General features: G+C 41.0%; 16 protein-coding genes and 1 pseudogene across 16 annotated transcripts; 10 read left to right on the top strand and 7 right to left on the bottom strand.

Moving 5' to 3' along the window:
* The first annotated feature begins 6,772 nt into the window (after positions 1–6,772).
* Positions 6,773–7,717, top strand: LOC143478319 (olfactory receptor 52B2-like). The gene has a single exon (XM_076977278.1). It carries the CDS (start codon positions 6,773–6,775, stop codon positions 7,715–7,717), a length of 945 nt encoding a protein of 314 aa, XP_076833393.1.
* A 3,613-nt stretch (positions 7,718–11,330) lies between these two features.
* Positions 11,331–12,266, top strand: LOC143478320 (olfactory receptor 52D1-like). The gene is made up of 2 exons (XM_076977279.1): positions 11,331–11,655; positions 11,797–12,266. Exons 1-2 carry the CDS (start codon positions 11,331–11,333, stop codon positions 12,264–12,266), a joined length of 795 nt encoding a protein of 264 aa, XP_076833394.1.
* Positions 12,267–45,188: 32,922 nt separating this feature from the next.
* or40a1 (odorant receptor, family 40, subfamily A, member 1) lies at positions 45,189–46,157 on the top strand. Its single transcript, XM_076977281.1, has one exon. The coding sequence runs from the start codon at positions 45,189–45,191 to the stop codon at positions 46,155–46,157; it is 969 nt and encodes a 322-aa protein (XP_076833396.1).
* Positions 46,158–47,707: 1,550 nt separating this feature from the next.
* Positions 47,708–48,973, bottom strand: LOC143477789 (olfactory receptor 1M1-like). The gene is made up of 2 exons (XM_076976535.1): positions 48,888–48,973; positions 47,708–48,712 (listed from the first exon to the last, which is right to left on the bottom strand). Exon 2 carries the CDS (start codon positions 48,701–48,703, stop codon positions 47,708–47,710), a length of 996 nt encoding a protein of 331 aa, XP_076832650.1. The 5' UTR covers positions 48,704–48,712; positions 48,888–48,973.
* A 2,093-nt stretch (positions 48,974–51,066) lies between these two features.
* LOC143477790 (olfactory receptor-like protein OLF3) lies at positions 51,067–52,007 on the bottom strand (annotated as a pseudogene).
* Positions 52,008–59,714: 7,707 nt separating this feature from the next.
* LOC143478324 (olfactory receptor 1M1-like) lies at positions 59,715–60,677 on the bottom strand. Its single transcript, XM_076977282.1, has one exon. It carries the CDS (start codon positions 60,675–60,677, stop codon positions 59,715–59,717), a length of 963 nt encoding a protein of 320 aa, XP_076833397.1.
* A 2,147-nt stretch (positions 60,678–62,824) lies between these two features.
* LOC143478404 (olfactory receptor 8I2-like) lies at positions 62,825–63,766 on the bottom strand. Its single transcript, XM_076977368.1, has one exon. The coding sequence runs from the start codon at positions 63,764–63,766 to the stop codon at positions 62,825–62,827; it is 942 nt and encodes a 313-aa protein (XP_076833483.1).
* Positions 63,767–67,635: 3,869 nt separating this feature from the next.
* On the top strand, positions 67,636–68,592 carry LOC143478392 (olfactory receptor-like protein OLF3). The gene has a single exon (XM_076977352.1). It carries the CDS (start codon positions 67,636–67,638, stop codon positions 68,590–68,592), a length of 957 nt encoding a protein of 318 aa, XP_076833467.1.
* A 14,659-nt stretch (positions 68,593–83,251) lies between these two features.
* On the bottom strand, positions 83,252–84,193 carry LOC143478444 (olfactory receptor-like protein OLF3). The gene has a single exon (XM_076977409.1). It carries the CDS (start codon positions 84,191–84,193, stop codon positions 83,252–83,254), a length of 942 nt encoding a protein of 313 aa, XP_076833524.1.
* A 2,962-nt stretch (positions 84,194–87,155) lies between these two features.
* On the bottom strand, positions 87,156–88,100 carry LOC143478325 (olfactory receptor 1M1-like). Its single transcript, XM_076977283.1, has one exon. The coding sequence runs from the start codon at positions 88,098–88,100 to the stop codon at positions 87,156–87,158; it is 945 nt and encodes a 314-aa protein (XP_076833398.1).
* Positions 88,101–90,513: 2,413 nt separating this feature from the next.
* Positions 90,514–91,458, bottom strand: LOC143478348 (olfactory receptor 1M1-like). Its single transcript, XM_076977304.1, has one exon. It carries the CDS (start codon positions 91,456–91,458, stop codon positions 90,514–90,516), a length of 945 nt encoding a protein of 314 aa, XP_076833419.1.
* A 4,899-nt stretch (positions 91,459–96,357) lies between these two features.
* LOC143477847 (olfactory receptor 2AT4-like) lies at positions 96,358–97,344 on the top strand. Its single transcript, XM_076976694.1, has one exon. The coding sequence runs from the start codon at positions 96,358–96,360 to the stop codon at positions 97,342–97,344; it is 987 nt and encodes a 328-aa protein (XP_076832809.1).
* Positions 97,345–102,308: 4,964 nt separating this feature from the next.
* Positions 102,309–103,295, top strand: LOC143478326 (olfactory receptor 2AT4-like). Its single transcript, XM_076977284.1, has one exon. The coding sequence runs from the start codon at positions 102,309–102,311 to the stop codon at positions 103,293–103,295; it is 987 nt and encodes a 328-aa protein (XP_076833399.1).
* Positions 103,296–104,965: 1,670 nt separating this feature from the next.
* Positions 104,966–108,417, top strand: LOC143478016 (olfactory receptor 2AT4-like). The gene is given in 4 exon segments (XM_076976930.1): positions 104,966–105,041; positions 105,044–105,232; positions 105,235–105,881; positions 108,265–108,417. Coding segments are annotated over 4 exon segments (1,059 nt in total). The 3' UTR covers positions 108,412–108,417.
* A 2,889-nt stretch (positions 108,418–111,306) lies between these two features.
* Positions 111,307–114,276, top strand: LOC143478330 (olfactory receptor 2AT4-like). Its single transcript, XM_076977288.1, has 3 exons — positions 111,307–112,218; positions 112,863–112,927; positions 114,114–114,276. The coding sequence occupies exons 1-3, from the start codon at positions 111,307–111,309 to the stop codon at positions 114,274–114,276; spliced, it is 1,140 nt and encodes a 379-aa protein (XP_076833403.1).
* A 4,918-nt stretch (positions 114,277–119,194) lies between these two features.
* On the top strand, positions 119,195–120,148 carry LOC143477955 (olfactory receptor 2AT4-like). Its single transcript, XM_076976852.1, has one exon. The coding sequence runs from the start codon at positions 119,195–119,197 to the stop codon at positions 120,146–120,148; it is 954 nt and encodes a 317-aa protein (XP_076832967.1).
* A 4,536-nt stretch (positions 120,149–124,684) lies between these two features.
* On the top strand, positions 124,685–125,677 carry LOC143478331 (olfactory receptor 2AT4-like). Its single transcript, XM_076977289.1, has one exon. The coding sequence runs from the start codon at positions 124,685–124,687 to the stop codon at positions 125,675–125,677; it is 993 nt and encodes a 330-aa protein (XP_076833404.1).
* Positions 125,678–128,195: the final 2,518 nt, after the last annotated feature.

A 128,195-nucleotide genomic window follows, 5' to 3' on the forward strand; every position in this document is an offset into this window, starting at 1 on the left:
TTGGGGTGGCGAACGAAAAGTTGTGCGTGCGAGTGTCAATTGCGGACAATCTAAAATAGTAGCAAAAACATAAACGATGCAGCGCTTTGGTGCATGGCACTATAGTGAGCTATTTTTAAAACAAACCAGCGAGCGACTCATGACGTGGGTGACCCCTGGTTTATTCAATATTATAAAAAATAACTTTTTGATTGACAGCTAATTGAGCAATAGAACACGAGAGGGAGTGTGTTATCGTGAATGTATGTACATGCCGTTACTTTACAACGTGTCCGCGGAGTGATACAGAGAATGAGAATACCGTGCTGTTATCACACATATCTACAGGGTAAGAACACTTCTCAACCAGTCGGATTGTGAACTAACTGTTGTATAATTGGCGAATAATCATTTAGTGTTAGAAGGGGAGGGACAACTGTGAATTTTGATTGGACATAAATTTAAGTAGATTTCTCGATGGGACCAATTAGGTTTACAAATTTATATGTGATTCATTGGACCTTTGGCGAGCTACCCGGAAAGAGGTGGCGAGCTACTGGTAGCTCGCGAGCGACGTGTTGGAGACCCCTGCTCTAACCCAACACTCAACTCCTTGGCTTCTTTCTCCCTTCTCTCCTCAGACAAGATACATCAACTTCTGACTTCCAGCAATCCTACTACAGGCCCACTGGATCCAATTCCTTCCACTCTTTTCCAGAATAGTCAAGAGATCTCCTTCCATTCATCTCAGCAATCATCAACAACTCTTTAGTTTCGGGTCATGTACCTACTGTGTTCAAGATGGCAAGGGTGGTACCACTCTTGAAAAAAGCAACACTTGACACCTCTGACATGAACAGTGTTGCGAATAACTCCGTTAAAAATAACGGCGTTAGGTAACTGTCATTTTGTCCGTAACGAGATAATATAATTAATTACTTTTCCTTACGTTACAACACCGTTGACGTTACTGGTCATTAAAAGCGGTGCGTTACTATATATTGATATACTAACAGTAATCCGAGCGGACCCCTGCCCAGGCTAGTGAGGAGTAACAGATCTCAATAGGTCACAGTTCTCGGTGTAACACCTGTTTAACTTAACAAGTCAGTAAGCGATTGGCTAAGGCAGCGTTATGGTAGCCAATCAGAGCCAATCAGCGCCGAAGTGCACCAGTGACACACCAAACGGAGAAGAGGCCGAAATGGCGAGTCAGGAGTAAGCCGAAGAAAAATTTGCATTTTCAAGGTGGCGATATAAACATTATTACAAGAAAATACTTGAAGTTCCTGAATGTCTACCAGACTGGGTATTTGATTTATTTAATTAAGAATAGAAGTTTTACTTAAGTTTACTTCTGTTGTGAACAAACCAGTTGTCTCAGGTTGAGAGAATTAAATTTAATCTGATAGATGTAAATGCACTTTACATAGTGTAACTGTTTACTTTTGCTCTTTTGGGATTTTAAAAGATTTTATCCTGCACTGGTCTGTTGATGTGCAATAAATATCAAGAGTTAAACACCTTTCTGATCTACTCATTTCAACTGACTGTGAAAACTGCTTTTTCAAAAAAATCTATGTTGATACATACAGAGGATGCCACAAACGTGCAGGATGAAAACAGATCTGAAGCGATGAACTGGAGATGGCTAACTTCTCTACCGTGTGCCATAGCAAACATGTCCTGTGGTCAACTTCCTGTATGACCTCAGTTTTAACAGAAAACGGAAACACATATTCTAAGACTCGCCACAAGATGGTGCTATTCACTAAGACAAAAACATTAATGGTTACATTGAACTTGTAACAGCACAGAGGGATAGAGTATATCCCTTGCGGGCACCCAAGCTCTTTCCTCCGGACCAAAGCCCTTCCAATCGACAAGGTATTGGAGACCACCACGTCGGCTCAGGGACTCCAGCAGCTCCCCGACGAAATACGCCGGTCAAGCATCAATGTCCAACGGCTTCGGGTGACAGGCAGGCACAGATGAGACGGACATAGGGCTGAATTGAACAAGCTTAAGGAGAGAAACATGAAAGGTGGGATTAATGCGATACTGAGGGGGCAACAGGAGCTTATAGGTAACAGCGTTGACTCTTTTAAGCACTTTGAATGGTCCAATGTAGCGAGGACTGAGTTTACTGCAGGGCGAACGCAGTTTGAGATTCTTAGTGGAGAGCCACATACGTTGACCAGGGTGATAAATCAGATGACAGTGATCAGCATTCATATGGCAGGTGTGACAGAAATTATTGATTATTGTCTAATCATCATTGATTAGATCATGTTTAGTTATTATAAGAGACCATTATGAACTTTATGATTTAGTATTTGTCCAGTCTGACTAAGCAGAAAGACTACAATAATGAAGTAGTGTGATTCAGTGTAATCATGTACTTATGTTTAGTTCATATTATGCATGTATGCTATATGTGACCCAGGTCAGGGAGAGTGCTGAGGGTAAGAGTACTCTGTTAACTGGTAGTCACTAGGCTACTAGTCTTGGGTCATTTAGCTTTCTCTGTGTTCAACTGATACATCAGTTGCTTCCGCTAACTCTAGGGAAGTCCATATTAGGAGATACACACATGTGAGACAAAGTAGCCTGCTGGACGCTTATGTTTTTGAACATGCTGTGCTAAAGATAACCTGCTGTTAGAACTGTGAATTGTGTTTAAGACTGTATATAAGCAGGGGGACTGCCCCCCTGTCTTCAGAGTTGTCATGCTTGAATGAGACTCTCATGTCTGTGTCTGTCTTGTATCTGTCTTTGTCCTATTTATATATATTTATATTTTTGTAATAAATTAATCATTTAACCACGTCTGAGTCCTCATCCATTTAGTAGAAAATTTCCACGACACAGGTATGGAGGGCACGCCTCAACTGAATGTGGGCGAGTTCCCAGGTGCAAGCACTATGTGTCAGCCACTCGTCTAGAGCAGGCATATCAGAGGGTGATCCATCCCACGGGAAAAACGGGTTGATAGCCGACACATTGGAATGGATTGAGTTTAGTTGAAGAGTGAATTATGGAATTACGTGCATACTCTGCCCAGGGGAGATATTTATGCCAGTCCCTTTGGGATGTGCAGTACTGGCGTAAAACCTGGGTGTCCTGTCCCTGCCATGTCATGGGAGAGCTGCAGGATCCACCCTCATAATGACACCAGGACGTATTGCTTACCCTCGGGGCAGTCTTCAGGACTGGGGTCAGCGCGCAATGCCACGTCTTCCTGTATATCCCATCTTATGAGATCGAGGAAGCATGAGTCCTTCAGAATGTGTACTGGTGCCTCATCGCTCGGTGATCTGTCGTGGATCCGAGAAAGAGCATCCGCCTTGGTATTCTTGGAACCAGGCCTGTAACACACTGAAAATTTAAACCGGGAGAAAAACAGAGCCCACCTTGCCTGACGTGCATTTAAACGTCTGGAGGATTTTACGTAGTCAAGGTTTTTGTGGTCAGTATACACTATAAAAGGATGTTCAGAACCCTCCAGCCAATGACACCACTGTTCTAATGCTAGTTTCATAGCCAGGAGTTCTCCCACGTCATAGTTACTGTAACTTCTGCCGGTTTTAACTTCCCCGAGAAGTAAGTGCAGGGAAAACAATTTTGGGGGTTTTCCTTGTCTTTGAGACAGAACAGCGCCCACACCCACCTCCGATGCATCGACTTTGACTATGAACGGGAGTTTAGGATCTGGGAGGTGCAATGTGGGTGCGCTGGTGAACGCAGTTTTTAACGTGTTGAAAGCTTGGTGCTCTTTGGAGGACCACACAAAGTGGCGTTTACCCCCCTTTGAGGAGGTCGGTGAGGGGCTGCTATCGAACCGAAGCCCCTAATAAATCGACGGCAGAAGTTCACGAACCCCAGGAACCGTTGCAGCTCTTTCGTCGAACGAGGTACAGGTCAGTTCATCACCGCATCCACTTTATCTGCATCCATACGAATACGACCCGGTGAAAGGGTGCAGCCAAGGAACGCGATTGTGGAGACGTGGAATTCACACTTCTCTGCTTTCACGTACAATCAACTATGTCCCGCAGGCATTGCAAGACAGCAGAGATGTGTTGGACATGTTCTGTGACAGAAGGAGAATAAATCAGGATATCATCTATGTAAATGAAGACAAATCGATCAATCATGTCACAGAAGATAAAGGCTTGGAATACTGATGGACTATTTGATAACCCGTAGGGCATCACCAGGCATTCATAGTGGCCTCGAGCAGTAATGAATGCAGTTTTCCATTTATCCCCTTCGCGTATGCGTATTAGATTGTAAGCACTTCTCAGGTCCAGCTTAGTGAAAACAGTTGCCCCATTAAATGCTTTTGCGAAGCTGAGATAAAAGGAAAGGGGTAAGCATACTTTGAGGTGACAGCATTCAATGTGCGGTAATCTATACAGGGATGTAACCCACCTCCCTTTTTCTCCACGAAGAAGAACCTGGCAGCCACTGGAGACGTTAATGAGCGGATGAACCCCTTCTGCAGGGCTTCACTAATGTATGACTCCATCGCGGCATCCTCGGGACGGGAGAGCGGGTATGGCTTGGATCTTTTAGGTAAGGCCGACCTGGAAAGGAAATCGATAGCACAGTCACTAGGTCTGTGAGGGGGGTAGTAGACTGGCATGAGTTTTGTTAAACAGATCCAGGTACAACTCCAGAGAGGGGCGTGATGGGACTCTACTGCTGTGGAACGGAGGGGTAGGTGCATACAGGTCTTTAAACACTGTGGTCCCCATTTGGTGAGTTCTCCAGTCCTCCATGAAATCTCTGGATCATGTGTCTTTAACCAAGGGAAACCGAGTATAACAGTCCGGTATAACAGTCTAGTATGGCTATCAAGTGTCATTCCTGACAATTCGGTCACCTTCCTTGACTCACATATGAGTTTAACCCCATTCCTAACCCATAGGGTTCAATATGACGTTGATCCACCCTTTGTAGGTAGAACAGCTTCCACTCTTCTTAAAAGACTGTTCACAAGGTTTAGTGGTGTATTTATGGGGATTCTTGGCAATTTTTCCAGAAGTGCATTTGTGAGGTCAAATACTGTTCAATTTTGGATGAGAAGGTCTGGCTCTCAGTCTCTGCTCTAATTCATCTCAAAGGTGTTCTATCATGCTGAGGTCAGGACTCTGTGCAAGCCAGTCAAGTTCATCCACACCAGACTCTGCCATTTATATCTTTATGGACCTTACATTGTGCACTGGTGGAAAGTCATGTTGGAAGAGGTAGGGGCCAGCTCCAAACTGTACCCACAAAGTTGGGAGCTTGAAATTGTCCAAAATGCCTTGGTATGTTGAAGCATTCAGAGTTCCTTTCACTGGAACTAAGGCACCAAACCCATTTCCTGAAAAACAACCCCATACCATAATCCCCCTTCCATCAAATGTTACACTTGGCACAATGCAGTTAGATAAGTACTGTTCTCCTGACAACCTCCAAACCCAGACTCATCCATCAAATTGCCAGATGGAGAAGAGTAATTTGTCACTCCAGAGAACACACCTCCACTGCTCTAGAGTCAAGTGCTTTACACCACTGCATCTGACACTTTGCATTGCATTGCACGAGTGATTTATGGCTTGTATACAGCTGCTCGACCATGGGAACCCATTCCATGAAGCTCTCTCTGCACTGTTCTTGAGCTAATCTGATGACCACGTGAAATTTGGACGTCTGTAGTGATTGACTCTGCAGAAAGCTGGTGACCTCTTTACGTGCTTCAACATCCGCTGACCCCACTCTGTTAGTTTACATGTCCTACCACTTCATGGCTGAGTTGCTGTCATTCCCAAACACTTCCATTTTCTTATAATATAGCTGACAGTTGACCGTGGAATATTTAGGAGCGAGAAAATTTCATGACTGCATTTGTTGCACAGGTGGCATCCTATCACAGTTCCATGTTCCACAGTTCACTGAGCTCCTGAGAGCGAACAATTCTTTCACAAATGTTTGTAAAAACAGTTTGCATGCCTAGATGCATGCTATAGTGTATCTGCGTGTCATGCTATAAGTAAATACAATATGTGTATAAATAGATTTAGGACAAAATGCAAAAACAGAGAAAATGCCCCAAGACCTCAGAGGGTTTAAGTGATTCGGTCACTGTGTAGTCTGCTGCTATCTGTACATTAAATCTCAAGAATCATATATGCTAAAATCTTTTGCACCTGAAATTTGTTTATTGGCAGAAAATAACATTCACATAGGAGCAATTAATTTGTGTTTGTTCCAGTCTCCTCTGGAGATAATCCATACAGATACAAACTCCACAGTGTTTATAAAGGAGCAACCCCTACCAGGCACACTTTGTACTGCACGTGTTTCTGCACATGTCCCATTACTGTCAGGAACTATACCAAATCATACAATACTAATGATTATTTTAATTGTGTTATTTCTAATGTTATAGTATTATGTAGCATATTATATTTGCATTTTGTGCTTGCAAATCTGCATTTCATGCAGATTAACATGATGTAAAAGCTTTGTGGATTTGACTAGCCAGAAGTAAGTATTTTCAGTATATACTTTACTTTACAATAAATTGTGTTTGCTTGTTCAGGATACATTTGAATTATATACAACTTTTAAAATGTTTAGAATAGGAGCTTTTCTCATGTTATAGTGCTGCTCAGTCTGCCTTAGAAAATTCATTATTATGCATTAATTATTATTATGCATACATATTATGTCCTGACTTTTTGTGTTGGCTTTTCCTTGTGTTCCTTGTGTTTATGACTCTAGTTCAGAGTAACCCAGAGATATGGAATCATTTGAAAACCTCTACAACATATCATCAGTTCTGTCTCTTCAAGGCTTTGATTTGTCATCTGAGAGTAGCCTTACTGCGTTCCTCTTTGCTACACTCAGCTACATGGTTATTCTCTTCTGTAACCTTATTCTCCTGATCACTATAATTCAAAATAAGAGCCTTCATCAGCCCATGTACATCCTGCTGTCAAACTTGCCTATAAATGATGTCATTGGCTCCACAGCCCTGTTTCCACAACTTCTCAAAGAACTACTGTGGGACACCAGGACCATACAATTCTCAGCTTGTGTTACCCAAGCGTTCTTCATACATCTATATGGAGGTGGTGCAGTGTTCATTTTGGCTGCTATGGCGTATGACAGATATGTGGCCATATGTGTCCCTCTAAGGTACAACACAATCATGACCAATGCTCACGTAATGAAAATAATCTGTGTTGTGTGGATCTCCAATTTCATTTTAATGGCTGTTCTTTTTCACCTCCTTCTTAATTTGCCTCGATGCAAATCTCAGATGACTCACTCATACTGTGACAACCCTTCTCTTTTGCAATTAGTCTGCACAGATACAACTATTAACAACATATACGGACTCCTTGTGACAGCTTTCACCCAGGTGGTTTCACTTGGCCTTATTTTCTATTCTTACCTCCGCATTCTTGTAGCCTGTTACAAAAACAAAAGGTCTGACACAAGGAGCAAAGCATTGCAGACATGTGCCACACATCTAATTGTCTTTCTTCTGTTAGAGTGTTTGGGACTGTTTACAATCATTTCCTACAGGTTCAAAAACTTGTCTGCATCTTCCAGACGCCTTATAGGGGTGTCCACACTCATTTTCCCTCCAACATTAAATCCAATCATCTATGGCCTTAAAACTAAAGACATTAGAACGAAAATTGTGATGCTTTGTCAGCAGAAATTGCTTCATATTTGATTGCTGTTCATTTAATTTTCATTGCTTTGGAATTAGAAGGATTTTATATCCAGTTATTGTTCTCTAAAGAGTAACATTAGCTGCATACAGAAATCTGAAAAATAAATGTCATCTGCAGTTTACAATATTAAAATACTGAATTTGTTTGTCTCTTTTGTCTCACACACTCCTGGCCTAGTAGTCGAATGTAGAATAACTTTTTCCCCTGCAGATTTCTCTAACATAATGGACACGGTCTGGTAAGATGGCCAAGCAGACCAGAATGTCACTGATGTAAATGACTGCCCACTTTTCAACTATGTCCCTTAGCACTTTGATCACAAAGTATTAGAAAACCAAAACAGAGCTTGTATGGCATGAACAAGTTCACATACTGCCTGTTAGTGGTCAGTAAAGATGATCTCTCTCATTCAGATCAGATTCCAGGCACTCCTTAAATCTAATTTTGTTAAATGTATTGTATTTCTGAGCAGCTGGGACCAAGCGGACCAAGTGGGTAGGGACACTTAACAGAGACTGAGACACTTTTTTTGTGGTTGAAGACAATCCCAGTTGCAGGAGGTGTAGGTGGAGAGTTGAATGTAGTATTGTTCACTAATGCATTCGTCTCTGGTTGTGACAGTGGGTAACCTCTAGAGAGAGAAGTGGCAGGTAGCGTGTCAAAGGCCCAGTTTCACGACCTGGGAAGAGATTACTGGGTGGCTTCATCCTTGCGACCTCAGCTAGGTCACGGTACTGGAAGAGAAGCAAAAGAAGACTTTTTACAGATGTATAAACAAGGCCATATCATACAACGACTGTACTGAAACACGGATGTCACAAAATCACCAAAGTTTATGTTTACAATATAATGCCTTCACTGTTTTGTCAGCCACTAGGTAATCAAATACCACTTTAAAGTGATTGAGAAATTGTATCAAGATCTGAACATTGTACACAAATCCTGGGCCCTTCCAATCAGCAAGGTGATGACAAAATTAATTTTGTTGGATTCTGACTGAAACTATAGGCATAGGTGATTATAGTTTTTGACAACTGCTAACATACGTTTCCCAATACTTGAGATACATTTTCAAAACTGTAAACACAGCAACACATTTATCTCATACAAATAGCCAAATAGTTAATATCCTGTTCAAAAGCGCATTTTCTTAACTAAATACCAACTCTGCATTTCAGATTGTTAAAATAGTTTTCTCTTTATACACCAACTTTGTTAAAACACAGCAAACCTGGTTCATTATCCAATCATTCTTTCAAACACTAGCACATATTCTCTATTCGAGATGAACATAGTCAATCACTGCACAACCACTGTAAAAAAAAAAACATTTCATGGCAATACAGAAACAGTATTACATGTAATATTTTACTCTCTCCCAGCAAACAACAGACATTTTACAGTAACACCTGTTGTTTTCTTAGTCAGTTTTTACTGTAATCCACTTCATTTGGACTTTTTTTCAAATGTACATTTTTGGCAACTGTCTACATGAGTGACATTTACTGTTAGGTACTATATGGAATGTAGATTAGACAAAGAAGGAGTCAGTAACAGTTTTGCAGTAAAGGTTATATTTTACTATATTAGGGACATTACTGTAAATTGTGGCCTAACCCAAAAAATTATTACCACAATTGTAAACATAATTAGCCATGGTCCCATATGTGTAAAAATACACATATACAAAAAAAGCCACACAGGGGAAAAAAAACAGGATACAAAACTGAAAAGTCTTGTCTTGTAATCTAAACAGCCTTCAGCAGTTGGCCACGTTTTCATCCACATCACATCTGATGTTGGCCCTTGCCATGCACCTGGGGTAGAAAAGATTGGTATGCCTTATTCACCCCTGGCAGTCTTCAGCTGAAATGTCTCTGCAGCCGGGATCCATTGAATCCAGGAGGGACATTTGGTCATGGGGCGGATGATTGTACACCTTCCACCTCTAGACTGAAAACAGTTCCTTAGTGGGATTGAGGAAAGGCGAGTAGGGGGGGAGGAAAAGGGACATCACTCTTGGATAGTCTATAAACCAGTTTGTGATGACATGAGAATGATGGAATGCTACACTGTCACATCACAAATGTCCTCGTGTTTCCTCCCACCTGTTCCATTTCTGCTTCTGGAACCAGTTGTTGGTAGAGTTCATTCAAAAATGAAAGAAGGAGGTCACTGTTATAGGGACCAATCTGGCATTTGTGAAAGACCAAATCAGCACTTGAGATTGCAAGACAAATTATTATATTTGCTCCTCTCTGACTCGGTATATTACTGTACTTCATTTTATTTCATTGATCTATATGTGCAAAAATATGTATTACAGTAATAGCTTTTCAGCTGCCTTTGTTTTTGCTGAACTTTGCATTTTGTACAACATTTAAGGTTTTGAACCTTAGGTATTAATTTTTGACATGCTGTGTACAAGCAATTGTAAATAAGACAAAAATTATCCAGAATTTTGTTATTGGATAACCTAGAAAATGTAAGCATTATAGAAACATGTAAAATGCATTTGGTGCCAAAACAACATGAATTGTGCTAATTGTATAGCCACTGAAAACTGATGTTGTGTCTGTGTTCAGACTTTTGAAAATGTGACTACAGATTGGACAAAGGCATTTTAACAGTCGTACAAAACTGTAATACAAAGTGTGCACTGCATCACTGACACTTTACAACACATCCTACCTCTCAAGCAGTCTGCCCTGAAGAGTTAACTGTTTTTTCTGTCTTTAAGTACTCTTCAGCAGTGGGTTGTGTAGGAACACAATTCTGAGCTGATAAACCAGGACCAGCGTACAGAGCTGACAAAGTACCAGAGCAGGAATGAACAATGCTCTCCTAAAGGAGTATTCACATACTTTGAATAAAGTGAACAGAGATTATGCAGTACCCTGATACAGGCGCACAACCATAATGCTGCCAGTCATAGGATTTATACACCAGAATTGTTCATCTGCAATAAGCTCATCTTTACCCATGTGCAAACAGGGATATTTCTCTGTCACATCCCAATAACATACATCATTAAACATCTTGTAAAGCCAGCATTCTGAAGACCATAAAACACCAGTGCTTAACGTAATGGTTGATGTGAACAAACAACACAAAAGCCAGGCATAGCAGTGGAGCAGAGCTAGGCAGTCACTCAGGGACAGACGTCATACAACCTCTCGGCTTGGCAGTGTGCAGGTGAGGAGAGGAGGAAGGGGCGGAGCCTGTGAGTGGGAGTGGGTGAAAGAGGGTGTGTGTGTGTGTGTGTGTAGAAGTGGGTGTGTCCCTTGTTGGTACTTTTGCTCTGTGACACTTAAAGAGTTCTGTGATGTTTTCACTGGACACATACAGAATGCACACAAATTGAACATTTGGCACCTCACAAAAATGGTAAAGATTGTACAAAATTGTCAGAGTCTCAGTAGATGGGGAGTATATATTGCAGAAATTAATGAACAAAAATAAGCAACAAGTCTTGATGTATTTTTCTCCAGTTAAAATTTCTATACTGTTTAATTGGTCTGTAATAAGTATTCTTTGTTCAACATATTGGAATTAGAAGCTTTAACAATAATCAACTTTGTTTTATCAACACAGGCTTAAAATAATTCAAGAATGAACAACTTCACAAATGAATCGTCTATGCTGACACTTCAAGGCTTCAATATACCATCAGAAACCATCATCCCTTCAGTTTTCTTTGCCATACTTGGCTACATGATCATTCTGTTCTGTAACTCCGTCCTTTTATTAACCATAATTCTAAATAAGAGCCTTCATCAGCCCATGTACATGCTGTTGTTAAACCTGCCTGTAAATGATCTCATGGGCTCCACAGCTCTGTTTCCACAGGTTATCAAAGAACTCTTGTGGGATACCAGAACCATACCATTTTCAACCTGTGTTACCCAAGCTTTCTTTATACATGTATATGCAACAGGTGCAGTGTTTATTTTGACTGCTATGGCGTATGACAGATACGTTGCGATATGCCGACCAATGCGATACAACACAATTATGAATAGTACACACATAATGAGAATCATCTCCATGGTCTGGATTTCAAACATCGTTATGATAGCTGTGCTTTTCATCCTGCTGCTGCGTTTACCACGGTGTCGATCTCTCCTGACAAATACATACTGTGACAATCCCTCTCTGCTCCAGCTAACCTGTGGGAACATGGCTATTAATAATATATATGGACTATTGACTGTAGCTGTCTGTCAGGTAGCAACCGTAGGCCTAATTGCATTTACATACCTGCAGATTCTCATAGCCTGTTTCCGAAACAAAAGCTCAGATACGCATAGCAAGGCGCTGCAGACATGTGCGACACATTTAACAGTTTTCATCATTTTTGAATGTTTAGGCCTTTTTACAGTTATTTCATACAGGCTCACAGATAGTCCCCAACATTTAAGACAGTTTAGTGGTGTGGCCGCCATGATATTGCCTCCAACATTGAACCCAATCATCTATGGCTTACGGACAAAGGAAATTAGAACCAAAGTTTTAAAGTCTGTTAAGCGAATGGTCTATCCATCATAATCTGTAGACATGATGATGTTTTAAATAAAAATGATTTATTTCCATATTTATCAGACTTTACTCGCTGCAAGTAAAGTGCTCAATGAGGCAAGTCCTTCTGCATTTGTGTTTCTCATAAATTCGCATTTATGTTGATCTCCCATGTTCATTGAAGACCCAATGACCAAAATCTGAAATTCTAATGTTACCTGAAAATCGAATTAATGTAATCCAATTATGTTGTTTATTCAGTTAACTACTGTGCTCCCAAACAAACATGAATTCAGACTGGAGCTGGCAGATGTCAGGAAACCATATGCATTTAAAGTTTTCAATAAATCTTGACCTCAAAAAACATTAAATTCTTTACATGTTTTGTATGGTTTTAGGATGTCTACCCACTGCACTACTAACAAAGGCAGGACTGATAGGCCTGCTGTGGTTAAAGTATCAGCAGTACATACTTTCTTTGTGTTAAATCATATATGAGGAAAATGTTTTTCTTTTTAGGTCAGGGACAAATAAATAAATAAACCAATCACAATTTACACAAATTCAGGTTTAAAATAAGATCTACAGAAAGGAAACAAACTAGGGAAAATACATTTGTTTAATTTCCAGTTGACAAAGCAGATCTAATTAGTAATCCATAGCTGCAAATTAAGATTTTAATAAGAAGTGTTGCATTTTTCCTGTTCAGAGCTCAGTCTCCATGTTAGATGTGCTGTCTTTTCTAAAACACTGATTAACAGATTTTCTTTCCCTGATTTGACTGTTAGATTACCTTATCTGCCTTATGAATGGATCCGAAAAGTGAGCCATGACTATCATTAAAAAGAGCAATGGCGCCCTCTCCTGGAAAAATTGTTTTAAGGGTACATTTTTAAAATAACTGTTTGATGCTTAAAGGTGCACTATATAAATCTGGCTCAATTTTCAAACCATAACACTATATTCAACATTTAGAAGATACTTATATTTTAGATATTCAGTAGCTGCTTTTGGGTAAGCTACCACCTCCTATTTTTGGTATGGATGTTATACCAACTATGTGGTCTGTTTGTTTTTTTTATATACTGTATATGTCTACACTCTTGGTGTGCGGTCAATCTCGGTGTTTCACTAAAAATACTGTAGGTTGACTACATAAGGAGGATTTAGCAAAGCTATTGCTTGTAACAGTGTAGTTCCGGGGGTGCAGTGTGTGTGCGCAATGTATTTGTGAGTTGTGTGGTGAATGCCGTGTCAAATGCCCTCTGCAAGGGTCCATAACTTTATCAAGTTCCTTATCAAATTCAGACAAAGCAGAAATTCTTTGGCATTGGATTGGCAGGTGTGCTCGATGTAATTGTTGGGACACACAATGTCACCAAGGCAGTGATGGAGGCTTCCCACTTCACAAGCTGCTCATCACCCTGACCCTGCAGCAATGAGCCCTGTTATCTCTGGTTTAGGAACAGAAGAAAATAGGACCAAAGCTTTCAGGTTCATTAAACAAAGGATATATTCCTCAGAATCTGTAGACATAACATGCTGTTGTATTGTTTATGTCTAAAATTTTTAAATAATTTTTAATAATTTGAAATTATTAATATTGTTTTTCAAATCTTAGTGGCGTTTTTACTTTCACAGATGGCACTGGGAAGCCTTGGCTACTAGGTGCTGTATTTGATCTTCCATCTTTCTTCTTTTGATGTTATTTTAACACATTCAAAGGCATGTCCTTACCCTACCTAATAGAAAGCAATTTCATTCTTCTAATCAGTAACAAACTGTCTGCACTTTTTTTATGAACAGAAGATGGCAGCAGTTTGCAAATTATGATGAAATGTTTATTCTCCATGAGGTGACCCAGAAGCTGTCACACATAATTAACGTCATGCAATTTTAACGTCATGCAGAGTTTTTCATGTGGCACATGGTAGTGCATTAGCATCATATGAGTCTTTGGAGCTGTTTTGTACTTTTAACATAATTCATTGAAATGACCAGAACCTGTGTATACTTTTCTTAAATGTAAAACAGTAAATTATGGTTGTAAAAAATGCTGACTTCTGGAAGCATCTCTACATGGCACCCACTGATATGCTTCTTGTGAATCTTCCTACAATATCTTAATTGTGAGTTAATATGTTAATGGTTATATAGCTTATTCTTTCATACTTGCATAGTAGGGGAATGAGATCTGGCAGAGAAGAATACAACACCTGAACTACGCATTCTTTTTTTGCACATCTCACCCACTAGTTTCCACACACAGCAGGCACATGTCAAGCAAAGATCCAAAATATGTGTAAAACACATTTATAATGGCAAGATATTTTAAAGAAAATTGCAAGATGGCGCAGCCATGTTCTATGCTTGGCCATGGCTGAAGTGCCCTTGAGCAAGGAACTTAACCCCAACTGCTCCCCTGGCACTAGGGCTAGGGCTACCCACCGCTCTGGGTACATGTGTACCACAGCCCCCTAGTGTTCACTAGTGTGTGTGTGTGTGTTCTCACTGCCCAGATGGGTCAATTTCAAGGACAAATTCAAACTGAAGTGTAAATCACAGTTTCTTATCAGAAAGACATTCATAATGGCAAGAATGTTCTTATGTACAATACAGTTTTTCTGTATTCTTTGAATACTTTTTAAATTTGATTATTAATATATACATACATATACATACATACATAAATTTGGAATAAAGTGTACACGTGTACAGGAAAGTAGTCAAAATTGCACCAGTGCTGCAAAACTTTTTATTAAATTAGATCATGGTGTTGATAAAACAATGGGATATGGGTTATTTGTTTGTTACTTACTGTAATTTAGGCTTCTCTAAGCGATTGACTGTTCTGTCAGTGGCAAGCACAGTGGCCTCGGTCTGCCCTTCCCGAGATCTGAAAGGTCACACTGCTGAGGAACGTTGGCTCTAGTTTCCAGGAAAACTGTTTAGTTGTGTGGATTCAATGCTATGTGGATGGCTTTCAAGAGCTTGTGTTAATGTCACACACACCTTAAACTTTGATCTCTGTGGAAGTCTGTTCCCTCCTTAGCAGGTCACACTGACCTTCCTACCTGTAGATAGACCATAGGGATACTGTAGTTACATTGGTATGCAACAGTTTGGGCACCCCTGATAATTTTCATGATTTTACTTTATAAATCATAGATTGTTCAGATCACCAATTTCAGTTAAATACAGGTCCTTCTAAAAAAATTAGCATATTGTGATAAAGTTCATTCTTTTCCATAATGTAATGATAAAAAACTTCCTTATATTTTAGATTCATTGCACACCAACTGAAATATTTCAGGTCTTTTATTTTATTACTGTTTTTTAATTATTATTTATTTTAATACTGTATTTTAATAGCCTACTCTTTAAATTGTAATACTCTGTTTGTTTTTGCATACAGCTCATGAAAACCCAAAATTCATATCTCACAAAATTAGCATATCATGAAAAGGTTCTCTAAACGAGCTATTAACCTAATCATCTGAATCAACGAATTAACTCTAAACACCTGCAAAAGATTTCTGAGGCTTTTAAAAACTCCCAGCCTGATTCATTACTCAAAACCGTAATCATGGGTAAGACTGCCATTTCTGAACGAATAGGCTGTTCCCAGAGTGCTGTACCAAGGCACCTCAGTGGGATGTCTGTGGAAAGGAAAAAGTGTGGCAGAAAATGCTGCACAACGAGAAGAAGATTGTGGAGAAGGGCCGATTCCAGACCTTGGGGGACCTGCGGAAGCAGTGGACTGAGTCTGGAGTAGAAACATCCAGAGCCACAGTGCACAGACGTGTGCAGGAAATGGGCTAGAGGTGCCGCATTCCCCAGGTCAAGCCACTTTTGAACCAGAAACTGACAGAAGCGGAAATCAAGGTGCCAGAGTCTGGAGGAACACTGGGAAGAAGGAAATGCCAAAATGCCAGAAGTCCAGTGTCAAGTACCCACAGTCAATGATGGTCTGGGGTGCCGTGTCAGCTGCTGGTGTTGGTCCACTGTGTTTTATCAAAACCACTGCTAAATGGTTTACTGACCATGGTATTACTGTGCTCAATTGGCCTGCCAACTTTCCTGACCTGAATCCCATAGATAATCTGTGTGATATTGTGAAGAGAAAGTTGAGACGCAAGACCCAACACCTCAGCAGTGCCACAGGCTGATTGCCTCCATGCCACGCCGCATTGAAGTAATTTCTGCAAAAGGATTCCCTACCAAGTATTGAGTGCATAACTGAACATAATTATTTGAAGGTTGACTTTTTTTGTATTAAAACACTTTTCTTTTATTGGTCGGATGAAATATGCAAATTTTTTTAGATTTTTTTTCTTTTTTGCCAATATCCTCAATGTTAAAACAATAAAAGGCTTGAACTACTTCAGTTGTGTGTAATGAATCTAAAATATATGAAAGTCTAATGTTTATCAGTACATTACAGAAAATAATGAACTTTATCACAATATGGTAATTTTTTTAGAAGCACCTGTATATCATAGCCTATAGCAGACAAACACAGTGATATTGGAGAATTGAAATTAAGTTTATAGGATTTTCAGAAAGTGTGCAATAATCTTTCTTGTGATTTTATTGTTTAATTTTTCCTGTTTTCTTTTTTTTTTTTCTTTTGTGTTTTATTGAGTTAACCCCACTATTGGTTATTTGAATTGGTGGGTTCTTGTTCAATGCAAGTTTGTATTGTGTTTTTTTTTTTTTTTTTGACTGGCTGTAGTATATGCTGTGGGTAGGTCTTGAGGGTAGGTCTTGGACATTATATAATTGCTTGTTATTAACCAAGTGTGTCTTTTCTGTTCCTTCAAAATGACCCTGTGCATGTGGTGTCCATGGCTGATTGTCTACCTCAGGGCTATTCAACTATATTTTTATGCGGGCCAGATTTGGCAGAGAGCTCTGACCTGTGGGCCAGACAATTTTCAGACCTATACCAATACTGTCATAGTGGATGTAAAATTGAAGCAAAACTACAACGTAAATTGTTGATGGGGGGTGGGGGGGTCTACCTTCTTGGGAGATTTCTTTTTATTTTTGTGCACTTGGGCTGTGTGTGTGTGGACTGGTTTTCTTTTTTTAAGATTTTTTACAAAATTTTGTAAGTGTGGCTTGTACAGTCTCTGTCACGGTACGGCGGCCCCCTACTGGTCGCCCCCGTCTACAGCAGCAGCTTCTCCTGTGGGTGTGGTGTTGTGTTCGTCCCTCAGGTGGGCGGAGCCCGCGATCCGTCTCACCTGAGGGTCGTTTGTTCATCTATATATGTCTTGTCTTTGTACCAGTTGACTGCTGGTTATTATATCCTTAATTCGGATCAGTTCATGGGTTTTGGTTTGCGCACTTTACATATTAAACCATCCTTTTTCCCTGAGACTTGGCGTGATCGCTTCCATTTATTTTCGCTCACCCTGCCCGTCACAGAATAACCAGCCACTTTCGGAAGCCGCCAGTCTCCTTTACTTTCTCCTTCGTTCGTGGTCATGTCTCGTGGTAAGTGTTTGTCTGCGTGGTGTTTTGTTTGAAGAGCTTCGCCATGCTTTTGTGTTGTGTGTGTGTGTCTGTGTGTGTAGCACGGCGAGGACCAGGGCAGTCTGCCCTGAGACAGCTCTTCATGTCCGTTGTTTGTGTGTCGGAAGAGTTTCGCCGTGCGTTTGTTTTGTGTGTTGCACGGCGAGGACCAGGGCGTCTTCCCTGTATACTCTTCATGTTTTGTGTGGGTGAAGTGTACGTGTGAATGGGCGTGTGGACCAGTGTGCGTGCTCGTGGTGTTATATGTTTAGTGTTTCGTGTGTGACACGGGTGCCGCTCATCACTGTCGCCTCGCTCCCCTGTCGTCTTGTGTTTTGTGTGGGGGAGCGACTGCGAACCTGAGCGGCACGTCACAATACTACCGAGCGCGCATGTAAGAGTCCCGTTCGTTCATTGTTTGTACACTGTTTTTTGTTTGTGTAGTCTTTGCGTGTGTGTTGTTCTCGCGTGCCTGTGATATGTTGTATGTAATTCCACACATGCTCCTCCCCCTTGAGTGTGTGTTGGGGGTGGACCAGTGATGGTCCCGTGCCACGGAGAGTGGCACGGAGGGCGTCGCTCCAGAGGGAGGCCCTGACCAGGAACGTGGGGGGTTCTCCTGAGCAGGTGGAAGTCCCCTGCTGAGATGGAGACCCCTCCCCCATTGTAGGGGGGATCAGGGTAGTGCGCGTATGTGTATTGTGTTGGTGTGTGTGCATTTGTGTTTTATGTGCAGGTGTTTCTCCCTGGCGGTGGATCGTGGCGTTCCTGGGCCTTGTGGAGGTCTCCACCTGGCAGGAGCCCCCTTATGTTGTGGGGTGACCGGAGCCCGGTCTTAAAGAGCCCCTCCGTAGAGGGTTGGGGCCCCGGATGTTTGGGGACCATGGGGCTCCGGTCTGAAGAGCTCCTGCACAAGACGGAGACCCTTCCACGGGGTCCTGGGGGTGACGTAGCCACGCCCCAGGGAGGTAACTTGCACACACATACACCCCGGACGGACAAGGAGCCGTGGCCCGTTGTCCTCGCACCTGTGGGGCTATGCGGCTTAATGCCGGTTAGGGCGTGAGGGCTCTGTGACCGACCGGGGCGTGGTTTTGTCTTGTTGATGGCCCAGTCGGTCCAGGGTCCCACCCAGGTAGGCGAGCTAACCTGTGTTTGTGTTTTAGCTCTGGAACTACAGGGGGTGTGTCCCTTGTCCCTGCCTGCCTGCCCCTTTGTTTTGTGTGCTGCTGCTGTAGGCCGCACAGCCGGTGGAGGGGAGTGCGGCTTGGAGGGGGGATCTGTCACGGTACGGCGGCCCCCTACTGGTCGCCCCCATCTACAGCAGCAGCTTGTCCTGTTGGTGTGGTGTTGTGTTCGTCCCTCAGGTGGGCGGAGCCCGCGATCCGTCTCACCTGAGGGTCGTTTGTTCATCTATATATGTCTTGTCTTTGTACCAGTTGACTGCTGGTTATTATATCCTTAATTCGGATCAGTTCACGGGTTTTGGTTTGCGCACTTTACATATTAAACCATCCTTTTTCCCTGAGACTTGGCGTGATCGCTTCCATTTATTTTCGCTCACCCTGCCCGTCACAGTCTCCAGCAGTGATGTCAGTAACTCTAATCTTATCACTTATTGTCAGTAATGAGTAATATAACGAGTTACTATTTCCAGTCCAGTGATCAAATTAAAGTTACTTATCCAAGTAACTGTGTGTTACTTTTTTTGTCCTTAGTAAAATATACATTTTTGCTTTCTTCTTGGCTCAGTTACACTTTTGCATCTGACCGTAATGCTGTTAAAAATAGACTTCCAATAAAGTGAGTATTAGAAAAACTAATTTTGCTGCTGAATGTTACTACTAAAGTAACTAATCTAACGTATTTACTTTTAAAATTTTACCCCACAGAATTTTTCACATCAGTTTACCATCCCATCCTTAGTTGGGCAGTGCCCAAAAGTGGCCATCTGGTTGGGAGGACTGGTGCTTAATTGCTTGCTTGACATGGGGTCTATAGTCGAGAGTTTCTTTCATCAACACCTTCAGGGGTACTTGCATCCTTATCGGTGGTTGCAGGTTTGTGCAGCTAATGGACTAGAAATCCCTTATGTGGGATATGTTGAACTTACTGTAGTGGAACTTGGAAAGTCCCTCCCTAATCATGGTTGGTTGGTAATTAAAGATTCTTTAGATGCTGGTACACCCACGATTCCCTGTGTGTTGGGCATAAATGCTATTCAAGAGTGTTATCAGGAACTTTTTTATCAACATGGTCCTGCTGTGTTTGATCTTCCCCCAGCTGTGTATGCGTCGTCAACTTGGCAGGAAGCTCTGCAGTACTGTCATCAGGCTTCTGATGTTCCCTCTATGGGAGCCACAGGGGTAGCTAGAATAAGGTGGTGAAGGCCTCTATATATAACAGCAGGTACATTCAAGATGGTTGCAGCTACATGTACCAGTCAGCTCAGTGAGTGTATTTAGTGGAACCTTCTGATAGTTTGGGTCCTTTGCCTGATGGCCTGTTGGTTTCTGTCTCTCTAGTGAAGGTAGATGGTATATGTGCCAGTGGTAAATAAAAAAATTTAATGTAAATGTGCCATATTTTGTCAATTGTGATTTTTTTCACCGCAATCGAAATTTGTTCTCTGCTTTTAACCCATCTGTGCAGTTAGAACACACACACACACTAGTGATTACTAGGGGGCTGTGGATCACACGTGCCCAGAGCGGTGGGCAGCCCTAGCCCGGTGCAAGGAGATGTGGGCTGCACCAGGGAGGCCTTACCCTCACATTATCCCTTAGGTTTGTTGACTAGAATGCATGTTGTGAGTCTGCCTGTGGGAGTTATAGAGGTGAATGAATCCTCTCTGGTGGCCACCCAGGTTCAGGTTCATACAGCTCCATTTTGGTGTAGATTGAGACTTTAGTTTTGTCTGTGCTGTCTCAAGTAGATCAGGGAAAGGTACAATCTCTCCCTGGGAAGTATTCTGCTGTGTTTTCCCTTTCAGAAGGAGATATTGGTTGCACTAGGTTAATTCCCCACGATATTCTCTTGCTGGACAATGTGCCAGTGAGACAGAGGTACAGGCGTATCCCTCCATCTAAGTCAGGGCCGGCCCTTCCATTAGGCGATATAGGCAAATGCTAGGGGTGCGTGCTGTCCAGGGGGGCGCTTGCGTGCATGCGGTTTTTTTTTTTTTTTTTTTAACAAATGAACAATTAATAAATGTGAAAACAAGCAAAGTCCACATAATCATAATTTCATTGTTTAATAATATTAGTCAAATTAATAATTCTTATAATAACAACACACGACACCTATCACCCGCGCGCCAACCTGGCCAAGGCATTTGTAAAGATGTCAAAAAGGCAGAAGTCCTCTGGTGCCCAGGGTAGAAAAATGAGAAACGTGGAGGAGGAAAGGCGGCAAAAAACAGTTAATATAATGGTAATATGTGGTGAATTACTATACCATTGGCGAAGCGTCAGGGACTTCAACGCCATCTCTGAAGGTTAATTGATCTTAAAAAGGATGATTTATCTATTATATGTAATATATGTTAATAACGCTTCACCAATAATTTGTATTTTTCCTATAAATCGGCTTTCAAATCCACTTTTCGTACTTGTGCTTGAAAAAAACCTCAGCGGTGAAATAAAAAATCAACCAATCAGAATATTTCACACCGTTGTTTCTAGGTAAAAGAGAGAAAGGCCCTTTTACTTAGAGAGCTTTTATTATAGATTGGCAGTTTTATCAACCAATCATATCATCGAATTAGAATCGTGGGGGCGTGCTCCAATGGTCTCTCATTTTTATTTGAAACAAATCCAAAATGTTGCCAATCTGTAGCTGTGGTGTTTTTCTTTGAAACCAGCTCGCTTAACTCACAATAGGGCTGGGTATCGATTCAAATTCCAAGAATCGATCCGATTCCGATTCTGAAGATTAAGAATCGATTTATTTCGATTTAATCCAATTTAATCGATTCGATCTGATTCGATCCAATTCGGGGTTTAGTGTTATTAAAAATGTATTTGAGCTGTTTCCTGACTATGTACAGAAGCAACATGTTAAAACTAGTATTATATCGATATTATTTAGCAAATAGTTACTGGTAGTTGGTAGTTACTGATGGCTGGAAGACTGGTGAAAAGGGTAATCATAAATCTACCTTCAATAAAGGTAATCCAGGACAATAAACAGGACATATTTGAAGTGTCTGCAACAGTGGACTCCTACTGGGACACTAACCAGTGCATTATTATTATGATTGAAATAATTAAGAATTCACTCAAAAGCTGTTGCTACCAAATGCATTTTTATTTTAAAAGTGCTCACACTTAATAAACTGAAAGTATAAAATGTTTAACGTGTATTTTTCTTTAAAGTGCGAATATAAGAACAGAACTGTCATGTTACGGTCCCCGACCCCTCCCTTTTGGGCGTGTGTTAACGTTGTCTGCGTCTACTTGTCTGCGTCTGTAGATCTCCGTGGGTGCGGGTGCGTCTTGTGATAATCCGTCTCACCTCGTGGGGTTTGTGCATTCGCGCAGCGTCCTGTGCTCGTCGTTGTTTGAGTCACACACGTTCTATGGTAATATTTAAGTCATTTGCTTTTTATTTGTTTCTTTAATAGTGACACAATCAACCCGATGATTGATGATACAGGGGGCACCAACCAAAATCTCGCCTAGGGCACCACATTGATCAGGGCCGGCTCTGATCTAAGTATGCCTCTGTCAGGGCTCATATTTGACAGCTGCTTGAGAGCCAGAATGTCCAGGACAGTTGTAGTCCTTATGCCTCACCTACTGTCCTGGTTAAGAAATAGGATGGTAACCTCTGTATGTGTGTTGATTACTGTCAGCTTAACAATAAGACTAGGAAGGATGCATTCCCGTTGCCTAGGATCAATGAAAACTTTAGATGCCTTATCAGGTGCCCAGTGGTTTTCAACTATGGATTTGGCCAGTGGGTACCATCAGATTTCAGTTACCAAGGGTAACCGCCCAAAGTACTCCTTCTGTACTCCTTTGGGTTTATTCCAATTTAATCGGATGCCTTTTGTCTTGTGTAATGCCCCTAGCACCTTTCAGAGACTGATGGAAAAGTGACCAGAACTGCCTTAATGACATGATTGTGTTTTCGTTTACTATAGATCAGTATTTGAGAACTCTGCGATTCCAGCAGCCCTATCCTCTGCCTTTAACTTCTCCCACTCTCCGAGACAGACTGGCAGGGGTGGAGGCACAGGTTTGCTCTTGTCACTCCACTTTCATTCTCACATCTCTCTATATCTTCTTTTGAATATCATGCTGTTACTGTATCTTTCCCCACTAAACTGCATATAATTGTCATTTACCGCCCTCCTTCTCTTCTAGGTAACTTCCTAGACGAGTTGGATGTTCTTCTGAGTCTCTTCCCCATTGATGGAACCCCATTGATTCTCCTCAGTGACTTCAATCTTCCATCGAACAAGCTGCAGTCATTATGTCTCGAACCGCTGCTCTCATTCTTCAACCTTGCTCTCAACCTGACCCCTCCAACGCACAGAGCAGGCAACATCCTAGACCTGATCTTCAGCAGACCGGCCCCAGCGCTGGATATGACCGTAACCCCCATGCACTGCTCAGATCATCACTTTCTATCTTTCCCATTCTCCCTTACTGCTCTCCCTGTCAATGCATCTCCTTCAGGCTCGTCATTCTCACGACGTAACCTGCACTCCATCTCTCACTCATCTCTGGCTTCAACTATCCTTACTACCCTTCCACATCCTGATTCCTTTCTATCTCTTTCCTTGGATACAGCCACAGATACATTGCTTTCTTCACTCTCGTCTGCAGTTAACCTTTTGTGTCCTCTTTCCTTCAGGCCAGCCAGGTCCTCCCCACCTGCCCCGTCAGCATCGGAGCACTGGCGTTTTGGTTGTTTCCTCTCCTGGTCACACTGCACCAGCTCCTTAAACACCTATGTTATGACTCTCACCTTCCTAGACCTAGCCGAGGGTCGTAACAGTCTCCATGGATCTGTTACCCTTCATCACGTTCATCATGAACAGCTCCTTGTCATCAGGCCAGGACCCAGCTGCATTCAAGACTACCAGAGTGGTCCCAATTCTGAAGAAGCCCACCCTGGACAGCTCAGATGTCTGCAACTACCGACCGGTATCACTCCTTTCTTACCTATCAAAAATTCTTGAGCGTGCTGTATACAACCAACTGTCTCTCTTTCTCACTCAGAACCTGCTCCAGGTTTCTTGTACCACTGCTATGCTGATGACACTCAACTAATGCTTTCCTTCCCACCATCTGATACTCAGGTTTGCAGCCGTATCTCGGCATGTCTAAGTGACATCTCTTCATGGATGGCAGCTCAGCATCTAAAGCTCAATCCCAGCAAGACTGAGCTGCTGTTCATCCCTGGAGCTACAGGTCCTCAGCAGGATCTTGCCATCTCATTCGAGAACTCTTTGATTGTTCCGTCTAAAGATGCAAGAAACCTTGGGGTGACTCTGGATGACCAGTTGTCATTCTCTGCCCATATTACGAACCTGACTCGGTCATGCAGATACTTTTCTCTACAACATCCGACGTATCCGACCCTTCCTTTCTCAGGAGGCCTCCCAGGTGCTTGTCCAGTCTTTTGTCATTTCAAGGCTCGACTACTACAACTCTCTCCTGGCTGGTCTTCCTCTGCAGGCCATCAGGCCCTTGCAACTGATCCAGAATGCAGCAGCAAGGCTTGTCTTCAATCTACCCAAGTTCACTCATGTCACTCCACTGCTGCGCTCCCTTCACTGGCTTCCCGTGGCTGCTCGCATACAGTTTAAAATTCTGATGCTTGCCTACAAAGCCAAAAATGGACCAGCTCCTTCATACCATATGGCAATGGTCAAGAGTCGATCCGCACCTCGAGCCCTTCGCGCTTCAAGTACGGCTCGGCTTGACCCCCCATCCCTCAAGATTCATGGAAGACACGCGACAAGATGCTTCTCTGTCCTGGCTCCCAGATGGTGGAACGAACTTCCACTGGCTATCCGAACAGCGAACTCTCTCACGGTTTTCAAACGCAGACTGAAGACCCATCTCTTTGTAAAGCACTTATAAGCACTAATCTACTGAAGTATTGGTATAAATCGTAATTGCACTTTATCTCTGGGAACACTTGCTAATGTAGTCTTGTAGGTATTTCAGTCTTGCTAGGTATTGCTCTATGTCTAATCTTATATTTTGTTGTCTTCTTTCTAGGTATCAGCACTGGAAACTGTTTATGGCAGTGCTTGAGCTTGAGTAGTTTGGACTTAAACCTGTTTATACTAGATAGAGATGCATATTCTGACTAAACACTTAGCACTTTTGTAAGTCGCTCTGGATAAGAGCGTCTGCTAAATGCCATAAATGTAAATGTAAATGTAAATGAGTAGCTTGGACTTGGTGTGTCTCGACTAGGTCAAGCAGGGTTGAAGGCCAAGTTGGAAAAATGTTGTTTCTTCTGACGTCAAGTATCTGAGTTATCTAGAGTCGGATAAGGGGGTGTCCACAGACCCAAAGAAGTTATCTGCTGTGGCTAATTGGCCTCCTCCCACTACAGTTTCTGAGTTATGCTCCTTCCTTGTAGGCATGGGCGATATATCGAATATACTCGATGTATCGATGTATGTTATCTTTGAGATATAAAATGTTATATCGCAAACATCGAGTATAAATTTGCTTCTATCTGCCAGCGTGAAAGCTGCTTTGGTGTTTAGTTCAAATCCCCCTCTTAGTTCACCAACATTGGTCCCCCCCACCTGTGCTGCTGGGGGTGTATGTGTATGTAGAGATGAGACATTGAGGTGCAGAGAGCGAATGTCAAAGAGAGTTAGTATTAAGCGCTAAGGAACAAGACACAGGCAGATGAATTGCTTCAAAAGAAAACAGCACAGGTACTGAGAAAACTAATAACAAAGCAAGTTGGCAATGTTAGGCGCCAAGAAACAAGATGGAGATGGACGAATTGGTTCTGAAGAAAAACAGCACTGGATCCATTGTCTGACAATGGTTTGGGTTTCACCAAGATGGTGTGGAACAAACAACCGTTATTTGTAAAATATGATGCAAACATATTGCAGCAAAAGGTAGCAGTACCACAAATCAGTTTCACCATTTGAAAAGCCACCCATTACAGAATGAAGAATGCCTGAAACTCAGCATGTCCACCAAATAAAACGCAAATGCAACCAGCCCAGAAGCAAAGGCTGCTTTCGTTTTCAAAAGCAATCCCATATGACAAAAAAAGTTCAAGATAGTTTGAAATCACTGCTGCTATATCCACCTACATCGCTAAAGACATGACCCCAGTCATTGTATTAGAAAGGCCTGGATTCAAAAACCTCCTTATAAGACACCAAAATATGAATTGCCCTGTTGCAAATATTTTGCAGAAAAATCTCTGCCCAAGTTATACTTTTCATCAAGAGAAAACTTGACTCACCATCTAAGAAATGTGACCCACTTCTCCACAACTACCGATCTGTGGTCCAGTAGAACATGTCTTACTGTTCATTACATTGACAAGTCGTGCCTACAAACCTGCTTTTTCCCAGAGGATCACACTGGTGAGATCACGGAACTAACATAGTCAAAGCTGTGTGCCTGAATAATTGGACTAGGCTGCAGCTTGCGATTGGTGAGTCCTCCTCTGTCCTAATGAGAAAATGCTTAATTCATAATGTCATGGATGAGCTGTGAAACTTACGCCAATCACACACACTCATACACCCAGTCACTCAAACAAGCGCACAGGTGCAGAGGCAACTATCTGCCGGCATTTTTTAAACTCCAGCTGACCTACTGCGTGAGTAGCACTGCATTTACACTCCCGTTTGCTGTCGGTTTACCTGGTGTAAGCATTCCACATCTCGCCATTTGTTTATGTCCTGTTAGGGATAAAGCGCACCACTCCCTATCACCCACAGATGGATGGACTCGTCGAGCGGTTCAATCAGACCCTCCTGAACATGCTTAGACAGTTTGTGGATGACAGCGGAAAAGAGTGGGACCAGTGGCTACCCTACCTGTTGTTCGCGTACAGAGAGGTCTCCCAAGAGTCAACAGGGTTCTTTCCTTTCGATCTGTTTTACGGACGCCAGGTGCGGGGCCCACTGGACGTGCTGGAGACCTGGGCCAGAGAGGCAACGGAGCAGACGGACATCACCTCCTACGTCTTGAAGATGAGAAAAGCTGACTGCTGTGACTGTCATGGCCCAAGAAAACCTCCTCAAGTCCCAAGATCGACAGAAGGCATGGTCTTCCAGCACACGCAGCTTCCAGCCTGGTGACCAGGTACTGCTGTTGTTGCCCAGCTCTGACAACAAGCTGTTGGCGAAATGGCAGGGGCCCTACACCGTGACACGCAAGATAGGAGAGGTGACCTATGAGATCAACATGCCAGACTGCCAAATGAAACATCAAGTCTTCCATGTCAACATGTTGAAGCGGTGGACAGAGCAGGTGGAGCTAGAATTACAGTCAGAGCCATAGCAGGAGGCATCAGCACTGTTCATCCGAGCAGTCAAAGAGGAGGAAGAATACAGCGAACGGTATCTGCAAGGTCAAGAGGAGGAGAGCCAGCTGGACTTCAGCCATCTCGAGAGGAGCGCCAGCATGACCTCTACAACATCCTGCCAGAGGGCCCCTTCACTCAGCGACCTGGGCAGACCGAGCTGGTGGAGCACCAGGTGGTACTCAAGGATGACAACCCCTTGCAGCAGCCTTGCTATAGGGTGCCAGAGCGACTGCTACCTGTCATGAAGGTGGAGCTGGACATGATGCTTCAGGTTTGTCCTTCAGCGAGTGGAGCAGCCCAGTCATCCTGATCCCCAAGAAAGGCAGCAGCCTGAGATTTTGCTTGGACTTTCGCATAGTCAATATGCAGGCAAAGTTTGACCCATACCCCATGCCAAGGGTCGACGACCTCATTGAACGTCTGGGCAAGGCCAGATACCTAAGCACACTTGACTTGTGCAAAGGTTATTGGCAGGTGCCACTGGCAGAGGACAGCAAAGAGCTCACTGCCTTCAGAACACCATTTGGGCACTTTCAGTTCACGGTTCTTCACTTCAGCCTGCATGGGGCACCAGCGAGCTTCCAGCAACTGATGGACAGAATCCTCATGGGGGGCGGAGGGTGTTGATTCCACAGCAGCGGACCTCTCACCATTTGCTCTGTCGGACTCTCCCCGACTACCCCCAGGCTGTGTAGACATCCTTTTAGGAGTACTACCTCGTTTAGATACATAAGAGACGAGAGACAGTTATCTGTTGAACTGGTAGCCACACTACCCCGCTGCAGCTCGCTCACACATACACACTGAGCCAACAGTGTACCGAACGCAGAGGGGGAGGGGATCCGCCTTTATTATAACCTTTTTAGTATAACCTTCCGCTTGACAAAGTAGTGTCAAGTTAACCACAGAAATAAATACAACAGTGACATACATTGCATTCAACACCCCCACTCAATGATGCCACTCACTATGGTCATAACCTTAGTTTCCAAACATATATGAACAAAATTTTTCAATCTTGGCCCTTGTGGCAGATTTTGTGAACACATCTGCAACCATATTTTCTGTAGGACAGTACACCAACACAATTTTTCCTTGTGAAATGTTGGACCTTATGAAGTGGTACTTAATGTCCACGTGTTTGCTCCTCTGTCGATTCACATGGTTCTTTGCAAGGCGTATAGTCCCCTGGTTGTCCTCAAACACTCTCACTGTTTGCTCAAAAGTGTGGTCCATGTCCTGTAGTAGTTGTGATAGATAGAGCGCTTCTTGGATAGTAGCTGCCAAGGCTACATATTCAGCTGCCAAGGCTTCACATGTTGACAGAGAAACTGTTTGCTGTTTTCTTGTTTTCCATGAAACGACAGCACCATTATGACTTAGGCTGAAACTATAGCCTGTAGTGCTCTTTCTGTCGAGAATGTCATTGGCCCAGTCTGCATCTGAGTATCCCATCAGCTCTAGTTTGTTGTCACACTTTTCATAACTCAACTGATAGTTTACAGTTCCTTGTAAATATCTATACACATGCTTCAAAGCTGTCATATGTTTCTCCCTTGGATCAGACATGTGCTGTGACAGTTTACTCACGATCCAGCTAATATCAGGCCTAGTACAAGTCATGATGTAGATGTTCCCCGTCTGGAGTTAGGTCACATTTGAGTTCACTAGGAGTGGCTCTGGTCTTACACTCCGCCATGCCAAATCTTTTCAGTATGTCCTTTATGTACTTTGACTGGTTCATTTTGATGGAACCGTCTTTTTGGGTGAAATCAATCCCAATGAAATGGGTGAGATGTCCAAGGTCTTTCTTTTTAAACTTACATTTCAGTTTCTCCTTGACCTCTCTTAGACACATTTCATTGCTTGCAGCCACAACTATATCATCGACCCATACTAACAAAATTCATGGCCAAGAACTCATGGAGCATCATATTCCAATTTCTGCCTGATTGTTTGAGACCATAGATAGATTTATTCAATTTGCACACAAATTGCACTCCGTCCTCTGACTTAACCTGGAAACCTTCGGGTTGGTCCATGTATATCTCATGGTCAATGGGTGCGTGTAAGTATGCAGCCTTAACGTCCATCTGGTTTAGTGTAAGGTCATGTTGTGCAGCTAGTTGTATCAGTACACGTAATGATGTTAAGTTTGCAGTCGGAGAAAATGTCTCTGAATAGTCAAGTCCCTGTACCTGACTATATCCCTTTGCCACATACCTGGCTTTATATGTCTCATTCCCTTCATCATCTTCCTTGAGAGCATATACCCACCTTCCCCCCACTGTCCGCCTACCCTCTGGTAATGGCACTAGTGAGAAGGTGTTATTTTCTTTAAAGGAGGACATTTCTTCTCTCATAGCCTTTTTCCATCTATCAGCTACCGGTGATGTTACAGCCTCCTTGTAGGTCTGTGGTAGTCCAATTGCAGCTCTGTAGCAGTAATCAATGTTTAATTCACTACTCTGCACTGCACATTCATAGTCCTCCAAGTATTTGGGTTTCTTTCTGACCCTTCCTGTAGTATGCAAAACTCCTGAGCCTGAACTTTTTCTGAGCGGGGGGGGGGGGGGGGGGGTGGAGTGTTAGCGTACCATATTTAGAATATTTAATAATTAATCTTTAAATTAATTAATAATAAATAAGTCAGGTATTCATTATAGTGAAATAAAAACTAATTTCTATTAATATTCTGAGAAAATGCTGTAACCTAAAGATTTATATTAGACACAATATGTTAAAAACAGGCATGATTAATTATTTATTCATTACTGTTAGTAAATTATAGGATACCAGACAACTCAAAGAAATTATGCAAATAAAGTTTAAAAGAATTACAAGTATTATGATTATAGTTAGTTTATATATATAAAATTTAATAAATTTAATAAATATTTTGTGTTGGTTTATTAGGACATACATTTTGTGCTTTTGTTCATGTATTACACCTTACGCCGTAAGGCGGCCAGGATGAACCAGACCATCTGACCACCTGTACCGGCTCAAAAAAAAGCACTCTTATATTTCTGATAAAAATTTTACTTAATCAGAATAAAGATAAAATACTGAATTTATCTTGTAGCTACCTCTGAAGCTCTTCCGATGTCTGAAATACAGGCGGTCCCCGGGTTATGACGTTGATCCGTTGTAAATCGATTTTCGGTGTAAATCGGAACATACGTACATACTGTACGTAAATAAGGTACTATACGCAGTTATCCTAAAGCTAGGCTTTTGGCCAATACCTTTATCCATAGCTGCGTTTAACTAATCCTGACGCCGCGCACACCAAACACCAAGTTCCGTTTACGACGCAGAACCACTTAGGTCCAAACGAGGCTTTATACAGTAAATGGGAGATGTGTAGTAACCACGAAAAATCGTAACTTGGGAACCTCGTAAGGATCATAAGGATCATATTTCGGCCTCAAAACAGATAGCATGCGCGCGCGTGTGGTTTATCATTATGATTTGACGGATTTTCCCCCCCCTCAATTTTTTTTTTCTCGCGGACAGGTACGCCGGAATTCCGGCGTGGCGCCTGAAAACTATCAGGCCTGAGTATGTGTAGTCTGTGCATCAGTAGTTGGATCGGTATCACCCTCCAGTTCTGAGTCTCTCTCTATTTCTGTGTCTGTGTTTTGTTTCTTCTGTTAGTGACTGGTTAGTCTGACTTGGTGTAGTTACCCATTCTATAAAGTGGTCTTCTGGTTGGTCTCTGTCAGTCTGTGTCTGTCTCTCAGTCACGTTCCTTCCAATGAAGTGGACCAGTCTGTGTTTCTGAACCTTGTTTGTCTCTGGAAAATAAACCATATATGCAGGTGAGTGACGATCAAAACCAACAAAAATTCCCTTTTTGCCTTTAGGATCAAGCTTCTTCTTGTTTTGTTCATACACCATGCATTCAGAGCCAAACTTTTTCATTTTGGATAGATCTGGTCTCTTTCCAGTGAAAAGGAAACATGGTGTCTCCCCTGTTCTCTTACAGTAACACCTGTTTCTTATAATTGCAGCTGTTCTGGCTGCGTAAGGCCACAGCTCTTTGGGTAGACCTGACTCTATTAGCATACATCGGACCATTTCAAAGAGTGTGCGCCAATTCCTCTCTGCCGTCCCATTTTGATGGGGAGAGTAGGGCGCTGACCTTTCATGCTTTATAGCATTGTCCCTCAACAATGACTGGTACTCCTCTGACACAAACTCTGTCCCATTGTCTGATCTCAGACGTTTTACTTTACCATAAGGAGTTGTGTCCGCTAAGAACTGCTTAGTTGCCTCAACTGCTTTGTTCTTGTACCTAAGGAAATACACATAAATAGCGCCGGAAAAATCATCAGTGAAAGTGATGGCATATTTGTACCCTCCAAATGATTCTGGTGCAATAGGACCACCTAGGTCTGTATGTACTAGCTCTAATGGCTCCTTGGCCCTCACATCACTTTGTCTGTTTCTAGTTTGAGTAAACTTACCCTCTAGACAAATCTCACATTGGTTGGGTCTGTTCGTTTTACCTTTGATTTTCATCCCATTTACAACTGTTTCGAGTTTAACAAGATCATCATAATTGCAATGACCCATTACCTCATGCCATGTTTTCAGATCAAAAGATACATTGCAGGTGTCCTCGCTGCCTATACCTTTCTTTGCGACAACGTCCAAGTAGTACAGTCTGTCCTTTACTTTGATTTTACACATTGTGCCATCAGGAAGAATCATCTTGTTGTTATCTTTCTCAAAGTTGAATCTTGCCCCCTTTGAAGCAGCTGCATCCACAGACAGGATGTTCTGTGGGTATCCTGGAATCAGAAGAGCATCTGTGAGCTTGACTCTCGCCACTTTCCCGTTGCAGTCTGTCAACTCAAACTGTGCATCCCCTCTTTTTAGGACGCTGCCGGTGATCCGTGTTCCATCCGCCAGCTGCATGACGTGATTCTTGGGTTGGAATGTCTCGTCAAATCTGATGAAGGCACTCTCATCGGTTATGATGTGTGCTGAGGCGCCGCTGTCTACCAGTAGACCTTGTTGCTGTGTTTCGTGGGGCTGCCATTCACTAACCCAGAGCACAAACGTCTCTTCTTCGTTAGTTGATTCGTGCCTTTCTTTAACACAAAAAGTTCTTTGTTTAGCATCTGCAGTAATGGCCACCTTATTGCGGTTTTGTTTGTTTGCCACGTTCCTCTGAGTTTTCCTGTCTTTGTTTCTACAGTCTTTTGCTCTATGCCCCATTTTTCCACAAATAAAGCACTCTCCGTTGAAATATTTCCACTCCTTCTCTTTAAGCTTTGGGCGGGAATCTCTGAAATTGGCGGTCATTACTTTGTCTGTTCGGGGCCTGCTGCAGTAGCGCAGGGTGCATTTGAAGCTCCTCAGCCTTGCCTTGAACTCATTAAAAGTTAAAGTTTCTTTCGTTTAAGTGACGTGCACAGAAAATGGGTTGTACTCTTCTGTGAGCCCCTTTAGTACCATCGCTGTCAAAAGTGCATCACTGAGGGTCTCTTTAGCTCTTTTAAGTGCGGCCACTATCTTTTCAACGCGGGCTAGATAGTCCGCTAGCGCTTCCCCATCAGCCATCAGCACATTTGTTAGCTCTGTGTACAGTCCGACAATTCGCGGCTTTTCTTCAGACTCGAAATGGCGTCTTAATATTGCAAGGCTTTTCTTACCGTCATCCGGTGCTTCATAGAGGATTAGCGTTAGCGTCTTGTCATCCAAACAGCCACACAATTCAGCATATGCCAGTTCATTTTTCCTACGAATTTCCACAGCTTCTTCTGCGTTTGCCTCGCCTTCTAACTCACTTCCTAGGACAGCGTCTTTGAGACCTATTGTTTTTAAGTACGCTAAAAACCTAGCTTCCCAGATGTGATAGCGGGCTTCGTCTCCGTCAAACCACGGCGGAAGACCTCTTCCATGCATCGCTGTACCTTGAACATGCCTGGGCCCATAACCTGTTGATTCCACAGCAGCGGACCTCTCACCATTTGCTCTGTCGGACTCTCCCCGACTACCCCCAGGCTGTGTAGACATCCTTTTAGGAGTACTATCTCGTTTAGATACATAAGAGACGAGAGACAGTTATCTGTTGAACTGGTAGCCACACTACCCCGCTGCAGCTCGCTCACACATACACACTGAGCCAACAGTGTACCGAACGCAGAGGGGGAGGGGCTCCGCCTTTATTATAACCTTTTTAGTATAACCTTCCGCTTGACAAAGTAGTGTCAAGTTAACCACAGAAATAAATACAACAGTGACATACATTGCATTCAACAGAGGGCTTTGCTGCCGCCTGCCTTGATGATATTGTGATCTACAGCGCCACCTGGGAGGAGCACCTTCAACATCTGCGGCAGGTCCTCTCCTTGGTTAAGGAGGTGGGCCTCACCATCCACCCAGACAAGTGTGTCTTGGCCAGGGAGAAGGTCTCCTACCTGGGCAACATTTCGGGCAGAGGTGTCATCCGTCCTCAGGTGGGGAAGATTGAAGCCATCATGTCGGCTGAGCGACCAATCACCAAGAAGCAGGTGCGGTCGTTCTTGGGTCTTGTGGGGTGGTACAGGCGCTTTATACCGAACTTTTTAGAAAAAGCGTCTGTGCTGACGGAGCTGACCCGCATGAACCAACTCAACAAGGTTCAGTGGTCTGAGGAGTGTGAGAGGGCATTCCAGGACTTAAAGGACTTTGTGCCAAGAGCCTGTGCTCCTCAGTCCAGACATTGAAAGACCGTTCACTGTTCAGACAGATGCATCTGAGCGAGGCCTGGGTGCGTTCCTCTTGCAGTGGCTTACATCAGCCGTAAGCTGCTACCCAGGGAGTAGAATTACTCGACTGTGGAAAAAGAGTGCCTTGTTATAAAATGGGCACTTCAGCCATCATATATATTGGTGTTAGGCATAATGACTGAATTTGGATTTTTGTATAATTATTATAATAAATAATATTCTAATTATTACAATATATTTTTTGTGTTCTATTCTCAGAGAATAACATGAAAAAGTCCCGTATTGAGCGTGCTATTGCTGTCTGCAAGAAGATTGTGAGCATCTTCTCATTCAGTTGGAAGAGGAGGAGAGAGTCCTGCTACAGAGCAGAAATAGCTAAATCTCCTAGCACCAGCTGATCAGCGAGTACCCTACCAGGTGGGGATCCCGTCATAAGATGATTGAACAAGTGCTGGAGCAGCAGCGAGCCATTTATCAAGTCTTGGCTGCAGACATAAAAACACACAATCTTGTTCTTACCTGGCAAGACCTGGAAGTCCTTGAATCAGTGCACAAGGCTCTAAAACCTCTTGTGGAGTTCACTGATGCACTTTCAGGTGAGGAATATGTCACAGTGTCAAGCCAGTGTCAACAATTCAGGAGAATGACACTACACTCACCCAGTCTCTCAAGGTCTTCATCCAGGATTATCTGAGGGAGAAGTTTGCTGACCCTGCCACCAACAACCTGCTGGACATGGCATTGTTAGTGGATCCCAGGTTCAAAACAACATACATTGCAGAAGATCAGGTGGCGGAAATCAAGTGTAGAGCCATATCAGAGATGGAGGCAGAGTTGTCTGACCAGTCAGCTGAGTCACCTGTTTCACAACCACATGAAGCACCAACGTTGTCAGAGCCAGCAAAAAAGAAAACCCTCGGAAGCTTCTTCAAAAGGGCAACACCATCCTCTGCCACATCATCCCAGAGAGAGCGGATTGAAACAGAGATGTCTGCTTACTTCCAGTCTGCAAGCCCTAATAGTGAATCAGATCCTGCGCAGTGGTGGAAGGACCATGAGAAAATGTTCCCAAACCTGAAAAACCTGGCAAAAAATATCTGTGTATACCTGCCACCAGTTCCCCATCAGAAAGACTATTTAGCACCAGTGGAAATATAGTTACATGCCACCGAGCATCTCTAAAGCCAGAAGCTGTTGATAGGCTTGTATTTTTGGCACAAAACCTCTAGACAACCTGTTGGTACTTGACAGGACAAACAGGACACAGAACACCATGCACTAAATAATTACTGAGAAGATACATATTGTGTCCCCTTTAATATACTAAAGTAACTAAAGTGTTACTGTCTTTAGACAGCTTGTTCCCTTGATGCCCTCTGGTCATATGGTTTTATATAGTGGACACGCACTCACATGTGTACACACACACACACACACACATAACAGTTAATGTTCTAAACAGGGCTTTACAGACTGGACTGGGTAGTTCAGTCAGGCTTTTTTAAAAGGCTTTTTTAATGAACAGTAACAATTGTTTTTGATATTCTCAGGATTTCTGAATGCACATTTTATTGAGTTATTTTATTGTTAAGGACCTTGGTTAAGTGTAGTGTAATTGAACTGTAGAAATCAGCTACAGTTTGTAGGTCTAAGCCATTATTTATTTGCATTCAACAGCTGTTCAAACTGTCAGCTTTTTTTTTTTTAATAAATAGTTTTGTTGAATTTAACTTCACTGTGATAGATACCCCTTTTTGCCTCAAAGTTTAAAATATCTCCAATAGAAATTACTAATGCATATATACAAAATGTAAAATATATTTTTAATGGAGACATACATCTGTTGCAGGCACTAGAATCATACTGGTGTGACCACTGTATACATCAAAGGGATAAATCCTTTATGGAGTGTTTTAGAGGAGATTTCAAAAATATTGCGATATGTGAGCAGAGGTGGACATTCCAGGTTCAGAAAGTAAAGGTCCTCACCAAGATTTTGCTCAGGCTTCCTGAATTGTGTTGATGCCACTCATTTTACCTAGCTTGCACTAATTAGAAAATTCATCAAGCTTAAGTAAAATCATGGGAAGGAGTTTTACTTTCTGAGCGGTACTCTCCCAGGAGCAGGACAGTCAAATGTGCCGTGCTGCATATGCGAGTTGTAGCCTTAACCCTAATGATAAGTTTTATAGCTTGATGAAACTGCAGTTTCTGGGCTTGAAGTGGGCTATGAATGAAAAGTTTCGGGAGTATCTTTGGGGCAAAGAGTGTATTGTCTGGACGGACAATAATCCCCCGAACCATTTGAATACTGCCAAGTTGGGTGCTACAGAGCAGCATTGGTTTGCTCAGTCTGCATTCCACTCTACCATCCGTTACCAACTAGGCCACGTAAATAAAAGTGTGGATTCTTTCTCGCAGCAGAGGATACCCACATAAGAAGAGCTGCCAGGAAGTTGGCAGGAAGCCGACCCAAGTATTCGCTCCTTTAAATCTTTTTGGCAGGAGTGACGGCTACCCAGTGTTGTATAAAGTATTAGAGACCCATACTTGAGTAAAAGTACAAGTATTCTATCAAAAAATTGACTAGAGTAGAAGTTGAAGTGTTCTTTAAAAACTTTACTTAAGTTGAAGTACAGAAGTATTCAGCATTTTTTGTACCTAATTATTGCAAGTTGTTACTCAAGTACTGAAAGTAAAAAGTACAAGTATTGTGTATCGAATTAATTAAAGAAAGCTGTCAAAGTTTGATTATCAATTGTTTTTATATATCACTTACAAATCAAAGATGTCAAAGACCACACATACAAGTGTTCTGTATGTACAAACAAGTAGCAACTTAAAAAACTGGGTTTAACACTTTGTACACAAAAAAAGGTAACCTATGTCGTAGGTTTGACACAGAAGTACAAGTTCGCCAGCATGAAATTAGTCAGCATGAAAAGAGACATGGATTACTGTTGCTAAAAACACAACTCAGCATGACATCGCCTTTATGATTGCCAGATATTGTTAAGTGAATACTGCAGCACGTCATGAACATAATTAGGTTAGTTAGCTAAGATATCTAACCTAACTAGCGCTTACTGACAGCTAAAGCTGGAGTCTCTTCTGTGCATTATATTTATGTTACGGCTCCTTGAGAAGCCTTTAGCCAAGGTTCTCATTATTAACCTGGATTTCTGGATTTCTAACACCTGGAGACGGACCAACTGCCCAATGGGAGTGCTGGTGGAGGAATACCGGAGGCGGAGCGTCGGCCTTAAGAGACTCCTGCCGGCCTGCGAGAGGGAGAGCTGCTCTTGGACCTTAACCCTGTAACATCTGTTTGGGTTATAGTGTATATCATTGAACAATGTAGGTAAACTGGGCAGGTAAGATGGGGCGCCCTGTACATTGTACAACACTGACAGAATGACATTGTTAGGTTTCACTAGGTAAGTGGGCAGGCACTACTTTTGTATGTTTGTTTTCCTTATTTTGTAGGTAAGTTTAGGTAGGAGATTTTTGGTTTGTTCTGTTAGGGGGTTTGAGGTATGTCAGGAGAGTTTTCTTACTGGTTTTGTTTAATTCTTTTCTTGAGTGCCGCTCTTGCCCAGTTATGTTACTGAACATGCGTGTTGGTCCTTGAATAAAAGTATTTATTGGCATTGGATCAGTGGTGTCCGAAGTTTGGCCTCAATTATATACATTCACCACGTTTCATGTTGCTGTTCCTCCTGTATACGTTGTATATCGCGATCGATCGCCAGTGGAGGGCGACATAGATATGGATCGGAGGTAAATAAACTAGATTTTTTTTCTCGCAGTGTGAAATCGGAGGTGTGGCGTGTGAGCGTGTGAAGACGGTCAATTGCGTGTGTCACACGCTCAATGCGTGAGACTTGAGAGCCCTGCTTTTAATGAGATAAAAAGCTAATTATTTGGAATAATTTCGAGTATATGTGTATTTGTATAAATATGTAAATTAAGCTGAAGGTGCTGGAAAATACTGAAAATGGACCTTCAAATTTCTGTACAAGTGCATGAATTCCACCTTGTAACTTTGCACGCACAAAAATCGAGAGATACACGATCGAGAGGTGGCCAACACGCATGGGTGGAGCCACCGTGATTGCGTCATTTTTGCCACGCGGACCCTTGCGGCAGTCACGACGTGTCAAGTGAACCTAGATTACGAAGCTCAAATGTTCAGTGAAGACAGCAGCAGAGTAAACGAAACGCGACCGGAGCATGCGCAGTTTTCTCATAAGACAGCCTGATCGCTTGACCCGGTGACAGCGACAGCTAACATGCTTATAATTGTAACAAGTAACCATTGCTCTAAGACTGCAAGCTTCCCCTAAAATGTCAAAAAATAAGTGATCAAAGATATACTGTTGTGTGTACGTCATTGACTAAATATGCGCTACAACGCGCTCAACTTTTGTTCAGAATTAGCTTCTTATCACTGGTAACGACGCGGCTTTCCTTTCACTCAGTCCCGCAGCTTCACGGTGCTTTAAACGGTGTGGACGCTGAGCGTCTACAGAGTTCAATAGCGAAGCAAAGAGTGCAGCGAAACGAGACGAGTCATTGGATAAATGCTGGGCTTTGTCCCGCCCATCGGACGCTCAGCGTCTCTGGGGGTCTATGGGGCAGTGGGCTGGCCCGGACACTCAGCTTCTGCATGATGATTCGATGATCTGTCTGAAGCTGAATCCCTTTTTGATTGACAGCGAAATGAGCGAATCAGCGATCTTTTGGTGTAAACCTCCGCGGGAGCATTTAATTTTAATTTTAATTCTGTTCTGAGTTGAACCGGAGATTTTCTTAATTCTCTTAGCTGCATTTTCTTCATTAATAACGACTAGCGACAAATCGAGCATCTATTTCTGGTGGTTTTTGTTGTAGCTGCTTGTGTTTGGAGACTGACTTCTATCACTCAAGCCCAAATTGAGCTTCCCCTCCTTGAAAGACCAGCATCCGCCACTGCAAGTAACTATACACCACGTAAAAAATGTATCAGCGTAAAAGTATTAAACTGATGGAAAATATGTAGTGAAGTAAAGGTGGAAGTAGGAGAAAAAAATAATACTCCAGTAAAGTACAGATACAGCATTTTAGTACTTAAGTACAGTAGTGAAGTAGTTCTACTTCGTTACTATAAAACTCTGCGGCTACCTAGTCGAAGTGTGAGGGAAGACTTGTCAGCCCAGACTCAACTTATGGATGGGGCTGAACAGGTCTTATGTATAACTGATGTTTTCTCCAAATTTACTCAGGAAATCCCCACTAAAAAGGGCCATTGCCTTGTGGTAAGTGCTCTTCAAGTTCAGTCTCAGGGGTCCCTACACATTTGTGTGCAGCCCGTAGCCAGCCTAGCTGAAGTAAGTCTCTCCCCCAGTGCTGAATATTGTGGTTTGGAGGCCCCTGCTGTATCTGAGGTAGAAGGTGGTGATGCAGGCTTAGAGGTGAGGTGACGAACAACTTGAGTGACTGTGGGGCAGCATAGTAACCCTCACCTACCAATGTCCCTGGAGTGACTACTAACCATGCACCTCTGGTATCCGGCTCCAGTAGTATGGCGGTAGCCCTTGATTCAGCTGATTTCAGTTTCCTCAACATTTTGGCTCCATTGGATGTCAGAGCAGCTTGTGATACTGTAAACCACAAAGTACTAATTGGTATTACTGGCTTAGCTCTAGTCTTACTAACAGATGGCAGTTCTTAGCGATAGGTACATTCAAACCATCCTTTACCCTTGTTAATCAAGAAGCACCCCAGGAGCTGCACTTGGACGACATCTTTTCACTTCATATATTACTCCACTAGGCCAGATAATGCTTTACCTTTACCTTTACTGGGCAGTCGTGGCCAGGCGATTAGGGAACTGGTCTTGTGACCGGAGGGTCGTGGGTTAGATTCCCAGACCTGAGGTGCCCCTGAGCAAGGCCCTTAACCCTCAATTGCTCACTTGTATTAAAAAAATGAGATAAAAATGTAAGTTGCTCTGGATAAGGGTGTCTGCCAAATGTCATAAAATGTAAATGTAAATGTACCTCTCTACAGTGTTAGGATCATGACTGACCAGTTTGTAGGCTTTAAATGCATAAAAGTACTACATAAATTTGTTTATTGCATAAGGACTTTTGATTTTATTAAATTTATTATTTTTTTAACTAAATTATAAAATGCTCTTGTTAAAATTATGACATTTCTGTTATTAGGGTCAGGTTCTACCCAGGTATAATTAGAAATCAATAATTGCCAAAACTGAAATCATAAATATACTATATACCAACAGCTCCAACCATTTAATCTTCAGTTATGGGCTTCTGTCTTTGCCTTTTCCACAAAACAAGGAAGGGCAGACATTTCCAGACATGTAAGGCCAAATCAGTTTAGAGTTGGGTATACTGTCAATAAAGAGGCCACGCAATACTTTGATGGATAAGGAAGCCTACCAATATAACCAAGATGTACGAAACAAAATGGATGATAAAACATTTGCTTTTAGTGTATCTAATGGCTGATTTGAGTCACGGGTCAAAACCCATTAACATAAGATATAGTAACAGAAAGCTAACACAATTTGAAGGTTAAAGTGAGCTTAATTTTACAAGCTTATTGTTTGTAAACATGAAACGCAAATATATTCCAGACTTTTGCACACACATCAAACCAGCAAAACACATTGCATCTGTGAAAACAAACACTGAGCACTTCAGTCCCAGAATAAACTGACCCGGAGGTTCATCTTACTCTGATCCTGTCACTGCAATCAACTCATTCCCACAAGTGCCATTATCCTTGTTTACAGACCATCAGGGACACTTGGCAGAGACCCCCAAACACACTGCAACATCATAAACAAACCAGTCATTAACTTAATGAACCACAAAAAAAGATATAGTGGTTAGATCTTATAGTTGTTACAGTAGACAAAGGTGCATGTGAGACCAACCCTAACAAGTCTCTTGGTGATGGAAGAGGTGAAAAGTCTCCCAGGAGTTTACCATAACATCATTCTGTTGATCAAGGTCAGAAAGTTTGATAATATAGAAACAACCTTAATACAAAAGAGATAATTCAAATACATTGCTCTCACAACCTAAATATAAAAGATTGTAAATATAAAATAATAATGATTATAATAATACTAGGAATTGTGAATAAAATAATGAAGTACTAAAAAAATAAAAGGGCCACCAAACGATGTACAGGCCAGGGTAATCATGTAAGCTTCCTTCTGTATTTAAGAATTACAGAGCTTTGATTTATATCACATTTTGTGATTGAATATCCTTCCATGATGTATCAGTTAAAATCATTCTAGGAATTAACATATATATTATTCCATTATATATATGTACACACACATACACACAGTTTTGTACACTTGAGCTCTAAAATAATTCTGTACAAGCTAGTAGGATGTTGATGTGTGAACAGGTAAGATGCACCTACACTGTTATTTATGTCTTATTGTTTTTGTTAAGTTTGTTGACTTTTTTGTGTAGTTCTGTGTCCCTCCTCAGTTTCTGCCCTTTCCATTCATTGACTTTCATCCACTGTTATCAGCATTGACCACACACACCCACATACACACACCCACACACAAACACACACTCACACACATCCCCACCCACACCTCACACACACAGACTCACACACCCACCCACACCTCACACACACACACACACCCACACAAACACACACTCACTCACACCCACCCACACCTCACACACACACCTCACATACAGACTCGCACACACCCACACCTCACACACCCACCCACCCAACCACACACACAAACACACATCCACATGCACATCCACACAAACACACAACTGCATACACCCACACCCCCACACACAGACTCACACACACCCACCCACCCACACCTCACACACACACACACCCACACAAACACACACTCACTCACACCCACCCACACCTCACACACACACACACCCACACCACATACACTCACACCCACACACACACCCACTCACACACATCCCCACCCACACCTCACACACACAGACTCACACACCCACCCACCCACACCACATACACTCACACCCACACACACACACCCACACAAACACACACTCACACACATCCCCACCCACACCTCACACACACAGACTCACACACCCACCCACTCACCCAACCACACACACAAACACACATCCACATGCACAAACACACACCTGCATACACCCACACCCCCAAACACACAGTCCAACACCACACACACACACCCACCCACACACTCGCACACCCACATAAACACACCCACACATACATCCACTCCCACACACCCCCACCCACCCCCACCCACCCATACTCAGACACACCCACACCACATACACACACACCCACCCACACCTCACATACACAGACTCACACACCCACACCCACCCACACCACATACACTCACACACCCACACCTCACACACACACCCACCCAACCACACACACAAACACACATCCACATGCACATCCACACAAACACACAACTGCATACACCCACACCCCCACACACACACTACAACAACCCCCACACACACGCACCCACACACTCCTACAAACATATCCACATGCACACCCACACAAACACACACACGCACACAAACACACCCACACACACATCCACTCCCACAAAAACACACACCCACCCACACACAGGTAAGATGCACCAACACTGTTATTTATGTCTTATTGTTTTTGTTAAGTTTGTTGATTGATTTAAGTTTGTTTTGTGTAGTTCTGTGTCCCTCCTCAGTTTCTGCCCTTTCCATTCTTTCACTTTCATCCACTGTTATCAGCCTTGACCACACACACCCACCCACACACACAAACACACACCCACCCATCCACACACACCCACACCCACCCACACACACTCACACAAACCCACACACACTCACACACCTACACACACACATCCCCACCCACACCTCACACACACAAACACACACAAACACACATCCACATGCACAAACACACACCTCCATACACCCACACCCCAAACACACACTCCAACACTCCACACACACACACCCACAAACTCCCACATGCACACCCACACAAACACACACCCACATGCACACCCACATAAACACACCCACACATACATCCACTTCCACACAAACACACACCCACAAAAACACACACCCACATGCACACCCGCAGACACCCACACCCGCACACACACACACACACACACACACACACACACACACACACACACACACACACACACACACAGGTAAGATGCACCAACACTGTTATTTATGTCTTATTGTTTTTGTTAAGTTTGTTGACTTTTTTGTGTAGTTCTGTGTCCCTCCTCAGTTTCTGCCCTTTCCATTCATTGACTTTCATCCACTGTTATCAGCCTTGACCACACACACCCACACACACACCCACCCATCCACACACAAACACACACTCACACCCACCCATACACACACTCACACATACCCACCCACACCACACACACACACACACACACACACACACTCACACACACATTCACACACACCCAGCCACACCACACACACACTCACACACACCCATCCACATACAAACACACACACATGCACCCACCCACATACAAGCACATCCACACAAACACACATCCACATGCACACCTGCAGACACCCACACCCGCACACACACATTCACACACACACACCCACACGCACACAAACACACACCACACACACCTACATGCCCACCCACATGCACACACACACACCCACCCACACGCACACATTACACTTATTTGATATGTGAGTTATTGCATGTTGGTGAGGAATCAGGAATCACTGAGAGAGCAAATGTTTTATTTTAATGTGTCAATAGGAAAAGTGGGAAAAGAAATGACACAAGAAGCAACAAGCTTTCTGCCTGTTTCACACATCAGTGAAGATTCTAGATAGCTGCTATTACCCTTTAATTTTAGTTTCTGTACCACTGTCTGACAAAGATAGCTAGTCAGTATTTTGTGACACTGGTCTTCAATCTTATATTTTAGGGTATTTAGAAGAGAGTATTTAATGTTTAAGTACCTTTACATGCCATAATTGTACAGTCTGACCTGGCATCTGGTAGATGCAATGTGAATGTTAGATGTATTCTTTACATTATGTTACTTTTACTTTAATCTTTTAGCCAACATTGCAGGCAGGCAAACTCCTGCCCCTGTCCCTCCCCTGAAAGGAGAAAAAAAAAACTTAAATGGCAGGCGCCTTTAAACCATACCTGAATATTAAGTGCCTTAAATTAGAAGTGCTGCATACAGCTGCAATACAGGTTAAAAACAAACTTTCAATCTTATACAAAACAGTATAAAGCTTCATATGACGCTTATTCTACAGTTCACTCAGCTTAAAGTATTATACAGTTTAATCTATAACTTCTATTATTGTATATATGAAGAGAACGGAGCTGGTCCAAGGCATATTTATCGATATCATGATGAGCCTATTAATGACATAAGAATTTGGTGCTGAGGTGTTGGTATGGGGGGCCCCCAAATTAAATTCTGCTTAGGGCCCCATAACAGCTTGGGATGGCCTTGGGAGAGAAATATGACAAACACTATCAGTGACTTGTTTCACCATGTTGGAGCTGAGGACAAATATAATTAGGTTGAAAATGATGTATAGACAGTTCATTCCATTAATTTTGAAGTTGTTTATAATTATAGGTCCAATTAGGTAATCCAAAAAAACATTCAGTGTAATTATGTGAAGCCAATTGATTTTTTGTTTGCACACTCAGTGACTAATTAGTCCCAAATTACACTTTGACATTTTTTTCAAACTGTTTATATTTATGATATTCATTCAATGTTCTGTATTTCAAAGAGCAGGCTGAACTGAGTGGACTTGGAGTGTGCTGGTGAGTTGTACCGCATATTCTCTGGAATAATCTCTAGAAGAATTAATGTGTCATGTTGTGTTCAGTTTGCCTCATATCCATGGCAAGCTTGGATTTAAGACAGCTTTTTTTACTTTTTTAAATATATAATCTGTATAATATATATATAAATAATTTTTATTAAACGTTTTATATTAAAATGCAAGTAAGAATAAAACTGAAAAAATGAAATTACATAGTCATGTAATGTAAAAATGCTTTAAATTTTTGCAGGTGTAAAGAAGCCATACAAATGAATCTTACTCTCAGCATCAGCAGTGGAAATGACTCATTTGATAGGGGATTTTATCTAATTGCATTCAACACACTGGGCAATAAAAACTACCTTATACTGGTACTGGGACTGATCTACCTGATCACTTTGCTATGTAATCTAACTCTACTGGTTACGTTCATGATGAACTCCAGTTTACATAACCCTAAGTCCCTTGCTGTTTGTAACCTTGCCATTGTTGACATTTCGATAAACAGTGTTATCATTCCTCAAATGGTTCCTGTGTTTGTGTTCGACCTCAATCACATCTCCTTTGGCACATGCTTCTCCCAGATGTTTTTTATGCACTTTTTTGGTGACATGGAGTCCTTTTCTCTTGCTCTTTTGGCGTATGATCGGCTGGTTGCCATCTGCTTTCCTCTGCGCTACCCAGTGATAAACACAAACCTGAGGATGGGGGTCATCATAGCTGCCGTTTGGCTTCTAGTGTTTCTGATCGAGATTTTCCCTGTGACTCTGGCAAGCTTCCTGCCCTACTGTAACTCAAGAGTGGTGAAGAGTTGCTGCTGTGAACACGGCCCAGTTTACGTTCTAGCTTGTGCCGATACCTCTTACAATAAGAGACTGGCGACTGTAAAATCTCTAGTGGTTTTATTTGGTCCTTTAGCTTTCATCATGTGTTCTTATACTGTAGTAATGATTGCTGTGTTACGACTCGCAACACCAGCCCAGCGCTGGAAGGCCTTCCACACGTGCCTCACTCACCTGCTCCTGGTCCTGGTTTATTACCTACCTGTGGCTTTGGCTTACATACTGGGGAATCTGCGGCTGATACAATCAGGAGATATGTTCACAGCGATAATGACTGTGACCGTTACCCTTCCACCCATGCTCAACCCCATCATATACAGCCTAAAGACTGAAGAACTGAGAGACAAAGTTTTCAAATTTCTCATTCCACCAAAAGTAGCACCACATAAGCAGTGAGAGGAGTTTGAGCGCTGCGCTGTTTTCACACGTCAAAACGGCTGTATCTGAGCTTCGCTGGACTTCGATGGCCCCTAGAATAACAATCTCAAAAATGACTGAATATGTATGTAATAACAATGATTAAATAAACACACAATGTGTATTTTCTTGAAGTATTCATGAACCAATCTTGTGGTTATTTTGTGAGGCTTCACTATGTCACTGCAGGGCAACAGTGTGATTTTGTGACAGTTCGTGTTAAAATGTTTTATACAGTTGAACAGCAGGGAAGCCAAACAGTACCAAACACATCTGAGATTTGAAACAGCACACTAGCAAAGCGAAATACTGCTGTATGGAGTGGTCTAATGATGTACCACATAGATTAGTTGGAATACTGGTATATAGTGGCCTGTTGATGTTCTATATGGATTCACAGATGGTTTACATCCTAACATACGTAGAAAACAGATTTGAGATAGCACTTGTGTATTTATTCTATTTAGTTATTGTTTAATACAAGAAAAAATATTACATTTGATGGATTTTAACTGTTCATAAAATAAAGCATCTAGCAAATACCCAAGTTAACCCTCCACCCCACTCCACACCAAGAACACAGTCATCTCTAATAACACATCGCTATGTTGTTTTTAATTGCATTTTCATGATTCACTGCAAGTAGTATAATCAGACTACTAGAAGGAGATGGTCTTCCATAATTACCACAAGATGGCAGCAAAAGACCAAGTTGCACTTTTACAAAATTCATGTTGCTTAATGTACATTAGAAGGCAAATAAAGAAATGGATTGATCTGGTATTAAAACTACTTTATTAAATGGAAAAATGATTAGCATAAGAAGCTATAATTTCAAGTGATATTGCTATTTTAATATACTCAGGCTGAAGTTTGAACCATTTTGCCACTTTTGAATTTTCTACTGTGGTTTCAGAGTGTTTCTCTCATACAGCACAGCTCTCTCCCCCAGTCACGCGCCCAGTCTGCAGCACCACTACGTTCATTGCTGAGTCTGACTTTGTACTTTATCTCACACTACCCAGTAGACAACAAACAGTCTGGCCCTGTAGTGCCAAACACTGCACAGTTCAGTATTTACCCCTTTATAACATGTGCTTGAAGTCCTTCATAGTTTGGATCATAAACGTTGTAGAAGAAAAAAAGTTAAATTGTTGTGGCCCTGTAAAATGTATATGTTACTCTTCTATATTAGGCCATACAGATACAAATATACACTGATGTATTAACATTTGAGTTTGCTGAAGAATATATACCATGCTAAATAAAACTGAATGAGTTATTATTTTACAGATCCAGCCTGTCTTTCACACAAAACCTGACAAGGATCTTCAAATCAGTCCACAGCAAGATTAAAGATTTTATGTCCACAGTCCACAGCCAGATTGCATATGTCAACATGAAATGGGCCTAAATGTTTTATTCACCTCTTAGTTAATGATGTGTTACCTGGAATATAGGGCTCAAGCAACACAGGACTAAACTGCAGTGTTTTTGGGCTGTATGGCAGAGTTGGTTGTTTATTTGTTTCATTTCATTACATCCTGGGCCATCACAGTGGATCTCTTCTTGAGCATTTTCAATATGACACCCCTGATTTCTTTTGTATTTAAGGCGTAAATGAAAGGATTCAGCATGGGCGGAATGGCATATGACAGTGAAGTACTGATGATCCTCACATTGGGATGGAGAGGAGAAATTAGAGCAGCGAGGTAAATGCCCAGTAAAGGGAGAAAAAATACTCCTACAACCAGTAGATGAGAGGCACAGGTCTTCAGTGCTTTGAGCCGTTCCTCCCATGTCGTAATCCTACTCAGGGCAAAAAAAATGCCTAAATATGATAAGACTATAGCAAGCAATGGTCCATAGATCAGTGTTGCAGTACACACTTTTGCCATAAAAGAATTTAAGCTGTTGTTATTACAAGAGATTGTGTAGATTGGCCCATGGTCACAAAAGTAGCTTTTTACTACATTGGTTTTACAGAATGAAAGTCGGGTGATCAAAATTACAACTGTGCTTATCAATGCAGTGCTAAATGACCAGACTGCTATTAAAACTGCTGTTATAAAGGAGTTATTCACAATGACATGGTATCGTAGAGGTAAACAAATGGCAATAAAGCGATCATATGCCAGGACAACAAGGGTTAAACTCTGTACACCAGAGAAAACAAAAACAAAAAACATGTTACTCAAACAGGCCTCATACGATATGGACTGAGAATCAAAAACAAATGTCTTCATAAGGTTAGGAATCATAGCATTTGTTTCACCAAAGTCTGCCAGAGCTAAATTAAAGATTCCTATGTATTTGGGAATGTGCAGACGTCTGTCAGTTAATATCATGATGAAGACAACTGAATTTCCAAACACGGATGTGATATAAATAAAAAATAGAAAAACAAAGTAATATTTGCTGAAAGGCATTTCAGAAAACCCACTGATGAAGAAGTAGTCAGGGCGCACCAGTGACATATTAGAATATATTCCTGAGGTCAAAGTGGTCATGATGGCGATTCCCATCAGCTGGTGCTTAACTTCAGCCTTGAAAAGAAGTATACAACAAACAAATACACTCTTCAGCATAATTTAAAATGGGTGATTTAAGTTAAAACACATAAGTGAGTGTGAAAACGGTATGTTTGAACAACAACATTTGGAAATAACAATATTGCAAATGAGTAATGAAGCAGCTGAAATTATTCACCTGTCAGTCTTGTGCTCTTGTTTGTTGTCTTTACTGGAACTCAGCATCTGAGTGAACGCAAGACCTTTATATATGGTGACATTTTCCCATCTGTTTTCACGTAAAGAGGTCAGACAGTCAGTAATGCTTTCATGTTTGCAAACCGCATGGCTAGATTTGTAATGATCCAAAATCCCCAAGGAGTTTGTTCTATTGTATTGTTTCAGTAATTTTCATTACTAGGTAACAGGGACATGACAACATACAGTTGTGAGAAAAAGTTATGGATGGTGATTTTGAGGTGTTGTAGCAGTGGACTCTCAAAGCACTTCATGACTGTAAAGGTTAAGGCAACCAGTCTATACTCAGACATTTTCTGTTTTTTAGGATCTGGTGTCTTGAATCAAGCAGGTACAACACATAGTCTAGGGATGACTGCATGTGTTCTCTTTTCAAGTCACTATATAAAAATCATTTCCAGTGGATGACTGTTACCGTATGGTAAGCTTGTGTTAAGCATTCTGATTAATATCTTGAAATACACTGATGTGTTTTGGGCATACCTTTCAAACCATGACTTGCATAATTCTAATAATTTATCATTAATTATTTATATTTATTTATAAATATTTAATACATATTAAATAGTAAGTAAAATAGGAAGTAAAATCTCCATAGTAGGCCTAAGTAAAATTAAATAGGAAGTAAAATGTTACGTGGGGGGGATGTAAAATGGACACAGCGAGAAAAAAAAGACGAAAAAAAAGACGGATTTAAAGTGTGCAGAAACAGTCTAAATAGTCGTTTGAACTAACCTAGTGAAAACCGCGACATTAAATTTTTTTTTTTTTTTTTGCCGGGACCGAATATTAAAAAGAAGGAAAACCGGGACAAACCGGGACAGCGGCGTGAAAACCAGGACAGTCCCGGGAAACCCGGGACAGGTGGCAACCCTAATGGAAACCCTTTCCATGAAGCTCTCTGCACACTGTTCTTGAGCTAATCTGAAGGCCACATGAAGTTTGGATGTCTGCAGTGATTGACTCTGCAGAAAGTTGGTGACCACTTCACATTATGCGCTTTAGCATTTGCTGACCCCACTCCATCAGTTTACGTGGCCTACCACTTCGTGGCTGAGTTTCGTGGCTGAGTTTCAGTTCCATTTTCTTATAATACAGTTAACAGTTGACTATGGAATATTTAGGAGCGACTGAGCTCCTGTTAGTGACCCATTCTTTAAATGTTTGTAAAAATGCCTAGGTGCTTAATTTAATACACTTGTGGCCTTAGTAGTGATTGGAACGCCTGATTCTGATCATTTGGATGGGTGAGCGAATACTGTTTGGCAAACCTAAGCACTGCCTTTTTCTATCGTCCCCATCAGAAATATTGTATAACTCAAACAGCAATAAGCAATTACGTTCTAACACTAAATTCTCAATAATAACTAACTTTAAGCCAGTGATTATCTTTTTTTTTTCATTTTATTTGTGGCCTTTTGTATTTGGTAAAACTGGTATATATTTGTAGGCTCATCATCTAACTGAACTCAGCCATCCATGATTTATATAGAGAAAATTAGTGGTGGGCCGTTACCGGCCGTTAAATTAAACTCGCTTACAGACCGTTTTTATCTGTAAGGGAGTTAAATTTAATTAGTGGTGGGCCGTTATCCGCGTTAACGTTGTTAACGGCCTACCACTAGAGAAAATACTTCCTCAGGTTCTCATGTGAGAGATCAGATGGGGATTTTGTTCTTTCAGCACTTGAGAATGGGTGCATAGTAACAAGATAATTTTCCGATGGTTAAAAAATTATATGGCCATTGTACAGGCAGAAAATGTATTTATTTTTAGCAACAATAAGAGTAGCAACCATTTTTCATTCAACTTGTATGAAGTCTTTGTCACTGAAAGACTGTTGTAACATGTTACAAACATAACGATTGATGTACGAAAATACAGAGAATTGACATACAGCAAGTTGAGAATATTTCAAGGTTTGTAAGTTAGGCCCAGTAAGAGGATATATGTTGTATCATAATGAAACATGTGCTAAAAGTAAGGTTCAGTAATATTGACAATGAAGATGTTTTCTGTCAATTAGACAGTGAAAAGATGATAGATGATCCTGTGCTGCTGGTTTAAGTGGCCTAATAGTTTGCATATGACATATGAAAGTATATCCTTATAACCTTTATTTATTTGATTGGTTTGACTTTAGATGTAGAACTCAGTATTTTATTTCGGATATTTTTTGTTCTAAAACAATATATGAAAGAATTTAATAAAGATGGTCTCAAGATAATCCCAATTCTCAAACCATGTCGCTTCTCCAGAGATAAAACCATACCGGTCCTTGTCAGAACTGTTATTGCAAATGTGGGACCATAAGAGCAGATAATGACAATTAGGTGACTAAAGCAAGTGTTTAACACTTTTTTTTGCTAACCACTGAGTTCATTTTGAGCACAAGAACAGCTATCCTTATGTAGGTCACACAGATGTAACCAAACGTTCCAAATAGTAAAAAAAAGGTTAACATTGCCATCATATCAAAATATGGAGCTGGATCTATACAAGTTGTCCTTACAACAGATCCATAGTCACAAAACAGGAACGCCAGCGTTGAGTAACATAACGGTAATGGAATTACAGTTCCAGGTAGAATGGCCATAGTAGCAAAACCCAAAACCCACAGCAAGAAAGTAAGCAGAACAGAACGGAAATTTGTCAGAATAGAATGGTAACGTAGGGGATTGAGTATGGCAATGAATCGATCAAACGCCATGACAGAAATAGTAAAAAGCTCCATCACAAGACCTACACCAAAAGAAAACATTTGAACAATACATGGAACATAAGATATGGTTTTATAACCAGCTAACAGAACACCTATCATAGTTGGACATGAACTGGTGCAATAGAACATGTCCACAATTGCTAAATTACAGATAAAAAGATACATTGGCTGGTGCAGACGTTTATCTAAAACACTAAAGTATATATTTGCAAGATTCGCAAGCACAACCAGCAGGTATACTGTACAAATAACAATACCTATAGCTATTGGCCTTTCAAAAGTGTCAAAACCTGTTATAACAAATTCTGTGATAATCCTTCTGGAAACATTCTTAGCCATGGTTTAGCATGCCTTGTGCCAGACCATGTTTTCCTTTGTTCTTTTCAAAGTCCAAGAAGAGTTATCATAGTGCAGGTCCTCCACTTCATGTACTTCTGAGTCTGAGAAATGACAGGCAAAGGTGCATGCCGTCGTGCTACCTCAGATCCTATTTGGCAAAACATGCCATCACATGCTATTTATATAGTTCAGCATGATTAATCTTAGTAGATCTTATAAACCCCTCCAGACCAAAGAAATAGAGATGGGTTACAGTCATGACAATCTCAACCAGGACAAATCCCTGCTGGAATAGTACTTGGTTGGTCAAAAAAACACAGTTGGACAGTAGATGCAGAATGGATCCAGGATCCAGCCCCTTCTCACTACTACCAACTGGCCTACAATATGTTCGATATTGTGTGCAGTGCATTCTGGGTTATTTTCAGGTTCCAGCTTCTCTTGCCCAGTATATTGTGCCTGCTTGGTATCTTATGGCTGTCTGGGCATATGTGTTTGTGGCTTTGATCTCATTATTCCCATTCATTTGGCTCTTTTAGACTTACCTTATGCTTCACCTGACTAGGGCCATCCAGGTGCTGCAGTCCATAGTGTATAGACAAATTGATGGCATCAAAACCACATAATTTACAGACCTGATAGTTCTTCACACACACTGCAGAGGGTCCAGGAAGGTGTAGCACTGGACTCATGACTGTAAAGGTTAAGGGAACCAGTCTATACTCAGATATTTTATCAAGCAGGTACAACACAAAGTCAGGGGCTGACTGTTTGTGTTCTATTTTCAAGTCACTATATAAAACCGCTATCACATCCAGTGGATGCCTGTTACCACATGGTAGGCTTGTGTTGAGCTTTCTGATAAATATATTGAAATACGCAGATGTGTTTTGAGTAGATGTTTCAAACCATGACTCGTTCATTATTTTGATTAATGAATTAATTTAAAAAACATCCTTTATCTGTTTAAATTTCCAGTCTCAACCTCATATTTCTTTTCAACTTCATAACATAACTAGTGTGGAAAATCCTCAAAAATGTAAAAAAGAAAAGTGTAAAACCTCAGTAAAACCTCACCTGTCAGGTGTCAAAGTAGGCCGCAACAGAATGCACAGCCACAAGGCAGCAGTGCAGCACTTATAGCTACTGTCCTCATAGCCCAGCAGGCTGCCATAAGACAACAACAAGCGCTCAGCGAGCTCCAGTCTCTGACGGAGAGCTTAGCCAGCTGCATGCAGGCACTCTCCACCCGAGCAGGGTCAGACAGGGCTACAGACCCTGGGAATGTGAAATGTTACATCGCCAAACCTGAGTCTTATGGAAGGGACCCTGAGCACTGTGAAGGGTTTGTGGTACAATATGAGCTTTACTTTAGAGACATTACAGGATTTTGGTACATTTCAGGGGTGATCACTTCTGAAAATTTGATCTTCAATTTGATCATTTTTAGTCATATATTTATTAGCTACAGGTTATAGACTATCAAAAAGTTTGATTCGTCAAGCTCAGATATGGAAGCAGTTTTTTTTTTTTTATTAGATGTAATTGGTATGCAGTAATTGGTATGCAGCGACTAACAGGGTTGCAAATTTAGGCTAAGTTGTGGTCTACCCCAGGAACAGATGTTTACTGTAAAATTTAGCTATATATACAAGATCAAGGACAAATATGGTTATATAAGTATATAAAGTAAATGTTGACTCTACTCAATATTAGTTTTACAATATGAGGAACAGAGTTGCATTCATTGAGTGACACACACAACTTGGACAAACATATTTGGAAAAAAACCTTGAAAATTGTTAGAGCGCTTACCATTGGTCTTGCCATGTGGGCAGGGAATGTCCTTGTGATGCAAATTTCTTTGTGCCAGTAAACAAATATTTTTAACCCTTTCTCTGCCAGATAAATTTCCTTATGATAACAGGGCTGCGTGCATGCTGTAAAAACTGTGACATGCAATACAATGTATGCATTTGATGCATACAGAGATGCATTTCAACAATATACAAGAGGAGGAAATTTATTTAGAGCTTATTTTAATTGTTAAATTTGGCAAAGGAGTTGGTCACCCAATGTGTGGGACAAGAGAAAACGGCCATTTTTTGAGGTGGTCCAAAGGTATTCGGTCTTTTGAATAATATCTAAGGAGCTTATTTTTCCACCAAATTTTACAGTTTGTCTTATAACAAGTACATTGTTAAAAAAAATAGTCATTTAGATATTTTGGATATGAACATTTGAAATTTAAGTGGTGGGACAGGAAATGTACCAAAATCCTGGAATTACCCTTTACCCATCAGCCACATGTGTCTGACCATGCTCGGGTTGCTTTAATCATCTTGCTACTCACAGGGAAAGCCCGTTCTTCAGTGTCCGTTTCATCACCCCTGCTCCAGATCTCCAAATTTAAAGGTTTCCATCACCCTCGCCAGGGTAGGGTCTGTGGGCAGTCCCTACTTCGCCTGCAGCAGGGAAATTGCAGAGCAACAGACTATGCAATAGAGTTCCCGACACTTGCACCCAGGACCGGTTGGAACGACCCAGCCCTAGTGGATGCTTTCATGCATGGCCTGCGAGCTGAGCCATGACCAGTATGCAGGAGGCAAGAGAGAAATGCCATGCCTCCATGGGTACCAGTACAACCAGAGCCTCAGTTCGGTTGTACTCGGTTGCCCCTCAGAGCCCATACAGCTGGGCGGCGCCTGTCCACCATCTTCAGCTCTCCCACACAGACCAACGTGGAACAGTCGGGTAAGTGAGCCCTTGCCTCATTTGCCCTCGCCTCATTTGTTACCCATGATGGTATCATATGGGCCTCTTTTCTTGTGTCTGCTTTAGTGGAGTCGAGCAACCTTATGAGCCACCTGGCAATGATGCTGGTTCCTCTCGCAGCTGCTTGTCATGTGTCAGCACTGGACGGCAGTCCTGTGGGCAGTGGCCATATTACACATCGCACTCCGCACATGTTAATCCATTTAGCACCACACAGAGCACCTCTATGCAGTCACCCTTGGTCTACCATGGCTGCAAATGTACAGCCTGCATTTCCTGGGACTCACACACAATAGTGGGCTGCTTTCTCCTATGTCAGAAGGTTCACATCAAGCAGGCCATACCCATCCAGTCCACCTCAGTGAAGAGCCAAGCGCTGTACGCTAATCTCGTGGAGGTATTTATCCCCCTCAAAGCTACTCAGATCCCACCACACAGAGTGAGATTGTGCCATCGACCTGGGCATCATATCTGACTTTGGTCATAAGGGGATGAGACTCACCCCATTCGCTCATAATGTTGTTAGCATTTTGCAGTTTTTTGTCCATTACATATTTAGGTTATACAAACTACAAAACAAGATTATGCATTTCCTCATTTGTTCACTTAATTGGTACTCGTCCCATTTACATAAGTCAGGATCATAGGACATCACATGCTTGTTGTTCAGAAAAATTCAGATGCAGAATCAGCATGATTATCATATTATTTTTAAACTATGCAAATTTACATAAAACGTTTTTATGTTTTAATTTCTGATTTTGCCCCTTAGACATCAAAAATAAATTTCCCATGGAGCACAACCTTGAGAGTAATAAGATAATAAGATAAGGTATTAATTGAATATTAATCACTCGTGCTGAAAAGACATGTGAAGAGTCATGATTGCTATGGATGAAGGGAAGCAAACTAGTGCAATATTATTAGACCTACTTCACAGAAGTCAGTAATGGCAGTGATGATTGTCAACATCCTGTTTGGCTATAGGAATGTTTACCAAATGTGTTTACATAGTTGGTAATTAAGAGTATGCTCCTGGTAATGAGAGTATGCTCCAGTGTAATGATCAGTTGTTCTGAAGCTCCCAACTCTTCCATATCTCTGTTAATGATGTGTTGACTTGTAGAACACTATTGGGACACAGCCACTTCACTACTTCCCCTAGCCGACTGCTTCTAAATTAGGCCACATTACAGTGGAGGCTACATAACACCTGTGATATGTGCAGTGATGGCTAAGTTACCTTGAGAAAGTAATCCGATTACTGATTACTCACGACAATTTACCGTGTCAATTGACGCATGTCAAGGAAAAATCTGAAAAAATGTAACTTTTATTTATTGAAGTTGAAGAACGAAGACAAAAGCTGATTTTTAATAGTTGTGTGCATGATACAGCAGTCTACACCAAGAACAGCGAGATGCGTCAATTGACGCAGTTGAAGATTATAGCATGCAGATTGAAGATGTTGTAGCCTGCTTTGTGCTGTTTTGCAGGCTGACGGGACTGTGACTTTGCTCTCTTCATGTCTATAATAATAAGGCAATCACTACTAGTCACAACGTCCGCAGCTGCAGCGCGATAGCAAGTAGGCTAGTGAGCGTGAATTAACTGCACCAGAGTAATAGGCCTAGGGTATCCATCCTTGACTAGGCCGAGTCCAGACAGTATCTCCTGACATTACGTTTGTGTAGCTGCGCGGTATTATTTGTAAATTTATTTGTAAACGTAATACAAGCGAACTGGGGTGGGTTTCCCGAAACGTTCGTAGCGCCAAGTACTTCGTAACCTCGTATGAAACGTACGAGGTTAAGAAGTACTTAGCGCTACGAACGTTTCGGGAAACCCACCCCTGTTCAGTCAGACAGCTTGTGAAACGAAATGCCATTACAATTTTAAGCATTTTAAAGTAGGCGACGTTAGTCAAAATTCCAGCACTTTTCAAACGTGGAACACTGCAACATTAAAATTCTTCAGGTAAATGTTCCTTCCCCTGTTTTTGAGGGGTGTTTCTTTATACTACCACACATCGTTACGGGAGGACACTGCAAAAAATGACTTGTAAAACGCGCTCGCGCTCTCACAGGGTCGCGCGCAGCGTGCGGAGTCGAGCGCTACGGTCAGACGCAAAAGTAGAACTGAGCCAAGAAGAAAGCAAAAATATATATTTTTACTAGGGAAAATAAAAATAGTAACGCACAGTTATTTGGGTAAGTAACTTTAATCTGATTACTGGACTGGAAATAGTAGCGTGTTATATTACTCGTTACCGAAAAAAGTGTTAAGATTAGAGTAACTGGATATGTGACCTTTCCAATATCACCACATTTAGGTACACACCCAGACACAGGCACATAAACATGTCATGCCCTTGCCTGAATTTTAAACTAAAAAGTGTATAATGTTTCTTATTTGGCTCAAAACACCTTTATCATCATATTTTGAGCTGAGGTGCTTGAATAAAACACGAACAATGAACACGATGATCGTCATATCAGATAATCCCTAACCCTAACCCTGATCCTAAACCTAACCCTAACCTTGACCCTAACCTTTACCTTAACCTAACCCTAACCCTGTAACCCTGACCCTAACTTTGGGTGGTTCAAAGGTTTTGTAGATTCTAAATGCACGCATATGACTTATGCAACAGTAGAGGTTTTCAGGGCCAAAAATGTGGATCAGCTGACCTAAAGTCCACTGTGACTGTCTTTACTAAAGGGAATGTTGCATAATGCCACAAAACGCAGGGCTGAATTTGACTGCATGTCCACAAACTAGTGATGTCATGTGACCTAAGACAGCAGGTCGTTATTGACTGCAACTCAGAGTATGCAACCCATTACTAAACCTGAATTATTAACCTGATTTGGGACCAATGGGGAAAGCAAGATGGTTGCAAGACATTTATAGTTTAAAAAGTTTCAATACATGCCTTTGTGTGTGACCTCAAAAAGTGACCCCGACATTGTTAGTTTTCATCCCACCATGAGGCTCCACCTCTATAATATATCCAAACTGACCTTCTGTCATCTCACAGAGAGAACTGTAGAATTAGAATTATTATTATTAGAAGTCTGGAATTAGAGAAAGAGAATCAGTTAGATTAAATTTTTGCTCACTGATCTGCAGGACCACTGGTCTGCAAGAAAAATGATTCATATATACATAAAACACATTCCATATAAATAAATTCACACAAGTAATATAATAAATGAGTGTAATGTTTTTTTATACTTGCATAATTACCACAGGATGGCAGCATGAATGGATCTAAAACATCATCTCAACAGTATTATACTTTTTAACTCCTGCTTAGTAAATGCATGTATAGTACCAATCAACCAATATGAGAATCTAGTGTTAATTAAAACTTCATTTAGTCATTTGTGCAACTTGGAGAAAATTATTGTAAACATAAAGGGCAGAGCTACATTTTATCATAGATTTAATATGGAATGCAAGATTTGTCCCCAAAGTATTGTATTGGGTTTATGTGTGATGTCTGTAGCACCAACATCTTTCACTTTAATGAGATTGCCTTGTTCATTTTACCCTTCTAACAATCACCTATTAGAAAATTTGAACTGCACTAGAATTCCTGGACGCTGCTAATTCACATTTTCTTCCTGCTTTAGCATGCACTTAAAAATATTAGGTGCTTCATTAAAATGTTAAGTCCTTCAGTAAAATATTAGGTCCTTCATGAAGAAATGTCATATCTGTCTAAACTCCTCACCTAATCAAACAAGTTTAAAATACCTTCTTAAGGTCTTCGGGAAGAATCTTCATATTACAAGATGTGTTATGTATCATTGGTTTGAACTAAATTACATTAATACTTAGCATCATAGGTGTGATGCTAGGGCCCATGTTCTTCCATAATGTGTTAAGTTGGGTAGTGTGAGCAGTGCCCCCCCCCCCCCCCCCCCAAATTGAAATGAAACATGTCCCCCTGATTAGCATTAACACTAGAACAGCAAGATGTGTCAATTGACGCATGTCAAGGAAAAATCTGAAAAAATGTAACTTTTATTTATTGAAGTTGAAGAACGAAGACAAAAGCTGATTTTTAATAGTTGTGTGCATGATACAGCAGTCTACACCAAGAACAGCGAGATGCGTCAATTGACGCAGTTGAAGATTATAGCATGCAGATTGAAGATGTTGTAGCCTGCTTTGTGCTGTTTTGCAGGCTGACGGGACTGTGACTTTGCTCTCTTCATGTCTATAATAATAAGGCAATCACTACTAGTCACAACGTCCGCAGCTGCAGCGCGATAGCAAGTAGGCTAGTGAGCGTGAATGAACTGCACCAGAGTAATAGGCCTAGGGTATCCATCCTTGACTAGGCCGAGTCCAGACTCCACGTTTCTCACGCTGCTGGATGTTAGCACTGTAAACAAATTCTGCTAGCATGTTGCGCTAAAAAGATGGGTGTAATATATCTGTAAACGATTTGTGCTGCTGCAGTGCAACAGTAGCGTGTAGCATCGATGGGGCATCAATTGACGCAAGCCGCCATTAGTGGTAGATGAAAACAGCTGCTGTTCTAGTATTAATAATAATACAGTTACAAAAAGTGCCATGAGAGATTTATGACATGAGAAGTGTAATAAGCACAACCCCTTATAGCTCCCCCTATAGTTCCCCTACTCATAGATGCATAGCAAGTCCACAATTTAGATTCAGTTTCATCTTTCAGAATGCATCACTGTGGAAGTCTGAATCTGTGTAACATAAATTATACTGAATGGAGAGATGTGAAAAAAAGAGAATATAGTACAGAACATGTCATTAGGTTTCACCACATTCTTGGTCTTAACCTATATATTCACTGATCTGTTCAGTTGTGTGGTCTCTACAGAAAGAGAGAGCCCTGATCAAACAGGTCTGGTGTCTTTTCACTAAAATCTAAGCCATTATGGTCATTCAAGAAGAAGCCATTTTCTTCTTGAGCATTTTCAATATGACACCCTTGATTTCTTTTGTATTTAAGGTGTAAATAAAAGGATTTAGCATAGGTGGAATGGCACTTGACAGAGAAGTACTGATGATCCTCACATTGGGATGGGCAGGAGAAATTAGAGCAGCGAGGTAAATGCCCAGTATAGGGAGGAAAAATACTCCTACAACCAGTAGATGAGAGCCACAGGTCTTCAGTGCTTTGAGCCGTTCCTCCCATGTCGTAATCCTACTCAGGGCAAAAAAAATGCCTAAATATGATAAGACTATAGCAAGCAATGGTCCATAGATGTAAAATGCCGTGCACAGTTTTGCTATAAAATAATTTATGCTGTTGTCATTACAAGCAATTGTGTAAATAGGTCCATGGTCACAAAAAAAACTTTTTACCACATTGGTTTTACAGAAAGAAAGTCGGGTGATTGAAATTACCATTGTGCCAATCAAAACAGTGTTAAATGACCATACAACTGTTAGGACTACAAATATAAAGACGTTATTCACAATGACATGGTATCGTAGAGGTAAACAAATGGCAATAAAGCGATCAAATGCCAGGACAACAAGGGTTAAACTCTGTACACCAGAGAACATAAAGGCAAAAAACATGTTACTCAAACAGGCCTCATACGATATGTACTGAGAATCAAAAACAAATGTCTTCATAAGGTTAGGAATCATAGCATTTGTTTCACCAAAGTCTGCCAGAGCTAAATTAAAGATTCCTATGTATTTGGGAATGTGCAGACGTCTGTCAGTTAATATCATGATGAAGACAACTGAATTTCCAAACACAGAAACAACATAGACAAAAAACAGAAAAACAAAGTACCACTTCCCAAAAGGCAAGTCCGAAAATCCACTGATGAAAAAGTACTTAGGGCGCACAAATGACATATTTTGAGATACATCGGAGTTGAACATGCTCATGTTGTCAGTGATTTTGTTACTGTTTGTTCTCTTCACCCTGAAACAAGAACGCAAATAAGTCAAACCAAAGCACTGGCTTTTTCTATAATCCCCATCAGAAATACAGTCTAACTCAAACAACAATAAGAATCCATCCAGCAATTACATTCTAACTGTAAATGCTGAATAATAACTAACTTTAATCCATTCACCTATCAGTTTTGTCCTTTTATTTGTTGCCTTTTGTATTTGGTATAACTGGTATATTTTTGTACTCTAGGCTCAGCGTCTAACTGAACTCAGCCATCCATTATTTATATAGAGAAAATACTTCCTCAGGTTCTCACGTGAGAGATCAGATGGGGATTTTGTAAAAATTTATTTTCATCACCCTTCAGCACTAGAAAACAGGTGCACAGTAATATAAGGTTTTTTCAAACGGTTTTTAAAAACTATATTGCCATTGTACAGGCAGAAAATTGCTTAATTTATTTATTTTTAGATATAAATAAGAGTAACAAACATTGTTCATTTAACTTGCATGTTGTCTGTCACTGAGTGTCTATAACATAAGGATTGATTTGTGGACATAGAGGTTTTATAAATATGAAAAATACATGAATTGACATACAGCAGGCTGTGAATATTTCAAGGTTTGTAAGTTAGGCCCAGTACATGGACGTAATTTTGGGGGGGGGGGGGGGAACTTTTTCAAAAGCCGGCTTTGGTCCCCCCCCAGTTTTTACGGTTAAAACCAAATATTTAAATAGCGACGAATCTATGTCCCCCCCACTTTTGACATCAAAATTACGTCCATGGCCCAGTATATATATATATCATGGCCCAGGATATATGTTATATCATAATGATACATGTGCTAAAAGTAAGGTTTAGTAATATTGACAATGAAGATGTTTTCTGTCAATTAGACAGTGAAAAGATGATAGATGATCCTGTGCTGCTGGTTTAAGTGGCCTAACACTTTCAAACTACTGCTACAGTTCCCCTGCCTTACTGCACTGGGGTGGGTTTCCCGAAACATTCGTAGCGCTAAGTAGTTTTTAACCTCGTACGTTTTATACGAGGTTACAAAGTACTTAGCGCTACAAACGTTTCGGGAAACCCACTCCTGTTTGAAATTTGTAATTTATATCGAGAGACATTACTGATTTTATTGGCACATTCTTGCATAACTTTTGAGGCTGTAATGAGATTCTTGGGGTGCATGCACATTGTAAAGAAATTTTTTACATTAAGTCAAAAACGAAATGACTACAAACACCATTATGAATAATTGGTTCATTCCAAATATGATTATTGCAATAATATTATTCTCTCATGATACTCTTTCCCTGCGCACACTACTGCAATGATCAACTAAGCTACATCAGTATTTATTTAAGCCAATCCAGCTCCTTCTAAAATAGTCAAAGTGGGGCCTGTGTGATAAACAACATTTGTTGATGACTTTCCAACATTTAGGTGAATACATATTTATTAGTGCATGTACATACATCTAGGTACATTTCTTTTTGTATACTCACATGTGTTTTAACTAAATTGTTTACATTGATTCCATTGTATAATTAACTGTATTTTTAATTTAATAATTTTAGTGAGGTTAAACACTTTTATGCCCCTACCATGAGCTACAAAATTCAAATTTCCCTGTAACAGTGGAGTTGAAGAATCAATTTTATTTAAACACATACATACAACAGACAGTAAGCAACTGCATACTTAAATCAAATCAAATCAAATTTTATTTATATAGCGCTTTTTACAACAGTTGTTGTCACAAAGCAGCTTTACAAGTGCCAAGTCCTAGCCCCCAGTGAGCAAGCCAAGGGCGACAGTGGCAAGGAAAAACTCCCTAGTTTTTACTTACAAAAACCTTTGCTCTGTTGGCATAAAAAAAATTATTAACAGTAATATTTTAAAGGTTCAAAGAAAGAAGTTTTTGCATTATTCTCTATATTTCCAAAGTAGTTGGCAGTACTTTCATGTGGTAGAACCATACAATACAATTAGATACCTCTTAATCAGCAAAAATACACTGAGCATTATTCTTTTTTATTTAAAGTCTCTGTTGTCTACTACTACACAGTTGGATTAAACAGAAAAATATATGCATGTAAGCTGTCTGCAATATTCTTAAGATACTATGTTCATTTGATTGGTTTGACTTTAGATGTAATTCTCAATATTTTATTTCTGATCACTTTTGTTCTAAAACAATATATGAAAGGATTTAATAAAGATGGTCCAAGGATAGTCCCAATTCTCAAACCATGTCGCCCCTCCAGAGATAAAACCATACCGGTCCTTGTCAGAACCGTTATTGCAAATGTGGGACCATAAAAACATATAATGACAATTAAGTGACTAAAGCAAGTGTTGAACACTTTTTTCTTGCTGCCCACCGAGTTCATTCTGATCACAAGAACAGCTATCCTTATGTAAGTCGCACAGATGAAACCAAACGTTGCAAATAGTACAAAGGAGGATAACATTGCAGTCATATCAAAATATGGAGCTGGATCTACACAAGTTGTCCTTACAACAGATCCATAGTCACAAAACATGAACGCCAGCGTTGAGTAACATAACGGTAATGGAATTACAGTTCCAGGTAGAATGGCCATAGTAGCAAAACCCAAAACCCACAGCAAGAAAGTAAGCAGAACAGAACGGAAATTTGTCAGAATAGAATGGTACCGTAGTGGATTGAGTATGGCAATGAATCGATCAAACGCCATGAAAGAAATAGTAAAAAGCTCCATCACAAAACCTACACCAAAAGAAAACATTTGAACAATACATGGAACATAAGATATGGTTTTATAGCCAACTAACAGAACACCTATCATAGTTGGACATGAACTGGTGCAATAGAACATGTCCACAATTGCTAAATTACAGATAAAAAAATACATTGGCTGGTGCAGGCGTTTATCCAAGACAATGAAATATATATTTGCAAGATTAGCAAGCATAACCAGCAGGTATACTGTAAAAATACCAATACCAATAGCCAATGGTCTTTCAAAAGTGTCAAAACCTGTTATAACAAATTCTGTGATAATCCTTCTGGAAACATTCTTAGCCATAGTTTAGCATGCCTTGTGCCAGATCGCTTTTTCTTTGTTCTTTTCAAAGTCCAAGAAGAGTTATCATAGTGCAGATCCTCCACTTCATGTACTTCTGAGTCTGAGAAATGACAAGCAAAGGTGCATGCCGTCGTGCTACCTCAGATCCTATTTGGCAAAACATGCCATCACATGGTATTTATATAGTTCAGCATGATTAATCTTAGTCTATCTTAGAAACCCCTTCAGACCAAAGAAATAGGGAGGGGTCAGTGATGACAACTCATCTAAATCGAGCACAGTTGGTTGCTGCACCATTTAGCCTTAATTTTAAAATAGTACTTACATTAAAATGAGCATTTACATTCACTTTTGCATTTACATTTACATTCACATTTAAATTTGCATGCATTTAGCAGAGGGTCTTATCCAGAGCAACTTACCAAGTGCTTTGCATCTGTTCACAATATACATCCTTGATACTATCAAGGATGTATATTGTAAACAGATGCAAAACACTTGGTAAGTGCTTTAGCATAGACAACCAACTGGAATTAAAACTGATATGTAGAAGTGCAAATAACTATATAAAGATAAACATACAATTTAAAGAACAAGTGGTATCTGCGGTGTTAGTGGCCATTTAAGAACTCAACAAACTGGTGAGTCATCATTCTACTATGAAGATGATGAGACTGCAGTCCAAACAGCTAGATCGTTGGAAGATCGTTTGACCATCCCAGAACCAGGACGGAGAATAGTCTCTCACAATACCCACTTTTTCGTTGAATGACCATCTTGAAAATGGTATTGTTAGCATTTCGCTGACAATATCCTGCGATTTCATCCTTTCCGCTTGGAAAACCTCACAGTAGTGCTCATGAGGCACCAACCACACGGAGCTAATGCACGAGGACCAGCGAGAATACTCTGAGACCATTGGAGCAGGCCCCCACAATTCTAATTCGAAATATGATTGGTTATGATTATATGATTATATGATTATTATGATAGATATGATTATATGATTAAACTGTCAATCCATAATAAAAGCTCTCTTAATGTAAAAGGCAAGTGTATGCGATAAACAGAAGGTCCTGGGGGTCCTTTCTCTGTTTTACCTAGAAAAAACAGGGGTGAAATATTCTGATTGGTTGATTGTTTTCTCCAGCACAAGCATGAAAAGTGGATTTGAAAGCCAATTTAGAGGAAAAATACAAATCATTGGTGAAGTGTTAACATATATTACATATAATAGATAAAGCATCTTTTTCAAGATCAGTGGACCTTCAGAGAAGGCCCCGAAGGCCTTCACGGTTTGCCACTGCTAATTAGCATCCTATTAGCCTATCGCCTAATGTCAATAACGTGAAATCACTCACAGAAATCGGCATACTTTTATCCTTTGCCTGTTTCTCCTCTTCTTATTTTTCTAAACTGTGCACCTGATGGCTTCTTTGGTCTTTTACCTTGATCCATCTTACCTTTCGACTACAGTCCCTTCCCCCATCAGTCAACCCGAGTCACGTGACTTAAACAAATTCACGTAGCCTATGACTTTTTTTTTTCACATAGCTAACCCAATTATTACATGAAGGAATGTTTGTGACAGTGGGTCTATGCTAATTTTAAGAATGAAATACAATTTATATTAAAGCAGTTTGTGTTATGTGACCTGGGATCGGTCTATCTCGCCCCCCTCCCCCTTGCTTCCTCTTACATACACAACCTGTATGACTCTCACTTCACAGCAAGTTGACGTGACAGTGAGGGTGCCACAGATCCAACTCCACTAATCTGACATGGAAATGAGGGGTAGTCTAACCCTAACCCTCTCGTGCACCAGAAATGCTGTAGGAATGCTGTACTTGGATGGGACGTTTTGGTACATAAAAGTCTTCTACAGAAGTCAACACCTTACTCTGGACAGTAGATGCAGTATGTTAATAAAGGCCTGCCCCAGGAACTGTGCCTGAACCAGTGGAAGAAACTAACAGATTCCTGTAATTGGGTAGCTAGGACCTCATTTTTGAAAAGCCATTCCAGCCTTTTCCTAAAGAGACCTGTCACAAAGCCTGCCTGAAACTCCACTTCCAGTTCTTGAGCTGACATTGGCTCAAGGGCAGGTACCATATTAACCAGAAATACTGTGCAGTATATTAAGTGCCTCACACCTTTGACCCTGATGAGATCCGGGCGTGGTCTACCTTCTTGGGGTCCAGCTGGGCGTGGGGGACCCATTGCATTTTTTGTTAAAATAATCAGCAGATTTAGCCCAATTGCAAGTAAAATAAACAATACATATGTTAAATTAGTTTGCTCTCATTTATTTATTAGTTACTTTTTTATTAAAATGTAACACAATAAGGAAATGAATCATAAATCATGCTGGCTGACAGGCTGGTCCTATGGCTAGCTGCTGACGGGCTGGTGCTAACGGAGCTGGCTGCTGCTCATCCTCCTTTTCATTATCACCATCAGACTCTGATATTTCAGAAATGTGATCCTGAAATGTCTTCTTCTGAATCACCATCAAAATCCTCTGTCTCTTCCAATAGCAGCTGTAAGGCAGTCTGAACTGAGAATCGCTTTGCCATCTTTTATAGCATTTTTAGCATTTTTAGCATTTATAGCATCATGTCCCCATGATTGGATGAAACACACACTCACACACACATAGACACACACACACACACACACACACACACACACACACACACACACACACAGGTCCAGAGAGGAGGGAGGGATAATGAGGGCTGAGAGAAAAGATGCTTCTTTCAGATCTCACCCCTTTGTCTCTATAGAGATTCTTCGTTTGCTGTCTGACAATATGCAATCAACCCCTGATGTGACAACCATCAAAAGTGTTGATGGTTGCTCACCTTTGCATGCCAAACTCCTCTGTCCTTTGTTTGTATATCCTTTAAAGTCATACAGACGACTATCAACTACCCAACCCAATGTTGATTGCCCACTTTGACTAGCCCAGGGCCCAGTGGACCCTGGACCCTGTATGTAATACAAATGTGAAGGGGGGGGTACGGGGGGGTGGTCATTGAAAATATTTTCTGATTTATGTTGCTCACAGAAAATGAGCCAAGGACCAATGAATCTCAGTTTGAAAAAAAAAAAATTGTAGAATTTTTTTAAGCTGATTTTTTAAAAATGGGTCCCACAGACCCTTGGACCATATAAGGGTTAAACAGTATACCCAATGCAATATGTAGGTACTTAAAAACCGAGAAATCAGTGAATCATATTGTGTTTCAATTGGCACTAGACCTTTTTGTCATTCATTTAATATTTGAGTCTAAAAACAATCTGGAGAGCTACCTCAAAGAAAATTTTAACATACTTTCAGTCTCCACAATCAGGACTGGCTAAAACATAACAATTTATTATCAGATTTTCACAAATCCTGATTGTTATGTACATAAATCATAGCAGGAATGTACGCTAAATTTGCTTTGAATCAGCACTTCGGAAGTGCTCGGAAATGAATGCATTAAATCTACAAAAAAAAATTTACTAATTTTTTTTTTACTAATACTTTTACTAATTTTAATTATCTTCATTTGCATATCTGACAAATGTGTGCTTTTAAACTATTTGAATAAAGTAGAGTAGATGTCCTACAGGGAATTGGGAAGTGTGCACACACATAAACCAGAGAGCAAAATAACACTGAACTCTATAAATTGCCTGCAGCACCTGTTTTTGTCACCACAGTTGATCTGACATTGAAGAAGACTGCAGTTTTGTATGGCTGTTCACAAGCTATAACATTCTAAAAAGCAAAAAGAACAGAAAGACTACTTTGGACATTCAATGGAAATTTCCTTATTTAAAAGCCTGTTTGTCTTTCAAGTCACAAAAAATAGATAACTATGGTTCAAAACATTTCTAGAAAAATGAATATTGAATTTGTTATTACAGGATTTGATACTTTAGAAAAGCCAGTGGCTGCTGGTGTTATTATATTGATAATATATATTGTCGTTATGGTTGCTAACCTTGCAAACATATGCATTATTGTCTTGGATAAGCGTCTGCACCAGCCAATGTATCTTTTTATCTGCAATCTAGCAGTTGTAGACATGCTGTACTCTACCAGTTCATGTCCAACTATGATAGGTGTCCTTTTAGTTGGTTATAAAACCATATCTTATGTTCCATGTATTGTTCAGATGTTTGCTTTTGGTTTAGGTTTTGTGATGGAGATGTTTACTATTTCTGTCATGGCATTTGATCGATTAATTGCCATACTCAATCCACTACGGTACCATTCTATTCTGACAAATTTCCGCACTGTTTTGCTCACTATTTTACTGTGGATTATGGGTTCTGCTTCTATGGCCATAGTGCCTGGTACAGTACTTCCTCTGCCACTGTGTTACTCATCTCTGAAATATGTGTTTTGTGATTATGCGGCTGTTGTTAGACTAACTTGTGTAGATCCAAATCCATATTTTGATATGATATCATTGTTTTCCTTCATACTTATGTTTGGTACATTTAGTTTTATTTGCATGTCTTATCTTAGGATAGTTATAATTGTAGTCAGAATGACCTCAAAGGGTAACAGGAAAAAAGTGTTTAATACTTGCATAAGTCACTTGATAGTGATAGTCTGCTATTATGGGCCCACCTTCGTACTAACAGGCCTAACCAGGATTGGGTTAGTCCTAACACTAGAGGAACGACATGGGATGAGAGTTGGGACAATTCTTGGTCCTTCTTTGGTAAATCCTTTTATATACTGTTTTAGCACTAAAGAGATAAGAAATAAAATTTTGAGAATTCTCTCAAAAGTTGAAATCAAGACTGAAGAAACAAGACAATGATCTCAAACATATTTGGATTTGTATATTAAACAATATTCATTCCAAGATCACTAGTTATTTTTATAGGCAAAAAAGTTTTATTGTAGTATCAACTGACCACAAAGAATGGACATAATAAATATTCTTAACTTTTAGCAAACTCTAAATACATAGGATTGTGATTATTTTTATAATCTTATATGTAAATATAAGATTATTTTTCTGCACATTTTCAATTCACTCACTGGTATACAGCTTTCCTTGTAGATTTCAGGGTTGCACAACCAATATTTCTTACCCTTGTCTTATTACATGTGGGTCCATACTTAATTGAGATTGATATTTAAAATGTGTAACAATTTTTATACTTACTGTTTAATTATTGAAGGTCAACCATTTGTTTAAATTAATATTTTTTCATATGTTCATTTAACTTCCTTCCATGCTGAAAGCTTAGTAAAGGGATTTGATATATGTCAGCTCATATACCAAGCTGAGTGCTTGGAAAAATTAAATATGATTGTGTGATTGACCACTTAATTTCTAAAAACTCAGATTAACTTAGAAGTAAACATTACATTGAAAACTTGTATGAGGTTTTGTGAACAAGAATTTTAGCTGTGCAAATCATTGTGATAATATAAGATTCTACATAGTTATTCAGTCCTATTCTATGGAATGAGATACTGTGTAACACACATCTTGTTTGTAGTTAAAAACCTACAGTGTTATTCCTTTTGTTTCTTACCAGGTTATGTCTATTTTATGGACTCATGTTGAAACAAACTGCATCATTACCTTACCCATTATAAAATCGCTTATTTTTCACTTGGTAGTCGCTTTTATTACAGGTAAGTTACATTCTCTTTAAATGTAGCAGGCTAGGTATTTAGACAGAAACGAAGGTTTAAAAACCCCTTTACAGGCATGAAAATCTGTCACCTTTCGGCGAAATTCGCCGTTTTGAAGTTGAAAAGGGTGACATACGTGAATAGTGTAGATCCGATGAGTTTTTTGGTTTTTTTTTTTTAGGGGGGGGGGGGGGTCGGGAGGTTATATGTATATATTTTAATTATCATATTGACTTAATAAGCAAACAGAACACTTCCGAAATCGGCCATTTCAATGACACAGTGGCCAGCAGTTTCCGCCCAGAACCATCATAGAGGCCAAATAACATTTCAATCATACCAACGTTCTTCATTCATGTTATTCATTTACTGCTAAGCGGGACGAGAAGCAGGACCTAGTGCTACACCGGAGACAAGTCAGAAGAGCGTACATTTACCAGATCGTACATCTACCACTACATTTACCAGATCATACATTTACCAGTGGATTTAATTGGGTTATTAATGGTTTCAATCGTTTTCATATTTTGCGGTAAAACAAAGTTACTGCCGTTCGCTACAGCGTTGAATACTGTCAGAGCCACAAGCTCTTTGTGATAAATAGGTAGATAGATAGAACTCTATTAAGTTCGCAGCAACCCCGTGTAGTTAACGGTGACATAAAATAAGAAACGAGATTTTTTTTCTAGTGTCTGTAGTTGTAACTGGTGAATCCAGGGACGGGTGAGGATAACATTCGCGCCAGGGCTGAAAACGTTAAAGATGAAGTTGTAAACGCTTGTCGTTTGAGTCTACCCTGTGCTTTAGCCCATGTTAGAAAATAAAAACACGTGAACCTGGTATTTTTACACTCATTTTCGCCGCTGATGTATTTATTGGTTCATTAAGACGTAATGGTTTTGACTGAGCCATTAGGAATGGTGAAAGCCGCTTCTCGCGTTTAAGGATCTGGCTTCATACATTGAATCCATTGACAAGACAGTCAAACAGACATTTTTGAACCTTTTGTACTAGTACACTTTAACACTATTTATCTCAAGTTGTACATATAGGAAAATGATCATTCAGGGCTCATTCATTGGGCCAACACATTGCGTCACCTCCAGGCTTATATTTCCATAATTTTGGTTCTATCCAGACCCTCCAGAATTTCACGATGTTGCAATTTGCAACTTCAATGCAAATTCAAGCAAACCCAGTGAATTCAGGGCGGTGTTGCAACTGCAGCCAATCACTGCAACTTTCCCGCAAATTTGACCAATCACAGATATCGTCTTCATGTGACGTCGACAAACTCCCGCCTTACTTCCGTGTATACATTCAAGAGGAGCAGACTGAAAGCAGCATGAGCGAGGCAAACGTTTCACACTTGCCGACGAAAATAAGGCCAAAATATCGGGAAAAGCAGTATCCCGGTACACTACATGAAAGTGGGGGTAAACTGTTTTTTTTTTTTTGTTTTCAATGTTTTATTATTTCACAACGATGGGTTCATACATGTATTTCCAACAAGTTTAACATTTCTAGCACCAGTCCATCCACTCTTTTAAGAGACGGAAAGTCCATTTCTGCCACCGAGCTGTTGCACTTCGAGGGATCAAGAAAGTGAGAGGAATCATTGTGCATTGGCCGTCCCAAGACCTGTGCTTCAGGGGGCGGGGCATACAAAAACTTGAGAGGGATCATTCCTGCCCACACTATAGAGTAAGAGAAATAAAATCATTGCTTGAAGTGTTAAAACCAGGGGTAAAACACAGGATAAGAAGCAAAATACCCATGTAATCACAACAAAAACAAAAAACACACCGCAATGTGCGTCACAATTTTTTTGAAAAACACACACATCAAACATTTTAGGTTGCAACAATCACAAAAACAGCCCGCGAAATCCTGGTGGGACTGACAGGTAAGAGTCTAAACGTAGATTTACCAGTAAATCAAGAGCTTTGCCTTTTGGCTCAGCTCCCTTTTCACCACAACGGTCCTGTACAGAGTCCGCAATACTGCAGCCGTAGCACCGGTCCACCTGTCAATCTCTCTTTCTATTCTTCCCTCACTTTTGAACAAGAACCCGAGGTACTTAAACTCCTGCACTTGAGGCAAGGACTCACTCCCGACCCATAGAGGGCACTTCACCCTTGTCCGACTGAGTACCATGGTCTCAGTTTTAGAGGTGCTGATTCTCATCCCGGCTGCCTCACACTTGGCTGCAAACTGATCTAGTGAGAGCTGCAGGTCTCAGCACGATGATGCCAACAGTACCACATCATTTGCAAAAAGAAGACGCGGACTGAACCCCCTCCGCGACTAGGCCACACCGAGAAATTCTGACCATAAAAGTTATGAACAGAATCGGTGACTAACTCCCACCAGGAACCAGTCTGCCTTACTGCCGGCCATGTGAACCAAGCTCCTGCTCCATTCGTACAGGGACTGGATAGCCCGTAGCAGCTGGCCCCGTACCCTATACTCCTGGATCACCCCCCAGAGGAATCCCAGAGGAACACGATCGAATGCCTTCTCAAAATCCATGAAGCACATGTGGACTAGTTGAGCAAACTCCCATGCACCCTCTAGGGCCCTTGCAAGGGTAAAAAGCTGGTCCAGTGTTCCACAACCAGGACAGAACCCACTTTGTCTGGACTATCGACCAGACTCTCTTCTTCAGAACCCCTGCATAGACTTTACCTGGGAGGAGGAGTGTGATTCCCCAATAGTTGGAGCACACCCTCCGGTCCCCTATTTGCCGGTCCAGAGGCACTGCCCCTGATGTACACGCGATGTTGCAAAGATGTGTCAGCCAGGATAGTCCTACAACATTCAGAGCCTTAACATTAGAAGCCACAAGCGCCGGTCATTTGACCGATGTGACATCTTACTAGAAGCGCCGCATCTGTTTGACTTACTTATACCTAGAAGCGTGGAGCGCCGGTCATTTGACCGCAGCAGCTAAAAAAAAATTATACCTTTGCACTGGATCCAATTTCAGAACCTTCCTTTCATGACTTTTCCCAGAATTGTCCTTTTAATAAACTAGTATTTTTACATTGTGAAAAGAAACCCTGTACAGGCTAGTTTAAATCGATTTCGCTCATATCTCTGTAATTGTGATGCTCGAAGGAGGAGGCATGACGAACGAAGAAGTAGTGAAACATACACAAACGAAAAGTTCAGCACGTATATCCCAAGCACACAAAACACAGTCGCTCACACTGGCATAAACTTTAGACAAAGATGAGCACGAGACATTGCGCGAACGCACATTAAATAGATGATTAACATATTCCCCCGTGATCACGAGACAAGGCACAGGTGAGACTAACGAACATGCTCACAAATGACCCACACCCACAGATCTACACACATGGACATAACCAGAGTTGGGAACGTTACTTTAAAAAAGTAATTAGTTATAGTTACTCACTACTTGTTCAAAAAAGTAACTGTGTTAGTAACTGAATTACTCTATAATAAAAGTAACTCGTTACCAGGGAAAGTAATTATTTGCATTACAGTAAAAAAAAAGTTATATGTCAATGAATAAGGATTTTTTGAAAAAGCAGTTTTCACAGTCAGTTGAAATGAGTAGATCAGAAAGGTGTTTAACTTTAACTTTTGATATTTATTGCACATCAACAGACCAGTTCAGGATAAAATCTTTTAAAATCCCAAATCTTTGTAAAAAAAAAAGCAAAAGCAAACAGTTACACTATATAAAGTACATTTACATCTATCAAATTAAATTTAATTCTCTCAACCTGAAACAACTGGTTTGTTCACAACAGAAGTAAACTTAATAATTAGGAATGCACCGAAAATTTTCAGCCGAAATGGCTTAAATTTGTATTTTCGGTTTTCCGCCGAAATACTTTCATCACCGAAACAACACGGCCGAAAATGTGTTGTGATGACGCAAGCAAAAATCGCCACCTGCACGCGCTTATTTGGATAAAGCTAGCAAAAAGTTTTCCAGTGATGGCGCCAAGGAAAAGGACATTACACCAAAAATTATGGTACTCGTTGCCTTAGACGATCAGCCGTTCTCTGTCGTAGGGATTTCGTAGGCTAATAGAGCACATTGAGCCCCGTTATGTTTTGCCGAGCAGACGACATTTCTCAGAAGCGTGTTTACCTGAGCTGTTTAATGTTGTTGCAACTCACGTCACGTTTTTATGAGAGAATTTATATTTATCTTTCAGGCCAGTCAGTTATAATTAAATTTAACTCGTATAAAATACATATATTTATCCTCTCAAATAAAAATGGTCTGCAAGCGAGTTAAATTTAATTAGTGGTCGACCATTGTCAGCGTTATCGCCGTTAACGGCCCACCAATAATTTTATTTTATAATATGCATTACTGTAATGTCAGTGCTAAATAAATTTTCAAATCAAATTTTGTAGTTGATTTATTCTTTGAATAGCAATGCCTTGATTTTAGTGAGGTTAGCCATAAATCCAATGTTACTAATAATTGGCATAATGTATTTCGGTGTTTCGGTTTTGGGCTTTCGGCCTTGGTTTCCTCATTTTCGGTTTCGGCTAAGAATTTTCATTTCGGTGCATCCCTATTAATAATAAAACCTCTTAATTCTTAATTTAATGAATCAAATACCCAGTCTGGTATACATTCAGGAATTTCAAGTATTTAATTTCAAGTCTTAAATAATGTTTATATCGCCACCTTGAAAATGCAAATTTTTCTTCGGCTTGCTCCTGACTTGCTATTTCTGCCTCTTATCCGTTTGTGTTGTGTGTCACTGCTGGTGTGCTTCGGGACACGTGTAAAAACACTGGCTCTGATTGGCTACCATAACACTGCCTTAGTCAATCGCTTACTGACTTGTTAAGTTAAACAGCTGTTACACCGAGAACTGTGACCTATCGAGTTCTGTTACTCCTCACTAGCCTGGGCAAGGGTCCACTCGAATTACTGTTAGTATATCAATATATAGTAACGCACCGCTTTTAATGACCAGTAACGTCAACAGCGTTGTAATGACAGGAAAAGTAGTTAATTATATTATTCGGTTACTGACAGAATGACGCTGTTACCCCGTTATTTTTAACGGCGTTATTCGCAACACTGGACATAACTACATGCAGACAAAGTAATGACACGCCCACAAGAAGGGGTCTGAAACTGTCACAGTGACAGTAAGCGGCTGTCGCAAAGATTTGTATGTCATTTACAAATTGTATGTCAGTATAAATAAATAAAGATCAATAGTTTTCAAAACAAAATTTATCACAAAGTTCAAACTGAGTGTGCGTAAAGAAAAAACAGAATTTGTCCGTTGATCGAAAGTGAAAGCGAAAGTTTTTCACTTTCCAAAGTCTTAAAATAAATAATTTATTTATTAATATTATTTAATATATACTCAGTGATGTCAGTAACGCGTTCATTACTCTAATCTTGCCACTTTTTTCGGTAACAGGTAATATAACACGCTACTATTTCCAGTCCAGTAATCAGATTAAAGTTACTTATCCACATAACTGTGCGTTACTATTTTTATTTTCCCTAGTAAAAATAATTAATAAATAAATAATAAATAATAAAAATATATGTTTGCTTTCTTCTTGGCTCAGTTCTACTTTTGCGTCTGACCGTAGCGCTCGACTCCACATGCTGCGCGCGACCCTGTGAGAGCGCGAGCGCGTTTTACAAGTCATTTTTTTTCATTTTTTCTTTTTTTTGTGTCCTCCCGTAACGATATGTGGTAGTGTAAAGAAACACCCCTCAAAAACAAGGATTTGAATTTTAATGTTGCATTGTGTTCCACGTTTTAAAATGCTGGAATTTTGACTAATGTAGCCTACTCTAAAATGCTTGAAATTGTAATGGTATTTAGTTTCACAACAAGTAGCTGTCTGACTGAACAGTTCGCTTGTATTACGTTTACAAATAAATTTACAAATAATACAGCGCAGCTACACAAATGTAATGTCAGGAGATACTGTAGCAACTACTACTCCTCTCGGTGACACTGGGGGCGTGGCGTCTGCGCGCACCAGGGTTGCGTTATCAATAAAGTTTCCCTCCTCGGCATTTTTGGATTAAGCATTTTCTGCCTCGGTTACCGAACCTGCTTCAATACATTGTTACTGTTAAAAATGCACTTCCAATAAAGTGAGTATTGGAAAAATTTATTTTGCTGCTGAATGTAACTACTAAAGTAACTTGTAATCTAACGTAACTAAGTTACTTTTAAAAGGAGTAATCAGTAATGCCATCACTGTATATACTATATATAAAGCAGTTGTCTGAGTGTGAGTGTATTTGCTTGTATGCCCAGTGGTGGATGGTGTTCTGCCACTAGGGTCTGTCCTCTCTCCCCTTCCTGCACCCCATTCAGTCCCCCAGGGGGCTGTGGAACCCGGTAGAGAGTACTCTGTGTGCAATTGGCTGCCGCTTCTCTCCGGAGTGTGATTGGTTGTACCTGTGTTAAAACTGTAAAGCGACCTTGGGTATATAGAAAGGCGCTATATAAGTTGAAGATTCATTCATTCATTCATATATATTTGAAACGGCAACACAATACGGCAAGAGAACAAAAGGAACATTATCCCATCCCGCATTGTATATCATTTTAATAATTTTGCATTTTGTTACGCAAAGGTACATAGCCTACCTTTTATAATTAGATTTTTGTAATTCCTTTTGCCTATTTGTGCTTTTTGTTCATTGTGTAACAGAAAACATTATAGACATTTATTTGTAGATTTGTTATGTTCACCATAGCCTGCAATACACTAACATACACAATTTTTAGACATTAAAACTTGAAATGGCATAACATTAATTGAGTATACAAATAAACTTGCTTTGGCTCAGTCTATGGGCTTCACTTTACTTTGAGTACTGAACAAGCTTCTGTGAATGTGGGGGTTGGAGGTTCCAGCACAGTCTGTTGCATTAGCAAGACAAAAGACGCTAACGCTTCACAGTGGGGGGTGCGGGCCAGTGGGTTATTGGTGTGCCCTATGAATCTAGTATGAATGATAATCTAGTGACATATATGCCAACAGAATAACACAGACAAATAAGCAACCTATTACACTAACCAAGCAAACTATTACACTAACCAAGAAACAAAGCCAAAACAATATTTTGCATTTACGTTTTCGCACAAACCAAGAAATGCGATATGAAACTAAACTGACAATGGGGAAGCTACTGAAAACAAGGTCACAAGGTACTGATTCTAAAAGGTTATTTAGTCACATTAATTTGTTAACATATTGATGTGCAAATGTCACCATTACAAATATTTTTTTTGGGCGGAGCCTTGCCGTCAAGGAGTTTCACAACTACCCTGGTCACCTCAGCCCGAGTGATGGGCAAACCCCCATCTGAGTCGTCTAGCTCTGCTTCCTCTGTGGAAGGCACGATGATGGGATTGAGAAGATCCTTGAAGTATTCCTTCCGCCGTCTAATGACATCCCCAGTCAAGGTCAGCAGATCCCCAGCCCCACTATATACAGTGTTGGTCAGGAACCACTTTCCCCTCCTGAGTTGCCAGATGGTTTGCCAGAATCTTCTCGTAGCCAATCGAAAGTCGCTTTCCATGGTCTCTCTGAACTCTTCCCACGCCCCAGTTTTTGCCTCCGTGACAGCCAAAGCCACAATCCGCTCTTTCTTCAGCATGATGGCCTCCCTTACCCGAGGTGTCCACCACCGGGTTCAGGGATTGCCGCCATGACAGACACCGACACCGGCCACAGCTCTGGTCTGCCACATTGACATTGGAGGCATGGAACAAAATCCACTCTGAGTCAATGTCACCGGCCTCCCTCGGGATGCCGTCAAAGCTCTGCTGGATGTGGGAGTTAAAGACGTCTGCCAGGTCTGTCCAGCATCCTGGCCCACCATCTGATCCAACTCACCACTAGGTGGCGATCGGTTGACTGCTCAGTTCCTCTCTTTACCAGAGTGTCCAGGACACATGGTCGCAAGTCTAACAACACAATTACAAAATCAATCATCAAACTACGACCTAAGGTGTCCTGGTGCCATGTGCACTTATGGACACCTCTGTGCTCAAACATGGTGTTCATTATGGACAGACTGTGACGAGCACAGAAGTCCAATAACAGAACACCACTCGGGTTCATATCGGAGAGGCCATTCCTCCCAATCCAGGTCCTACTGTCATTGCCCACGTGTGCATTGAAGTCCTCCAGCAGAACGATGGAATCCCCAAAAGAGGCAACTTCCAGTATCAACCCTCCTGTCTACTGGGGAAATCTCCAACACAAAGGCAGTGAGCCAGGGAGCTATAACTAAGCCCACTCCAGCCTTTCACCTTTCACCCTGGGTAACTTCAGAAAATAATAAAGTACAGCCTCTCTCAATAGAAATGGTTCTAGAACCAGTGTGAACTAGTGGGTCCTGTTATTTCTAAATTCCAGAGTCAATTTCCGTGCATTCTGGAGAGCTTAGCTTATGTTAGCTTAGCCTACCTTAGGTTATCATGTTTACAACCCAGATGGCTTGTTTTGTGCTTTGAGTGAACTTTTGGTTTGAACAGCTTTCAATCACTTTGAAGGTGTCAGCTTGTCGCTGTTGAGGCTTATTGACTTCTCTGCCTCGTCAGGTGAGAACTTCATGTGCTCCAATCGTGCGAGATATAGCAGAACACAACTCGTCAAGATGGCTTGGCAGAAAGGATCAATACTATGGATCACAGACTACGAGCTTTGCTAGGCAGACTGTGGCTCCTACAGACACCGGCATGGCAGGTCAGTGGACAAAGGCCAAAAGGAGATGGTGCTTGCGTAAGCAGAAATGGGGCAAACACTCTGGAGTGCTAGTGTGGCTAAAGGCTAATGTTAACAGACCCCCAATCCCATTGGTTTTCCTGGACAATGTCCGCTTTCTGGACAACAAGATGGATCTGCTGCGGCTGAAGATGAGCGTCTCGGAGGAGATGATGAACTGTTCTGTGCTCTGTCTCATGGAAACTTGGGTGAACGACAGCATGCTGGATTCAGCCTTCCAGCTCAACGGACTGGTGGACCGTGACCAGCGGTCTGGGAAATCATGTGGAGGCAGCGTTTGTCTCTACATAAATAAAGGCTGGTGCACGAACTGTGTTTACAAACAGTATTTGTTCTGAAGCAACAAAAAAAAGCTCACTGTGAAGTGTCTGCCACATTATCTGCCTCACAGAAGACCATCACTGTGTGGCCCAGTGATGCAGATGCTGTGCTGCAGGACTACTTCAGCTGCACAGACTGGCAGGTCTTCAGGGAGGCTGCTGAGAATGAAGGAGAGATAGATCTGGAGCAATACTCATCTGCTGTGCTCAAGTAGATCAACAAGTGTGCGGAGGATGTCACCACAACCAAGACTATGACCTCCTACCCTATCAGAAACCCTGGCTGAATTCAGAGGTGTGTTCTCTGCTGAAAGCCAGAGATGCTGCCTTAAGGTCTGGCAAGAAGAGAGGTGATCACAGGTGTTAGGAGAACAAAAACTGCATATGCTCAGAGGACCCAGAGACTTTTCTCCTCCCAGGATCCATGGTGCATGTGGAGGGACATAAAGTGCATCACAGACTACAAAACATGAGATGCACAAAGCCCCAGAGACCCCTCTCTGCCTGAGGCTCTAAATAAATTCTATGCTCGCTTTTGAGGACGCCAATACACCCCCCGCACCAGACTCACCACCCGGAGAAGAGCCCTTCAGCATTACCCCGGCAGACGTACGGAGGACCCTTAAAAGGATCAACCCACGGAAAGCTGCAGGCCTTGACAACATCCCCGGATGGCTGCTGAAGTGCTGTGCAGGAGAATTATCGACGGTCCTGGCACTTGGTCCCCACCTGTCTGAAGACTGCTACCATTATGACACACATCAAAGCCACCATTGATGTCACTGGGGACCCACAACAGTACACCTACAGAACAAACCGATCCAGACTGTGGTAGAGTGAGCCAGTAGTGGTATGAAGGCACTTCGGACTAGAGTTTCAGAGAGATCAGGACCCCGTTTCTTCCTTTTCTCACACTTTATTTTCTTATACAAACAACCACAAAGTCTATAGTGTCAGCCCCGATGCAAAGCAATAGCAATATCGCTCCCCTCCTGCTGGTTCGCTTGCACACCTTTTAAATCGTAGGCTCCTCCCCCAGCAGGTGCGGGTCACACCATCTTTCTCCAACTCCGGTGATCTAAAATCAAAGCAACTTCACAAAACAATTACGCATACACTCCACACATTCGACGGCCGTCATCATACATTCAATACACATGCATACCAAATTGTAGTCCATAATAATATATAAAAAGGTTGTCATTACTTGTCTCTGCGCCTTCGCTATAACCTCCTTGGTAAACTGCGGTTGGTGATGAGTCGGATCCTCCATGGTCCACACCACCCTCACCCACCTGGAGCAGAAGGTTTCCTATGTCCATTGGCTCTTTGTGGACTTCACATCTGCTTTCAACACTATGATTCCCCAGACCCTGGTCAACAAACTCTTTGCACTTGGACTAAGCTCTTCACTCTGCAACTGGGTCCTGGACTTCTTGACCAACAGGCCACAGTCTGTCAGGATACAGAACATCTCCTCCTCCATCAGCACCCCTTAGGGCTGCGTATTGAGCCCCCTCCTCTTCACGCTGCTCACACATGACTGCTCAGCCATTCATTCTTTATATTGTGAAGTTTGCAGATGACATGGCAGTGATCAGATGTATCACAAACTATGAGTCCGGCTACAGACAGGAGGTAGAACACCTAGAAGGTTAGTGCAGAAAGAAGAGTGTCTGCATCAACGTGAAGAAGACAAAGGAGATTATTGTGTACTTCAGAAGGGGTAGACACACCCACCCCCTTCTGCATGTCGGAGGATCTGCTGTGGAAGTGGTTTCCAGTATTTGGGTGTGCACCTGGGCGACAACCTCAGCTGGAGCAACAACACTTCCAGTCTGGTCAGGAAAGCTCATCAGCGGCTCTACTTCCTCAGGCGGCTGAGAATAGTTGGACTCGAGAGCTCAGTTCTCCTCTCCTTCTATAGATGTGTGGTGGAGAGCGTACGGTGCTCCAACATCAACGTCTGGCACGGAAGCTGCTCGGCTGCAGAGAGGAAAGCTCTGCAGAGGGTGGTGAAGGCTGCACAGAGGACTGTCGGAGTCAGCCTCCCTACCACCACAGACATCTACACCTCCAGATGCAGGGGGTGGGCCGCTTGCATCATGAAAGACCCCACCTACCCCTCAGGCAGGAGGCTGCGGAGCATTAAGTGCAGAACTTCCTATCTGAGGAACAGCTTCATCCCGGAAGCTGTCAGACTCACAAACTCTAAATGAGAACCAGCACTCAGTTGGTCTCTGACAATCTGCACAGTCACTTTACACAAGACACTTCACCCACAGTCACTTTTTTCACTTACACACTACATAGGATTTATTTATTTATTACAGATTTATTTTTATTCTACTTTATTCTATTTTTTAATTCTATTTTTATTGTATTTTATTGTATTGCTGCTATTTTGGGGTAAAAACTGGAACCTTGGGTTCTCAATTGTGTTCCACCTCATGTACCACATGTGATGTGAATGACAATAAAGTCTCCTTGCACCCTTGATAGTTCGAGAATTGTTTGTTGTACTCAGCAAAGGAGAGCAAGCAAATAAAGGAATTTACCCTAACATTTTCTCCACTGTTTTCAAGTGTGATATTGAAGCTTTGATAGTAAATTAATTTTAGGTGACAAAACATGGTCATCTTATGTCATAAACCTGCCTTTTAAACAGACATTCAAGGAGACCCACGTGATCCATGTGTTTTCAACAACAACTTCAAAGCTGGATTTCTCGCGATTGGCTACATGTAGACAGCTAAAAATCAGCTAAAAATGTCCTATGCCTGTAGATGGCATAGAAAATTGTCAATTTGTTTAATACGTGATTTGATGCCAGGGGGCGATTCTGCAGACAGGGCTTAAAGCCCCTAATAAAAAACGTAGTTTCTGTCTAAATAGATAGTTAGCTACATTTAAAAGAGCTTTACTCCTTAAGTCCTTTTCAATGTAATGAGATACTGTATAACATAACTCTTGTTTCTGGCTAAAAATCTAGAGTCCGTGCTTTAAATAAATTGTCAAGAAACACTTCTGTTTTGTTGTGGCTGCATTTGCAGTATTTAAGAATTTACAGCGCATTTTGAAATGTAGCGTACATGTTGTCATTTTTATGAATTTGCTTTGTGTATTTACAGTGCTTTTTTCTTTTGCAGAGCGATGGGTTTTCTCGACCACCATAAAACTCTCATCACTGTGAATTCAGCGATAAAGCCAACTTTATTCCACCACGTTTACAGAACAGTGAATGTTGGCGCACCACGCTCCATAAGTGAACCAAAACCAAGACACAAACCAACATTTACAACAGCCCCAGCAGAGTGCATTTTACAATTTAACGTGAACTTGACAGAGACACAGACAACATAAACATCAACACAACACATTTTTCTCACCAACAATCAATTTGGAAAGCATCTTTGTAACTTAAATTAATTCAGGGTTTGGACAAACAGTTTAACAGCCCTCTCAAAAGCATTTTGCATGATAGGAAAAAAAAAAAAAAAAAACGAAACATCTACCTTGTGAGAGAACCTGCAAAAATGTGCGTACATATTTTGGCCCAGAGAACTCTGGAGAACAAATTCAATGATACTCTGTGAACTTTACTAATGACAAATTACTGCAGATTAAATAAATCCACACCAGAGTTTTATTTACATATGACCTGTTTGGACAGATTAACCCAACACTTAAAAATATGATTTAGACATTTGAGCAAAAAGAGTTCAAAAAAGAAATTGGGTTGCACTTGTGTTTGCTCTGTGAGAGATTGATCTTGAGGTGATCTTATATTAAATATCTGGGATATACACATAAAATGTGTAAATGTCACCTTTTGAGATGTAGCCTGTCATACAAAATGTTTAAAATCCACTTATTTTCTACTTCCATTGCAGTAACATAGGAATCAGATTGTAAGCTTCTATTATCTAAATGCCAAAGTGTGACTTTAATAACTATGGGCTTTGAAAACATTGTAGCAATAGAGACACTAACAGATAATCTAATCTGCCTTTAGATGGTCAGGGAAATCCTCAATAAGTATTCTTAAAAGGCTTATTGCAATAGTTAAACATTCCCCTCTTGTAAAATATATATTTTTTTAATTTACAGATTCAATTTTTGTAAATATCCATTATCTGTCATCATTGTGAACAGACTTCTGCGCTCAGGAATCTTGGTACTTAAAAAAAGATTATCCATATGAAACACATGTTTATATGTAACAGAGAGACAGACTGCACAAGATATATACAGCAGCTCTCAAGTAAAGAGTCCAACAACAGTAGAGGGCAAATCTGAATATGTATGATTTGAATATGGCATACATAATATTTAATACAAACATCTGTAAATTTAAGAATTAAATTGAAATTGTTGACCTACAGGAAGAAAACAAAGTACACAAAAAGTAGATATAAACTTAAAGCATCAGTCTACATTATGTAGGCAATAATTAATACGTACGAAATGATATGTTGATGCACCTAGGGGTTATAAGGTGCTGAAAACCAGCAAGTGGTTTGGAATGGCTGCAGAAAAAAGTACTTTCAAACAACAGAGTTAAGCATACAGACAGAAATATTCAAAACGTTATCACTGCCAGTCATTCTGATAAGATATATGTAATCAGTGGAAATAAAATAACCTTTAACTCACAAAATTGATTTTGGTAAGAATATAGTTAAAGAGAGACCATGCATGAATCATTCAAGATTACTGTCTTCTTTATTCTGCTGGTTGAACTTTAGATAGAATTCTCAAAATTTTATTTCTTATCTCTTTAGTTCTAAAACAGTATATAAAAGGATTTACCAAAGAAGGACCAAGAATTGTCCCAATCTTCAAGCCAAGTATTTCCTCCAGTGTTAGAACTAACCCAATCCTGGTTAGACCTATTACTACAAAGATGGGCCCATAATAGCAGACTATCACTATCAAGTGACTTATACAAGTATTAAACACTTTTTTCCTGCTACCCTTTGAGGTCATTCTGACTACAATTATAACTATCCTAAGATAAGACATGCAAATAAAACTAAATGTACCAGACATAAGTATGAAGGAACACAATGATATCATATTAAAATATGGAGTTGGATCTACACAAGTTGCACTTACCACAGCCGCATAATCACAAAAAGCAAACTTCAGAGTTGAGTAACACAGTGGCAGAGGAAGTATTGTACCAGGCACTATGGCCATAGAAGCAGAACCCAGAATCCACAGTAAAATAGTGAGCAAAATAGTGCGGAAATTTGTCAGAATAGAATGGTACCGCAGGGGATTGAGTATGGCAATTAATCGGTCAAATGCCATGACAGAAATAGTAAACAGCTCCATCACAAAACCTAAACCAAAGGCAAACATCTGAACAATGCATGGTACATAATATACGGTTTTATAGCCAGCTAGAAGGATACTTATTATAGTTGGACATGAGCTGGTACAATAGAGCATGTCTACAACTGCTAGATTGCAGATAAAAAGATACATTGGCTGGTGCAGACGTTTATCTAAGACAATGAAGTATATATTTGCAAGATTAGCAACCATTACAGCAGTGTATACAATAAATATAATAATACCTACAGTTGTTGGTTTTTCTAAATTATCAAATCCTGTTATAACAAATTCAGTGATAATTTTTCTAGAAACATTTTCAAACATAGTTCACTGTGTTTTCTGTTTCAGACTGAAGGGCACAAAAAGGCATTCTGAATAAAGAATTATCCGTGGAGTGTCCAAAATAGTCTTTCTGTTCTCTCTCCTTTCTTTTCAAAATCTTTGATATTGTACAACACAGTGCCTGAGATTTTTGCTTAGCTTGTGAACATCCAAATCCTCAGTGTATTTTAATGTCAGAGCAACTGTGGAAACAGAAACTACTGTAGGCCATTTATAGACTTCAGTGTTATTTTGCTCTTTGGTTTATCACATGGGTGTGCACACTTCCCAATTCCCATTAGAAGAGGCATGTTACAAAAATACACAACTTTATTCAAATAGTTTAAAAGCACAAATTTGTCAAATAAACAAATGCATAGAATTTGAATTTGTAAAATTAATTAGTAAATTTTTATGGATTCTATAAACATGCTGTAGCCAGCAGTTCCTTTCCAGGTTGCTAAGTGGCACTTTGCCCCAGCTGGTAGCAACTGGCTACTTAGGAAGTTGAGCCTCAGTGTTGTGTTATGCTGTGTGACGGTGACTGAGAGCTGCGATGCTGTGCTATTCTAAGCTATTTTGAGAGAGCTATGTGCTAGCTGGAAGCCAACCTGATTCTATTGGTTATGCGCAGTGAGAGAGATTGTGTCAATTAGCCCTTTCTCTCAACACATTTGTGATTATTGACCTTGAGTTTCTTCTGAACATGCTGATACCAAACTGATGAGTATGTCTGTCCATCTGCCATGAGAACAATTCCACCCAATCTTGGCAGATGACTTCAGAAATGTGACACTGTAAATGTGATGAGATAGGTAGGTGTTCAACATCATGTAGCCAGGTCCTAGACCCATATAACACAGACAAACTTACATCTCACAAATCATGAAGTAAAATTGTACCTAAACACCCATTTGTGCTAACTGAGGTACTGCAAGTCGCAAAAAACCACAACATGATATGGATAGGATTTGAGATAGATACTCTGCTGAGTAGTTTTGAGATGATTGAAGTACTCATGTGATCCTGATGGACAGAGTACAGATGTCTCTCTCTCTCTCTCTCTCTCTCTCTCTCTCTCTCTCTCTCTCTCTCTCTCTCTTCTCTCTCTCACCCTGTGGCATTCAGGAAAACAATTGCAGGCCAAGCATAGCACTATTACCATGTAAATTGCCCACTCCTGCCTATAGGTTTCTATGAGAAGTCTGTTTTGACTGTAAAACTGTAAACCACATTAGCAGGAAGTGAAAACTGCCATAAAATTCTTAAAGGGCTACACTGTTGCTACACAGTATGGTTCTTCACATTGTCCACCTCACCTGTGGTCCACCTCATCTGAATACTAGCCTGGTTACCATGATTTCTGTCATTGAGCTCACCTGTTCCTGAGGTCATTCATCAGTCTCCCTACTTAATTTCTCCAGTGGCTTTTTCATTTAATTTCAAACTTTATTAATTTCTTAAAAAGACAAATAATTCTATGTACAATAAAAAGAAAAGAAATAAAATGAAATGAAAGGTAGCAGAGAGGAGAAAACAATCTTTAAATGTCTGCCCCTTTTTTCCTTAAATATAAACTCAAACAACAATAATCTTCAGTCAACAAAACAAAACAAAAAGCATCAGATCTTTCTAGAATGACAAATCATGTGTATACAGATCATACTGTTTCATATTTTTTTAACAGTTGAGCCTTTATCATTCTCTTAAACTTGTACAGTGATTTGGCACTTTTAACATAATCTTCCAGATCATTCCACAATCTCACTCCTTGGATTGAGGTGCACCGTTCTTTCAAACACATTCTAAATTTAGGTTTTATGAACATCTCTATTCCCTTAAAATTATAACAGGACTCTCTCTTCACAAAGTTTATCTGAATGTTTAAAGGTAGTGTGTTTTGGTGAGCCTTATACTGTACATAACTAACAGTATGTTATAATCAACCAAATCATAAAATTTAAATAATTTCAGTTTATATAAAATAATATATTAGATGGATTATGGTAATGTTTTCGAGCTTCACTCAATGTGAAGTATTGCCAGCTACTGTGATCATCAAACCAAGCTGTGTTTGTAGCATGGATGTTTCTGTGGGCTTTGGAGTGTGCAGGTATTTTCTGACATTGTCCCCTTTATCACCCTTTTGGTTTTTTATGTGTCTAGCTTAGTTTTGGACTCTGTTTTGGTGTCTGCACTATGCCATTTTCTTAGCCCCTAATTTATTAAAACTCATTACCTGCTCATGGATTGATTGTCTCATCCCTCTAATCTTCATGCTCTAAGTACTTGCTTTGAATTCGTCCAAGAAAATCAATTCCTTAAACATTGGATTGTCACTCTACAGACAGTACACTATTTTTCAAGGAGTGCAGTTTGGGAATTTTGGCTGGCTTCCAGAATCTTCAGCAGTAGGCCTCAGGTGCTAACCCGATATGTATGCAAAGCAGCAGACTCAACACATCTTAATCCACACTGCTGTAGTAAGACAGCAGAACACCCTTTTTGTTTTAACAAATACTGCTTTCTGGAAGTTTTCTCTGTATAGTTGGCAATAGGGACAGGCTACAAACTGAAAGTCCACCAGAGATTTCACCAGGTATAATTCAAGGAAATGCTCCATACCTCTAAGATATTGTAAGTCAAATTTATTTATATAGCACTTTTACATTGTGTTGACACACTTTACAAATGTTTGAGTCCAGATCTTTAATGAGCATGCAAAGTGAATGCAAACAATATGTATGGCAGTGCAATTTTATCAAAGGAAGGCAAAACATTTGCAATGAAATATTGTTTTTTTTTATACCACCGCTCCTTTAAGGGAAAGGAAACACCTCAAACAAATGACAAAAAAGACAAAGAGCAGCTTTCCTGAAAAAAAATTTTGTACATTAATTTAATTCTGTCAATAATGTGACAAATTGTTTTTAATATAAAGGTCCTAGCTTCACATTACTTGATGTTAGGTTTTGTTGACAGGCTTTTTGAGAACTCTCAATACTTTATTTCTCATCTCCTTCATTCTAAAAAAGTAAATGAAAGGATTCACTAACGAAGTTCCAATAATTGACCCAATCATCAGTCCGTTTCGTTGTCCCATTGTTAATACTACACCAGTCCTGGTCAAAACTATTCGTATGAATGTGGGTGCATAATAACAGACTATGACTACCAAGTGACTAGTACATGTTTGTAGTGCTTTTGTCTTGTCACTCTTTAAGGGCATTCTAATAACAACAACAAAAATCTTCATATAGGAAAAGCAAATGAAACCGAAAGTTGCAAAAATGATGGTGGTTGTCAATATTGATGCATCATTAAAATATGGTTCTGGATCTATACATGTCGCTCTGACAACCGTTGCATAGTCACAAAACATGTACTTCAACACTGAGTAACAGACTGGTAGAGGGACAACCGAAAGAGGTAGCATGCTCAAAACCGCACAACTCACCATCCATAGTACAATGGTGATCAGAAAATAACGACAGTTTGTTAGGATAGAATGGTATTGTAAAGGTTTTCCAATAGCAATATAACGATCAAATGCCATGGCAGAAATACTACACATTTCCATTACACTACTCAAATGGAAAATAAACATTTGAATAATGCATGGTACATAAGATATTGTTTTATATCCAGTGATAAGAATACAAATCATAGTTGGACATGAACTTGTACAGTGGACCATGTCTACAATTGCCAAATGGCAGATGAAAAGGTACATTGGCTGGTGCATTTTTTTATCTGTAATTATTAAGCATATTGTTGCAGCATTAGCAATTATAACAATAATATACAGTATGAGCAAAATAACACCAACAGTCATTGGACTTTCCACAGTATCAAACCCTCCAAAGACAAATTCAGTGATTGCTTTTCTAGAAATATTTTGAAGTGACATGATGTTACCTTCTCTAGCAAATGTTCTATCAAAGTTCATTATAGATACATGCATTCCCCAAAGTCAATGGAACATTTTACAATATCCAATAAAACCATTACCGAACAACTTTGCAGTGTTTACTATATTTGGGTAGACCTAATGCTTCATCTAATCTGGGAGATGTTGAGCTGATATTTATACAGATCTGTAGTGATTTAGGAAGAAGGCCATTGGTTGATGAAACATGTGACTTTGTTCATTCTCCTATTTTGCATATCCGGTGCCTTGACTTAAACAGGAATTGTCTTAGGATAAAAAATTTGAGCATTGATTAAAAAAAATCTATAGATAACTTGCATGAAATGCATTGTTACTTAGCACTCAGAAGCATGTTTGGGTTATGGCTATGGTGATGGCTTGGCCTTAAAAAAAACCTATGCTGTTATTACAAATATCAGTATGGTTAGAGCTTTTTTCAACCAATCATACAATAATGTTGGATCAAACTGCTGTATATTCAGATATATTGCATTATGGAAGCATTTAGTATTGTGCTTTTCTTCTTTCTGTCACGTCTCTCGCCACTGAGGACTGCACTACCCATTATGCCACAAAGAGAAGCTACAGATGGAAGTCACTTGATTACTAATAGATGAGGCCTTTCTCTCAACACATGTGATTATTGACTTTCAGTGTCCTCCGAACATGCTGACAACAAACTGATGAGTACGTCTATCCATCTGCCATGAGGACAATTCCACCCAAACTTGGCAGATGACTTCAGAAATGTGACACTGTAAATGTGATGAGGTCATTTGATTACTAATTCCCATCCCCAGGTGTATATAAGCCCAGTCCTCAAAGACTTTGTGATGTATTGCAGGCTTTCCTTGGTTGTTTGCATACCAGGTGTTTATGTTTCTTTTGCCTGCCTGGTGCTTGCCTCACCTACATCGTTTGTTTTTTTATTTTTTTTTATTTGTCTCTGCCTAGCCCCTCTGGTTCATCTGCCTGTTTTTTTTCTTGCTGTCCCGTGATCTGACCCCGGACTGTCTCGATGTTGTATTTTAGATTCTGTTTTGTGTATCGCCATATTGCTGAGTGCCCTTCTGGTTTCCCAACCCCTGCATGACCATGGTGTTGTTTTCAGATTCTCTCTCTCGTTTTTTTGCCATCATCTGCAAGCATCTGTGGCTACATGTTCATGTCACACTTTCATGAGTGACAAAATACAACTGAATTTAAAAGTTGGCCCATGATGCAGTGGTTTCCAGACAATTGCACATATAATATACACGTACTGTATGTGTGTGTGTGTGTATGTGTGTATGTATATACAATTGAACAACAGTACCTCACCATTATGAGGCTTCAAACAAGATGTTCTCAGGTGTCATTGTCTTGCATAGGTCAGGGAGCATTTACGCTGGATGAGGGACCAGTGGGCCTCAGTGCTGAAAGTCAATTTACGCCAATCAGAAATGATGGCTGCCAGACTTCAAGGAGAGTGCTATGCATCACCACTGTTGTCACCAGATGAGTCTTTGATGGTTGCAGTGTTTCAGCGTGGGCTGGTCTCGTCAAATCCAGAACTGCCCTACACTTTGACAAGCCCATACTACTTGGATAACATCATTAATATAGTCATTGTGCTTCTGCATGAACAACCCAGGCCTAATTTCATCTTCATGGATGACAATGCTCCAGCTCATCCAGGTCACCTCAAATGGAGTGGCCTGCACTTTCTCCAGACCTGAATCCCATAGAAATCCTGCACGATCAGCTGAATCGCCATGTGGAGGCTCATAACTCCACACCCCAGAACCTCAATGACTCAATGAGTGCTGCCCTTCAAGTTATTGTATACCCACCACTGGTGTTGGCTTTTGTTTCAATACACTGATTGAAATGAGGAAATCACCTTTGCATGCTTCTACTTAAATGCCCTACTTTCATGATATATAAAAATATATAATGTATATATAATGTCTTTTACCTTCCCATTTCATCAAAGATGCCACACAGACAAAGCTTTCTCTGTATGCTATCTACATATCAATATAAGTTAACGTAAATGTTGAAGGCATTTACATAGATATATAGATGTGTGGGAGATGCGAACGGCATATCATAGAAAAACATATCATAAAAAGACATTGTATTAAGAAATATCTCATTTAAATTCTGAACAACTGCATTTCATTATTTTTATTTTTGTAATATTTTTACATATTCTAATATGGACAAGCCATGGCAGGGATGAACATCTTTAGAAAGAAACACTTTCCTGAGATTAATATTTGTAGATTAATTTTATTCAATTTATGACAAACTAATTGTATGAAAGATCCTCACTGCTCAAAGCCTGATGCCAGGTTTTGTTGACATGATTAAAACATGAAGAAACCGTTCTTACAGCTGTTTGCTTTTTTCAAAATGCTGGCTCAACTTTTGAGAGAATTCTCAATATTTTGTTTCTGATCTCCTTGGTTTTAAGGCAATATATGAAAGGATTTACCAAAGAAGGTCCGAGAATGGACCCAACCATCAACCCATGGCGTTCTTCCAGTGTTAAAACTACACCGATTCTGGTCAAGACAATAAGAACAAATGTGGGTGCATAGTAGCACACTATAACTATCAAGTGACTAAAGCAAGTTTGGAAGACTTTTTTCTTGTCACTCATTGAGGACATTTTTACAACGACAATAATTATCTTTAGATAGGAAAAACAGATGAAACCAAAGGTTCCAAAAATTAAAAATAAGGATATAATAGATGTTGTATTGAAATATGGATTAGGATCCACACAACTTGCCCTCACAACAGCAGAATAGTCGCAAAAGAGATATTTCAGAGTTGACTGACATAGTGGTAGAGGAAGAACAGTAACAGGCAGTATGATCAGCACAACACAAGCCACCATCCACAGTAACATGGTGATTAGAACACAGCGGACATTGGTCAGAATAGACTGATATTGTAAAGGGCTTCCGATGGCAATGAAACGATCGAATGCCATAACGGCAATAGCAAACATCTCCATGATGTTAGACAAATGGAAAACAAACATCTGAACAATGCATGGTACATAAGAGATAGTTTTACAGCCAACTAAAAGAACACCTATCATAGTTGGACATGAACTGGTAGAGTACAGCATGTCTACAACTGCTAGATTGCAGATAAAAAGATACATTGGCTGGTGCAGACGCTTATCTAATATAATGAAATATATGTTTGCAAAGTTAACAATCATAACAAGAACATACATTATCAGCAGCACAACACCAACAGCTAAAGGTCTTTGCACAGTGTCAAATCCACCAATAATGAATTCATTGATGTTTCCTCTAGTGATGTTTTGAAAGGACATTATTCTTTTCCTGTTAAAAATGTAAACCTTCAAAGTGATTGTTCTGTGCTCTGTAGAATGTGATCCAGTGTAGTGTAATGCACAGTAAAAAAAAATCTAGAAACTGCTCATGTCTTTCAGTTTATCCATATTGAAAGCATTTAAAGACATTTCAGCATTTCAAACTAGTTTAGAAGTGTGCAGTGGTTTGTGAAGTCCTCAAACTGCCATGCCTTGAAATCTGCCCAAAAACCCAACTGGTGGGTATATATAGACAGCAGCAAAGGTCTACACATGTGCTCATTGGTTTATTGTATGCATGCTTTAACCACACAAAAGAAAAAAAAAAAGAAAAAGAAACACACTCAACCCTGATTAACTTCACAGCAGTAGGATACAAACATGTTTTTCCCTACAGCAATTGTCACTCTTATATTAAATCAGTTTTATAACAACTAAATGTAACAACCTAAAACTGCTGTTTACCACTACTTTCCTAATAAAGCCTACTGCAGCGGCCCTGTGGTTGTGGTGCCCTGGTGTTAATGAATATTCCAGTGATAATCCTCCAAAAATATTGAATTAATGTGGGTTAATTAAAAAGTTTGTTCAGATTTGTAAATGCAGTGTATTTGTCGATTATTTGATTTTGATCATATAGTTATTGTTCTGAAAACCTTTTTGACAAAGTGTATCAGTATTAAAATATATCAGAGCTACAGTTTGCATGTACACAAACTGTGAATAAATTGTCACTGCCGGAGCAGTGATGGGACTGAAACGTGTTGGGGGTAAATCGAACGATTGTTCAGAATGAACCTCTTTAACTGAGGCATGCTTTACTAATTCTGAATCAAACAAGATCAAGAGAGTGTTGTCATCAGCATGTCAGTAGGTTTATGTTTGTTTCTGTTTATTTTCCTGGGTTTTATGTTGCCATTATTTGTTCAGCATTTTTTGTTCTGTATTACATCTTTTTTTTAGTATTACATCTACAGCCATTATTTGTAAGTTGATATTGAAGAATCACATTTTAAATATACTTTATTATAATATAGCTCCAAAGTTTCTACATACATTAAAAAAGTGTTGTGTGTGTGTGTGTGTGTGTGTGTGTTATGTTGAGCTTTGTTATGTTATGCTGTCTCCTAAGAGAAGGTTTAGATGTATCTTGTGTACCAGGCTGTCTCAAAGGCATCAACGGATAATGACAGATAAACATGTACTAATGAAGACTCCAGGGAACCAGACTAATTAGGACCTGTTTATGCTACTGACAGAGTGACATTTACAGAGTTAGAATTTCTAGTTTGGTCCCCTGCCTCACACCAAGCAGACAGCCATGGTATCACAACACTAATATGTCCAAAGGGATTCAGAGGCCTGCCAAATTGCTGTTCTTAAAGTTCAGACTTTTCATTTGGATTGTAGGGTTAATTGTGATTTTGGAATTCCATCACAATATCATATAATTAAAATTCCACTGTTTTTCCCAACCCAATAGTGTGTGTGACAAGGGGGTGCATTTTGTGATCATGGGGGAATTAAAATTAATTTCTTAATAATATTAAAGTTGGCCTGAGGGGAATAATGAAGAAAATCCCTGGCAATCCCAGTTAACTGATAGTCACACTGGGGAAGGAGATTGGGAATATGGCCATGCTAATGCTGCACTGCATGACGGCGTACAAGAGGGCCATGATGATTAGCACATACTTACCTGCACAGTAAAGAAATAAACTTATTAAATTATTCCATTCATCAATTCATGACTTAATTCCATTCATCAATTCATGACTTAATCATGGTTAAAATGACTACTGTCTAATGTTTATATCTTGAACATAAAGATCTTCTATCAATACAATTATACACATGTTCTGATGTTCTTATATTTGGCAACGTGTCAGGTATTATGTAAAGGCCTGGTTAGCCTTTCCCTGCCCATTATCAGTACGTGTCATAAAAATAGATGAATCACCTTGGAGACAACACATGTTGAGTAGACATCTTCCATACTATCAAATAGTCACCCTCCTTCTCTGAAGTTTCGCTGAATTAAGACTACAACACCTCCAGAAGGTTTAGCATGGAGATCTACCCAGCTCCAAGCTCACTATATAATAAGCTAATTCTACAACTGACACTACAGTGGCATCCGTAGGCTACTGATTAAGGCAGTGCCAAACCTCACGGGCACTGTTAATGCATGTTCAATATCACTAGTCCCACACAGTCCCATGGACTTACAACCTACTAAATTATTTAGACCACCATGTGACTTTGTCCCTCACCCTTGCACATGCAGTAAATAACACAGCTGCTAAAAATTCACAGGAAGTGTAATTCTAGCATCTGGCTGTTGTAAGTGCCATGCGTCTGGGGACCCAGGCCCAGCAAGGCATGAGAAGACTGTCAAAGGAACTGAGACCTGGTATTGGCTACATGAGGAATGGGGTGGCAGGGCAGTGGATATGAACACAGAATAACAGGACAGTCACCACACACTTTAGCCAGTGAGTCCAGCAAGAGGATGAGAAGTTTTAATGTTCAGTTCCCTAGTGATCATCTACATACCACAGATAATCCTTTGCAGAATAGATGTGAATTTCTATAATTCACTAATTGAATTTTATGCATGGGAGGTTCACAGAGTAGTTTTAGATGTTTTGCATTTTCATATATATTTATATACATACTGTATTGCCAAAAGTATTCGCTCACCCATCCAAATAATCGGAATTAGGTGTTCCAATCACTTCCATGGCCAGATATGTATAAAATTAAGCACCTAAGCATGCAGACTGTTTTGCAAACATTTGTGAATGAATGGGTCGCTCTCAGGAGCTCAGTAAATTCCAGCGTGGAACTAATATGATGCCACCTCTGCAACAAATTCATTTGTGAAATTTCCTTGCTCCTAAATATTCCACAGTCAACTGTCAGCTGTATTATAAGAAAATGGAAGTGTTTGGGAATGCCAGCAACTCAGCCTCAAAGTTGTAGGCCACATAAACTGAAGGAGTCGATGCTGAAGTGCATAGTGGGAAGAGGTCACCAACGTTCAGCGCACAGTCAATCACTACAAAACTTCATATGGCCTTCAAATTAGCTTAAGAACAGTGCGCAGAGAGCTTCATGGAGTGGGTTTCCATGGACCAGCAGCTGCATCCAAGTCAGTAGCGAACCGTGACCATTAAACCTGGGCCCGCTACCCCCCCCCCCCCCCCCCCCCGAAAAAATTGGTTTCCTCTCTTAATAAACTACAATAATGAATATAGAAAAAACTGAGACGACAGTACAGCTTTAGAAATGCAATAAACAATAATATCTGTACTAGATAACGTCTTAAGCAAAATAAGTTTCCAAACAAAATAAGGTTCACAGCTCCGTGGTTCTTGGAAGCAGAATATGTAAATGAGGATGTCAAAGGGATTAATCGAAACTAGCTAGCGGTGATACGCTAACGACAGCTAGCGTCGCCACAGCGGGCAGAAATTATCAAACAGTTAAGTCCGCCCATTAAGAGGGAAGATATGATTGGTCAATTTTACTGTCATTTGAAACTGGTATTGCGCTGAATTATAACGGCCTGGCCCTCTGTAAAATGAACAGCGGGCATCACAGTCCTGATAGGGGGAGACACAGGCTCACAGGCTTCCACTTAACCCCTCACCTTTCAACACAGACTGAATAGACACGGGTGAATAATTTATTTGCTTATATTTTTGTAATTGTTTAGATGTCGTAAAGATGTAAAACTGTGAGTAGATAAAATAAAATTGGATAATTATAATGTTTTAAGAATATTTTAGGCCCTCTGAGAGGGCCCTGACGGTTCCCCACTGATCCAAGTCATACGTCATCATGTGCAATGCAAAACGTCGGATGCAGTGGTGTAAAGCACACTGCCACTGGACTCTAGAACTGTGGAGGCATGTTCTATGGAATGACAAATCACACTTCTCCATCTGGCAATCTGATGGACAAGTCTAGATTTGGCAGTTGCCAGGAGAACGGTATTTGTCTGACTGCATTATGCCAAGTGTAAAGTTTGGTGGAGGTGGGGATTATAGTGTGGGGTCGTTTTTCAGGAGCTGGGCTTGGTCCATTAATTCCAGTGAAATAAATTTTTTATGTTTCAGCATGCCAAGACATTTTGGACAATTCCATGCTCCCAACTTTGTGGAAACAGTGTGGAGCTGGCCCCTTCTTCTTCCAACATGACTGTGCACCAGTGCAAAAAGCAAGGTCTTTAAAGACATGGATGGCAGAGTCTGGTGTGTATGAACTTGACTGGCCTGCAGAGAGTCCTGACCTCCAACCCGAGAGCCAGGCCTTCTTTGCCAACATCAGTATGTAACTTCAGAAATGCGCTTCTAAAAGAATGGTTAAAAATCCCCATAAACACACTCCTATGCCTTCCCAGAAGGGTTGAAGCTGTTCTAACTGCAAAGGGTGGACCAACGTCATATTGAACCCTATGAAATAGGAATGGGATGTCACTTAAACTCATATGTGAGTCAAGGAAGGTGAGTGAATACTTTTGGCAATATAGTGTATGTATCACATGGTAATGCCAATTGGGAAAGTCCATGGTGACTATAAACAGACTACATTAGTGTCTGTCACACAGAAGGAAGGAAACAAAGCTTCTTCAAAGAGCTGAAGCTGCCCCAAAGATAAAGACTAGAAATGGAGGTTTGCTGAATGTTTTGAGCAGTACCATGTTATGGAATTAGACAAAGAGGTAAAATTTCAAGAGTTTTCATTATGTGAAATTTACAAATAACTCAATTATATGACATTACGCATTATGTCTGTTTGTTTCAGAAAAAAAAAAATTGCTTGAATAAACTTCAGCTTATTCTTTTTTTTTCCTGTGGACAAGGTCTCATCAAGTCTTGTCATCTGACAATTATGCCTGAAGGAAACATCACTTCTGTGAAGAACTTTATCATTGTGGGTTTTCCTGGACTTCACCCTAACTACTATGGCCTTGTATCTGCAGCCATGTTCCTCGTCTATGTATGCACGTTGGTGGGGAATGGAATATTTCTTACATTATTTGCGAGAGAAAAAAGTCTTAGAAAACCAATGTATTATATTATCTTAAATCTAGTTGCATGTGATGTCATGTTTAGCACCACTACTTTACCAAAGATTATTGCTAGATATTGGTTCAATGATGCAGGCATCTCGTTCCTAGGCTGTTTTATTCAGATGTACTTTGTGCATTATTTAAGTTCAGTTAATTCATTTGTGCTGGCCATAATGGCCTTTGATAGATATGTAGCAGTCTGCAATCCCCTCAGGTATCCTATGATTGTCAAAGACTCCACTGTCATTATTTTATGTATCTTGGCCTGGCTGTTGGCAGAGCCCGGGGTGCTAACGATGGTAATCAGGGCATACCCTCTTCCTTACTGTAGTGCCAATACAATCATGCAGTGCTACTGTGATCATGTGTCGATCACAAGGCTTGCGTGTACTGACAGGACCCCCTATGGTTTTCCAACATTTGTTCTTGCCATGGTTGTGTTGCTCTGTCCTCTAGCTTTCATTTTGTATTCCTATGGTACTATTATTTTGGCAGTTATACAAATCTCAAGCACTCAGGGCCGGTTGAAGACTATCTCTACCTGTAGCACTCAGCTCATGATAATTGCCCTCTTCTTCATACCCAGATGTTTTAATTATTTAGCCCCTTATATTGGTATCTCCTTCAGTGCTGACGCTCAAATACTAGTTATTCTACTCTATAGTCTGTTGCCACCCATGATCAATCCACTTATTTACTGTATAAGGACAAAAGAAGTGAAAGAAACTTTAACCAAGAATTTAGCCAGATCAACCTTGCTTCAATTTGTTAAACAAAAGGTGCATATATCTGCTATATGTCATTGATTATTGTAGAAAACACCTAAATGAAAACATTATTCTGTAATGTTTGACTAATGTTGATGCTGCATGGTAAAAAGGCAGAAACATCTCTTACTTTATTTTTAATAGTTCTTTTAATTTCTAATTATAATTTGCAAACAAGTCATTTAAGGACAAGGAGAACATGAAGGGTCACACTGCACAAGTTATCATTTATTTTTGTATAAATGTACAAAAATCAATTACATGATTGTTTTTTACCCTTGTATTACTCAGCTAGCTCACAGACTTTTCAAAATCTCCTATTGGGCCATTCAATGGAAGGGGTCAGAACCAGCAATATACTGTAACAGCTTAAACATTGTCAGATTGTCAGAGAAGCAGACAATGTATACAGAATAAAGTGAGCAAAGATTCATCTTTGATGTAAATGGATAGGGAGACAAACCAGCTGCATTCTAATGATTTTGACCTGTTATATCTGAAATATATCTTCAAATGTATCCCACTGTGCATTCCTCACAGCCTTGCTGAGTAGTTAGTCTCACTGTTGGTAATACCATAGTGTAGCTGGTATAACAAACAACCATGTAACTGCATTGATATTTTGAAGAAGAAGAATTTGTTTTTTTATTCTTTATTTGGTTACCCATTAGCTGTGAGAACGGTTGCAGTTATCTTTCCTGTGAGCCACACACAGAATCTGGAATGCAAAGATGAATGTAATGCCAGTCATAGTGGGAGCATGGTCAAATGCTCCCAGACTGGCCACATACCAGTGAGATGCCCCCTCAAAGTAGCGCTTTGATCTCAGCTCCCTGTACGAGGAGTTACCTTCATATTGGGTAATGATTTCTGTAACTCACATTGTGTGTCTCCACCTGAGGATAATCCCTGTCCCAGAACTTTGCGCACTGGCACCGCTGTCAGAAGAATTCCCTTCCGTGTTCAACGCCTATGTCTTGCCGCACTAGCACGTAAATATGCTGATGCAGACAATTTGTCAGATACTTTCCTTGCGGAAGACAATAACCAGCCAGGTAAAGTTGACGATTCCCTTCCTAAACCTTCGTCAGTTGGATCTGAGTTGCCTGTTGAATCTGAGTTGTCGAGGACGAAACTTTAAACGCTGACATGCAATCCCTGTCTCATGCTGAACTTATAGTTGTGCAAAAGCAAGACAAAACACTGGATTTATGTTTTGGATTGATTACAGATACACAAAACCCTAAACATTGTGGATGTTACTACATAGATGATGGAAAAAAAGATGCCCGGAGCTAGTGATACAGAACATAATTCTTTGTATTAAGTGGTCGTACCTAAGTTGTTTAGACCCCATGTTATGAGTTTAGCCCATGATCACATTATGGCTGGACACTTAGGTATTAGAAAAACCTACCAACGACTGCTGCAGTGTTTCTTTTGGCCACTAATGAAAAAAGATGTAGTTTGGTATTGTAAGTCTTGTCATGCATGTCAAATGGTTGGTAAGCCAAATCAGCTCATGCCTCCTGCCCCTTTGAAACCAATCCCTGCTGTTGGGGAACCTTTTGAGCATGTCGTCATTGACTGCGTTGGGCCACTACCAAAAACCAAATCCGGTCATAGTTATGTTCTGACTATGATGTGTCTCGTTACTCGTTACCCCGAGGCCATTCCTCTTCGATCCCTGCGGTCACTGTTGTTAAGGCGCTAGTGAATTTTTTTAATACGTTCAGCATGCCGAAAATTGTACAGTCAGATCAGGGTTCCAATTTTATATCTGCACACATTCGCAAGGCCATGAAAGACTTATAAACATCACACATAAAACTTCAAGTGCGTACCATCCAGAGACATAAGGTGCTCTGGAGAGATTTCATTAGACACTGAAAACAATGATCAAAACATATTGCATCACTCAAAACAAAGATTGGTATGAGGGCCTGCCATTTTTATGTTTGCTGCCCATACAACACCACAAGTATCCCTTGGTTTTAGCTCGGCTGAGCTAGTATTCATGCATACCCTTAGAGGTCCATTAAAGATCTTACAAGAGAAAATGCCTTCGTCTTCATCTGCTACTGTTAATGCGTTGGATTATGTTTGCTCCATTAGAGAACACTTACATACTGCCCAAAAATTTGCCTAGAAAACCTTGAAAGACGCCCAAACCAGTATGAAGTCTCGATTTGATAGAAAGACTATTTCCCATTATTTTGCCCCCTGAGAAAAAGTGTTAGTCCTAATGCCATTGACAGGTTTGTCTCTGTCCACAAGGTTTTTTGGTCCTTATGTAATAGAGTCGGAAATAAGCGACACTGACTATCTAGTTAAAACCCCTGACAAAAGGAGGAAAAGTCGGATTTGCCATGTCAATATTGTAGCGTCGGTCCAATGGGGGATGACGCTAGCTACCCATGAGCCCCTGCGGCTCCGGTATTGGTCTGTGTCGTGTGTCATGTAATGCCATGTAACTACTGTTTATGTATGTGATTATGAGTGCTTGTTAGTTAAGTCCCCCTTTACCAGTTTGTGTAGTTGTACCATGTGAGTTTCTCCCTGCTGTGTGTGTGTGTTATCATTTGATTCATGCCATTTCCTCATGTGTTGTGTGATATGCAAGTCTGTTCTACATAATCACGGCTCCATACGTGATTACGTTGCTGAGGCAATGCATTAAAAGAGCCTTATTACGTTGACGATGGACCTGCTTGCTGCCTTTCCTTCCTACACCGCAGGGTCGCCATACAGGGGGTGCTGAGATGGCAGAGAGGCTGACAAGCAGGGGGTAATGCGCCGGCGCCACCTAGCGTGGACCCGGTCCACGAGCTGTGGGAGTGTAGCTGTGCGGGCTTGTCTGAATCGCAAAGTCAGTTGCTGTGGGAACTGCTCGAGCATTTTAGGGGAGTGTTCGCGGCTAGCGAGCATGAGTTCTCCAGGACAGGACTCACAGTTCATTCAATTGACATTGTGGACGCGTTGCTTGTTTAGCTGAGACCGCGTTTGCAGGGGGTGATAGAGCCGTCAAGCAGCCCGTGGTCCCTGCCAGTAGTGCTGGCTAAAAAGAAGGAGGGCAGCTGACGGTTCTGTGTGGACTACCGTCGATTAAATGCCGTGACAAAGATCGACTCGTACCCCATCCCGAGAGTCGACAACACGCTTGAGCAGCTAGCAGGATTGGATTGGTTCAGTTCGTTGGACCTACACAGCAGGTATTGGCAGGTTTCTTTGTCATGGACAGCGAGAGAGAAAACAGCATTTTCCATTGGTTCGGGCTCTTTAATGTGCCGGCGACCTTTGAAGGGTTGAAATCGTGTGTTTGCCAATTTCAGAATCTTTGTTGAAATTATCATCGCTGCTATCACATTTGTCTGATGCAGCTAGTGCTGATGTGATTAATCTAATCAACCAATTCCCTATATTATTTTCTGATATTCCGTCTCAAACCACCGACATCCAGCATGACATTGATGTGGGTGATTCTAGACCTATTAAGCAAAATGCTTATCGTGCGAATCCTACAAAAAGAGAAATTATGAAAAAGGAGACTGATTATTTGGTAGAGAACTCCTTAGCCATTCTGAGCTCTAGCCCATGGTGCTCCCCTTGTGTGTTAGTACCAAAACCCGATGGAACATTTTGGTTCTGTACCGAAAAGTAAATTCACTGACCAAACCTGATTAGTTCCCTCTGCCTAGAGTGGATGATTGTATTATATACAGTGGACTATATACACACATATACAATATAAACAATATATATATATATATATATATATATATATAAATAACAGAAGTTGAATTTAAAGTAATCTTTAACCAGAATCCTTAACACACTTAATCCTTTCTCCAACAAAATGGAGAAAATATTCTCGCCTTGCTTCTCATCTTTGTCACTTTTATGGATGTTCACTTGTGGTGGCACCCTGCAGTAGCCAATCAATACGCGTCAGTGGGATTATCCGAGGAGAGCAGGACAAAAAAGGGAGGAACCCACATCTGGACTGGGAGGAACCAAGGCCAAAACGTGGACAACACACACAGCAACACAGTACCTTTTATAACAAAATGACCACACAGGGTCATAACACATGAGACTGTACACGTGGGTACAGCACACACCCTCAGAAAGGTGTTGCGGTGTAACCTCTTGTTGAAATCTCGATTCAGAGTGCCATCAACAACCAAGAGAGAAAAGGTGCAGGAAAATACTGCAGTTTGAGAACATCTCAAATGTGCTCCCTCATCGTCTGGGTCAAAATTCTTACCTCAGCATTTTACACTCTGGGCAGTTTCGTAGGCGTAGAGCCTTGGTAGGCCAGAAAAAAGAACCTTAGATCAGTCATTTTTTTCACTGTCAACTGCTGAAAGAATATCACACACCCCACATTTATCAGGTGTTATTGTTGTGCAATTTCGGACACTCAGTAAGCAATGAGACACAGCATCCAGGCAGTAGAGAAAACAAAATGTATTTAGTTAATAATGTTAGAAGGCATACAATAAAATGCGATGCCTTGTGATCAATGGATTCCCTTAACCTGACGGTTACATGGGAGGTTCACTGAATAGTTATAGATGTGTGATGTTTAGATGTGCATAGAGTGTGTGTATATACAGTATATTTGCAACACACACATGAATGTGTATCACATGGGAATGCCAGTAGGAAAAGTCCATGGTGACTATAAACAGACGACATTAGTGTCTGTCACACAGAAGGAAGGAAACAAAGCTTCTTCAAAGAGCTGAAGCTGCCCCAAAGATAAAGACTAGAAATGGATGTTTGCTGAATGTTTTGAGCAGTACCATGTTAAGGAATTAGATGAAGATATAACATTTCAAGTGTTTTTATTATCTGAAATTTACAAATAACTCAATTACATGACATTATGCAATAAGTCTGTTTGCTTCAGAAAACAATATTAGCTTGAATAAACTTGAGCTTGTTCATGATTTTTTTTCTGTGGACAAAGTCTCATCAAGTCTTGTCATCTGACCATTATGCCTGAAGGAAACATCACTTCTGTGAAGAACTTTGTCATTGTGGGTTTTCCTGGACTTCACCCTAACTACTATGGCCTTGTATCTGCAGCCATGTTCCTCGTCTATGTATGCACGTTGGTGGGGAATGGAATATTTCTTACATTATTTGCGAGAGAAAAAAGTCTTAGAAAACCAATGCATTATATTATCTTAAATCTAGTTGCATGTGATGTCATGTTTAGCACCACTACTTTACCAAAGATTATTGCTAGATATTGGTTCAATAATGCAGGCATCTCTTTCTTAGGCTGTTTTATTCAGATGTACTTTGTGCATTATTTAAGTTCAGTTAATTCATTTGTGCTGGCCATAATGGCCTTTGATAGACATGTAGCAGTCTGCAATCCCCTCAGGTATCCTATGATTGTCAAAGAATCCACTGTCATTATTTTATGTATCTTGGCCTGGCTGTTGGCAGAGCCCGGGGTGCTATCGATGGTAATCAGGGCATACCCTCTTCCTTACTGTAGTGCCAATACAGTCCTCCAGTGCTACTGTGATCATGTGTCTATCACACGACTCGCGTGTACTGACAGGACGCCCTATGGTTTTCCAGCATTTGTTTTTGCTATGGTTGTTTTGCTCTGTCCTTTAGCTTTCATTTTGTATTCCTATGGTACTATTATTTTGGCAGTTATACAAATCTCAAGCACTCAGGGCCGGTTGAAGACTATCTCTACCTGTAGCTCTCAGCTCATGATAATTGCCCTCTTCTTCATACCCAGATGTTTTAATTATTTAGCCCCTTATATTGGTATCTCCTTCAGTGCTGACGCTCAAATACTAGTTATTCTACTCTACAGTCTGTTGCCACCCATGATCAATCCACTTATTTACTGTATAAGGACAAAAGAAGTGAAAGAAACTTTAACCAAGAATTTAGCCAGATCAACCTTGCTTCAATTTGTTAATCAAAAGGTGCATATATCTGCTATATGTCATTGATTCTTGAAAAAAAACCCTAAATGTACTACCAGCAGAAAACATCTTCCTATAATGTGTTCTCTAGACATTCAATGGACTTGTGTTTATACCTAAATACACGGTTCCACCACATTAACTAATGTTTGACTAATGTTGATGCTGCATGGTAAAAAAAAAGGCAGAAACATCTTCTTTTCAATTCGAATTATAATTTGCAAACAAGTCAGTCAAGGACAAGTGGAGAACATGAAGGGTCACACTGCACCAGTTATAATTTATTTTTGTATAAATGTACAGAAATCAATTACCTGATTGTTTTTTACTGGTGTATTAGTCAGCTAGCCCACAGACAACAAAAACTTGTCAGATCAACAGATCAACACAACTTTTCCAAGGTTCCCATTGGGCTGATCAATGGAAGAGGTCAGAACCAGCAATATACTGTAACAGCTTAAACATTGTCAGAGAAGCAGACAGTTGTTTACAGATTAAAGTGAGCAAAGATTCATCTTTGATGTAGATGGATGGGGAGACAAACCAGTTGCATTACCAGGTTGAAATGTTGCAACTCTCTAAGATCAAAATGTAGAAGGACGTTGAGAGGCTGCTTGTAATATGCACCCTGAGGAACAACGTAGTACTGCTTACGTGCAGAGAGATGTGAAACATTTGTCCTCCTGAAGACCACAGTCATCATGTTTGTCTTGACATTGTGAGAGATTGGTTTGCTTGCACTATGCCTCCAGCTGTCTTACCTCTGTCAGGTCTGCCTATGTTCAAGCATGCCACCAAGTTTCACCCATGCACACTTGTGTCTCACCACCAGAGGCCATTCTCCCTAGAATACAGACAGATTGATGTAGTCTCTCTGATACCTATACTGAGTGTTGCCTCATTATTGTTGTGAATTCTGGTCAGCTTGCTAGTCAGCATTTCTGAGACATCTGTAACTACTTTTTAATTCTTGCCCTGTGGAATTTAGGTTTGGGCTGTTTTTGACCTCATGCCTCATGTGTATCATACTCTGATTACTGTTCTAATGATTTTGCCCTGTTATATCTGAAATAAATCTGCAAATGTATCCCACAATGCATCCCTCACAACCTTGCTGGCACACCCATTCAGAACAATCACTGATGACTACACTGGCTACCTAATGAAGGCCTTGGTCCAGTCCTTGAGATGTTCAGGGTATAAGTGCTTACAACATTATTAAAGTCCCAGGATGAGCTACCCCTAGCCCTTCTGAAACTCTTACTGTTACTGTGTCACATGACATATGACATGTAGTCACATGACATGTGTGACAGGGAAGGTCCTGAGTAGGTATAAACTGATCATCTAGGTTTTGCTGACAGTGTCATCCAGGAGGTAGACTCACCATGCCTCTATAATATGAGCTGAAACTACCCAACAGACAAATTACATTTTTTTTTACTTTTACATATGCTGCATGTTTTTGAAAACCAAGAAGTAGAGAAGTAGAGCTTTAAAGGTATTGCCTTACTGACAGATTATTTTTGAATGGGAGTGCCTTTAAAATACAAAAATATAAATGCATAAAATGTTCTCTGTATGCACTAACACAAACATTTCCTTTCTAGACGTCCAAACTTCAATAGTTTCTTCTAATAAATATTACTGCTTATTTTTTGCACCAGGCCACATCAAATCTGTGCCTCCATCTGACTATGCCTGAAGGAAACATAACCACTCTGAAGAACTTTATAATTGTAGGTTTTCCTGGACTTCACCCTAACAACTATGGCTTGTATCAGCAGTCATGTTCACTGTGTATGTATGCATCTTGATAGGGAATGGAACATTTCTTATGTTATTTGCAAAAGAAAAATGTCTTAAAAAACCCATGTATTATTTCATGTTTAATCTTTCTGTGTGTGATGTAGTGTTTAGCTCCACTACTTTACCAAAGATTATTGCTAGGTACTGGTTCAATGATGAGGCATCTCATTCTTAGGCTGCTTCATTCAGATGTATTTTGTGCATTATATGGGTTCAGTTAACTCACTTGTGCTAGGCATAATGGCTTTTGATAGATACATAGCAGTGTGCAATCCACTCAGGTATCCTATGATTGTCAAAGACTCCAATGTTTTTATTTTATGCATCATGGCCTGGCTGTTGGCAGCACCGTGTGTCTTAATGATGGTAATCAGGGCATACCCTCTTCCTTACTGCAGTGCAAACACAATCATCCACTGCTACTGTGATCATGTGTCTATCACAAGGCTTGCATGTACTGACAGGACCCCTTATGGGCTTGCAGCTTTAATTTCAGCTATGATTGTGTTGCTTGTGCTTTTCATTTTGTTCTCCTATGGCTCTATTATAAGGGCAGTTCTTCGAATCTCCACAACCCAGGGGCAGATAAAGACTCTGTCCACCTGCAGTTCCCAGCTCATCATTACTGCCCTCTTCTTTTTACCAAGGTGTTTTGATTACTTTGCTTCCTTCACTGGTATGATCTTCAGTCCTGACATACAGATACTAATCATTCTACTCTATAGCCTGCTGCCACCCATGATCAATCCACTCATCTACTGTATAAGGACAAAAGACGTAAAACATGCCTTAACCAAGAGAATAGCCAGATCAACGATCATCCAATTTCTACAGAACAACCGGCTTGTACCTGCTATGTACTGACAAATTTATGATTTCTGAATCCATATAAGTGATAGTAAACATACTGCAAAAACTCTCTGGAAGTTGAATGCAATATACTGTATAACAGCAAAATATAGTATAACCTTTAATTTTTTTGTTTTTTGACTGGGGAGGGAGGCCTTCCAATACACTCCAAGACACTGTATTCCCACAGTAAACTGGTTAATCATTACAGACTATGTAGCGATCTCCACTTTACAATGTAACTCAATACCATTTGAATATTGCATTTGAAAATACTGATGTGACGCACGGGCAGGGCGAAGGATGAGACACTGAATCCTTCCGTAACAAACGGTCACTTTTAATAGCAGGCACAGATTGCGCAATAGCGCACGAGGAACATTCAACCATATACACAGAAACATGTAGACTTAGACAACGACGAGCACAGGACACTGCGCGAGCGCACATTAAATAGACAAACCACATTAGCCCCACGTGATCACGAGACGATTCACAGGTGAGACTTATTAATCACAATACAAAACCCTAACCACGAATATCCACAGACGCAGACAAAGCACATAGACAACGTTGACACACGCCCAAAAGGGAGGGGCCGGGGTCCTCAACGTGACAACTGAATTATCTGCATTCAGTGCATCATTGGAAACACCAATAAAGCCTGAATGAAATGGTCAGGATAAATAATGGGTTGTGTGGGGAAAAAAAGTCCAGGCAAATTTATCATTTTGCATTGTCAGTGAGTGATTATATTTCATCTCTAAATTTCATTTAGTGATATTATATTTCTAAATGTGATTAAGGGGGGGGGGGGGGGGTGTGGCGAACGTAAATTCGTAAACATAGATGTAAATTCGTAAATTCGTAAAAACGTAAATTTCGACACAGTGACGTAAAATGTTGCAAATAAAATGTTATTTATTTTTACGGCGATCTATCTAATATTTATTATTATTTATGGGGAGATGGGCCGCCAGTTGAATAGCCCTGCTATATGGGTTGATATGAATGGCATGTGGATATGAGTTGATTATTGTCACAGTGAGGCGGCTCCCTACCGGCCGCCTCTGTCCACAGCGGCTGTTGTTGTTGTTGTTGTTTGGTGACGTCATGTGCGTCCCTCAGGTGGGCGGAGCCCGTGATCCGTCTCACCTGAGGGTTGTTTGTTTGCCTATATATGTCTTGTCTTTGTACCAGTTGACCGCTGGTCATTATATCTTTAATTTGGAGATATTGCACGGGTTTTTGGTTTGGACACTTTCTATTACACCATCCTTTTTCCCGCTTCGCTTCCTTTTCGTTGCTCACCCCTGCCCGTCACAGAATGACCAGCCACCCTTCGGAAGCCGCCGAGTCTCTTTTTCTTTCTCCTTTGTTCGTGGTCATGTCCCGTGGTAAGTGTTTGTCTGCGTAGTGTTTTGTTTGAAGAGCTCCGCCGTGCTTTTGTGTTTTGTGTGTGTGTGTAGCACGGCGAGGACCAGGGCAGTCTGCCCTGAGAAAGCTCTTCGGGTCTGTTGTCAGTGTGTGTGAAGAGTTCCGCCATGTTTTCGTGTTGTGTCCGTGGCACGGCGAAGACCAGGAATGTCTTCCTGGCGATAACTCTTCGTGTTGTTGTGAATGTGTGTATGCGTGAACGGACGTGTCGATCGGTATGCGCGCTCGTTGTGTTATGTTACATGTTCTGTGTGTGACGCTGGTGCCGCTCCTCACCGTCGCCTCGCTCCCCGTGTTGTTTTGTGTTTCATGTGGGGAGCGACTGCGAACGTGAGCGGCGCGTCACTGTGTCTGTTTATGTAGCCCTCCCTAGAGGGCTGGGGCCCCCGGATGTTTGGAGACCATGGGGCTCCGGTCTGAAAAGCTCCTGCTGGGGATGGAGATCCTCCCTCCTGCCCGGGGTGACCAGGAGGCCCTTGGGGCTGCTCCCTAGCCCGCGTTGGGGGTGCTCTGGGCCTCGGTTTCTGGTGCTCCTGGGTTGGGTGGAGGAGTCCACCTTGAGATGAGAGGCCCCGGGAGGGGTTGGCTCCCCAGGAGGCTGGGGTGACCCCTAGCAGAAGGCAGGGGTCAGCTCTGGGAGGAGGTAGGTCCAGGAGGTGAAGTAGCTACGCCTTGGAGCGGTAGCCTGCACACCCACACACACTTGAGGGACGAGAGAGGAGCCGTAGCCCCTGGTCCTCACACCCGTGGGGCTTACCGGCTGAATGCCGGTTAGGGCGTGAGGGCCCTGTGACCGACTGGGGCGTGGTTTTGTGTTGTTAACGGCCCGGTCAGTCCAGGGTCCCGCCCGGGGAGGTGAGCTGTGTAATGTGTGTTTTTGTGTTTCAGCTCCCGGACTCAGGAGGTGTCCATGCCTGTCCCTGCCTTCCTGCCCCTTCGTGTTTTGTGTGCAGCCGCTGTGTGCCACACACCCAGTGGAGGGGAGTGCGGCTTGGTGGGGGGGTCTGTCACAGTGAGGCGGCCCCCTACCGGCCGCCTCTGTCCATAGCGGCTGTTGTTGTTGTTGTTTGGTGACGTCATGTGCGTCTCTCAGGTGGGCGGAGCCCGTGATCCGTCTCACCTGAGGGTCGGTTGTTTGCCTATATATGTCTTGTCTTTGTACCAGTTGACCGCTGGTCATTATATCCTTAATTTGGAGATATTGCACGGGTTTTTGGTTTGCACACTTTCTATTACAACATCCTTTTTCCCTGAGACTTGGCGTGATCGCTTCCTTTTCGTTGCTCACCCCTGCCCGTCACAATTATGACATATTTCTCATCGTCTGCTATTACTGACAGCTTTGTGTGTATATATATATATATATATATATATATATATATATATATATATATATATATATATATATATGGCATTCTATATAGGCTCTATAAGAACACGCCGGGAGTCTTGAGGTACCTCTGGAAGCTGATGAGATCGGCATGGGAAAAAGGAAATAAACCAAAGGCAGGCGAAGGCCTGATTCCCAAAGAGAAGAACTCCTGAGCCATCAAACAATTCCACCAGATCAGTCTCTTGAATGTGGAAGGGAAGATATTCTTCAGTATTGTGGCTCAGAGGCTCTCAGCTTTCCTGCAGAAGAACAACTTTGTTGACACCTCAGTGCAGAAAGCAGGCATAAGTGGATCCTCAGGCTGTCTGGAACACACAAATGTCATCGGGCACCAGATACAACTAGAGAGGAAGGAGAAGAAAGACCTGTATGTGGTCTTCCTAGATCTTGCCAATGCCTTTGGTTCCATGCTTCATGAGATGTAGTGGGCAGCGTTCAATTTCTTACAAGTACCAGAAGCCATCATAAGGCTGGTTAAAGCTTACTTCCAGGACCTTCAGTTTTGTGTAACAGCGCAGGATAGAACAACTGCCTGGCAGCACCTTGAGGTTGGTATAATGGTGGGCTGTACCATTTCCCCACTGGCGTTTACTATGGCAATGGAACTCATCATCCGAGCATCACGATGGGTGGTCGGAGGGGAGCAATTGAAGAATGGGCAGCGTCTTCCTCCGATCAGGGCTTACATGGATGACATGACAACAATAACAACAACAGCTGCATGCACCAAACGCCTACTGGATAAACTCCAGCAAAACATTCAAGGGGCACAGATGACGATCAAACCCAGCAAATCCCGCAGCATCTCTATAGTCAAAGGTCAGCTTGCGAATAAGAAGTTCCATATCAACAACGAGCCAATACAAACAGTTCTGGACAACCCTATCAAAAGTCTTGGATGCTGGTACAGTGCAGACCTTAAAGACTCTGAGTAGGTGGAGCAACTCGAGCAGGATACCAGTGGTCTCAGGCAAATTAATAGCACTGCTCTCCCTGGAAAGCTGAAACTGTGGTGCTTTCAGTTTGGACTGCGGCCTCACCTCATGTGGCCAATTTCCATCTACGAGGTCACTTTATCCCATAACAACTGGCTGGAGAGGCTGGTGAATGCGCAGGTGAGGAAGTGGCTTGGACTGCCCAAATGCTTTAGTAGCATAGGCCTGTATGGTAATGGAGCCCTCTCTCTCCCAGTCCCAAACCTCGTGTTTTGGGAATATAAGTGTGATAAAGCTAGGCTGGAAATTTACCCTCACTGAATCCCGGGATCCAATTGTCAGAGGTGCAGCTCCAACACTTGCAAAAGGGAGGAAATGGAAACCATTGGTAGCAGTTGCAGTGGCAAAGGCCACCCTCAGGCACCAGGATATAGTAGGGCATGTCCAGCATGGCAGGAGTGGTCTTGGTAAGCAAACAACAACACCCACATGACAAATGGCCCATCCAAGTGAACAATGGCATGTGGTAGTGGAGGAGGTTCCCCATCAGGAGGAAGCAGCTAGATGTGCAGGTTCCTAAGCACAGCAAGACCAATTGATGAGGTGGGAGGGGGTTGAGAGGAGGAGAATAACATGGGATGACCTGTGGATCATGGAGGCTAAGAGGCTTAGTTTCATCATCAGGGCCACATATGATGTCAACTTACACCTCTAGTATGGAGAAGAACCAGCTTGTCCCCTCTGTGCAGTCCCCAGCCTCAACCACATCTTGGTGGGTTGTAAGACCAGCCTGATTCAAGGAAGGTACACTTGGCGCCACAACCAGGTGCTGAAATGCTTATCTGCTAAACTTGAGGAAAAAAAGGTAACCACCAATGCCATGCCTTCAAATTCCCAACCTGGTGTCCCGTGGAAGATGCTCTTTGTCCGGGAAGGGGAGAAAAGGGGGACCAAGTCAGCTCCTCTAGGGGTAGGCCCACTGTCCATAGCCCGGGACTGCCAAATGCGGGTGGACCTCAGTCAGAGGCTCAACTTTCCACCCGAAATCGCAGTGACAAACACAGTGAAAACATTTTCACTTTTTTTCATTTTCATTTTGTCACCTCAGCAGAGACAGGCATTCAAAATTGGACAGCTTTCTGTTTTAGAGAGTAGCCCTGAGGGAACACTACTAGTTTTTGTTAAGTTGCCTCCACAGGAGAGCAGAGAATGAAGACACACGTCATATTATACGTCGTTACATCAAGGACAGCTGATCTCTCATGTCTTGGATGAGCATTTATAAGGTGATATTTCAGAGATATTCTCATTTGAGAACTGCCAAGTCTGGACAGAATTAATAGTAACAGCTACTGTTCAGCATACACAAAGCCAAGGAAGCAGTTTTCTACATCTTCTAATTCATGTTAGTTATGGCTAAATAAATGCTCTAAAGAAAATGTACACTTATTTTAATTATAATCAGTTGGTTAGTTTGCTTTTTTATGTATTGAGCTTGCTTTTCTCTTTGACTTAATGTGATGTAATGTTTAATATCATGTGAACATTATACAATCTTCTATTTTCCTTTTTAAATTGCAGTGTTTGATCAGGTGGATTTGGAATTCTGAAAGTCATGGACCTCTATGCCAATTCCACAACTGTTACAGAATTCTTCCTGCTTGGATTTCCAGGACTCCTTCCAGAATATTACACAGCAGTTGGATCATTTCTCCTCTTCATTTATCTCACACTTGCAGGGGGAAACATTTTCATTATTGCATTTGTGTCTTATGAAAAGAGCCTTCAAAAACCATGCTACCTGATCTTCTGCAATCTTGCTGCTGTGGACTTTGCTTTTGGAACCACCACAATGCCCAAAATCACTGCAAAATATTTACTTAAAGATGAAACACTGTCATTCCATGCTTGCTTTATACAAATGTTTTTTATCCATTATCTTGGGACTGTCACTTCTTTTCTTTTGCTTGTAATGGCTGTTGATCGATTCATCGCTATATGTAACCCACTCAGATACCCTTCACTTGTTACTAACTATTCAGCAGGAATTGTATGTGGAGTGACTTGGGCATTTCCAATCCCACTGTTAGTAATGATCACTCTCCAGACAATAGGAGTGCCCTACTGTTCCTCAAATGTTGTATCACAATGTTTCTGTGACCAGAATTCAATAAGCAGACTAGCCTGTACTGATTTTCGGAATATACGGTTGATTTCCTTTATTGTAGCAATGAGTGTTCTGTTGGGCCCCCTGGCTTTCATCATATTCTCCTACATTTCAATTATCATCACTGTCTTAAAAATATCCAATGTTCAAGCAATGTATAAAACATTCTCCACATGTAGCCCTCAGCTTATTATCATATGTCTTTACTACCTGCCCAGGTGTGCTGCTTATATTACTGACATAAAGGTTCAGATGAATGTAGATGTTCGTGTTATAGTGAGCATGTGGTATAGTCTGTTTCCTCCTCTTGTAAATCCTATTATATTCTGCTTTCGAACTAAACAAATTCGAGAAACTTTAATAATGAAAATAAGAAAAATGAGGGTCAGTCAAGTGAAAGCACTACTGAAATGAAAAAAAAAACACTTCACCAATGCAGCAGACATATGTACATTTATTATTCATTATTATTTTTATAGTAATATAAAGTAATATTTTTAAATGTTTAGAATTTTCTTTTTTATACAAATAATGACTGTTGTGTCTCATTTGTTCAATCAAATTTTGTGAAATGAATAAATATAAAACTATAATCAAATATACAACATTTCCATTCTTATTGTATTAAAGCTAATATGTCAACATTTATATGGTATAGGAAAGGTTTAAATATTTTCCCAAAAATATTTTTCCCAAAAGAGGGAAAAAACAACGCTTCACTCTGCACATTTCATCTTTCATTGATCTAAATTCTAGCCTTTCTTAATGGTTTCAGCTGCCCACCTTGGAGAGATGTCTGAAACTGAACACTCATATGCATTCCTGATCTGTGGACCACCTTGAATTTAAAGCGGGTGCCAGATACCCATTGTGTGATCCACACATTGGCATCCTTCATGCAGTGGAAAAACCCAATCTAACTAGAATGAATCCAAGTATAATCCAACATATATATCTTCAAAATAAAGCACAGAAAATACAGTTAATGCAACAAAAATAATCACATTCGCCTGTTTAACGGCCCCTTCAGACTACTCTCCCACTGGAATGGTTCTAATGCTACCTTTCAGTGATAACAGTTGGTCATGTCCAAATAGTCAGGTACAAACTAACTTTATCTCACCGACTTTTGGGTCGTGGGTTTTGAAGAGGCACAATTGCTATTAGCTGAACTATCCACCGGTATAGTTGACATTCATATTAGCAAGTTTTTAGCTTGCTACACCGTATACATTTCACTCTGGGCAGTTTCCAAAACCTTAGATAAAATAAAGGTTTGACCCTGCATTTGACCCTGACTCATACACAGTGGCGGACTTAGCAATTTGGGGGCTCAAGGCGAATTTAGCTAGGGGGCCCATCAACATTAATATGTAATAAATAATTTAGCTAATCAGGGGGCCCCTACAGTGGGCTGCAGTTGGAGGGGCCCAAGGCAGTTGCCTAGCCATGCCTCTATGCAAATACCACCTCTGCTCATACATTTGACACTGACTTCATACACTGCTTGTCAGTTAAGCTAGGTCATTTTACACTGAAAGTTTCAGAGTGGTCTAACAACTCTAATTTGCTTTATGTTGTTGTAGAGGTTGAACGAAAGCAGATAACACAGGTAACCATACCTGTCAGGAAGGTCTAAGCAACTACAGTAGTCTGTAGACCTAGTCTGTGTCCACAGAGGTTCATTTAATTTTCCTACCTGTGTCCCATTTAAAGAAATAGACAGCATTGACATATAAGTCTGAGGTATATTTGTCAATGCCTTTGTCTGGTAAATTTATAATTTTTACAGAATTATACAGATTTATTTATCAGCAAGACATAGCTCAGAAGCTAAATAAATTGTTTGGTTGTACAGAAATATGTTAATATGTACAGCCTTTTTGTTTTCTTCTTGAATTGTGCCTAAATTCATACTATTATTCCCTGAAATAAAATCATGAATATGTATCACAGCATGAGGTCAACAGAGGAAGTCCTTGGTAGGTATAAAGAGGTGATAGGTAGACCACACCTTACCACTGTATGAAGACTTGGAGGTACTATTCAGCAGACAGTTCCTCTATTCTTTACAATACTAGAGCTGTAGTAAGTTCAATAAAAATAGGAATTAGCCTGGAGATACATGTGATATATTTTTTTTTCAGTCAATTTGTGTTTTACTGCTGTTCCAGCACACCGTGAGCGTGTCCTACGGGCCAGCTGAATGAACGCACCTCATCTTTGCATCCTCGACTCCCTTGTGCCCGTAACAGAAAGATGAGCCGTAAGGATGCCAGGATTCCAGCCATCGGGAAAGAGGTCAAGCAAGCATGGGACAAAGAGGGGGAGGCACCAACGTGCTCCCTCTCCCAGGTCCCATCGCACACCCTCACCCGGCGCGCAGTGCGAAGTACCGGATGTGGCCTCGGAGAGTGAAGGAGAGCGCATATGCGCCTACCTGCAACTATATCAGGGCTATTTTTCTGCGGGCCAGATTTGGCAGAGAGCTCTGACATGAGGGCCAGACAATTTTCAGACCTATACCAATACTGTAATAGTGGATGTAAAATTGAACGTAATTTGTTGACGGGGGGTGGGGGTTGAACGTAACACTGGTGACAGAGAAACATGCCGCATTGAGACACAACGTGCCGTAAAGCGCCACACCGTGCCGTAAAATGTTGCAAATAAAATGTTATTTATTTTTATGGTGGCTTATCAAATATTTATTATTATTTATGGGGAGATGGGCCGCGGGCCGGTACAAATTCATTAAAGGGCCGGTTCTGGCCCATGGACCGCCAGTTGAATAGCCCTGAACTACATGCTCGCGAGGCTGAGAAGGAGGGACTGGCAGGCTACTACCGTAGACTAGCGGATGAAGCCTGGTCGAACCGTGCCTGTCAGTCGGCGAGAGACTCCTCCCCCCTGGCAAGAGAGGTGCATATAAGCACAGAAGGAGACGTGATGCTCGCCACCGGAGAGGTGGTGCTTGCGCCGCCAGAGGTCGAAGATGTAGACTCCGAGAAGGGGGAGTATTCTCCCTCAGTGTGTTCAGAGAGCACCGTTTACTACGAGGGGGGTGGTGTCAGACCCCCTCCATCGGAGTACACAGCTGACCCAGAGGAGTGTGGTGAGAGTGTCAGCCCCCCTACGTCCAAGCACGAGGAGGAGAGGGAAGACTCCTAGAAGGAGTATTCTCCCTCAGTGTACTCGGAGAGCACCGTTTACTACGAGGGGGATGACGTCAGCCCCCCTCCATCGGAGTACGCAGCTGACCGAAAGGAGTATGGTGAAATTGTCAGCCCCCCTCTGTCCGAGTACGAGGAGGAGGAGGCCAGTTCCCCTCGGCCCGAAGGAAGGAGCAAGCTCAGGAGAGGAGGTGGAGAGTCGGCTCCTTTCAGAGTGCTCCGAGGTGACAGTGAAGTCGTGGGGGCGGTCTTCCTCAGAGGAGAGGATGGAGTGTCCGGAGGGCAGCACACCTGAGGCCACCAGCATGAGGAGCTGGAGTTTGAGGAGGGAAGGCGAGAGTCGCCGCATAAAGCTCCCCCTCCAGGAGTGTGGCTCAAGTATGACCCTGCAGAGCACCCTCACGAGGCATTTCACGGGAACCCCAGTACTCCTAGGCAGCCCACATTGGAAAGCGCCCTCCAGTGTCTGCCAGAGCGACCACACGCCGTCCAGCCCAGAAACAGGAACCTGCGCAAGCTACTGTGGCTCCCGCGACCTTGGGGCTCCGCGAAAGGACCGAAAGGAAAAGGATTGGGGTCAAAGCCTTTTTCCCCAGTCGCGGGATTGCAAGCGTGGAAGCCTAGTCTCCTGTTTCCACTGATCCTGTGCCTTTTTGTCTGTCCCGGTGTTTCTCCCCAATCCCTTTTTCCCTTTGTGCCCTTCATGTTACATGTACCTATTTGTATTTTTGTGAACGTGCCTGTGTTGTCTTAACGTGTTTTCCCCTGTCTTCACAGGGAGGGTGTTCTAGGCTGGTCTGTGGTGGGCTCTCCACCGCGGGTCAACAGCTCCAGGGCACGCGTGATTCCGGCGGCTCCGGATCCGCCCATCGTTGTGGGTCCGTGGCTTTGTTGCTGCAATAGGCACCCCGGGACGGGTAAACTGCTGTACAGCACAGTAGGAACAAACCATGAGAACAGCTCAGTGCCCTTGGTGGGGGGCTCTGTCACGCTACAGCCACAAACTCCTCCCTCCCTGTGTTAATGTCCATGTCTTTATATGTACGTCCATGGATGTGGCTGGGTGTGTGTGTGTGTGTGTGTTCACTTGTCTCGTTAGATTAATGTGTTTCATGCGGTGCTTGTTAGGCTACGTGTATATAGTGTGTGTGTATCGTTTGGTGCTCGTCTTTAATGTGATCTGTGTGAAGTGTTTAAACGTGATAGTGTGTCCTGTCAATTTGTGCTTGACTGCTGTTCCAGCACGCTGTGACTGTGTCCTACGTCCAGCTGAATAAACGTAGCCTTTGAACGCACCTCGTCTTTGCATCCTCGACAGTTTGTTGTCTGATTTGCAAGCTATCACACATTTTTTTCCATTTTGATCATCATGCCTGAAGAAAATATTACCTCTGTGAAGAATTTTGTCATTGTAGGTTTTCCTGGACTTCACCCTAACTACTATGGCCTTGTATCTGCAGTCATGTTCCTTGTTTATATGTGCATCTTGGGAGGAAATGGAATATTCCTTACATTGCTTGCAAGAGAAAAAAGTCTACGAAAACCCATGTATTTTATAACAGACATGTGAACAAGTCACTAAGTTGCAAGTAACAAGTAAGTCTCAAGTCTTCACAATCAAGTCTCAAATCAATACAATCAAGTCTCGAGTCAAGTCCCAAGTCAATACAAGCGAGTCTCGAGTCAAGTCCCAAGTCTTAAACTTCAAGTCCTAGTCAAGTCACCGGATGTAATTTCAATATTTAATTGATGCAGTTGATTAGTAGTGTATTAAGTTAGTCAGACTAACTAACGTTAGGCGTTTGAGTGTTTCGGTTCGCTTAAGTGAGATGTCGTCGCAATTGCGGTGCGGACCGCTGACACAAGTCAAGTTGCTCATGTGGACCCCTCTTAAAGTTTATTTTCGACCCCTGAGTTATCACATCCCAGCTAGTTAACCGTTATAGCATTATGTTAAATATACATAGCAGAGACTTGATTTTGTTTGTGCAGCCTCAAATGTCGAACAAAGTTTGAAGTGGTTGCATATTCATCTCTTATCCTGACTCCACATGTCTTGCATGTCGCAGTTCTTCTTTTATTCACAACAGCATAATCTTTATCATTGAACAGGATCATTTTTGGGAGTATGTTGCTTGTCATCTCCGCACAAATTCAACGCTGCTGCCCCCCTCCCCCTCTCCCTCTCCCCCAATCGTCTGCAGAACTTCACCTGTAGTTTAAGGATAAACTGAGCTGAGCAGTTCACATTTACAGCACCATTTAATACAAAATGATCCAGTTATGTGATTTCTATATTACTTATATATTATGTTAAAATAAGGATTTCAAGTCTTTTCAAGTCTTAAAGCTCAAGTCCGATTCCAAGTCCAAGTCAGTAAAGGTAAAGTCTAAGTCAAGTCGCAAGTCTTCAGTGATGTTGTCGAGTCAAGTCATCATTTTAGTGACTCGAGTCGGACTCGAGTCCAAGTCATGTGACTCGAGTCCACACGTCTGTTTTATAATACTGAACCTTTCTGTGTGTGATGTATTATTTAGCACTACTACTTTACCAAAGGTTATTGCTAGGTACTGGTTCAATAATGAAAACATCTCATTCTTAGGTTGTTTTATTCAGATGTATTTTGTGCACTATATTTGCTTTAGTTAATGTGCTTAATCTGGGAGAAATGGCATTTGATAGATATGTAGATATGTTTACCTGCATCATTCCTGAGTGATAATTTTGATCCCATCATTTCAAGACAGAACTCAAGCATACATTTTATCCATGACTGTGCATGTTTATGCTGTTAGTATGTAGTTATTTTTACAGACCAGGTTGGAAATACTTCACAATGTGTCTTATAATCCAGTGCTAATAAGCTGCAGGTGTGAGGAGTTGGTTAAAAATTGTGAGTGGTATTATTGAACATTTGAAGCGTTTAAGAACTCTATCATGAAGTGAACTCAGTCATGAAGTACTGAGTGTCACGGGAGAGGTAATGCAGAATGCAGAGAAAGGTAATCCAGTTTATGAGTAGTTTTATTAAACAAAGCAACGTAGCACTTGGCATATGTCTGACATATAACATAGATAGGAGGACAACACTTACTCACTCAATATATACACACAACACATAACCACCTGTAACACATTAGACTAACGAGACGGATGTGCCCAGCGTAGCTCTCAAGCACCAGACCCACGCCTATGGGCAGGCCCGGGGGCACCAGTAGTCCACGCCTCTGAGAGTTGCGGCCTTGGTGAGGAAAACATCCTAACACACAGGCAAAAAGATGTTAGCCAAAACAGGCACAGATACGAAAACACACACAGGCACTTTCAACACAAAGCACACAATGAGCATCTGAAATTATCAAGAACTCAGGACTGAACTGATGTTTTGTTGGGAGTGTTCAATGTGCCACTGACTCAGCAGGTATGGAATGTGACAGGGCAAATCAAGATTAAATCTCACACCTAATGTCAATGACCAAGAACAGCACAGCATTAGAACAGAACAAAACAGCAGAATATTGTTTTGACATATTTGGACGAGGAGTTTTGATGCCTTCAGTGAATCTACAATATAAATTCATGAAAATAAAGAAAAAACGTTGAATGAGAAGGTATGACCAAACTTTTGGCCTGTACTGTATATATGTACATATGTATGGGAGTGGATAAGTAGATATTGAGAGTGCGATAACTGAATTTTAACTGAATTTATTTATTTATTGAGTTGAAAAGGCAATATTCCTTTAAAAATACAAAGTGATATCACCCAGAGATTTTAGCTTTTAATATTTGTTCTTACATAAGTCTCTGGAGCTGTTGTTCACAATGTTTTTTATTTTCCCTTCCTGGTCATGTGAGATTATGTGACAAGTATAAAACAGCTGTGAGACACCATTCACACACCATGCTAAGGAGCTATCATAGTTCATTCCACCATTGCTAAGCAGTGACCTAGGTAAACAGGGAGCATATATTGTCTGAAAATGTCTGTCACTGTCAAGTAATTTGTAATTAATTATCTACTTAAAATTGATCAAATGTAATATAATGAAACATAATTAACATCAGGCAATATTTTAGTGTAGTACAATCCATGGTTTTGACCTACTTTTGTTTTAGACCTGAAATTACATTTTTCACTTTAAGGACGTGAACTTTAAGGATGTCAGAGGGAAACGTGACTTTTGTGAAGGAGTTTTTCATTGTGGGTTTTCCTGGACTTCACGCCAACTACTATGGCCTTGTTTCTGCAGTCATGTTCTTTGTTTATATGTGCACATTGTTAGGCAATGTAATATTTGTTATTTTATTTGTAAAAGAAAAAACTCTCCATAAACCTATGTACTATATTTTTGTCAATCTTGTTATATCTGATGTTCTGTTTAGCACAACCACATTACCAAAGATAATTGTCAGGTACTGGTTCCAAGCTGGGACCATTTCATTTGTAAGTTGCTTCATTCAAATGTATTTAGTGCATTATTTTAGCACGGTCGATTCATACATTCTGGCACTAATGGCTATAGATCGATTTGTGGCAGTTTGTTACCCACTTCGATATCACAGTATTATGACTAACAGAAATGTATTAATTCTGAGCTTGGTGGCTTGGATATTGGCTCATACTTTTGTCCTAATGATGGCTATTCGAGCTTTCCCTCTCCCTTATTGTGGAGCCAACATTATTTTGCACTGTTACTGCGATCACATATCTCTTACAAGACTCGCATGCACTGACAGGACTCCATATAGTACACCAGCTTTTGTTTCTGCAATGGTAATACTACTGGGATCCCTTATCATTATTCTGTTTTCTTATGGCTGTATTACTGTAGCAGTTCTACGAATCTCAAGCACTCAGGGCCGGTTGAAGACTCTCTCCACCTGTAGCTCTCAACTCATCATTATCAGCCTCTTCTTCATTCCCAGGTGCTTTAATTATTTATCCAACAATATAGGTATTAGTTTTAATGCTGATTTGCAAATAGCCATTGTCATGTTGTATAGCCTCCTACCTCCTATGTTCAACCCTCTAATTTACAGTTTGAGAACAGCAGAGGTACAGAAGATTTTGATTAGCCATTTCCGAAAGATTCATGTACATACAAATATTTAAATATATTTCCAGTTGTGTATATATACATACACACACACACACACACACACACACACACACACACATATATATATATATATATATATATATATATATATATATATATATATATATATATACAACTGTGCAGATGTCTTAGACCAAAATTAGATTTGTTGTTTTAGCAATGGTATGATTTTTCATTCCTCAAGATATTAAAGGCACATTTTAACAGCTGTGGAAAATTTCAAGACAGAACTCAAGCATATATTTTATCCATGACTGTGCATGTTTATGCTGTTAGTATGTAGTTATATTTAAAGTGGGAATTAAATAATTACACCAGCCATATGTACATCCAGCAAGATTTTTAAAGATTCTATTAATTATTATTAATATGATGATCAGGCCTCTGCTGACAGGATATACAAGATATTTAAGAGCAAAGCAGAACTCCAAAAGCAGAGAAGAGAAAACAAAGGGCCAAGAGACAGTGGAGACAATGGCACAGGCCCACAGCTTGAGTGCTTCACAGACCATGTTGGTAATACTGCTAATAGTGCTAATAAGCTGCAGGTGTGAGGAGTTGGTTAAAAATTGTGAGTGGTATTATTGAACATTTGAACATTATAATCATATAATATAAATGATGTATGACCATATATCATTATTTAGAGTCTCCATTACAAGCTGAAAATACTTGGCCTTATACATATTTGCAAGTTTTCAATTATTTAAACTCATGTGTATGTGATTCTCAAGCATGCCTTGCACAACCCTATATAAGAGTTTTGTTCACAGCAATCATTTTCACATGAGACGGTAGGAGAAATATTTCTGATGATATGTTCCATTCCATTTAGGTTTGAAAAGAGCCAGGTTCCTGCTATTGCTTATGTGTAATATGAAGCTACACTAAATACTTTGCTACTGTACAAGCTGTTTTACACACTTCTTCTGTTTTAATATTGCATAAAATTTCCCTTATTTTCTGGTCTAATACAAAGACTGAGAAACTCATTTTCAAAACATTCTAATTGTGGCTTAAGACATGTGCGTTGTGCAATCTCTCTCTCTCTCTGTGTGTGTGTGTGTGTGTGTGGGTAAATGCACTGCAGAAGCTGCTGTGAATTAGGCAAGAACCACACAGTGGCTTTATTGCCATGATCAGAATAGCACTGTGACATGATTGGATTACAGAGGATTAGAGGATGAATGTTAATCCAGGAAGTGTTCTGATCCTATAATATTGTCATGTATGTGCTAACAACTAATTAATCCAGGGCTCTCAAGTTTAGAATTCATTTCAGAGTGTGAGAGACGGTGGCGAACGTAAGTTGTTGAGCGGGGGGGGGGGGTAGTATACGTTGTATATCGCGATCGATCGCCAGTGGAGGGCGACATAGATATGGATCAGAGGTAAATAAACTAGATTTTTTTTTTCGCCGTGTGAAATCGGAAGTGTGGCGTGTGAGCGTGTGAAGACGGTCAAATGCGTGTGTCACACACGCTCAATGCGTGAGACTTGAGAACACTGTTAATCTCATCAAGAGCTAAATAATTACCTGCCAAGTTAAAGTAACTGTATATTATTTTCCCTGCATGAAAGCAGCTAAAAAGACTGCTGAAAATAAAACAAAAAACTACAAACATTCTTTATTAACATTATGCCTTTTCAGACCTCAGACATGTCATGTTTCTGTATGGTGAACATTTTGCATAGAAAGATTAATAAACATATATTTAATAAATGTACTTAGAAAATATGATGCAAGCAAACTTTCAGTGTTCTGTTGCCAAATAGATGTTTGACCCTAAATTATTTCGCACCCTGTATCCTATTGAGATATTGACAGAGACAAGTGGGTGCTCACGGTCTGCTAGAAGGAGTACCAGAAAAGGAGCCAGCCATGGGAAGGGATGCAGAGGATGGGACAGACTGGACCAGGGACACAACACAATAGGCTGAACAGGACAGTGGACAACGGAACTGAACAAGGATCTGAAGAAGAATGGACATGGGAACAGGAAATGTGTCAGTGATAGAAATACAGACATGAGGACTGACACAAAGCCAGATATGGGGACAAAGAGGGTTATAACAGCATGGACAAATACTGACACTATGACTGGATAAATACAGGGTAGATGAAAAATATGGGCTTGGTACAGGCAATACAGTTCACGTAGACGTCTCTTTATTCCACTACTTGAGTAAAACTACAAAAGTACTGGCCTTCAAATGTACTTACATATTGAAAGTAAAGTTTAGGCTCTAATATCGATATGATCTCCATGTAAAACCTTTCAAAATAGAATTTTTTTGCGCTGGCTTTGCTTTGGGCGCTTCCGGCTTCTTCCTGGGCGCTGGCGAAGGGTCCGCCTGTCGCCGATCACCGGCCGGAGTACGAGGCGCCTCTGTGGGCAACCCGAAACACATCCTCGGGCCACGGGTCTCTTGCACTCGCCGGGGCAGCACTTCCTCGCCCCCTGACGTCTCCATCTCCTCTTCATCCTCCGAGGCTCCTGGGCTCTGAGACATCGCCTCCTCTGAGGGGATGCAAGGCGAGCAGTCCATCCTGCTTGCCTCAGAGCCCGAACGCGCCTCCTCTTCCGGTCTCTCCCCCTTCTCGGTCCGCACGGTCACCTCTGATCGCACAGAGGGGGAGGAGCTAGCCACCTCCTCGCCTTTGCTGTCGGACTTGGCGAGGGGCGCGCACACGGACGGCGGAGCGCTGACGTCAGGTTCTTCCTCGCTGTCTTCTCCGGTTGGATCCGAGTAGATGGACGGGGGAGGAATTACGTCTGGAGCGTCTCCTCCGTAGTACTCGGTGGGTGCCGAGTAAACTGACGGAGGAGGACTGACGTCTTCACCCTCGCCCTCTCCATAGTGCTCGCCTGAATCAGCACCTACAGAGGGCAGAGGGCTGACTTCCTCCTTCACGTGGGGAGCAGAGTGCTCAAACGGAGCAGAGCTCTCCGTCTCCTCCTCGGAGTCTTCGGAAGGGGGAGAACTCTCCTCCTCTCCGGACTCCCCACTCCCAAACTCGAACTCGGGGGGGACCCACTCACTGGTGCCCACGTAGAACGGCCCAGTCTCCTCCAGGTCTGCCGGGGGGAAGGTCCCTTCTACCATTAACGCCTCGCGAGCAGGTGCAGGGAAGAACAAATGGCGCCGTTTGCCCTTCTTCTTCTTCGCATTCTTCTTCCGCGAGGTGTATCACGGCATCTTATCGGCTCGTCTTTCTGTAACGTTGGGAGGAGGCAGGCACGACGAGCAGGTGCAGCAACATACAACGTTTATTACAACAGACAAAGGTGAAAGTGCGGCGCGAACAGCGCGAGCACTGCAACATGTACCACTCACAAAGCACGAGCATTAGACAAAGACGAGCACAAGACATTGCGCGAACACACATTATATAGGTGATTAACACATACCCTCGTGATCTCGAGACAAGGCACAGGTGCAGACTACAAACACGCTCAAGGGGGAGGAACACGTGTGGAATTACACCAAAGCAATTCACACAACACGCTAAGACAAAACGAACACACAAGAGACGGGACGGGACCCCCATGTGCTAGCTCGCGTACGGTGAGGTGCCACACTGGCTTGTGTCACATTTACACAACATCAAACACACGCGAGCAGCGCACTCCGGTCCACATAAAAACAACAAAACCGTGACACATACATTAATGACTATATTTCATTTCTTAAGACATGCTGTGAGATATCATACTATATTACCAGTATAAGGCAGAACATAGCAACAAGCACTAATAGACTGTCAACCCTTATATCAGTTACTCAGCCTAACTGTATTATGTCTTATTTCCAAGAAGTTGACATGGTAAAACTACTTGATGTGATTTCATCAAGTTCCTTTTGATGTGAGATCATTGGTTAATGAAGTTCTAACGATTGTTAATCAGTCTCTGCAACTGGGAGAATTCCCTAATATTCTTAAACTGCAATGGTAAAACCACTATTAAGAAAATAAATTTTGATCCCACAATTCTCAATAATTATCAGCAAGACATAGCTCAGAAGCTAACTATATAGTTTGTTGTACAGAAATATGTTAATATGTACAGCCTTTTTGTTTTCTTCTTGAATTGTGCCTAAATTCATACTATTATTCCCTGAAATAAAATCATGAATATGTATCACAACATCAGGTCAATAGAGGACGTCCTTGGTAGGTATAAAGAGGTGATAGGTAGACCACACTGTATGAAGACTTGGAGGTACTACTCAGCAGACAGTTCCTCTATTCTTTACAATACTATAGCTGTAGTAAGTTCATTAAAAATAGGAATTAGCCTGGAGAAATATGTGATTTATTATGTGATTTATTAAGCTTCAAGTGATTTACTTTATTGACAAAGATCTTTTTTCCCCTAGGTCTAGTTTTCTTGACATGGATTAAGCCTTGTCTTATCTAAAACTTATTTCATTATTTCATAAATCAGTTTAAGTCTAGATTACAACTAATCTCGTTTGTCTAATTTTCAGGCTATCACACATTTTTTTAATCCATTTTGATCATCATGCCTGAAGGAAATATTACCTCTGTGAAGAATTTTGTCATTGTAGGATTTCCTGGACTTCACCCTAACTACTATGGCCTTGTATCTGCAGTCATGTTCCTTGTTTATATGTGCATCTTGGGAGGAAATGGAATATTCCTTACATTGCTTGCAAGAGAAAAAAGTCTACGAAAACCCATGTATTTTATAATACTGAACCTTTCTGTGTGTGATGTATTATTTAGCACCACTACTTTACCAAAGGTTATTGCTAGGTACTGGTTCAATGATGGAAACATCTCATTCTTAGGTTGTTTTATTCAGATGTATTTTGTGCACTATTTTGCTTTAGTTAATGGGCTTATTCTGGGAGTAATGGCATTTGATAGATATGTAGCAGTCTGCAATCCCCTCCGTTATTCCAACATTGTGAGTGGCTCAACCATCTTTATCTTATGTGTCACAGCCTGGTTGTTGGCACAGTCTTGTGTGTTGATGCTGGTAATCAGGGCATACCCTCTTCCTTACTGTGCTGCTAACACAATTCTCCACTGCTACTGTGATCATGTGTCTATCACAAGACTTGCGTGTACTGACAGGACTCCCTATGGTTTTCCAGCATTTGTTTTTGCTATGGTTGTGTTGCTTTGCCCTTTGCCCTTTATTTTGTTCTCCTATGGTGCTATTATTAGGGCAGTCCTTAGAATCTCCAGCACTCATGGCCGCATGAAGACTTTATCCACCTGCAGCTCTCAGCTCATCATAATTGCTCTCTACTTTTTACCCAGGTTTTTTAATTACTTAGTCCCATATATAGGCATCTCCTTCAGTGCTGACATGCAAATACTAATAATTCTACTATACAGCTTGCTGCCTCCTTTAGTTAATCCACTCATTTACTGTATAAGGACAAAAGAAGTGAGAGACACATTAAGAAAGAGTTTAGTCAAATCAGCTTTTCTGCAATTTGTGAAACAAAAAGTGCATGTAAGCACTATATGTAATGATGTATGAAAGAACCTATAATAGTTAATACCTTTTTCATTCCTCATGATATTAAAGGCACATTTTAACAGCTGTGGAAAGTTTACCTGCATCATTCCTGAGTGATCATTTTGATCCCATCATTTCAAGACAGAACTCAAGCATACATTTTATCCATGACTGTACATGTTTATGCTGTTAGTATGTAGTTATTTTTACAGTGGGACTAGGTTTAAAGTTTGGACTAGGTTGAAATAAAAAAAATACACCAGCCATATGTACATCCAGCAAGATCTTTAAAGATTCTATTAATTATTATTTTCACTGCCCATCGTACTGTGTATGACCATGTATGTGACAAATAAACCTTGACTTGAGAAAACAAAGGGTCAAGAGACAGTGGAGACAATGGCACAGGCCCACAGCTTGAGTGCTTCACAGACCATATTGGTAATACTTCACAATGTGTCTTTTATAATCCAGTGCTATAAGCTGCAGGTGTGAGGAGTTTGTAACCTTGACAATCATCAATACTCGGAATGGGGGCCTCTGGTGGTCATGTCCTTTCATCATTATTGGGTCTGTCTCAAAACCTAGTGAGCTCTCTACATAGACAGCATCTTACGTCATGGGATGCGCGTTCCTGAGAAGTAGGCTGTCTCAATTCTTAGATACCTTAAAAATGCTGTCTACTAAGATACCTTAATCTGACCCTGTAATAAGTCAGCATTAGACCCTTCCTCAGCCGGTAAGGCAATCCCATGATGCAACGCGGGGCAGCACGGCACAGCTCAACTTTTTTCATCATGGCGGACGGAAGAAGGACGTCCAGCGGCGAAGTCATTTTCAAATGTAAGTTATTTACAGGGTTCGTACGGTCATGAAAAAAATAAAAATACTCAAATGTTTTGGAAAAGTTATGAAAATTTGCTTGACACAATAAATTTATGTCGTTCCGATAACCGGAAGAAAAAATAAATATATATAATACAGCCATTTTTTTCATTGTGCGGACCACTAACGTAACTTCACACGTTAGTTCGCTGTGTTAGCGTTGGACTCCAAGCGGAGCTGTAGATTGTGCTTTGATGATATGTAAATCACGTAATGCTGGTAAATGCCGATTCAACAATGGCTGCTTCAGTTGGACAAATACAAGCTGTGGCTTGAGAAAGACAAGGACATGGGGCGTGCAAAATGTGCACTGTGTGGTTAATCAATTGGTTAACGATGGGGTTAGAGACTGAAAAGTCCGTCGTAAAGCAGTTTTCGTCGTTAAGCGCGACCCTAGATTTAGATACGTTTTGATCGTAAACACAGTATAGAAAAAAACTAACGACGTTCTCGTGCGTACAACGCGAGAAAGAGCGATCGTGTTGCCGAGATGGGCTGCAGTGGAGGCTGTGCTGCCTCCGCTTATCGTACACAACACTCCACAACACCACACAACACACCACTCCACAACACTCAACAGTGCTGCCACTGCACCTCCACGCACCGCGCGAAATTAAGAAAAGTCGGTCGTAACTCCGGTCCGTTGTTAACCAGATCCGTCGTTAAGCGGGGACTCACCGGCTGTAAGCCCGGATACGGCTTATGGCTACAACATTTTCCATAAAAAAACTTTGTAGTTGCGGCTTATATTGATATTGAAAATACGGTAAATGTTTATTTTTTCAATTAAACCACATGGCTTTTCATTAATTTATTATATACTGTGGAATTTTGGCCTGGATTTTTTCTTATTTTTCATGTCTACACATGTTTAGAGAATGTATAGTCATTGAAATTTGTCTGAAAGTCATGGAAAAGTCATGGAAATTAATTGTCAAAAAAGTGTATGAACCCTGTATTTAAGTTTTTATAGCGTAAGTGTTGTATTTTATGGGGTTTCTTGGCATAAAAGAACACAAATTAGCGATTTATTGGGTTAGTCGGTGGCCTTTTTCCAGTGTTTTATATATCGATGGGTTAGCATTTATGCTAGCGGGTTTTGAAGCGTCAGAGCACTGTTTTAGATGGGCTGATGCTAACAGCTGATGCTAACAGCCCATCTAAAAGCGTTTTTTTAATCAGTCACTGTAATATTTTATTAGTTATCTTAGTTATTCCTTTCTTGTATAGTTTGTTAGCCCTGCTGGGTTAATAGGACATGTATGTGGGCTTTTTAACGTGATAGCCAGTGTTCAGATATACAAATGATTTCCACTCTTAGGGACCAGATCAGCAATCGAAGTTGATAGAAAACCTGCTTTAGAAAACTAAATAGTTAATACGTAACTAATGCATTGCCAGTTACAGTATAAACTAATATTAAGCTAATAATTGCTTAATATTCATGCATTTAGGCATCTTTCTAAACTATTTAAAATTAGGTAGATATTGCAAAATGTTTGATTACACTCGAAGCGTTTGTGTAGAACACTGAGGTTAAAATGTTGTATTTTCCTGAATTATAAAGCATCTTAATGCTGGCAGTGCAAATGTATAACATTTAATGAAAACAAAACTGATTTATTTGTTTCTGGTTTAATAAAATCACTGGACA

This window comes from Brachyhypopomus gauderio, chromosome 16 (genome assembly GCF_052324685.1).
Source record: "Brachyhypopomus gauderio isolate BG-103 chromosome 16, BGAUD_0.2, whole genome shotgun sequence".
NCBI classification, from domain to species: domain Eukaryota; kingdom Metazoa; phylum Chordata; class Actinopteri; order Gymnotiformes; family Hypopomidae; genus Brachyhypopomus; species Brachyhypopomus gauderio.

Coding starts and splice junctions, on each gene's coding strand:
- LOC143478348 (XM_076977304.1), bottom strand. CDS start 91,458: ATGTCCTTTCAAAACATCACTAGAGGAAACATCAATGAATTCATTATT.
- LOC143478330 (XM_076977288.1), top strand. CDS start 111,307: ATGGACCTCTATGCCAATTCCACAACTGTTACAGAATTCTTCCTGCTT. Junction 112,219..112,862: donor AACAAATTCGAGAAACTTTA/ATAATGAAAATA, acceptor AAAAATAATCAC/ATTCGCCTGTTTAACGGCCC. Junction 112,928..114,113: donor GGTTCTAATGCTACCTTTCA/GTGATAACAGTT, acceptor TGCCCGTAACAG/AAAGATGAGCCGTAAGGATG.
- LOC143478319 (XM_076977278.1), top strand. CDS start 6,773: ATGGAATCATTTGAAAACCTCTACAACATATCATCAGTTCTGTCTCTT.
- LOC143477847 (XM_076976694.1), top strand. CDS start 96,358: ATGCCTGAAGGAAACATCACTTCTGTGAAGAACTTTATCATTGTGGGT.
- LOC143478444 (XM_076977409.1), bottom strand. CDS start 84,193: ATGTTTGAAAATGTTTCTAGAAAAATTATCACTGAATTTGTTATAACA.
- LOC143478331 (XM_076977289.1), top strand. CDS start 124,685: ATGCCTGAAGGAAATATTACCTCTGTGAAGAATTTTGTCATTGTAGGA.
- LOC143478404 (XM_076977368.1), bottom strand. CDS start 63,766: ATGGCTAAGAATGTTTCCAGAAGGATTATCACAGAATTTGTTATAACA.
- LOC143477955 (XM_076976852.1), top strand. CDS start 119,195: ATGTCAGAGGGAAACGTGACTTTTGTGAAGGAGTTTTTCATTGTGGGT.
- LOC143478325 (XM_076977283.1), bottom strand. CDS start 88,100: ATGTCACTTCAAAATATTTCTAGAAAAGCAATCACTGAATTTGTCTTT.
- LOC143478324 (XM_076977282.1), bottom strand. CDS start 60,677: ATGAGCATGTTCAACTCCGATGTATCTCAAAATATGTCATTTGTGCGC.
- LOC143478326 (XM_076977284.1), top strand. CDS start 102,309: ATGCCTGAAGGAAACATCACTTCTGTGAAGAACTTTGTCATTGTGGGT.
- LOC143478392 (XM_076977352.1), top strand. CDS start 67,636: ATGGTTCAAAACATTTCTAGAAAAATGAATATTGAATTTGTTATTACA.
- LOC143478320 (XM_076977279.1), top strand. CDS start 11,331: ATGAACAACTTCACAAATGAATCGTCTATGCTGACACTTCAAGGCTTC. Junction 11,656..11,796: donor TATACATGTATATGCAACAG/GTGCAGTGTTTA, acceptor TCGTTATGATAG/CTGTGCTTTTCATCCTGCTG.
- LOC143477789 (XM_076976535.1), bottom strand. CDS start 48,703: ATGGGAATCGCCATCATGACCACTTTGACCTCAGGAATATATTCTAAT.
- or40a1 (XM_076977281.1), top strand. CDS start 45,189: ATGAATCTTACTCTCAGCATCAGCAGTGGAAATGACTCATTTGATAGG.